This window comes from Chiloscyllium punctatum, chromosome 2 (genome assembly GCF_047496795.1).
Source record: "Chiloscyllium punctatum isolate Juve2018m chromosome 2, sChiPun1.3, whole genome shotgun sequence".
In the NCBI taxonomy this organism is placed as follows: domain Eukaryota; kingdom Metazoa; phylum Chordata; class Chondrichthyes; order Orectolobiformes; family Hemiscylliidae; genus Chiloscyllium; species Chiloscyllium punctatum.
Window position 1 is genome coordinate 37117086 of NC_092740.1, and position 144179 is coordinate 37261264.

Below are 144179 nucleotides of genomic sequence, written 5' to 3' on the forward strand. Positions count from 1 at the left end.
CAAATATATGCTCTCTTCCACCATTTTGTGTATGTGTGTGTGTGTGTGTGTGTTTGGTCGCAACTTTAATGTAGAAGGTACAGAATCCATCCATCCTTAAGCAACATATTTCCATGATCCAAGGTGTGATGTGAATAGCTCCTGTGTCAAATGCAAACAATGATTAAATCAAAGATGACTGATACTTTGGGAACATTTTTCCAGATAGATAAACATTCTTATTGCATTACTGGCGGGGTCAAGGGAGGCAATGGCCTAGTAGTATTATCTCTAGACTGTTAATCCAGAGATCCAGATAATGTTCTGAGGACCCGGGTCTAAATCCTACCACAGTAGATGATGTAATTTGAACTCAATAAACTCTGGAAGGAAGAGTCTAATGATGACCATGAATTTGTTGTCGATTGTTGTAAAAACCCATCTCGTTCACTAATGTTCCTTAGGGAAAGAAACTGCCATCCTCACCTGGTCTGGCCTACATGTGACTCCAGACCCACAACAATGTGGTTGACTCTTAACTACCCTCTGGGCAATTAGGGATGGGGCAACAAATGTTGACCTGGACAGCAACGCCCTCATCCCGTAAATGACTTTTTAAAAATAGTTTTCTTGAATGTTATGGTCAGGGTGCTTAAGACTGCACACAATAGACTACTGTCAAATCTCAAAAGGAATGGATTGCTTGCAGTAGTGTTTCAGCTGCAGTGAATGGTTTTGGTGTAATGGCATTGCCTTTTGAATGTTCTCACACTTCATAAACATGAAGCTCCCTCCTTCACAGAATGAAGCACTTACCCCACCTAATCTGGGTGTGGTAGCAGCCATTTTCATTTCCATTGCTCACTTTTAATTTACAGGATGTGGAAGGCAATAGTGGCCACTCTTCCATGGAGTCTAGTTCAGTTCCCGAATATTATCTGAACTCCATGCTTCTGACCTTATGATGAAAAGAAGACTCCAGCAGCAGAGAGTTTTCTCAATTACCATTAACACTAGTTTTTCTAGTGTTCATTGAACCAAATGTAGCTTTGATGTCAGGGGCAGTGACTCTCACCTCCCCTTTGGTGTTCAATTCTTTTGTCCATATTTGAACCAAGGTTGTAATGAGGTCAAGGGTTGAGTGGCACTGATAGAAACCAGAATAAACAGGTTACTGCTAAGCAAGTGCTGCTTGACAGATTTTTAGATGATTTCATCTAGCACCTTACTGATGAGATGACTAAGCTCCAACAATCACAACCATCTCCTTTTGTGGCTCCATATAATAAACCTGAGGTGGCTTATTACCTTATGATATCAGTAGCTTACCAGGAAGTACCAGCAAGAATGGTTGTAGTGGCAATAAACTGCCAAAAGCTTTTCAGGCCTATCATTATATTAATTTCCTGGATTACTTTGCAGTCAACATTTAGAAACTTTACATGAAAATATTTGTATTGGGAAAGCTGCATATAACCGCTTAGGGAACTGCTGCCATTGGGAAAAGGTAAATGCAAACAGTGTTGTCTAGTTTATTGGTTAAACAAGGAGAAAGTGAGGACTGCAGGTGCTGGAGATCAGAGCTTAAAAATGTGTTGCTGGAAAAGCGCAGCAGGTCAGGCAGCATCAAAGGAGAAGGAGAATCGACGTTTCGGGCATAAGCCCTTCTTCAGGAATGAGGAGGGTGTGCCAAGCAGGCTAAGAAAAAAGGTAGGGAGGAGGGACTTGGGGGAGGGGCATTGGGAATGTGATAGGTGGAAGGAGGTTAAGGTGAGGGTGATAGACCTGAGAGGGGGTGGGGGTGGAGAGGTCGGGAAGAAGATTGCAAGTCAAGAAGGCGGTGCTGAGTCTGAGGACTGGGACTGAGAAAAGGTGGGGGTAGGGGAAATGAGGAAGCTGGAGAAATCTGCATTCACCCCCCTCAGCACCTCCTTCTTGACCTGCAATCTTCTTCCCGACCTCTCCACCCCCACCCCCTCTCTGGCCTATCACCCTCACCTTAACCTCCTTCCACCTATCGCATTCCCAATGCCCCTCCCCCAAGTCACTCCTCCCTACCTTTTATCTTAGCCTGCTTGGCACACCCTCCTCATTCCTGAAGAAGGGCTTATGCCCGAAACATCGATTCTCCTTCTCCTTTGATGCTGCCTGACTTGCTGCACTTTTCCAGCAACACATTTTTAAGCTATTGGTAAAACAATCCAATTACTCCATGTCTTCTGAAAAAAACTGGTCTGTAAACAGAATGATTTTTCTTCATTTTACATTGAGTTTTTTTACAATTTACTTATCTATTTATCTACTGTGTTTTGCTAATTGTTACAAAGAGTAAGTATTGTAATAATGACTGACAGATACGTGATACAGAGAGGGAGAGAAACGAGTATTTAGTTGTGAGGAAGGGTCACTCAACTGGAAATGTTAACTCTGATGTTGACTCCACAGATGCTGCCAGACCTGCTGAGCTTTTCCAGCAATTTTGTGTTTCTTTCTGATTTATGGTAGCTGCAGTTCTTTCAGTTTTGTTTTGGGACCAGCTGGATCGAAGGTTCTGTTTCCATGTTGAATGACTTGATGACAAACAGATGGAGAGAAACAGTCAGACACCAGAATCCATTTTCCTAACATCAGAATCGTATCTTCCTTGGCTTGTCCTCGAATGGCTGAAGGTTGTGCAGATTTTCTTTAGGAAATTGGATCCTGCGACTTCACTGCTGTTTCAGTTACCAAGTTGCAGCTTGTGATGCTGGCAGTCAAACAGGAGTACAAACCAGTACGGGATGGAGCTGTCATCAGTTTGTAGGGTGTGGACTGTGTTTCAGCAGGAGCTATGGGATTTCAGACAGGTTTTTTTTAGGTCCTGTGTTATTGGAAGCATTTGTTGGTTGTCAGCTGCCAATGTACTTTGAGGTGGATGCTTTCTCTGCTGACACCAAAAGGTTCGACATGTGCTAGCACACCACTCAAGTTGTGTGATTGGTCTAAATGATCTAGAAATAATCCTACACTTCTAGAGATGGCTCTCAACCACCATGCTCATATGTCAGTTGAGCCAGGTTGAGTAGCCATACTCTGCTGTTGTGTAGACGAAGTTGACTAAGGTTGCGTTTAGTGCATTTGTTCTGTTTTCACAAGTGGTACCTTTACATACCCAGAGACAGCAGAACTCTTCATGTGGTACTCTTGTTAAGGAAAGTTTTCTAGTCCTGTCACTTGAAAACTGACGAACTACTGCTAACGAGAGGGGAACCAAACCCTGACCATCTAGTTTAACAATATAAGCCAGCTGGGCTAAGTAATTGAAGCAACTGATTGAGATTACTCAAAAAGGTAAATTAGATGTCAAAATAGAAAATTGAATGTAAGAAAGTAATTGTATTTAAACAGAGGCTTAATACTTCCTCAGGATGTCTCACAGTCAATTGTTTACTTTCGAAGGGCAGTCATTATCGTTACGTAAGTAATTTACATAGAAAAAGTACCACAAGCAATGATTAATTGAATTAGCAAATAGTTTTGTTTTCAAGTAGTGTGGGTTGAGAGAAGAATGTTGACCAGTGCACTAAGAATAGATTACAATTGTGTGATCAGAGTTTAGTACATCTATCCAAGCTAGTACAGGCCATTCAAGCGATCTTTGACCAACAAGACAGACTACTGTGTTGCTTTTCCTGATACACCTTGTAAGCTGTATATATAGAATTAAAAATATAGAATTTGCATTAATTTGCTAACATGAAATGCAGACTTTAAAGTGCTGTTCATTTGAAAAATATTGTGCAGTGATTCTGAGAAACAGTTTCTGAAGTTGAATCCCAGAAAGTTACTTCCCAAGACTTCTGTGCTTCTCCTTTCAGTCTAGTTCACCATTAGAACTTTCGACAACAGCAGCAAGGATATGGAAATAGCTGAGGGACAGGAAACACAAAGCAGTGACAAAGATTGTTTTACTTAATACTTGAGAAAGATGTATAGTAGAGCTCCCCAGTGTTAAAACTGGAACCATTCATTCTCTTGCTTTGTACTGATGACCCAGATTTAGGTGTAAAGGCCATAGTTTTAAAAGTTATAAATGACACAAAACATGGAAGTATTGTCAACTGAGAAGAGGGTAGTAATAACATTAAAAAAAATGGCCAGATTGATGGATTGAGCAGACATTTGATAGATGAAATGTAACACAGAGAAGTGTGAATTGATACATTAACTAGGAAGGATAAGATGAAACAACATTAAAGCAAATGACACAGTCCTTTGTGTATAGGAGCAATGGAAGCTGAAGTATATATGCACAAATTATTAAAGGTGACAGGGCAAATGAAGAAACTGGTTAATAAGGCATATTACCTAGAAGTTGCTAAATTCAACTGGCAATTTAGATCAAGCAGTAGTTCAATAAAGATGCAATGGTAAGGCACTATTTATGGATACACAGAATAAATACATTCCAACAAGAAAGGAAATTTCTGAGGGGAGGACCAACTATCCATAGTTAACTAAAAAGGTGAAAGAGTATTTACATTTTTTTTAAAGCATATATTGCACAAATAGTGCTGTGGTAGTGTCCCTGCCCCTAGACCAGGAGCCTCAGGTTCAAATCCCATCTGCTCCAGAGGTATGTAATAATGTCTCTGAACAGGTTCATTAGAAAAATAGATTAAATAAGAAAATATATAATTGCACAAAGGTTGGTGGCAGTACAGAAGATTGGACAAAATATAGAAAACAGCAATGAATGACTAAGAGGTTATCAACAAGATAAAGTTAGAGTTGGCTTGAAAGTGAGTTAGATATATAAAAGACAGATAGTAAGAGATTTTTAGAATCCCTATAGTGTGGAAACAGGCCATTTGGCCCAACAAGTCACACTGACCCTCCAAAGAGTAATCCATTCAGACCCATTCTCTAATACACTACTTTTTTTACCCCTAACTAATGCACCTAGCCTACACATCCCTGAACACTTGGGGCAATTTAGCATGGCCAATTCACCAAACCTGCACATTTTGGATTGTAGGAGGAAACTGAAGCACCTGAAGTAAGCCCACGCAGTCACGGGAGACCGTGCAAACTCCACACAGACAGTCGGCAGAGGCTGGAAGCAAACCCAGTTATGAGGCAGCAGTGCTAACCACTGAGCCACCGTGTCACACAATTAATCTGGATTCTATGGATATTTTTAAAAAGTTACCAAAATGTGTGTTGGTCCTATACAAAGTGAGTCAGAGGCATTAATATGGAAAAATAAGGTAATAAAACGTGAATTAAATAGGTATTTCAAATTGATCTTCCCTTTAGTGTAATATCTCAAAAATATCCATAAATCAAGAAATAGAAGGCACAAAGGAACTCAAGAAAATTATTTTCACCAGGAAATAGGATTGAGAAAATTGTTGAAGCTATATGGGTGGAACAGAACAATAAGAAAGGGGTGATCACTTTGATGGGATTGTACTATACGGGCCACAATAGTCAGCGGGAAATTGATGAGCAAATATGTGGGGAGATCACACACCGCTTTAAGAATAGTAGGGTTGTAATAGTAGGAGATTTTAACTTTCCAAACATAGATTGCCATATTGTTAACAGCTTGGACAAGGAGGAACTTAAGTGTTCAGGAAAACTTTCTTAATCAATAGAGAGATGGCCCTACTTGAAAAGGGACAAAGTCTACCTCCTCTTGGGAAATAAGGCAGGGCAAGAGACTCAAGTGCTACTGGGGGAGCACTTTGGGACCAGTGAGCATAATTCTATTCGTTTTAAAATAGCTACGGAAAAGGATAGGTCTGGTCCTCAACTTAGTTCTATTTGGGGGCAAGGTCAATTTTAATCAATAACTTACAAAAATTGAATGGGGGAGGTTGTTCACTGGTACAGGAACATCTGGCGACTGGGAGGTTCTAAAAAGTGAGATAATAAGAGTTCAGGCCAGCATGTTTCTGTTAGTATGAAGGTCAAGGGTGGGAGGATTAGGGCTATTGAGGCTATGATCAAGGAAAAGGAGGAGGAATATGTCAGGTTTCTGTTTATTTATTCACAGGATGTGGGCTTGCTGACTATGCAGCATTTATTGCCCATCCCTAATTGCCTAGAGGGCAGTTAAGAGTCAACCACATTGCTCTGGTCTGGAGACCAGGTAAGGATGGCAGTTTCCTTCCCTAAAGGACATTAGTGAACCAGATGGGTTTTTCCAACAATCAATAATGGATTCATGGTCATCATTAGACTCTTAATTCGAGAATTTTTAAATTGAATTCAAACATCATCACCTGCCATGGCAGGATTCAAAACTTAGACCCCAGAACAATATCTTGGCCTCTGGATTAATACCATCAGGCCATTGCTCCTCCTCAAATAAGTATAGGCAGCTGGGATCAAGTGAATCTCTTGAGGAGTATAGTGAGTGTAGGAGTACACAAATCAGATGGGCAAAAAGGGACATATGTTGGCTTTGGCAGATAAGGTAAAGGAGAATCCAAAGTATATTTCTGCAGTATATTAAGAGCAAAAAAGCAAGTAGAGAGAGAATGACAAAGTTCTTTTTCTCAATGGAGGGGAGTCCAAAACTAGAGGGCATAGATTTAAGGTGAGAGTGGAAAGATTTAAAAGTGGTCTGAGTGACATTTTTTTTTCACACAGAGGGTGTATGTGGAATGAACTGCTAGTGGGTTTGGTAGAGGTAGATATGTCTACAATGTTTAAAAGACATTTGGACAGGTGTGGAAAGTTTAGAGGGAAACAGGCCAAATACAGGCAAGTGGGACTAGTTCAGTTTAGGAACTAGTCACAGTTGGGCTGAAGGGCCTGTTTCCTTCTTGTATAACACTTTGACTCTGGGTTATGCACTGGTGGCAAGTATCTGGGTTCTGATGTGCTTCATTTTGGGTCTTAAAAGAAGTGGCTAGTCAGACAGTTGGTGTACTAGTTCTAATTTCCATTCCTGATGAAGCGCTTTTGCACGAAACATCAACTCTCCTGCTTCTCAGATACTGCCTGACCAACTGTGCTTTTTCCAGCGCCACACTTTTCGACTCTGACTCTCCAGCATCTGCGGTCTTTACTTTCTCCTAAAGGAATATATGATGATATAGTAGGACCCTGGGAAGCATTAAGGATCAGCGAGATTTTGGTGTGCATGTCTACTGGCAGGACAGATAGATAAAATGGTTAAGAAGGCATATGGGATACTTGCTTTTATTAGCTGAGGCATAGACTTTAAGAGCAGGAAGTTTAGATCAGAGTGGTGCTAGAAAAGCTCAGCAGGTCAGGCAGCATTCGAGGAACAGGAAAATCGATGTTTCAGGCAAAAACCTTTCATCAGGAATAGAGGCAGGAAGCCTCCAGGGTGGAGAGATAAATGGGAGGGGGGGGGAGAGCTGGGGAGAAGGTAGCAAAGAGTACAATAGGTGAATGGGGGTGGGTATGGAGGTATTAGGTCAGAGGGGAGTTTGGAGCACATAGGTGGGAAGGGAGATTGGCAGGTAGGACAGGTCATGAGGACAGTGCTGAGCTGGAAGGTTGGAACTGGGATAAGGTGGGGGGGAGGAGAAATGAGGAAACTGGTGAAGTCCAAATGATGCCCTGGGGTTGAAGTGTTCCGAGGCGGAAGATGAGGCGTTCTTCCTCCAGGCGTCAGGTGTTGAGGGAGCGGCAGTGGAGGAGGCCCAGGACCTGCATGTCCTCGGCAGAGTGGCAGGGGGAGTTTAAATGTTGGGCCATGGGGCAGTAGGGTTGATTGGTCCTGGAGGTATTCCCTGAAGCGCTCTGCGAGGAGGCATCCAGTCTCCCCAATGTAGAGGAGACCGCATCAGGAGCAACGGATACAATAAGTGACATTAGTGGATGTGCAGGTGAAACTTGATGGATGTGGAACTTATACACTTAATGGTAAGGTCCTAGGGAGTGTTGCTGAACTAAGAGACCGTGGAGTGCAGGTTCATAGCTCCTTGAAAGTGGAGTCGCAGTTAGAGGATAGTGTAGAAGGCGTTTGGTATGCTTTCCTTTATTGATCAGAGTATTGAGTACAGGAGTTGGGAGGTCATGTTGCGGCTGTACAGGACATGGGTTAGGCCACTGTTGTACTATGGCATGCAATTCTGGTCTCTTCCCTATCGGAAAGATGTTGTGAAACTTGAAAGGGTTCAGAAAAGATTTACAAGGATGTTGCCAGGGTTGGAGGATTTGAGCTATAGGGAGAGGCGGTACAGCTGGGGCTGTTTTCCCTGGAGCGTTGGAGACTGAGGGTTGAGACTGAGAGGTTTACAAAATTGAGGGGCATGGATAGAATAAATAGACAGTCTTTTCCCTGGGGTCAGGGAGTCCAGAACTAGAGGGCATTGGTTTAGGGTGAGAGAGGAAAGATACAAAAGTGACCTAAGGGGCAACTTTTTCACACAAAGGGTGGTAGGTGTATGGAATGAGCTGCCAGAGGATGTGGTGGAGGCTGATACAATTGCAACATTTAAGAGGCATTTGGATGGGTATATGAATAGGAAGGGTTTGGAGGGATATGGGCCGGGTGCTGGCAGGTGGGACTAAATTGGGTTGGGATATCTGGTCGGCGTGGACAGGTTGGACCGAAGGGTCTGTTTCTATACTGTACATCTCTATGACTCTATGGAAGGCTCCTTTGGGGCCTTGGACGATGGTGAGGGAGGAGGTGTGGGCGCAGGTTTTGCAATCCCTGCCATGGCAAGGGAGGGTGCCAGGACAGGAGGGTGGTTTGTTGGGGGCGTGGTAGTCATGGAGGGAATGGTCTTTGCGGAAAGGGGTGGGTGGAAGAGAAGGAAGGTTATGCTGGAGCCATATACAAAGTTGGTTGGCCCACAGCTGGAGTATTGTGTGCAATTCTGGAATCCACATTATTGGAGAGATGTGACTGTGCTGGAGAGGGTGTAGAGGAATTTTACCGGAATGTTGCCTATGGGCTGGAAAGTTTTAGCGATGAAGAGAGATTGGTAGATTAGGGTTATTTTCCTAGGAATAGAAGAGACTGAGTGGGGACTTGATTGAGATACAGTATATAAAATTATGAGGGGTATAGATTGGATAGATTAGATAGAACCATTCCACTTGGTGAAGGAATCAATGACCAGGGGCATAGATTTAAGGTAAGCTGGACATTTAGAGGGGATGTGAGGATTTTTTTTCTCCCAGAGGGTGATAGGAATCTCTATGTAAGGATGATAGAGGCAAAAACCCTCTCAATATTCACAAAATATTTCGATGCATATTTGAGATGCCAAGGCATACAAGGCTATGGACCAAGTGCTGGAAAATAAAGCAAAGAACTGCAGATGCTGGAGACCTGAAACAAAAACAAACATTGCCGGCAAAACTGAGCAGATCTGGCAGCATCCGTGGATAGAAAAAGTTAGTTTCGAGTCTGACAATTGTTCATCGGAATTACTGAAAAATGGGATTAGAATAGTTAGGTGTTTTTTCTTTGACGGGCACAGACTGGATAGGCTGAAGGGCCTTTTTCTGTGCTGTAAACCTCTGAAATTATCTCTGATGGGGCAGCACAATGGCTCAGTAGCTGGCACTGCTGCCTCACAGCGGCAGGGACCCAGGTTTGATTCCAGCCAGAGGCTGTTTGGAGTTTGCACATTCTCCCTGTGGGTTTCCTTCGGGTGCTCCGGTTTCCGCCCACAATCCAAAGATGTGCAGGTTAGCTGAATTGGCCATGCTAAATTGCCCCGTAGTGTTCAGGGACGTGCATTAGTCAGGGGTAAGTATGTAGGGCAAGGGAATGGGTCGAGGTGGGAGACTCTTCGGAGGGTCGGTGTAGACTTGTGGCCCCAACGGGGCCTGTTCCCACGCTGTAGGGATTGTAATCCTATCAGCACTGCCATTGAGGACTCCGCGACTGCTGTTCAGTCCTAAAAAAAAATCCACTCATTTTAAAAAAAAAGTTTCTAAACGCTCAACACAGTCTTCAGCTCTTCCCTCGGTATTCTCCCCAAACTGCCCGAGGGATCACACCTTTTTGAAGTGCTGTGGAATAGTTTGCCACCCTAAAGGCACTGTGTAAATCTAGAATGCGGTTGTCAAAAAGCAGAACCGCAGAGTCTTGGGAGCTTTCCATCAAGTGTGTCACAATTGCAAGGGGCCCCTGAAGAAATAATATGGGGGGGTGGTGGAAAAAAGAAACTAAAATTAAAGCACATATATCATTAAACTTATTAACATAAGGTACATATTTATGGTTTGCACAAAGTACACTCGTTTTCTCGATTGTAATAAATAGATCGCAAATGATATTGAGAGGAAAAAAAATGTAATGAGTTCTTACATGCCGGAACAGTGAACAACCACTTCTTGCCAACATTGCAGCTGCAAGAATTGAGCACGGGTTGTTGGGTTTCTTTTGGGGGGGGGGGGTAACTTGGGCTGGAAGGTCGGTGGAGACGGTGATTGACAGCGCAATGTGCTGCCATCGTCACGAAATTGACCAATCGGCGACGAGCGAGGCGGAAGGGAGGGCGTGTTTCTCGGAACAATACTGGCTCTTGAGTTTGAGGAGGAGCGGCTCGAGGCCATTCGTAACTGTGGAGCGGGGAGCGACTGGAGAGAGTAGCGCGCCCGCGCGAGGAAGAGGGCACGAGCTGGCACTGGGGGCTTCGAGAAAGTTTGAATCCGGTAGGCGGCGGTTATTCGAAGCGGGGCAGGAGGGAGGTGGTGACAGTTACAGGGAGCACGGCTCGAGCCGGGCCGGCCGGTCTGGAAATGGGAGGGAAAGAGGGTGCGCGGCCTGTCCGCCTGCCTGGCACTCTGCGCTGTCTGCGGGCTCTGCTCACCACCTCTGGGCAACTGACTCGAGCAGCGGCGGTGGAAGTGCGGCCTGACCGGACGTCCGTCTCCTCTGTCAGACTTCGGCTTTGGTTTAAAGCGCTTTTTTTTGGTGTGTAAACGGAGCTCGAGCTGCTGGATCTCGGCTACAAGAGGGAAGGGGGAAAATTTATAGGGAAGGTTGATCGCCCGAATTCAATGAATCGAAGGATTAAAAAGAAAATGCTGATAACTGTGCAGTGTCTCTTCCCCCCCCCCCCCCCCCTTTGGTTTGTTCTTCATAAACGGTTTAATGATGTTTTATTGTCCCTGATTGAGGAGCTAAAACTGACACCGACTAACCTTCGATTATCTATTCGGATGCATTAGTTGCGTTGGTGCATTTTTCAATGGTTTGTTTATTTTTGGAAGAAATTGTAACGGAAAAGAAACCTTGAGAGACTCTCAGAGCATATGCTGACCACGTATCGATAATAATGCAGTCCATATGGATTGTTCTGCGACGTTTCAAATTACTGTACGCTTAACTTGAAGGGTTTCTCCTTAAACTTATTTTCAGAAGAAATATTGATGCAGTCGTACATTTTAAACACCTTTTTTTTTCTTGATGAGATGCAGAAGAAACATTTTGATCTCCTCAGTTGTGGAGGTGAAGATTTGAATTTATTCCCCTTTTGAAACAATATACACAGGTCCAGTTATAATTGACTTTGGATTGAACGAATCTTCGATGCTGTATTGAGGCTTGTATACTAATTTACAAAACGCCGAACCCATTTTGTACTTGTTTACTCTTTATGAACAGGGTTTGGAAAAAAATCTTGCTCTGATCTGAAGTTTTTTTTCAGCCATTTACAACGCATTAAATTTGAGCTTCACTACAAGTAATCAAATCCACATGGTCTGGAAGACATTTGCCTTTTTTGCTAAACTTCCATTTCCAGGTTGCAGTTTCCCTTTTAGCTCTTTGAAAGTGCTAACATTTATTGTAAGATAAACCTATCATCTTACATTGTAGTGCACTCATTTATCATGCACCCACTTAAAATGAATAGCTTGAATTTAATTTCATCATTCTAATCTAACATTGCTGAAGAGCTAAATCTTGCAGCTCAATCACAGTAGTATTTTAGATTGGCATTATTCTTTCTGTTTAACTCGTGAATGATCATAATTATCAACTTTGTTTTTCATGCATGGTTGATCACCTTACTACAGCTGTAAAAGCTCTCAAGCTTTGGTGATTTCTTTTTGGAGTAAGATCTGTCTGGCAGGTCGAGATATGCTGAGCTCCCATTTAACTCCAACTACATTACTTTACTGCAGGAATGGTAGGAGCTTAAGACACAATCACTATACCTGCTCCATTACTCTCTCAAGTAATTCATGCAAAATTACTTGGGACAGCTGTTGCATTAAGGTTTGACACCATTTATCTCCGTCTAATTCAAGTTACAATATTTCAATCTTGGTAATTTCAAACAGTTATTAACTAGTTCCTGTTGCAATGTATATGCTTGCTAGTATCTCCATGTCAGTTTGTTCCTTTTTTACATAACTGGCTAACTTTGTTGATGTGTTAAAAGTTGGACCTATGATAAATGCATTTGTAAGATTGTGAATCGGAACAAATTTGACTTGTATAAGCACAAACAGAAATTGCTGGCAAAACTCAGTTGGTCTGGTAGAATCTGTGGAACAAAAGCAGATTTAACATTTTGAGTCTGATGCTTCTGGGTATAATCTTCCCACAGATGTTGCCTCAACACCAGGGTTTTGCCAGCAATTTGTTTTTGTTTCAGGTCTTCAGCATCCACAGTTCTTTGTTTTACTGACCAGTATAAATCAAAGTGTGGTTCTGGAAAAGCACAGCAGGTCAGGCAGTATCCGAGGAGCAGGAGTGTTGACATTTCAGTCATAAACTCTTCATCAGGAATAAGCCCTGAAGGGCTTATGCTGAAAACGTTGACTCCTGCTCCTCGGATGTTGCCTGACCTGCTCTGCTTGTCCAGCGCCACACTTGGACTCTGATCTCCAGCATCTGTAGTCTTCACTTTTTCTCTTGACTGGTATAAATGTAGATCTATTACTGCAGCCTGGATAAGGATTCATTGTGATCTATTGTCAAATTGGCAGCACTGTTGTAATAAATGTTGCTTTTAAATTGCTTGTAATATAATTTTTTTCTTTTTTTTTTAGGTTTGGACTACTTGAAAAGACCAATGATAGTTTGTAGTTGACTGATGGATATGCTGTGGATGAGGCACCAGAAATGTGTTAATTACTCAGCAGTGGAATTGTACTTTGATTTTAGAATGTGCTGACAAAATCAAGAAGAGCACAAGTCTTTATTGCTTATTTTGTAGAGTGATATTGCATTTTTTTTTTGAAGGAAATGGTACAAAGACTTACATTTTTTTTAAACAAGTGAGCACTGTTCACAGTTGACAGTACCTTGTGTGAAACATTCATTTGACACTTTTTTTTTAAAATTTGCCTGCTGAGCATATAAGACTGAAATTCTACTTGCATGTTTTGCATCTACAACAACAGAGAAAATGAGTGCTGATGGATATCAATATAGAGCTCTATATGAATACAAAAAGGAGCGAGAAGAGGATATTGATCTACATTGTGGTGATATACTGATTGTCACTAAAAATACTCTGTTAGCCCTGGGTTTCAGCGAGGGCGATGAGGCAAGACCAGATGAGATTGGCTGGCTCACTGGCTTAAATGAAACAACGCAGGAAAGGGGAGATTTCCCTGGAACTTATGTAGAGTTTCATGGTTTCCGGAAAATTTCGCCACCAACACCCAAGCCACGACCACCTCGACCACTACCTGTGGCTCCAAATCCATCGAGATCAGAAGATTCTGACCAGCAAGGTCAGTCCGTTCAGTTATCTTCAGAATGAGAATCTAGGAATGATGGCTAAGTCACCTAATATGAGCATTTCTTAACTCTGTGCAATACTATCTTTTTAATGGATTGATTGCAAAACTTAATTTCCTGTACTCATCAAATAAACCAAAGAAATAATTCAGGAACTATTCACTAATGTTATAAAATATGGTTCTCGTAAAACAACAACTTATGCTTGCACGATAATATATTACATTAATTTCTTAGATGAGAGATGTCTAAATTAGATGTTTAGTTCTGCTGTGCAATTGTGTGGATATCAGTAGACGCCTTGGACTTGATTCAGGTTTTATAGTCATAAGTGTTATATTTGGGTCTGTGTTAACTTTCTTGACAATCATGCATGAATGAAGACTTTCAGGCAAGTGTCTCTAAATAGAGAATTAGAACAGGTGCATTGATTATTTTTGTCTTTATCTCCTACCATTTCTGCAATTAAAATAGTCCAGTCGCTTGGCTAATAAACCACTGACCTTGTTCACTCAGTGCAGAATGGAGCAATGTATTTCCACAATAGACATTCTAGGTGAAATAGATTGCACCAGAAAAGGCAGTTTGTCACTTTGAAAAAATTGCTATCATATCCAGAGTTGCATCCCTTTAACTTCTCTGGAATTTTTACATTTAATATGTCACATGATTGAAAACCTCTTGGTTTTTTAGCCTTTTCTTGCTTGCATAACCGGATTCTACACAACTGAGCTAGTTAATTACAGTTGGACTATTACCTGGTGTTGGATTTTTAAAAAAATAATTCCGCAGAAACAGATTGTTCCTTCTGATTGGTTTTCTTTCTCAATCTCCCATCAGAACGAACTCTCCACTGCTTTCCCACCCCCCTAAAAAAAACACTCTAGTTTCTCCTTAATATATTCATGTTGTAGCAATTTTCACTTTGTTGTGCTCTCTTTGGATGAGGATGTTCTTCTGAATTCCTATTAGTTTTCGTCTCATTACTTGAATGATGTGGTGGCACTGGAGGCAGTTGAGGTTCATCAGATTGATTACGTAGATGAAATGACTGTTGTGCAAGGTACAGTTGAATACCTTGGGCTTGTACTCACTAGAGTTCAGAAGAGGGGAGGTCAGATTTGAGGTATATGAAATGCTAAGGGGTTTTGCTGTGGTGAACGTTGAACAGATTTACCTTTTTATGGGACAGTCTTGAGCAAAAGGTCATAGGAGGAAGGCTCATAACAGACGAGGTGAAACGACTTCACTTGCAGGATTGTGAATCTGTGGAACTCGCTACTCCAGAGTGCAGTAGTGACAGAATCAATCAGCAGATACAAGAAAGAAATAGATACTTTCCTGATGGAAAAAAAGGGTTAAAGGGCTATGGGGAGCAGGCAGAACAATGGAGTTGAGACTGGAATAGATCATGGTAAATAGTGGAGTGGGCTCAAAGGGTTGTATTACCTACTTATTCTTCTAATTTCTGTATTCCTACATTCCTTACATTGATCAATGTAGGAAGTATAATGATTGATCAATCATTATACTTCCTCACAGGAGAAATCGTTTTCAGAATCCACACTATCAAAAACCTTCTGTAATCCTTTAAAGATCTATTATGTAACTCTTTTCATGGAAGTAGTGACCCAGCCTGTTGATCCTGTTCCATGTAATACTCTTGAATGGAATTTAACTAGGATTCAGTGGACATTTAGCATAAATTTCCTATTTTTTAAAATTGAGAAATTAGCTCTGAAACTATCAATGCTCTAAGAAGATCCAGATTGTGAGCCACCAGTGACTTATTTTGTTGCTCTTCTTGACCGATCAGTGAATCATAATGAGACAATTTTTGACGCAGTTATATGCTGCATTTTAATCACTTTAATATCTGTTTCGTAGCTAACCTGAAGAAGTAACCTTCAGAACCATTTTTAAGGTGTTCATTGCAATCATCTTCACCCATGTTGATTTCAGACCGTATTAGGAAGGTAGAAATTCAAGGAAAAGGTGTTACTAAATAATTAAACTTTTAGAGCATCAGTTCAAGATTATTCTGGATTAGTGGTGCTGGAAGAGCACAGCAGTTCAGGCAGCATCCAAATAGCTTCGAAATCGACTTTTCGGGCAAAAGCCCTTCCTGGTGGGCTTTATTCCTGATGAAGGGCTTTTGCCCGAAACGTCGATTTCGAAGCTATTTGGATGCTGCCTGAACTGCTGTGCTCTTCCAGCACCACTAATCCAGAATCTGGTTTCCAGCATCTGCAGTCATTGTTTTTACCTAGTCCAAGATTATGTACAACTTAAATAATGTTAGTGCTTTTAATGTAACGAGACATCCCAAAGCACTTCACAGGAGCATTAGTTTAAAAAGGAGACTTTGACTCTCACCTGGCGATGTTGTCCGATTACCAAATATTTGGTCAAAGCAATAGATTTTAAAGTGTCATAAATAGCAACGTGAGTTAGAGATACTGGGGCCTAAGCAACTGAAGGCACAGTCACTAATAAAGAAGTAATTCAAATCGGGGATGCACAGCAAGCCAGAATTGAGGTAAGGAGAGGGCTCAGATTTCTAGGGATAAGATCAATGAATTAAAGCCCAGGTGAGAATTTTAAAATTGATGTTTGTAGATCCCTGAACATGGGAGCAGTTCTTCACGTTAAAGCTTGGATAGCAGAGTTTTGGATAATTTGTGTTTTATGGAGGGCAGAAAACAGCTAGGAGTGAATTGGAACAAGTTGAATCTAAAAGTAATGAAGACATGGTTGAGGGTTTCAGTGACTGCAGATGTTTATTCCTGATGAAGGGCTTTTGCCCGAAACGTCGATTTCGCTGCTCGTTGGATGCTGCCTGAACTGCTGTGCTCTTCCAGCACCACTAATCCAGTATGAGGGTTTCAGTAACAGGTGAGCTGAACCAGCTAAATTCAATGATCATACAGAATTGAAGATGGGCAATGTTATTGATGCCCAAAGTGCTAGGTCAGAAACTCCTCTCCAGATAAAGTGTGAAATCAAGATTTACGCAAAGATAAGCATAATCTCAAATTGTTGCCAAAGAGTGTGTTGGCATCAACTAAGAAATAAAGCTTGGAGCTGGGACTTTAACCAGTGTCTTCAGTGTTCCAAGTTTTAAATGTGGCCCCAAATATTTCCAATAAGTCATTGAGGCTCTGTATGTTTGCTTGATTTGAATATTTGTCGAGAGTGGTGCTGGAAAAGCACAGCCGGTCAAGCAGCATCTGAGGAGCAGGAGATTTGATGTTTCGGGCATAAGACCTTCATCTTGATTTGAATACTTGCCAATGGTATGAAATACTAGGCAATGTTGTTTAATTTTGTTGAATCGGCTTTACTAATCACTGGCTAACCCCCTATTGCTGGTTATAGATTACTGATACTGTTGCTATGTGGCCTGGTCTAGAATTGGTACTTTTTTTGAGTGCTCCTTTTTGGGGCATCATAAACTAATCTAATCAGTGGTATCATCTGTGCTCTAGATTACTTGAGTTAGAAGGCAAGTAAATAGCTGGCTTCTAATTATCACTCACTAATTTAATTGGAGAAATGAGGGCTTGTCTTGAGTTTGAGTCTGTGAATTGCTCGTTGTGTTTACTGTACAGTGTTTTAAGTCCATCCAGTGCTAGGTCATCCAGAATAGTTGACTGTTGTTAAGTTACAAGGCCAAAGAAATTACAAGTGTTTTCCATCTTGAAGTCTGTCATAAGACTCTCTTTAATGGGATTTGTAAATGAAGGAACTTGCTCAAATTGTGCTACTGGTCTTGACTCTTTTTTTTGTATTAACGCAGTCACTTGCATTTGCCAAGAGTACTATTGTAACTGCAGCATTCAGTCTTCTAAAATGCTTTCCTTCCAAACCTGTTTGTCCCCTTTCCCTTGAAGAGCATAAAGAAGGAAACTGGATAAATAATGCTGCACTGAGGGAGGAAGATGAATTGTAAGCAAATGGGATCAGGAGAGGGAAGTGGTTAACTGGAGGGAAGTAGGAAGGAGAAGGGTAGCAAACAGGAAGTGAAGAGTTGAAAAGAAGCAAAGTATTAATTGTAATATTTAGTGTGTGTAGAAAGGATTTTTGAGCTACTTAGGTTGAAAGTGGCAGTAGGTTTTAAGTGCAAGTTTTAAACATAACACCTTTAGGAACATACCCATCCTTATTAAAACTTTCCTGTGTCTTAGTGATTTTTTTAATTTCATATTTTTTTTAAAGCAACACATCAGGAGTGCTGAGTGAAAGATCACTGCTCAGGAATCAGTTCATATTACTGTAGCTTGCATTCATAGACACTTGCAGCCACAAGAGGAGATTTTATGGAAAATGTCAGACTTTGCTTAAAGAAATAAGTTTAAGACCATGGCTGATAGGAGGAAAGAAAGGTCTAGACACTTCGGCTAAGAATTCTAGATTTTGGGACTTTTGAAAATGAAGGCATGGTCACCTGTGGTAGAGCTGTTAAAATCCAGGACCTTGAGGATACAAATATTGGCATGCGTTCTCTGGGGAATGAGGGTGAGGCCATGGAGGACTTCTAAAACTGGGATGAAAAGTTTTAAAATTTGACTCATGACTATTCATAATGCAAATCAGCAGGTGTGCAGATGACTGGGATGGTGCAAGTTGGAATACTTGCTACAGAGATAACCTCTCTCGCCATTCATGAAATTGAGCCAGAACCTTTTTTCTTGTATCTATCACAAAGGGAAAGTCGGGTCTCAGTTTGAGGTTGTTTTCTTCTGAAAGATGGAACCTCCACACTACAGTATCACTTGATACTGCTGGGAACCGTCTTAGATTATAAGGTTCAGATCCTTGAGTAGGACATATATTAATTTGATCACCTTTTAGTCTCCAGGTGAGAGCACTACTAAGGGTGCAGAAAGCAAGATGGTCTACTGTACTATTATTTTTATCTTGCTTCATGTCAAATTTGGATTTTTTTATTTTGTAAAATTAATTAATATTGTGACTACACTGGCACCACCTGCAAGTTCCCTTGTAACTCTGTCACCATCCTAACTTCATGCTGTGTCAAAATAGGCAAAAGTGTGGACTGCAGATGCTGGAAACCGGAATTTAGATCCGAATGGTACTGGAAAAGCACAGTAGGTCAGGCAGCAGCCGAGAAGCGGGAAAATCTACGTTTCAGGCAAAAGCCCTTCATTAGGGCTTTTGCCTGAAATGTCGATTTTTTTTTTTTTCCTGCTCCTCAAATGCTGTGTCAAGTGCTGTGTCAAAATAGTTGAACTTCCTTCCTAACAAAGGTATCAGTACACCTGAGACTGCAAGCTAACTCCACCAACTTCAGGTAATTAGGAATGGGCGGTAAATGCTGGCTAAGCCAGCAACACCTGCATCCCATTAAGTACTTTAAAAAAAAACTCAGTGCAAATATATTTGCACTATTTGGGTGTTTTAATAACACTTACTCAACTGTTGGATGGTTTTGTGGGTTTTTTTGCTACTACTATTTTGCTACATCTTGTCATCCTCCATTCACTCCCTGGCACATTTTTTCCTTTTGTTTTGGTCCCATTATCAAATGCTGCCGTGTAAAGTAAATACACCATGGGTTGGATGCTTCCTATAGTTGAGCAGTGTTTCTAATCTCTATTTTAAGAGTAGATGTTGCTGCTGTGCCAATTTACTATTTTTGTTGAAATCCACCTTTTCTCTTTGCCACTTCCCAACTTTTCTTTCAGGCTTTTGTAGGGCATTTTCAATTTATGGATTCAATTACAACTTATGACAATGTGCAAGATGGCAGGTGTACAGCTAGCTAGATACCCCTTTCAACTAACTATTTAGTGTTGGGATCCAGCTCTCAAAAATCTAAAGATTTCCATTTTGGCCTCCAATTGGCAAATGATTTCTCTGGATTAGAGTGGTGCTGGAAAAGTACAGCCGTTCAGGCAGGCTTCTCGGATGCTGTCTGAACTGCTGTGCTTTTCCAGCACCACTCTAATCCAGAATCTGGTTATCAGCATCTGCAGTCATTGTTTTTACCTAAAATGATTCCTCCTTCCCCTCCCCTCCCCCTTTTTCCCCCCCCCCCCCCCATTAATCACATCATGCTCCATTATGTAAACATCCTACTGCATAATTTTGAGACACAACTGCTTTTGGCAGAAGAAAACTACATTTCTCCAGTTTAAGAAAAGAGTTCATGCATTTGTAAGGTGTATATACTGCTTAATATTCTTCATCCAAAACTTTGAAAGGGCAATTCTTCAATGACCAGCTTCAGGTCTAGACAAGTCTCTACAGATGCGAAGTAATACTGCTATCATTTAAGTCTGTATATGTAGCTTAGAGATGTTGATATGCTTTACAAAGTACATGCGTATATTTTATAACACTTTCTAATAGGAATGGTGATATATCTGAGATCATTTATTTTAGATTGAAGCATTAACAGATCTAGAGAGATTTCATTTGAAGACTAAGACTTTTCATAGTGATTCAGTTCAAATGTTTGCAAAATATTGTTTCATACCTATTATTTCATACTGCATAAGTACTTTGTTATTCATTTGCAGATTTGCAAAGTTTGCTTTTTATATATGATTTTGACATTTGCTCATTCGAAAATATCCAACACAAGAAATTGTATTAAACATGATACAAGGAATCTTGTCAGTAGATGTGAGCAGGATATTTCCTCTTAGGCAAATCTAAAAGCAGGGGTTCCTATTTTAAAAGTTGCCCATTTTAAAATAGGTGTGGTGAATTTTTATTTTGGAGTTGTCTTTGGGGCGCACTCAAAGGTGGTGAAAGCAAGAATTCTTGACTGTTTTAAGGCAGAGGATAGTTTTTTTTATTGTATTGAGCAAAGATTTGATAGGTCCTCAGGGATAGGCAGGAATGTGACTCTGACTCAGGTTACAGTTGGATCATTTCTGATCTTGTGAAATGGCAGAGCTTATAGCTATCTATCTCTGTTTGAAGTGTTTATTGGAATATAGATATTTGCAAAGGCCATTTGTGCTTGTATGGTATTGGTTTTTGAAAGAGCTAATCCATTTAGGTTCAGTGCATTTTTCCCCCATAGCTCAACACGTTTGTCCTCTTTTGTGAAAACACAAAAGATCTATAAAGTAGAGACTTTATTCAGTATGTCATTTCTCTGCTAGCCAAAGAATTATGTAGAGTCATACAGCATGGTCCATACTGATCAGGTTTCCTAAACTAAACTAGTCCCATATGCCTGCATTTGGCCCATAACCCTCTAACTCTTTTTTTTTTCTCTATTTATATATCTTTAACCCTTGATTTTGTTAAGTTCTTTCCTCTGTATGAATTTATAGCTTTTCCTTTTCTTGTATAATCTGTTATTCTGTTATCAACTAATATGAATTAAATATAGCTTATCAAGCCAGATTTCTGTCTGGGATCTGACACATCCAGTATTACCATCAGCTAGGATCATAACAGTCCGGCCAAATATTTTAAACCTATGCCCACTCCTTGCTAAGGGGAATAAGTCTGTCCCGTCCACATTATCTGAAACCTAAGTAATTTTACAAACTCCAATTAAATTTCCCCAGCCTCAGTAGTTTGAAGCAAAATGGTCTCCATCTTTCCCCATAGCTAAAATTCTATAGTCCTTGCAATATCCTGCTTTTTCAGTGTCCTTTCTAATACAGTCACATCCTTCCTGCAATTGGTGTCTGGAACTGCATACTGTATTCTAACTATAGCCTAAATAGTCCGTTATAAAAGTCTAACCATCGTTTTCCTGCTTTTACAATCCATCTTGATTTTCCTGTTTGTTGTCATACTACTTGTCTACTTGACCTGTTATCTTTTTACAGACCTGTGAGCATGCACCTCAAGGTCCCGGTGTTCCACTATCAGCAACAAATGCATTCCCTTGCATTTTTCTGGATTGCATTCATTTTGTCACTTACCTGACTAGTGCATCAGATCTTTTTGGTTTTCTACCACTCAACCAACCATACTGACCATTTTTTTTTCAGTATCATCCACATAGTTAAATGCACTCTACTATTGTAGAGTTGATAACTCTTATAAATTTCGCAGTGATTCTCTTACCCTTCCCTTATTCTACCCTTTGCGTTCTTCCTAAAAAGTCGTACCTAAAATTGTGGACTTTGTTACCTAGGCTTGGAGATTTGTGAATGTTTAGCAAGAATTCCCTTTTTATGTACTCAATATCCTTATTTGCAAGTCAAATATCTATCACATTCTTCCTTCTAAAGAATACCGTGTTATTTTACTTCACCTACTCCAACCATGTCATAAGTTTTCTTTAGAAGTTCACTTCTGCTTGTATTATCTACCTCATTTGTTTAGTAAGGTTTTAAAATGATTCTCCTATTTATGAAATGCTTTCTTTTGTCTTATTAAAAGCACTTTAACTGTAAAATCCTCTTGGCCTTCTGTGGTCCAGTAATTTGAATCCCTCAAGTGTTTTAAAATTTCAGTCTGGTCCGCTTCCAATGTACACTGATAGCTTAAAAGTTTGGTAGAAGATTTGTAGCTCAGGTGTTCGTTGTTGTGGTTCTGTTCGCTGAGCTGGGAATTTGTGTTGCAAACGTTTCGTCCCCTGTCTAGGTGACATCCTCAGCGCTTTGGAGCCTCCTGTGAAGCGCTTCTGTGCTGTTTTCTCCGGTATTTATAGTGGCCTGTCTCTGCTGCTTCCGGTTGTCAGTTCGAGCTGTCCACCGCAGTGGCCGGTATATTCCGGTATACAGCTCGAACTGTTTGCCTATATTTACCTCTTGATTTAGAACAGAAGTGGAAGGAACACTGACCTAAACGCTTCGCACTTTGAAGAATAACATCATTCTTCTTGATTGTTCTCTGGTATATTTAGTCCTTTAATCTACCAGTTAATATACTTTTTTTAAAAAAAGTAAAATGTTACATAATGCAGCAATTGAATTTGAGCAAATCTGCTCGAGCATCATTGCTCTGGAGTCCTTGAATGTATTTTAAATACTGTGGCCTTGAGTGGGTGGTATCATGAAACCTGTTTGACAAGTGATCAGTATGTTTACACAAAAAATTCTCATTAACATTTAACTTAATGTTAAAGGAAATGTTGATGTGGTAACTGGCAGGTGTGAAGTTGAATATATTTTTCCATATTGTCACATCCATTTTAATTGTATGTAAAGTGGAAATTCCTTTCGGCAAAACTGATTTTTTAGTGTTTATGTAAATGAGCTTTGATTAAATTTAATTTTGTACAAATTGTTTGGTCTTCGGTCAATGTGGGAGAAAAATAGGGCCAAGTTCAATATCGCTTTGGTGGGATAGGACAGTTCCACTTTTAAGTTTGTCAGAATTTATCTTGCTAGAAATATGCTAACTCAACAACTAGTATTGTTTATCTAAATAACAATTTTCTCAACTGTCTTTTTAATATTAAATATGACTTTCTTCTGTACCTGCTGAAAATAGCTCCTCTTGGCATAATTTTTTTTCAATACTATACTTCATGCATATGAAGATTTGTGGCCAATCCAATAAAGTTGAATATTTCAGTGGATTAGAAAGACCTTCTTAATCAATGGATGCTTTCATTCATGTGGCCTAGTGTTTTAAAAAAATCTTAAGAATTGAACGAGCAAAATGTGAGCATCATACAAAGGGGCCATTCAGCCCAATAGATCTGCACCATCTGAACATCCCACTCGATCCTTGTAACACTGCATTTACCTTGGCCAGTCCACTTAACCTGCCCACCTTTGGACTGTGGGAAGAAACCCACACAACTGTGGAGAATGTCACCTGAGGCCAGAATTGAATCCAGGTCCCTAGCACTGAGGTAGCAATGCTAACCGCTGTGCCACCCTTTCAGGATCATCTGAGCTACATTTTTAAGCTGTTAGTTGTTACTTTGTTTCATTGCTAATACCTTGCATGTTAACATTTCTACTATAAACTTGTATTGCTGTAAAAAGCAGCATACTGAAGTTTTGTCTGGCACTTGTCAGGACAGAATTGCAGGAATACCAAATCTCAACAATCTTTATACTGTAGTTGGAGGGGTTTGGCAAGTATACTCTAGCAGAAATGTTGTAATGGAGAATGCATCAAGAATTAACTGCCAAATTTTGCTTTGCTTCAACCAAGCAAGTTGACTGGTCATAACATTGCCATGGATACAAAGAATGGTTGTCCCCAGGCTTCAGATTGGTAGAAAAAAGTGCAATCTTTCTCTATTGCAAAGGACTGTGTGCTATGTATGAATACATAGCTTCTGGCATGCATATTTAATTTAAATCTCTTCAGCCTTTTGTCTTCCTCTTGCAACATCTTTCAATTTAAATAGCTGTCTGCTTCTAGTATTCAAACATTGGAATTCCATATTTAATTTAGTCTTCCTATTGAATCTTAAATTTCCCTATTTACTATTATAGAAGTTTGAAGTCATGAGGGGCAGAGATAAGGTGAATAGCAAAGGCCTTTTTCCTGGGGTAGCGGAATTTAAAACCTAGGGAACATATTTAAGTGAGGGAAGAGATTTAAAAGGGACCTGAGGGGCAACACCAGGTGGTTCATATGTGGAATGAACTGCCGGAGGAAATGGTGGATGCATGTACAGTTACAGCATTTAAAAGACATTTGGATAGGTATGTGAATAGGAAAGTTTTGGTGATGTTGGCCTAGTTAACTTTGGGAAACTTTGGTTCAACTTATCCATACAAACCAAGAGTCTGTCTGTCTGTTTCTGTGTTGTCTGACACTCTTACTCTATCAATAGCTGTTGAATGCATTATAGATAGTCTGTGCTTGAAATTATTGTGCTGTTTTAGTGGAGAAGGCAGAGAATATTGTTTGCCATCACTGTAGCTCAACACTGAATGTCTAACATAGTGACTCCTTTCCCTGATCGGAACTTAGAATGAAAACAAAAGCTAATTACTCCAATCTTTTGTAACAGGGAATACAGATGAATTCCTTAGATTGCTGCTTTTTGAATTGAGTTGCAGTAATCCTTCATTTTTTTTTGTTTAAATTGTCTTATTATCCCACTATCTTTGCCACACTTTTCTATTTGACTCTTCAACTTAAAATGGTGTATTTCACTCTGTTCAAAGGCTCAATGTCTCTTCAATTTTGAAGAAATTAACCTTTTCAGATTCAACATTACTGCTGTCACTTTTTTTTAATTAAAGCCACTGAATTTCCTATGATGCTCATGTTACAAATGAGAGGTGAGACCATAAAAGAAATTTCACTGGTCTAGTAATCCAGACCCCCAGTCAGTTGTTCTGGGGATACTGGTTTGAATTCTACAATGACAGGTGATAAAATTTGATTTTCATTTTAAAAAGCTGAATTAATAGTTGGACTAATGGCAACTGTCACAGTTGTCATCTGTTGTAAAACCATCTGGTTCACTTCTGTCCTTTTTTGTAAGAAGAAATTCTGCCATCCTTACTTGGTCTGACTACATGTGCCTACAGATCCACAGCAATGTGATTTGACTTTTAAATTCCCTCCCTCCCCAAATGTCAGTGAAAATGTATGAGTAACTGGTGTTGTGATGAGCTTGCCAATGGTGAGTCTGATTTAAAGTAGATAACAATGACTGCCTTAAATTGTAATGACCATTTATGTAACAAAAGCAGTTCAGTTTGTCAAGAATGTTCCTTCAGTATAAATTATGTACTCCATAACTAGTCTCTATCCAAATTTTCTTCAGTCTCTTGAGTAAAGTGTGTAGTCACTAATCCAACTTTGAAAGACTTAATTTGCCTCGAGGGATATTAGGATAATTTTCTGGTACCCTAATTGTGGTAAAAATTAGCTGTTGCCTGCACTATGGTGTAGATTGACTGTTGATCATAATCCTGTGGATATTGGCAACTTGTATTTCAGAGTGGATATATTTTCACTTGAAACAGAATTTTAAAAAAAAAACAAGTTGTTTTGATTTGGAAAAGGGAATCTTTAAAAATTCACATCAGAGCCCAGTGTCATTGGGAAAGTTTCTTTTTGTTTTATCTTTCCAGTTTCATTGATCTTGAAACTGCAGTTGTAGTAGGCAAACATCAGCATTTGTTGCTGTTGCATAAAACTGGCAAGAACAGCAACTCATGCCATATATGTGTGTACTGCTGAAAATGTGTTGCTGGAAAAGCGCAGCAGGTCAGGCAGCATCCAAGGAACAAGAGAATCGACGTTTCGGGCATCAGCCGCCTTGTGTGTATGTATAGTTAAGTATGGAAACCTGGTAATTGCCATTAGTCATAGCTTGCTCCTCCTCCATAGGGTACATAACTGCAGTTTTCACAAATGTACAACACAAATAGTGAATTGATGTGAGTTCTTAAATTTATTTCTGGGATTTGGGCATCAGTGGCCAGGCCAGTATTGCAGTTGTTAATTGTCTGAGAAAGTGATGTACCACTGCACGTACACCCACTGTTCTGTTAAGGGAGTTCCAGGATTTTGACTTGTGACAGTGAAGGAGTGATGTTATAATTTCATGTCAGGTTGATCACCGTTCAAGTGGTGGTGTCCCTCTTTCCTGTTCTTGCTTTCTGGGTGGTAGAAGCTTTGAGTTTGAAATGTGCTTGTAAATCAGTGCTTTGCATACTATATCACAGGATTTCCCTGTTGTATATATTTTGGGTTATGCAAAAGTGCTTTGCTTTGTTAATTTTAATTTCCATGAAATTTGTTAACTGTATGCATTTTTTGAGCTGATACTGTATTACTGTTGTAATTGGATATATCTACAGCGTAGAAACAGACCCATCAATCCAACCAGTCCGTGCAGACCAAAACACCAAACTAAACTAATCCCACCTGCCTGCTCCTGGCCAATATTCCTCCAAACCTTTCTTATTCATGTACTTATCCAAATGTCTATTAAGCATTTGTAAGCGTACCCACATCCACCACTTCTTCAGGAAGTTCATTCCACACACGAACCACCCTCCTCTTTTATTATTTTAAAAAGCAATGGCCCCAAGTCCTTTTATTTTAATTTTTCTCCTCTCACCTTAGTGTCCCCGTGTCTTGAAATCCCCCACCCTAGGGGAAAGATACCTGCCATTAACTCTGCCCCTCTTGAGTTTATAAACCTCTGTAAGGTCACTCTTCAACTTGCTATGCTCCAGTGAGACAAGGTCCCAACAGATCCAGCCTCTCCTTATTACACAAACCCTCCATTCCTGTTAATATCCTGGTAAATCTTTTAACCCTCTCCAGTTTAATAATGTCCTTCCTATAAAGGGGCGACCAGAATTGGACAGTACTCCAGCAGATGCCTGCATATGGATTTTTGTAGCTCTCCCCTTTCTGGTTGAATAAAGAAGTCTGATTTATCGCAGTTAATTAAGTCAAACTATTTTGTTACTTAAACATTACCTCATTTTATTTGAACTGCCAAACCCTTGAGTATGCAGTGGACATAAAGTCCAGAAAAGGTTGAGGGAGAAGGCTAATACTTGATGTTCTTCCAAACTAGATCATATTTCATAACTTTATGCACAGCTGAATTTCAGTACAGATTTCAAGAAATTCTTGTTGCTGAATAGGCAGGCTATTGTTGAATCTGAAGTTAAGCCTCTTAAAGCATTGTACCTAAGTCCTGGCACCAAACTTCAGAAAGGGGCTAAAAAATGTTGGAGATTTGTTCTCCTACCTTCTCCATAATTCTGCACATTTTCTCATTAAATAACCAACCAATGACCCCTCAAATGCATCTACTGAACTTAACCTCCCATCACGCTGTCAGGAGTGCATTTAGAACCCTAACTAATCATGTGATAAAGTTTGTTCTTGTCTCCATTTGTTTCTTTTACAAATACATAAAATTGTCCCCTCCTAGTTTTTCATTTTTTAAAATATTCATTCATGGTATGTGGGTTTTCCTGGCTAGACTGGCATTTATTGCCCGTCTCTAGTTGTCTAGTATACAGTTGAGTCAACTACATTGGGTCTGGAGTCACATGTAGGCCAGACCAGGTAAGGATGGTAGTTTCCCTCCCTAAGGGGCATTAGTGAACCAACGGGTTCATGGTCATCATTGACTCTTTATTCCAAACTCTTTATTGAACTCCAATTCCACCATCTACCCTGGTGGGATTCAAACCCAGGACCCCAGAACATTACCCGGTTTTCTGGATTAACCGTCCAGTGATAAAACCACTAGGCCATTGCCTTCCTATTCAATCTAAGTAGGAACTATTTCCTACAATTCCCAGAGCTGGGCTGAGAAGTGGCCGATGGAGTTCAACTGGATAAATGCGAAGTGATTCATTTTGGAATGTCTAATTTGAATGCTGAATACAGGGTTAAAGACAGAATTCTTGGCACTATAGATGAACAGTGGGATCTTTGGGTCCATGTACATCCCTTCTAGTTCATAAGGTTGTTAAGAAGCCATGTGGTGTTTTGACTTTCATTAATAGGGGAATTCAGTTTGAGTGGCGAGGTTTTGCTGCAGCTCTATAAAACCCTCATTAGACTACACTTGGGATGTTGTGCCAGTTCTGGTCACTGCATTATAGGAAGGATGTAGAGAGGGTGCAGAGAAGCTTTACCAGGATTATGCCTGGATAGAAGGTTTCTCCTATGAAGAGAGGTTGAGTGAGCTGGGGCTTTTCACTCTGGAGAGAAGAAGGAAGACATGTGACTTGATAGAGGTGTACAAGATAGCCAGAGACTTTTTTCCCAGGGCAGAAATGGCTTTCACAAGGGGTCATAATTTTAAGGTGGTTGGAGGAAGGTATAGGGGAGATGTCAGAGATTCTTTATGCAGAGAGTAGTGAGTGCATGGCATGCACTGCCAGTGGTGGTTGTAGAGTCAGACATTGAGACATTAAGCCTTAGCTGGACAAGCACATGGACAGCAACAAATTGAGATGGAGGTTAGGTTGATATTCGATTGTGTCAAGCATTTATCTTAATGTTGTGGGCAGAAGAGCCTGTACTGTTCGATGTTCTTATTCAGTCTGTCTATGCCCCTCATTTTGAAAACTTTTATTGAGTCTCCTTTTTCTCAAGGTAAGCAGTCATAATATCTCCTTGCTTTTGATTCATGACTGAAGTAGTGTTTTCCTAGAACTATTCTCACTAACTTCTATGCACTCACATCCTTTGTGGTGCTTAGAACTTTACACAATAATCCAGCTGAAGTTTAATATGCATTTTACATATATTCTTTATAACCTCCTGGTCTTTTATTTAATGTGAGGCTTAAATGATGTAACTTTTAATTAGTCGGTCTCCCTGTCCAGCCATTTTTAATGACCTATACATATACACTCAGGTTTCTGTGCTCCTGCACATAATTTACAATAGTATCCTTTTATACTGTGTTTTGTATCACCTCTCGCTCTTCCATATCTGCCACCGATGTTCTCCACTTATCCTTTCGAACCTTACTCCACCCCCAAAAATGTTCATTAATCATTTATTCTCTTTCCTATCCCTCAGCTAACTTTGTATCCATATTGCTGTTGCCCTTTTTATTTTGTGACCTGTAACTTTTCTCAAGTGTGGCACTGTATTGGATGTCGTTTGAAAGTCTTCTCAGCATTTTCCTCATCAGCTTTCTCTGTTACCTTTCGTTAAAGAAACTCCAAGCTATTTTAAGCATGACTTTCTCTTAATCCATTCTGACTCTTGAGAGTCAGTCTACGTTTTCCCATGTGTCTATTAATTTACTCTTGAATAACTGTTTCTGGAAGCCTGCGACAGACAAAGTTGAACTGATTTGTAATGCTGAACTGGTCTTCACTGCCGTTTTGAACAAGGGTTTGCAATTCTCTAATCTTCTGTCACCACCCCTGAACCCAGGGAAAATTGAAAGGTAATTGCCAGTGGCCTGCAACTTCCACTTTTGTTTCCTTCAATATCCTCAAATGCATCTCATTTGGTCCAGGTGCCTTATGAACTTTAAGCAACAGTTTATCCAGTAACACCACCTTATTGTTATACCCTTCTAGTGACTGAGTTTCCTCCTTTCTCACTGTGGTCTGGCAGTGCTGTTTGCCTCTTTTTGTCAATCATCTTTTTGTTACCGAATTGTGTCGTCTCTTTTTTACTACCTTTTTAGTACTGATGGGCTCATAAAAGACTTTGAGATTTCCCTTTGTGTTAGGTAGCAGTCTTTTCATAATCTGTTTTGCTTTTCACTTCTCTAAACCTCAATACTCCACTTGTTTCTCACCTGCCCTGTAATAAGCACATTTTTTTCATTTTCTTTTTCTTTGCTATCCAAGGACCTCTGGATTTTTGTCCTTTTTTTCCCCCCCTTAGTTTGGGCACAAAGCATATGAGCCAAATAATCTCCTGTTTTGAAGGTAGTCTATTGTTCAGCTGCTATATATACCATCAATCTTTTTTGGTTTCATTCTATTTGGTCCAGCTGTCTTGCCCTATTGAAGTCTGCTGTCAACCAGTGAACATTCTTGTTGTGAATTAACCAATGTCACTTTCTGCCATCATCAATGATTGCTGCCCTCTAAATGTTTCCCCCACTTGCTCTTGATATATTTGGCCCTACTAATTTCTAAAATCCATTCTAGCAGTGCCTCCTTTTACAAATGCTGTTCAAATTCATGGCTTCCAGGTGCTGTGAGGCAGCAGTGTTTGCCACCGTGTAACTAGTCAACCCCACTCTATCTTTCTCATTAACTAGTGATCTCTATTATACAAAGCATGTAATTTACACTGTTCTTCTTTATCTGTAACTAAGTTGACCCTGAGTCCCCTGAAACCTCTCTTTTTTTCTCTAGTATTAAAACACTTAACCAAAATGGTCACTTTTCCTTTCTGTTCCTGTCTTTTCTGAATACTTTGTAACTGAGAATGTTTAATACTTGGATCTGTCTTTTCCTAAAGTTATTCCCCACAACATAATAAACTCTGAAAGCAATGTGTGCCTATAAGTGCCCAATCTTATTACTATAATCCAATTTAACCTTCTCTTTTTTTTTTGCTTACTCCAACTCTGCCTGTTGATTTTACTATTGTGTTTTACTGATTTGTCCTTCTCCACACTTGTGCATCCAGCCTTTACTTTGTGTTCTCCTAGTTCTTGCTACTGCTGAATTACCTTAAACCCTCCAGTGCTAGTAGAGTGCTACACAAGAAACTGACTCTGACTCTGATCAGAGGCAATATGTCCAGTTTGTCAAGATGCCATCCCTCCCATTGTCTGTCTCAGTAATCCTAAAGCCCACCTTCCTGCACCATTACTGTGATGGTGTAGTGCACCTTCCAACCCAGAAACCCCTGCCACCTAGAAGAACAAAGACAGTAGACACCATGGGAGTGAAACATTGAAGAAGACCTATAGGTTACTTGTATTCTTTTTTTAAATCTATTTAATTAGGTTTAAAAAACACAGTTATGAAGAAAGGCAAGTGATTGATACTAGTCCAAAAGGTTCAGAACCAGTGCTGAATGGTTTCCTATACCATAATTCTGTGATAAGGAAAACATTACCGATAGTTATGTATGCTACTCAGGTCAGTGGCTTCAGAAGAATAGGTGACCTGAATGGCATCATGTAACTGACTGCATGGAGCTATGAATATCATGCAGCCTTGTAGTATTTTAATCAGCAGTAGTTATGAGGAAAAATAGGATGTGCAAGACTAACTGAATTGCTCTTCAAAAGGTATAGACTTGGTGGGACATACTGCAACTTATGCTGTAGAACTTCCTAACTTTTTTTATATATATATATTTACAAGACTGAACTGTTGAAGCCCCTTTTTTTTTGCCCACTGTTACTTAGGAATTTCTGAAGGCTGATATCAGTTTTGACAATTCTTGTTATAATTGATCATGATTGTATTTGCTGACAAAATTTTAAGATTTAAGTTTTTTTGGCAAAGTTTCTTCCAGCTTGAAAGGGACTTGGATAATTATTTGAAGAGGAAAAATATAAAAGAATTTAGTAACATACCCAATGTCACATCATCACAGTGAAGACATCTAGTACTGATAAGGTCAGCAAAATGGGTCCCTCTTGTGTTGTAAATGTTCTGCTTCTGATTGGTAACTTAAGTGCAAATTTACAATTATTATGAAGTCCATTATCGTTAGTCTTAAGTCCCTACTACTGGTCAGAACATTCCTGTCCTGGAAGTGAAACTTGTCACGTCCAAACAGGTTGATTTTAAAAAATATTTTTTACAGAAGGTTGTTGGTGTACTGTACTTTTTAATATTTTGCAAATAATTTGGATAAACTATTGAAGTCATGGATGATAATTGCAATTTTGGTATGTTATGTATTTCAATTTTGTTCTTTAATTTACTTTATAGTCTTATTTACTTTGCTTTCAGACAGAGGAAGTAGTTGGCTAGAATAGAGGAATACTTGGTGCCAAACAAATGGCTCTGGAAATAAAATAAAGCAAAATGGCATGCAGCCATTAAATAAGATTCTGTTGCTTGTTTCCTTAACAAGAAATTTGAAATATACATTGGAATAAGAAATGAGAAGTTTTATCTTTGCTGTAAGAACTTTGCACTGGTAATTTATTTTGGATTTTTAATATTTTGGTTAGCCTTCAAAATATCACTGTATATACTATCAGGGTATATACTAATGAAAATCCTGCTAACTCAGGATTTGATCTCTATTTACAGTATGCATGTTACCAAGAAGCTGGCGAAAACCCACTTGCTTTTGACATGTGGTCATTTGACCGTTTTGTACAATAAATTCTTGTAAAAAGCAGATGAAATGCAGTGAGACAATGCTTTTGTTCCAATTTTAACGTAACAATACTTTTCTAAACAGTTAGATTTGTGGTTTCTTATCCTTAGTAAGGAAGATTTAACTTGAGTCTGATGTCAATTTGATTTGGAAGCAAAATGAACTGTTTTTCTTCTCCTGTAGTGAAGTAAATACACACTAATCTAAAAAGCCAATTTTAGCCAGGAACGTGTCAAAAATTATTTTATAACCTCAGTCATTGCAGTCATTGGATTAGAGAATAAATGACCATAATGAGAATGTTTTGCAACTTCTGCTGTAAGAGTAATTCGAGATATACAGCACAGAAACAGACTCCTCAGTCCAACACATCCATGCCAACCAGATATCTTAAATATAGCTGCATCTGGTCCATATTCCTCTTAAACCCTTCCCATTCATGTACCTGTCTAGATGCCTTTTAAATGTTGTTTGATTGTACCAGACTCCCCTGCTTCCTCTAGCAGCTCCTTCCAAACATGCACCACCCTCTGAGAAGTTTTAAGTCTTAGCCCTCTCACCTTTAAACCTATGCTATCTCTGTTTGGGCTCGCCCCACCTGTGGAAAAGGTGTTGGCAGTTTACCCAATCCATCCAACATCCAAAGGACGAAAGCACTCAAATTTCAAACTTGCTCTGCTGTTCCATCCTACAGTTTTGCCAACCAGCAGACTAAAGGGTTAAAGTTCAGGTACATCCACTGATGAAGTGTTATTGCTGAGCATATTAGTCTTTTTTGGGGGTCACGTGAAGCTAGTAATGTATTAGACGGTGTTGCATCCAACTCTGTTTTCCATTTAAGCATTCAGTTGTGCTGATGTTAGTTCTGGACAACCTCTGGAGAGAGAGGATAACTCACTGTTCTATGCCCCAGATTATATGAACTTTTTTTTATTAAACCTAATAGACAACAGGTGCAGGAGTAGGCCATTTGGCCCTTTTTTGAGCTAGCACCACCATTCATTATGATCATGGCTGATCATCCACATTCAGTATCCTGTTCCTGCCTTATCCCCATAACCCTTGATTCCACTATCTTTAAGAGCTGTATCCATCTCTCTCTTGAGAGTCCAGAGACTTGACCTCTGCTGCCTTCTGGGGCAGAGCATTCCATATATCCACCACTCTCTGGGTGAAGAGGTTTCTCCTCAGCTCTGTTCTAAATGGCCTACCCCTGATTGTGTCCTCTAGTTCTGGACTCTTCCCATCAGTGGAAACATGCTTCCTGCCTCCAGAGTGTCCAATCCATTAATAATTTTATACATCTCCATCAGATCCCCTCTCATCCTTCTAAACCCATGTATACAAGCCCAGTCACTCTGGTCTTTCAACATGTGATAGTCCCACCATTCCAGGAATTGACCTAGTAAACCTACGCTGCACTCCTCCAGTAGCCAGAATATCCTTCCTCAAATTTGGAGACCAAAACTACACAGTACTCCTCTGGGTGCAGTCTCACTAGGGCCCTGTACAGCTGCAGAAGGGCCTCTTTGTCCCTGTACTCAATTCCACTTGTTATGAAGGCCAGCATGCCATTAGCTTTCTTCACTGACTGCTATACCTGCATGCTTGCTTTTATTGACTAATGTACAAGAACACCTAGGTATCATTGTACTTTCACTTTACCTAATTTGACTCCATTTAGATAGTAATCTGCCTTCCTGGTCTTACCACCAAAGTGGGTAACCACACATTTATCAACATTAAACTGCATTTGCCATGCATCCATCCACTCACCTAGCCTGTCCAAGTCACCCTGTATTCTCATAACAATATCCTCACATTTCACCCTGCAACCCAGCTTTGTGTCATCAGCAAATTTGCTATATTACTTTTAATACCTTTATCTATATTAATGTACATTGTAAACAGCTGCAGTCCCAGCACTGGACCTTGTTGTACTCCTCTGGTCACTATCTGCCATTCCGAAAGGGACCAGTTTACCACTTTTTTTTCCCCCAGAAGAAATGCTTCCCAGATTCACAGAAGAAATGTTTCACTTGTATAAAATACAACCAACCAAACCCTGAAATTGCAGCGGGAAAATAATCTACATAAAGTATTTGAATGTAATAAGATTCTCAAGTTTGCTGTTATATGAAATGAGTTCCCTGTCATAGTGAAACATTGTCACCAAGTTTTAGCCCGGTTTACATTGGATTACCATTATTTTCACTTCAATGCTGCTAACTAATTATTTGTCGTACTTATGCCAATAGTTTTAGTCACTGGTTATTTGAATGCAATGATGCCATTTGTGCTTTTAACACCATTCTTGTAGTAAAAGCACAATATTGCAGGAGCTTGAGATCTGAAATAAAAAAGCCAAAAAAGCTCTAGCTTTGGCAGCATCTGGGGGGAGAGGAGCAAAGTTAATATTTTTGGGTCAGATTTGAAATATTAACTTTGTTTCATTCCATAGATGCTGCCTAATAGCACTGTTTTTATTGAACAAACAAGGGCTTTACTCATCATAACTGTTCCTCTAAGCTTTTAACTGCTTTAGCTAAAGAGCTGGTAGTTTAAAGTAAAGATTTTTTTCCCTTTAACTGTATCCTTAGATTTTCTAGTTAATTTGGAAACTTTGTCGACTACGTTCCTTCAGTTTTTGTATGCATGTGCATACATGTGTGTTCCATTACTTGATTGCTGGAGCTTTTTGTTTAAGTTGGCAAGGTTAGTTTGTGGAAGCATAGCTTGCCTTCTGGCACGATCAACTGCATGCCAGTGAAAATGCACCATGTGCGGCAGAAAGTTCTGGTTATTTTCCCTTGGAAAACTTTAGATTTCATAATCTTATCATTGGACACTTTGAATATGTCAGTCCACATGTGACTAAATTATTTTTGATATGAAGTTATAACTTTTGAGCACTCCCTTTTATATACGTCTTCCTTATGTTGAAATACTTCTAAATTAAAATGCTAGCATTTTCAAACATTTAATTATTTTTAGCTGCAGAGTGTTTGTAGTACTGTCATCCAGAGCCTTGAAGTGTGAACTTCGCTGTTAGAGTTGTTAAGAACTGTCTGCTGAATGTTTATTTATCACCTGATATGCATAGTTTCTTACTGTTGGGTATGCCAGAATTTCTCAGTGACTTCGTGACTGCTTTGTCTTGATTTATTCTGTTATGTCATTTACATCATCTGGATGCCATCCTTTTTTAAAAAAAATCGTTTTTAGCATTGATTTTACAGCTATTTGTCAAACTAGATGTGGCTGAAACAAGAGCTGACATTCTGTTTTTCCTTTTTCGTGTTTATTTGTTACAGAATTTGTCACTTTTTGCTTTAACTGTCCTTTCCAATCGACAGTATTGTGTATTCTGGCACACCTGCCAGAGTCTTGCTCAGTTTATTGCAAAAAATGCCCTTTCACCCTATCCAGCAGTTCTTGCTGATCCCCTCCAGGATCGAGCAAAAGGAGGCAGGTGATGAGCACTAAAATTTTTTTTTCCATTTTTTGTTAGATTAGATTAGATTAGATTCCCTACAGCGTAGAAACAGGCCCTTTGGCCCAACAAGTCTACACCGGTCCTCAGAATAACCCACCCAGACTCATTTCCCTACATTTACCCCTGACTAATGCACTTAACATTATGGGCAATTTAGCATGGCCAATTCACCTGACCTGCACATCTTTGGATTGTGAGAGGAAACCCACACAGACACAGGGAGAATGTGCAAACTTCACATCGTCACCCAAGGCCAGAATTGAACCTGGGTCCCTAGCGCTGTGAGGCAGCAGTGCTAGCCACAGTGCCACCCCTGCACATCAAATATTTATTTGGGAAAATATATGCAATTTTAAGTAGCAAGAAAGCAAGTTACACGACTATTTAAGGAATGGTCATTATCACAAGACTTCTACTCTACTCTACTCTATGCTGAATAATTCAATAAAAAGATACCAATTGTACTTGTTAAAGCTATGCTAGTCATAAAAAGGTCAAACATCTGCAGGCCTTCTTTCATGATTTTTTTCTTACTGTGTGGTTCTTCTAGATTTCCATGCAAATACATTGGCAAAAAACCAAACTTGTACATAGTGTATGCAAATTTCCTATATCTGCTGCACTGCAGGGTTGACAGTATGCTGGTATCTTCTCGAAGTATGCAAGATATTGGGCGATTTTAGCTCTTTCAGAGAAAACACTCAAATCTCTGCAAAACAGCCTCTTGTCATCCCAGCATTTTTGCTTTTTTGATGCTCTTTAGCTATACTTCCCTTCCTAACAGGAATAAACAGAATAGATGCAGGAAGAATGTTTCCAATGATGAGGTAGTCCAGAGTCACAGGTTACGGTTTAGTGGTAATGGTCAACTGAAAGCAAAACGAAAATTCAGAGTCTCTAAGCCTGACTCCACCCACTAATGCTTCTTTTGCCTACTTTAAAGAAATAATACCAAAGTTCTTAGCTCTGCTTTTCTGTGGAGCAGATGCCTCATTACCAGGCTTGTAACACACCTCTCATAGAGAAACAGGAGAGAAAAATCCCTCCTAAAAGAACATCTTGTCATAGGATCACTTACTTCTATTTCTCCAGAATACTGGTTTCTAGAGCCCAGACTAGAAATCAACCTTGTTTCACTTTGCAGGCTATAAATTCCATTCCTGTGTCTTTATTACCTGCACTGGGCAATGAATTTTAGATGTGCCTGACCAGCTTACTATCCAGTTAGTAATTTTTATGTTCTGTATTCTATCCATATAACACAATCCTCTTTTGACTCTCTTTATGGCATGTTAGACTTTAATGTCAAACTCCTAAGAATTTTAAAGTAAGTCCTTTAATATTTAATACCATTCATTTTATGCACTGTACCTACTTCACACTGATATTAAATATTACTTGTTTTCTGGCAGCTTACATTATTTTATCCAGCTTATTTGGACTTACATTTGCCTCTTTTGATTTCATTGCCTATCCCAAGTTCTTTGTATGCCAGTTTGGGTTTGAGCCAATCGTTGTAAATTGGAAACCATGATGGTCATAATACCAACTGTCCAGTGCTTGCAGCACTTATTCCCCTAGGAAGAGGAGGGTCTCCTCTGTAATACTGATTATACGTATTTAAAAGTTACATGAATCACAAAGTTAGTTTACAGGTACAGCACATAATGAGGGAAGCAAATATAGAAGTTTTTTTATTGTAAGGAAAATTGAATGCAAGAGTAGAGAAGTTTTATACTTCAATTATTCAGGGCATTAGTGAGGCTGCATCTGGAGTACAACTAATAGTACTGGTCATTGTATTTTAAGGAAAGATGTTAATATGTTGAACACAGTTCAGAGAAGCTTTACTCGACTATATCTGGAATGAGAAGATTTTCTTGAGAATTGTATCTCCTGTAGTTCAGGAGAGTCCGATAACTAACTTAATTGAAACAACATCCTGAAGGGACACAGGTGGATGCCAAAAGGATGTTTTCTCCGATGGAAGATTACAGAACTAGGGATTATGGTTTAATTAAAAAGTTGCTCATTTAAGACAGGTAGGTGGCGGGGCGGGGGGGGGGGGGGGGGAAATGTCAGTTAAAGCTTTGGAATTCCTGGTTGGTGGAGAATCTATACACATTTTTAAAGCAGAAATTGATTCTTTATTATCGAGGGAAGCAAGAGTGTCGAGTTAAGGTTATAATCTAATCAGCCATGATCATTTTGAATGGCACCAGTTCAAAGGGCTGAATGGCCTAGTCGTCTTCTATGTTTGTGTGTTTGTTTTTCTAACTAACCTCATGGCATTTTCTTCACCGAATTTGTAAAAGCTTTCCCTTCCACCACCTTTCCATTTTAATTTTTAATGTTTGACAATCTACTTCGTATCACACTTGTTTAGACTGAACTTGCTAGTTTTTATAACATTTCTTGGCACTTCTCTTCTGACTTGTACCATTCTTCACTGATTCCTGATTAAAATTCTAATCTTCTGTTATCTAATTAATGATAGAATATTGAGTAGGATTTGCACTCTAAAACATTTGAATCACTTTAATATTATTCATTTTTATCCAAGTGTTGCGTTCTTTTCCAATTTTCTTTTACTGGAAAAAGGCTAAAACTAAACTTTTCACACCTGGCCCCTTGGTGTTTTAAGATTTATTTCAATTTAGCCAAATACTTTTTTTAAATTAAAAATCCTTCAAGCTTTGGATGTTCTTAGTCCTAGCGTTGTCCTGCTTTTTTCCCCCCTTTTTAGTCAAAGCAAAACACTCAGACACTGTATAGTTTTACCTCCTTCATCTTTATTCCAGGCCCTGGAGGAAGAGAGAATGAACACCCATGTGTACAGGGACATGAATTCACGGTCTTCTCTGGAAGAATAGTTTCTCAATGAACAATATAGTCATTTTACAGGGAGGCGCATCCAGATAAGGCAACATACATATTAATTGGGTGACCATTACAATCAATAATTATTATAGCAGACACCAAGCCCTCTACTGTTATACAGTGAATGTTCTTAACCTTGTTGACTGGCTTCACATAATGAATAATTTTCCCCTTGGTAACTGATATTACGTAGTGAATGCTACTTCATCTTGTTAAATGGCTCTACATAATGAATGCTTTTCCATCTTCTTAACCCATTACTCTTGCCTCCAGCACCCCATTGTTAACTACAAGTTCTTATCTGATCTGAGTCATGCTCAGCTGAACATCTTATTTCACAAAACTCAATACTCCCTACCTGCTTATACCTTATACACTTTCTCACTAGATGGATCTTTAAGATGAACCTAAGTAGATATCTTTCACTGCATTTTTCAAATGCTTTTTGATTACTCATAACTGAAGAAAATTCTATATAATTACTAATAATCAACCTGTTTGGACACTTTATGATGCACCTCCAAAGCAGGTGGGAATTGAACGCCAACTGTCTTGCCCATCTTCTATTTAAACTAACCATTTTTGACCATTTACCCAAAATGTTGCACATTTATTGTGATATGCTGGAGAAGTCCCAGTTTGCAGCCAAGCATAATACAGTGAAGAGGGAGGAAAACTGAAGACCTGGTCATTCTAGACTTTGCATGCTGATCAATTGGCAATTGGTTTGCAGCAGTGTATGTTTTTGCATGAGCCAGAGAGCTCCAGAATGGGAGAACAGAGATCTTGCCTGAGTTAAAGTTACAATTTAGCTTTTTTTAATTCATGGGATTTGGGCATCCCTGGTAGACTAGCATTTATTGCCCTTTCCTAATTACCCAGCAGGCAGTTGAGTCAACCACATTATTGTGGGCCTCAAGTCACATTTAAGCCAGACCAAGTAAGGATGGCGGTTTCCTCCCCAAAAGGGCATTGAGTTTTTCCAGCAATTGTCAAATGGATTCATAGCCATTATTAGACTCTTAATTTCAGATTTTTATTGAAGTCAAATTCTACCATCTGCCATGGCAGGATCCGAACGTGGTTTGCCAAAACTTTGCCTAGGTCTCTGGATTAACAGTCCAGCGCTAAACCATTAGGTCATCGCCTCCCCTGGTGTATGTAATTATTTGAAGTCTTTCTTAATTCTTGGGATGTGAGCTTTGTTTGCATCTGTTGCCATCTTAGTTCTTGTCCTTGAGGGTATTGGTGAGCTCCTTTTGAATCGTTAGTGTGTGCAATGGAGTTATTCTGTTATAGGAAGTTTCAGGAAATATGTTTTTTCTGACTCTGACAAGGTAGTTATTTTCTTTTAAACTATGGTTTTGTGTGCATTTTGTTTCCTCCTTTGCATATTTCAGTTTCCATTTGTGGAGGAGATGTTATTTGTTAGGATAAAATGAAAAGTTTCCTAAATGTTTTATGAACACAATAACAGTAAATCCAATGTTAATAAGTTTTCCTGTATGAGAAATGTCTTCCAGAACACTCAGCAGTTCTTTAATCATGGGGCAAAAAAATTAAAATTTCAAATAAAGCTTGATGTTTTCTTTAATTCACCATTGGTCCTGTGGAGATGCTTATAGAATGGATCCACCAAAGCTCATTGGCATGGGTTGCAAAGGTGCATTTCAATATTATAATTCTTTGAAATGTAATTATTACAAATTAATTTTAAAAACTGAATATTAATTTGTTCTGAAATGAATAATGAAATCTTTTATTGTTTAAACATTCCTGCAGACTGGCTAGCATTACCCATGTGTTTGGAATACTTAGCCTGGCAAAAGTGGTATTTAAAACTAGCCATTGATCATCGTTCTATAAACTTTAATCTAGTCTGTTTGACTGCTCCCTCACCAGCCTTCAAACTTTTATCAAACTTTAATTCTGTCTAAATTGTAAAGTGGGCTAAGCAATTTGGACTAAGGTAAGGCAATATTAATACTTGCTGAATTGTTTGAGAAATTTTGTTTCTTTTTGGTAGTGGTGCTTTTGTATAATTTTGATCCATAATTATTTGACACAGACTAGTTTTGGGTTAGTCCTTCCAAAACTCTGATCTTCAACTGCTCATCAATGACCTCCTTTCTATCATAAGGTCTGAAGTGTGGATGTTCAACAATGATTGGTGCTGAACTTTGCACATTCACAATTCTGAAACAGTCCATGTTCAAACGCAATGAGGTACTGACAATATCCAGGCTTAGGCTGACAAGTGGCAAGTAACATTTTCACCACAAATATCAGGCAATGACTATCTCGAATAAAAGCTAATCTGAATACCACCCCTTGAAATTTACCAGTGTTACCATCACTTAAATTCCCCCATTTGAATTTGCATTGACCAGAAACTCTTCTGGATTCACCATATAAATACAGTGACTACAAAAGCAGCTCAGAGGCCAGCAATAATGCGGCGAGTAACTCACCACCAGACTCCCCAAAGCCTGTCCGCCATCCACCAGGCACAAGTCAGGAGTATAATGGAATACTCCCCAGTTACCTGGATGAGTGCAACTCCCAACAACACTTGAAGCTGAATGTCATCCAGGACAAATCAGTCCAGTTGATTGGTGCACCATATTCACAAACGTCTACTCCTTCTCCACCAATGCTTGGTAGCAGCAGTGTATACTGTCTACAAAATGCACTGCAGAAATTGTCCAAAGATCCTTGGAAAGCATCTTCCAAACTCATGACCATTTCCATTTAGGATAAAGGCATCAACTATATGGGAACACTAGCACCTACAAGTTCCTCCCCAAGCCATTTGCCATCCTAATTTGGAAATATATCATCATTCCTTCTTGTCACTGGGTCAAAACTGTGGACTTTCCTTCCTAAGGGCATTGTGGGTGTAACCACATCAGGTGGACTATGACAGTTCAAGAAGCCAGCTCACTGTCACCATCTCTAGGGCAACTAGGGTGGGTATAGAAATACCAGGCCGGTCAGCCAGCAAAATCCATATCCCATGAGTCAATGAATAAGAAAAATTCAAAAAAATTAAAATAGCATGAAATTTATTCATTGTCATAAGAGGGTGCAAGTGGGGACTGCAGGTGCTGGAGATTAGAGTTGTGTGTGGTGCTGGAAAAGCACAGCAGGTCAGGCAGCATCTGAGGAGCAGGAAAATCAACGTTTCGGGCATAAGCCCTTTATCAGGAAGGGCTGATAAAGTTTTAACTCTTAAAACAACATTTTTTTAAAATCCAAGAATGTATTTTAAGTTTCATTTTATGTTTTGCTAATTTTGAACAGAAGATGCATTTTCTTATTAACTAATGATTCCTGCAGCTGTTGATTCTTGTCCAGTAATATTTAAAATTACTGGAAAATGTAGAGTTTCATGTCAGTCTCTTAAAGATGTTTTTAATATTTAAATGTGTAATAGTTTTATTTTCTGCTGACAGAACTGTTGTGCATTTTGAGTGTGCTTTTCAAATTAAGAATTTGAGATATTTGTAGTGCTTTTCATTTGACCGAAGGGTCTGTTTCCATGCTGTACATCTCTGACTCTATTCCAGTCGCTTTGAATTCATTGCAGTGGTTTATCAGAGCACTGTGTTGCTACACAGTGCCACCTAGCAGTAAGAACATTATATTGCGAAAATGTAGCTCAACTTCTTTCCTATAATAATTCTAAGGGAGGCTAACTGACAGATTAGCTATGTTTACTATTGTTCTTCACTAAATGACGTGGCTTTGCTGACTAAGCCAGCAGTAATTTGCTCATCCATGATTGCCTTTGAGAAGGTGGTGCGCTGCTATCTTGGACCACTGCTTTCTATTTGTGTAGATGCACCCAAAACAGTGGGAGTTCCAGGATTTTGATCCCGTTAAGAAGTGGCAATACGTTTCAAAGTCGGTAGTGTTCTATATGCTGCAGTGTCTTCCTAGATGCTGCTACTCATGGATTTGGAAAGCTTTGGTAAATTTCTGCCGATTATCTTATAGATAGTGCACACTAATGATGCTAATTTGCATCACTGGAGGTTCCAAATGTAGATATGTTTTTTACTAGATTGCATAAAGCTTCTTGTGGTTATCAAAGAAACTGCAATGGCTTGATAAATTTGAAAGGGGAAAATGATGCTCCCTTCAAATGGTATTTCAATCTTTTTTTTAATACAGGTTGTTCTATAACAACTCATTTTGCTACCGTGATTTTGCTGTAATGTGATTGAGAAATTGGGGGCACTGTTCCTAAAGTATGAACTTTTAAAACGTATTGGCTGTAACAAATACATGGCTTTTGCCCGAAACGTCGATTTTCCTGCTCCGCGGATGCTGCCTGAACTGCTGTGCTTTTGCAGCACCACTCTAATCCAGAATCTGGTTTCCAGCATCTGCAGTCATTGTTTTTTTTTTACCTCTGTATCAAGTACATTGCCAAAACTTTAAACTCTGTTTAAGGTGTGATTTTTATGTAACATGGGATTGCACAAAAACACAACCATGGTGTTATAGAAGAACTACTTGTACTGTCCTAGTATCCTTTATCTCCTAAAGAGTTGTGATTTTATAATAGTACACACCAAATGCAGTGTGGTGTTCAGATGCTTCCTTAAACACATTCAAATGGAAGTATTTGTCAAGATATTACCGCTCAAACTATTTCAATATCTGAGGACATTTGCTACCTTCTGAGTAGGAATTCTTTGTAGTCTCTGTCTTAAATGTGTCACTCCTTTATTCTGAAATTATGCTTTCTGGCCTTAGACTGTGTACCACATTGGTAAGCAACCTTTCTGCATCTACCCTGTCAAGTCCCTGAAGAATCTTCTACTTTTCAATAAGTTTACATCTCGTTCTGCTAAATTCTAATCAGCATAGGCCAATCTATTTAACTGATCAAAAAACAATCCCTCCATATCTGGTATCAACTTAGTCCACCTTCCCTGGCCAGCCTCCAACATCAGGATGCCTTTCTTTAGACAAGGGGCCCAGAATTGTTCACAGTATTCCAGCTGGGGTCTGTTTAGTGTTCTGTATATTTTGAACAAAACCACTCTACTTTTATACTCCATTCTTTTTGAAGTAAAGACCAACATTCCATTTGCCGCCTTTTATTACATTTCCTCCAACATCATGGGCTCTTGTCTAATTAAGTAGCCTAATGTGTGATACATTATCAAGCACCTTCTGACCCTCCAAATATATTATGTCTATTGCTTCTCTTTCTCTTTTTTCCCCCCCCCCCCCCCCATCTAAATTGCTTCTTACCACCTCAAAGATGTAATAAAATTGTCATGCATAATTTCCCCTTCATAATGCCATGCTGGCTTTGCTTAATTACGTATTTCTAAATACTCTTCTGTTACATTATTTATTGTTTCCTTTATTGTCTCCTTCCTCTTTTAAATAAAGATGTTTTCGTTGGCAGTTTCCCAAACCTCTTGAACTTTTTCAAAATCTAAGGATTCCTGGAAGATTATTACTAGTGCATCTACTATCTCTACCTTTTTTCCTTTTAATATACCTGGATGCATCTCATCAGGTCCAGGGATCTATTGGTCTTTAACCCCATTAACTTCCCTAGTGGTAGTTATGGTATGTACTTCTAGTCTTTTTTCCACTTTTGGATATATTAGTAATTTGGGGATACTATTAGTGTCTCCTACTGTGAAGACTGATGCAAAATATTTATTCAAACTCTGCTATTTCTTCTTTCACCCATTATTATATCCTTAACCACCACCTTTAAGGAGCCGATGTTCACTTTGGCTTTTTTCTCTTCCTTTTCATATGTATAAAGATGTTCTTGCTGATTGTCTTGGTATTACTTGCAAATTTACCCTTTTGTTTTCTCCCTCTTCATTACTACTTTCACTTTTCTAAAGGTTACCTGTTTGCATGGTGGTTCAGTGGTTTGCACTGCTGCCTCACAGTGCCAGGGACGCGGGTTCAATTTCAGCCTTGGGCGACTGTCTTTGTGGAGTTTGCACGTTCTCCCAGTGTCTGCATGGGTTTCCTCCCATAATCCAAAGATGTGCAGGTGAGGAGAATTGGCTGTGCTAAATTGCCCATAGTGATCAGGGATGTGTAGGTTACATACATTTAGTCAGAGGTAAATGTAGAGGAATGGGTTTGGATGGGATATTCTTCGGAGGGTCAGTGTTTCTAGGTTGTATGGCTTCTAATTCTTCTGGTTTACTGTTAATCTTTGCCACATTATATGTATGTTTCTTTTCTTTATCCCAAACTTTCCTGGTTAACTAGGTTTGCCTTATCCCCTTTTTTGTAGAATCTTCCTTTCTCACTAGAAAATCATTGCTGTGAATCATGAGCTAACTACTTAAATGTCTTGACATTGCTCCTCAATGGTCTTTACTCAACTCCTTTCCCAGTCCACTGAGCTTTTTTTAAAATTAGTTTGTGCTCTGTCTTCATTCCATTGTAATTACCCTTATTTAACCTTAGCACAATTGTTTATGATTCCCTGTTAAACTGAATGAATGCTAAATTCTGCCATGTTATATCACTGTTCCTAGGGGATCTTTTACCTCACTTATTAAATACCCTGGCCATAAGTGTAGATCAGAGGTTAGACATCTGCAGCAATTAACATGGCTTCTAACTTGGCACCTAACCAGAGAGCCTGTCTACCAATTACAATGCATAAGGAATGAGTGTATTGGTATCAACTCTACTTGCCTGTGCATGCAGCTCTAACAACACTAAACTTAATACATGCTGTTCCTTCACTGTCACTGGATCAAAATCCTGGAACCTCTTCTATAATAGCACAGTTGGTGTGCTTACAGTGGATGGACTTCATTTCAAGAAGGCAGCTTATCACAATCGTAAGAGCAGTTAGGAATGGGAACAAACAGTGGCTTTGCCAATAATGCCCACATTCCATAATAAAAATGCAGAAAGAATAAATTTGCATTGGTGACTTGTGTATTTGTGCCTCTCAATCCATTTGTATTTTTATTCTACTTTGAATTTCATCAAAGCTGTATGTAGTCTCTTATTCTTTCTACCAAAATGGACTAACTTGCTCTTACCTACGTGTTTTAAGATCATAATTTGTACTTGTATGTTACCCAGGAACATACGTACTATAGTACTTGTACTGCTTTAACTCCACTCAAAACTTTAAAAGTTGTAATCCATTCTGGAAGTAGTTCTAAATTCCTATTCGTGGACATTAGCATGATTCAGTTTATGCCTTTAGTTGGTTAAATGGGTTTTTAAAAAATTTGATGGCATACTTTTTTGTTGATTAGTGATGATGCCCACTGTAAAGCAGGGAATTCTGTTTCTGTGAGATACTGTTTTCCCACTCTTAATCAAATTAATATGCTTAATCTAGTCATATTCCGTTGGGAAACAAGCTTATCTGAATTGGGTTTGCATTATGTTTTTACTGCTTTTGTTCAAAACATTCTTGGCATGGTACTGGCAGTTTGACACATTAGAATTATGGAAACTAATTTTCAGAAAATTGAACCATAAAACACACAATTTATAGAGAAAAGCAATATCTAGCTATGTAAGAACTTTCAGGGGATTTATTAGATTTTAATTTTTTTTCTTTATAACAATTAAATGATTATAAATATCTGTTTTGGTTCTGCAACTTGTAAATTTGGATTTTCATTGTGAGCAGATAACGCATCCCAGAAGCATTAAAGTCTTGCTCAATAAATGAGTTTTACTCTAAACGTATATTAACCAAATATGCTTTTCTTGTGAATCGGATGACTTATTTATTTGAGCACACTTGTATTGAAATATTTTAAAGTATCTTACTGTTTCCATATGTTCAACTTGTAAACTGAGAAAGTGGGAATGTGGTGTATTCTTCAGTATTTGTAGCTGAGGGGAAGCTACATTAAATTCATGAAAGTTGTGGTAATAGGATGCACTTAAGGAGGAGAATTGTGTGGAGTGAAAAACATTAGTTTTGATGTACTGAACTGGAAGGCTTGAATGTGTGCTGTAATGTATGTGTTTTTGTAACAAGATTTAAAATTTTTAAATTAACATGCAAAATACTTCTAGTAGTCAGATTCTGTCTGTAGGCAACTGTCAATTAAGCTGTTTTTAAGCTGTGTACATGAGGGCCGTGTTGACAAAGTGCTCCCAGCTTTAAAGGTCACCCTCCTATAATATGAAAAAAGCTCAATGAATTTTCTTATGATAACTTAGTTACCAATACATTTGTACCTGCAGGTGTGTGCTTGTTAACTCAAAAATCAAGTTATTGAAACCATGCTGTCCTGAACAAACCAAAAGCAATAACTAAATTTGTTTTTTGTACTGCTAGTATGTTTTTAAAAAATGACTTTGCCTCGATTTTTACTGAATTTTAAGACATGGGCGAATGTATTGTTCAAGGAGGTATAAATTAGCTGTTGAGGAAAACCCAATTCTTTAATGCTAATGAACTTTAAGCTGCTGTAAGTGCTGTCAGGTCTCAAAATCATCTGTCATTATTTGTACCATACTTTCCTAGAATATGTTTGTAGGAATTAGATGGATAACTGATACCTTAAAATAAATTGTGCTGTTCATTAACCCTTAAATCCCAAGATTTCCATTTCACTTTTTTAAAAAAGTAAAGTCATCCCATAGCTAAACTTCAAAGTTTGTGGCTTAACTGACTTTTGGGAATCATACCCTCACTGCAAGTTTTAAATCTCAAAGTTTTCTTCTGGTTTATCTAGATTTGTCAAATAGTTAAATCTAGATGTAGAAAAAACACATTCTGTATATTTTTGTAACCATTACCTCCCCCTTCTGTAAGGTGAAACTTATTGCTTAGAATGTTTGGTTTTGTTTTGTTTATGGTCATCTGTTGGTGAAAATTAGGTTTTTTTTCCCCAGATGTTGGGTGTCACTGCTATTTATATAAAAGTCAACAATTGAAATAGGATGTCTGCACTTCAGCTGCATTTTTGCATATTTCTTTGTCAGCATTTATGGCTCTTAAGATTGCAATACCTCTGTCAAATATTTAGGAGAGTTCATATCAGATTTCACTTCTAATTCTGTTTCTGAAATCCCAGAATAAGTGGGCAGTTTCATTTTGTTGCCTGTGCATTGTTTGAGTTGGTCTTTTTTTGTTAGCAAATGTCTCAAATTCTATGTGGGAATTTACATTTAAGGACATTTAAAGTTCTATATTCACTAGAAAAAATATATAAAATTATTACAAAGTGTTTTGAGTATGATGTTGCTCTCTTGAGATTGTGCATATTTGCTAGCTGTCAAATATACAGTTTTAGTAGTCTTATCTCCTCAGCCTAATCAGATGGGTGGGCCCATAATAAAACAGCATTAACTGAAAGGGTATTGTACTCTTGTGGACATGCCATCGAATTGCACAATTTATGAAGTATACTCTGAATTTTTTTACTTGGTACTAATCATTGAGTGGTGGATTTTCTTGCTGAGAGGCAATATTTTTCACTATATCTTACCAAACTTCCTCCATTTATTGGCATTCCTGCCCTCGTAATGTGTGCTAAGTCCAATTTTTCACCCCAAGTGAAGGCTTATCAGCCTTTACTCAAGACCCACTGACGACTGTAGCAAGTGTTACAGCAGGTAGTCCAGATATCTCTGGCTTTGGGGGGCAAAGATGGTTCAAAATGTTTGAGGATGTTGAGCTGTAGGGAGAAGCTGAATAGGAAAGGGGTTTATGAAATCCTGAGGGGCATGGATAAGTGGAGTTGTCAGGTCTTTTTTCTCTCCAGGGTAGGAGAATCCAAAATTAGAGGGCATAGGTTTAAGGTGAGAAGGGAATTATTTAAAAGGGCCCCTAAAGGGCAACATTTTCGCACTGGGTGTTGAGTTTACGAAACTAGCTCCCAGAGGAAGTGGGGAGAGGTGGATACAATTTTATATTTTAAAAGTCACCTGGATGGGTACAGGAATGGAGAGAGTTTAGAGGGATATAGGCCAAATGTTGGCAAATGGGAACAGGTCAGTTTAGGATATCTTGGCACAGGAGAGTTGGACCAAAGGGTCTGTTTCTGTGCAAAATTATAGACCATTTAGGTAGGCTTGGGATGAATGAGCATTGAGAACCAGTAGCAAGCCAGAAGTGGAGCCTTGTCCAGTGCTTGACGTGGGTGTCTGTTTCTGACCTCTGTCCTTTCTGCAGCATTGCAATGATTAGATGCTGGTGCAGGAAAGAACTGTAAGTGGGTCAGAAATGTGGCATGGGGGTTCATAACACTGGCATGATACAGGTGCCAATATCTATGAATGTGATGTGCAAATGGTTGGTGTCCATGGAGCTGTTCTTTAGCTGTTGATATCCAGCAGGGCATGTGGCAAATTTATCCTGCCAAGAATCCATACTGATTTCATATCTAGTTTCCCAATGGCAATTTGTATGATATCTTGGTAAGATTGCAACCCATGGCAAGTAGAGCTAGTTGCTGCTTTCCCAAATGAGAATGTGTACACTTTCAAGGAATTTGTCAACACTGGTGAGATGATCCTGGCATCAAGATGGGATTCGGTGCTATAACTTCTAAAATGGTGTGTTCCCTAAGTAAATAAGCTTAATTAAACTTTTAGTTCCGTTCCCCCTAGTCCTGCCTCAAATAAGTGTTGCAATTCGGATAAATTATTTGGGAATAAAATTTGATCACTTCTTTTACAGGGTGAGGGAATGAATGAGTGTTTGCTGAAGCCAAGACCAGCCTTGTTTGGGAAGATTTTAATTTGTTTTCCTGAAATAATTGGTTATCAAGTTTTGAAATCTGACTAAAGCAGTTTAAACAAAATCATGTTAGGGATTTTGTATGTTCAGACCAGCTATGGGAGAAAAATGTTACAAAACTCCTGAAAATAATTCACTGAAATGTTAAGTGCTACAGAAATCCCTTGACAAGTTTTTCTATGTTTCAATCTGTTCAAATATTACTGAAATAATGGCCATTCTGTCATATAATTAAACTGTGCAATAAGGATTCTGAATGATTTCAATGAATCATATTGACATGCTTGATAGATTAATTGTATTATTCAAAGTTCAAATTTAGTGTATGGGATCGAAATACTATAGTTGAAACACACCAACTGTAATCCATATTGGACTTCACAGAGGAATCATACATGATACAATTTGCAAGATTTAAAACAGAATCCAGCTGAGAATGCCCTTTGAACCTCAATTTGAAAACTTGTTGTTTATGAAAGTATTGTCTGTTTCTGCTTGGATTTCAGTTTGTTGCCAAGGGCTGTGGCATGAATTGAAAAGTTTTCTTGAGTTACATTTGTATGATTGATCGTAGGTTGACCTAGTAAAAGATAGAATATATGGAATCTGACCATAGTATATGTCATCAGAAGTCTAGATGATTTATGATCGAGCACAGCCAATTGAATGGATTTACAAATGTGTACTGTGTTTTAATTAGACTACCTCTTCCTTTCCAAGCTGCGCACAAGTTCTTTGACAATCAGTAGTCTGTTCTGTCTCGATTCAATAAAAATAATGACTTTAAGTGAGATGTTGGCTGAAAACAGCAATAAATGCATCTACAAAGTTTTACCGATTTTTGAAGTGTGAGCTTATTCTGGAATCATTGTGCTTCATTGTTATGTTCATGAAAGCATTTTATTGTACTGCTTTATTGTAAGCAAACTATGGTGTATAGCTTACTGAATTTGACTGTGTAATTTATACCTGAGGCTTACTCTTTAAGTATTTTTGATATTTGTCAGAATGGTGAAAATATAATTTATGCAACTTGTATTTTCCCACCAGGAGTCATAAGTTACTAAAATAGATTTATGTAACCTGCAAACCATACTTAGCTTAAAATAGTTGCTTTGAATGGCTCCTTTGTAATATGTTGACCATGTGAATGTAATTATTGACTAATTACTAACTGAATTTAAATAATCTGAGCAGTTGTTAAGGCCACTTGATTTTTTTTCACTCCTTTTTGAGGAGTACTGCTGAAAAGTTTAGCAGTTCTTGTAGTACTCTCCCAATTTGCTGTGATTTTTCCATTTTCATGCTTATGAACATTGCTTGCATGCATTCTCCTTTTTTTTCTTTAGAACTCTGCACAGCATTTTTTTTTGTCTTTTCATGTTTGTCTTCTGTTTTGTGAGTAGTGTGTGGTGCTGGAAAAGCACAGCAGGTCAGCAACTGAGGAGCAAGAGTCGACCTTTCGAGTACTCTCTCCTCCTTTGCTACCTGGCCGGCTGTGCTTTTCCAGCACCCTACTTTTTGACTGAGCTCCAGCGTTTGCAGTCCTTGCTTTCTCTCAAAACTTGCAGCCTGTTGATTTTTATACTGTCAAATAGTCCATGAGCAGTGTGATGAATTAATTAGTAGTAGCTAGTTTTATTTGATATCATCATTGGTTCAATACTACTTTATTGAATAGTCCTGAATTTGAAAAAGTGGGGTTCAAGTGCCAGTAGAAATACATTTTGACTGTAGAAGGGTACATCACAGTTTAGAAAGCTAAGGAGTGGTCCAATTAAGTCTCTAAATAAATTAATTTAGTGATTCAGTAGAGTTGATGCAAAGGAATTTCTTCTGGTGGAGAATTCCACAGCAAGTGGTCATAATATAACAAATTAGGCTATTTAGGGATGAAATGTTGATCTCCTTCCAGGTAGTTGAGAAACTGGAATTTGCTTCCCTGTAAGGCTTTGAATGCCAGGATAATTTTAAATGTCAAACAATGGGATCAATGGATTTTCGTTGAATAAGGAAAATGGGTCGAGTACAGATAAGACACGATCTGCTGTTATGGAACCACTTTTTTTTTGTTAGCAAGAAGTTGGAAAACATTGAGGAAAGGGTTAATCTTACTGAAAAATTAAAAGGTCACTTGTGGAGTCTTGAAGCTTCAGTTGTTAGAACAATCCATCACTGAGGAAATTTGATTTAAGGCACAAAAATGTTGAGATGCAGTTTCCTTAGATCTAGTAGACATTAAAATTAAATTATGGGCAAAATTGTTGCCAGAATCAACAGTTTCTAGAAATTACAGAAGGCAATGTTTAATTGTATACATTCATCCTCAATGATGTGTTGTGGGAAAACAGGGCCACGTGGGTGTATTTGGGATCAACATTGAATGTGATACAAGGAACATTGCCTGTTCTTCCATGAGTACTGCCTTGAATGTTTTTTGCATCCACCTAAACAACAGGCAAATATAATATTTTATCTGAAGTATACACCATTGATCACAGCATTTTCACTTTACTAAAGTGTTCTGAGATTGCATTTGAGCCTACAAACGTCAGTCAGTAGATTTCAGCAAAAACACTGGCTATACATGTAATCTCAGTGTAGTGATAAGGAAACTTCTATCACAAAATTGCAGAAAACGGTCAAGGTGCTGAGACTTGCTCGCTTTCATGTCTGAGAATGTGACAGTGTTGTGTTGCAAGTGGCATTGGAGAAGGAAGAAGGAAAGGCTGCATCAGAGATCAAATACAGATGAGGTTCACTTCATAGACGGTTGTCTTAATTTCAATCTGCTTGAGGCTGACTGCAGTGCAGCTACTCTAACTAGGAAAGCCTATTCCAAGTTATGTTTTGGAAGCTGTCTATGATGGTAAAGTATAATACTTGTACACATTTTGCATTGTGAAAATCTTGCAATCATGTAAAACTTGAAAACATGGCCAAGAAGAAATCAAAAAAAGATCCTTGGTGTGCCAAGTGAGAGCGCACAATGGTCAATCAGTCTATGACTGGAATATTATGCAACTCATATTTTAAAAAGTTCTTTCTAAAACCTTGGTTGCTTTTTTTCAGTTAAAGATGCTTGATTTTATATAGGCAGTTGGGATTCACATACTAGGAGTATATATAAGTATTTTGTAATTACATTTAATGTTGAAAAATAATTCCAAAGAGTTTGCAATCAGTCCAGCGCTTAATATATCTTATAATAGAGTCCTAACTTTTTAGTGCCATCTCTCTTTTTTGGCATTCTATATATTTGGCGGTAGGTGTGAGAAATGACGAAGATGGAATCATGAATCTTCAAATTTTAATTGATTCAAATTGGTCATAAACACTTCTTCATTCCATAAAATTCACCTGGATGTGTTTCAAACTTGATTGTAGTTTACATTAATAGATTTTGCAGTTTGTTTGCTTCACATTATGAAGTTGCAAATTACAGAATCTGATCTGTTCAAAATATATTTTAGCTCTATATATTTGAAATGAATGAAGGACATTGAAACAACTTCAGTTGCTATATTGTATTTATTCAAGAAACTTGAATATTCAAAAGGAAGTATGCATGCTGTGCACCAGTTGACTTTTAGCTAGGATATCCTTGTATTGTTTGTTGCATTTAAGCATGTTAGAAGTAACCCCAACTATGCAGTCTTTTTCTCTGCTCAGATGGATATTGACGCATGCAACCTTTACTAACCAACTGTGATTTGATAGCATTGCATAATTGTGATTGTGTAGGTTGCCAAAAGGAAAGAAAAATCAACTGTGTATTCATGTTTTTGAAGGATAATTGTATGCACAGGATTAATATTTTCTCCAAATTATCACAAAATAAGTTTGTAGACAACATTTTTATTTTCATTGGAAGTGAGTGATGCTAGGTAGGCCGGCATATATTACCCATACCTAGTTACCTTTTGAGTTTCAGCCTTGAACCACTGCAGTCTATTTGGTGTGGATGGACTCACAATGCCATTAGGGAGGGTGCTGCAGGATCTTGACCCATTCTTTCTGAAGAAACAGCATTTTATTTCCAAATGAGAATGGTGAGTGATTTTGGAGAGGAACCTGCACATAGATACATGGAAACACTGCTGCCCTGTCCTTCCGGATGGTATTGGGCCTGATTTTGGAAGGTACACTATTTAAGGACCTTTGACTTTTTACGATGCATCTTATAGATAGGTGTACAGTACTGCTAATGAGTGACAGTGAATAGTTGTTGATGTGGTGCTTGTCCTGGATGATAAGCTTCTTGAATGTTATTGGAGCTGCACTCGGCAGGTCAGTGGGGAGTATTCCGTTATATTTCCTGATATCTTGTAAAAGTTGGATAGGCTTTAGGAGTCAAAAGGTCAGTTGTTCACAGAATTCCTAGCCCCTTGTAGTCAGTTTTTATATGGCTGGCCCACTTGAGTTTCCAGCCAGTGGTAAGTCCCCAAGATGTTGATGGTGGGGGATTCAGTGACGTTAATGACATTGAGCGTCAAGACTGATGGTTAGATTATGTATGGGCTTGGTCATTGCCTGGCATTTGTGTGGTGTGAATGTTACGTGCATCTAGGAGAAAGTGAGATCCGAGAGAGTGTGGTGCTGGGAAAGTACAACAAGTCAGGCAGCATCCAAAGAGCAGGAAAATTGACGTTTTGGACAAAAGCCGTTCATCAGGAATCAAGTTGATTTTCCTTCTCCTCTGCTGCCTGACCTGTGCTTTTCCAGCACCACTGTAATCTTGACTCTAATCTCCAGCATGTGCAGTACCCACTTCTGCCTGTACCTGTGGCAGGTCATTCCACATACAAACCACCCTCTTGTGTGGAAAACGTTACCCCTCAGGTCCCTTTTTTTTTGTTTTAAATCTATCTGCACTCACCGTAAATATGTCCCCTAGTTTTGAACACCACCACACATTCCACTCCCCCACCCCCAACTACTCCAGGGAAAAGACCTTTGCTATTCATCTTATCTGTGCCCCTCGTGATTTTGTAAACCCCTGTATGCTCTGGAAGGGAGGGAGGGGCGAATCCCAACTTATCCATCCTCGCCTTAACTCCAAACCTCCAGTTCCAGCAACATCCTGGTAAATCTTTACTGAACCCTCTCCAGTTTAATAATATGCTTCTATAACAGCAACCAAAACTGTCTGCAGTACTCTGTGGCCTCACAAACCTTCAGTACAATCTTAACATGACGTTCCAACTCCTGTATTCTGTCTAAGCAATGAAAGCAAGCATGATGAGAACCTTTTTAATCCCCCTGTCTACCTGTGATGCAACTTGCAAAGAACTACGTATTTGAACCCTAGATCTCTGTTCAACACCACTACCCAGGACCCAGATGAGTTATATAAGTACTGCCCTTGTTTGTCTTGCCAAAATGCAGTACTATTGTCATGATGTTCTTCAGCTTTGTGGGCAAGAGACATTTCATGATAGCATGGTAAAACAGGTTAAAGTCCAGTAATAAGATAAGCTATTCAGCCCAGTTTTAATGCATGCTAATGAACCTTAAAGAAATAGACAAGTTGAAGCTCAATGTTTTGAATGCCAGAGGATGTAGAGCCAGACCAGACGTGGGATGGTGTACACAGTTTTAATACTTTGTGCTGAGGTTAGTGAACATGTGGAATGGACTGTCTGGTATAGTGTGAAAAAATGTTACAAATTTATGTGAAAGTGGGCAGCATGGTGGCTGTGGTTAGCACTGCTGCCTCAGTGCCACAGACCCAGGTTTGATTTCAGCCTCTGGTGACTGTGTGCACACTCCCTGTATCTGCACGGGTTTCCTCCCAAAGTCCAGAGATGTGCAGGTTGAGTGTGTTGGCTGTGCCGAATTGCCCTTAGGGTCCAGGGATATGTAGGTTAGGTAGATTATCTATGGGGAATGTAGGTTATGGGAGGGGGTCACTCTGATTCTCCAAAGAGCATTCTACCCAGTGTGGACTGAGCTAAATGGCCTGCTTCTACACTGTAGGGATTCTATGAAATAAGCACCTTGGCATTATATTTTGGAACCTGACACGTGGACTACAGATTTCCTGCCCTGTATTTTCCAATGTGTCATAATGTTTTGTATTCTGATTCCCTGAATTTTGAACTTAACGCTGAAGTGGGAAGACTTGTATTCTGTGCTACAGTATAATTCTGAGAGCAACAGTATAGCAGCAGTGCCCTCATTTGGTAACAATCAAGTAGCACAACTTAAGTTTGGAAATTTTAGCTAACTGTTTTCATTTGAAATGCAAGAGCAAAGGAAGAATCAAATATTTACATCTTTTTGAGTGAGTTTCCTCCTCTGGGTTCTTCTCCTTAGATCATGTGTGTGCACAATTTCAAACCCAACCAAGTTTTGTGTTATAAATTTCTTTTAGTATATTCGAATATACATGAAACAAGTTGGGTCTAAAAAATCCACTGTCATACAGATATGGGTTTCCAATTAAGCCCCAAAGAACGTTTGAGAACTGCTTTCATAGAACTTTTGGACTTGCAATAAAATTTTAAGCTCAAGAAAAACCGATGCCAAGAGACTTTTTTGTTTTAAACCATCAGTTAAGTTACAAGCTGGGAGTTCTTTTAAAGTAGAAATTGGGAGGAGTAAACCAGCTAAACAAATCAGAATAGCCTTTGACAATCTTTTGTTAAATATGGTAATAAATTACTTTTAAGCACCATATCTTTTTGAAAAGTCAAACATTAAGCCAGAAAAGTTTCTCGTGATCTTTTGAGTAATCGGAATGAAGGTAGTTTGTGAGTACAGAGTTGTGGAGAGGATGTGTCTGCAATATTGACAAAGTCAATAAGAACATTTATTTAGGATTTAAAAATTAAACAGTCATGCATTTATTTTTAGATTACTAGAACATTAACTAAATTTTTTTTGACTTGTGCAGCTTCTGTCCTACCAGATTTAACGGAGCAGTTCTCACCCCCAGACGTTGCACCAACCATACTGGTGAAATTAGTAGAGGCTATTGAAAAAACAGGTAAAGTTTACGATTTGAATTAATTTGGTTTTTAAAATTCTGCCTGATTTCTGTTTTAAAGGAGAGTTTCTTGAAAGGCTTTAAGCAATCACAAACATATGGGCAACATTGTTGTTGGATTAGGTTACCTATATTGATGTAACTCCAGTCTGGAGTTGATTTGTACTAGAATAGTTATACAAATATTTGTACAAATATTAATTTGTACTAGAATAGTTTGGAATATTTGGTAAAGTAGATCCTCTTAATTGCGAACACTATGGCTATCTATTGTGAAACTGATGCAGAATACTGTCACAGAAAATTTTGGTAAATATTTCCAGTTTTTTTAAAATATTTGTGTATTTGGATTTTCATTGTAAGAGCTGCTGGCAATATGATTAACAATCACAGTTTTGCATGTTTATCCAATCCATTTGATCAAAGAAGTGTATGTTAAAGGTTTTCTAGATTTTAAAAATCACATCACAGTAATTTTGCAGTTGTAGGTTTAATTGTAAGCTTTTAGCTATAGCCACCTTTACAGTGCTGATTTGGTTGCATACAAGTTAATCTTCAGTTTGTTTTTACATTCAGAATAAAAGACGTCATGTCAGAATTTAGTGTAAAAGCCACAATATCTTAAATTGCATTTAGCTAGTATTGCTACAAATGAACTGTTCAACATGCATACTCTAGTTACTAGCGCACACTCTAGTTAGTTGCTTGTTAACTTGCCTAGACTCCTTCATGGTTCTTAAGTGTTACGGTATGAGTAAAACCTTATAACTTACCCAATGAATGCGTTTGTATTTTACAGGTTTAGAGAGTGTCAATTTATACCGAACGTCTGGTTCATGTGGTGGTGCTGAATTAAAACAGTTGTTGGATTATGGTAAATATATGGTACCTTTTTTGGATGTTTTCCAAGTTGTTTGGTACAAATATTTGTGGTTTAAGTACATTGTCACTACAATAGACTTTTACTCCCTTTTTGTGTTTCTAGCTGTCACTTCATTATAATACATGTTGCAGTCGTATTTTCTTTTTGGGCATGGTAGGATTGTAAATTCCCAGTTTTTAACATAGCTTCTGTGTGTCGTTTCTGGAAACACAAGTTGTTTAACCACATGTTTTTATCAAAACAGCGCTTCTTTATATAAATGCTGTGTTACCACTAGGGGGCTCCTTTAATGTTGTGTTGGTTGTATTGCAATAATTGAAAGTGTTAGAAGAAGCTGATTTTGGACATCTAATATATCCATTAGAAAATGCATTCAAAACTATCTCTACGTATTCTCTCGTAATTGTTAATTGCACCTAATTTTAATTTTATCCAGTGTTTTGGGAATTAATTTTTACTTATGAACTGTATGTTCAATCTTCAAATGTATACTACGTGGTACAATGAAGACAAAGGTAATCCTTCAAGCCATAATCTCTAATTACTTTTTGGATGCTGGGGGGGAAAGTACCATTTCTGTTCGTAGGAATCTCTTCAATAATACTATGCCGCTAGTTTTTGCAGTTCTTAGTTTTTCTGCCCTTTTCAGAAAGTGGTATCACTAATACTTTCTATTCTGAGCTGAACTGATCACATGCCCATTAGTATTCAGGTCATGACTTTACCTTTCTTGGGCTTACATTCTGCAAAAGTGCATTTTAAAGTGAACTGGTACTTCTAGCTCTTTCTCTCCCCATTGTTAGGCAGGATAGTATACTTAATTATCTTGTTAATACTGCTTTGCCAAGATTGGTTAGATCAGGATGGGTGAGATTGAACCAGAGTTATTATTGATTTTAGTAGGATGCAGTGTGATTCCAGGTAGCCGCCTCATTAAGAAGCCTGATTGTTTTTATTTATTGAAATATGCTTCTTGAGGTTGTGAACATTTGTATAAAACATGAATTCTTCAGAAAATATATCCCATAACAATGGCACAGCTTTTCGAAAACAAATTTCTGCATACTTGTAACCTGGTGTATATATATCTCAGACAAGTCAAGTAAATCTCTCTCAACAGCCAGTTTATTTTGTAAACATTTCTGTAGTCATATGCATTTCTCAACTTACCAGATGCAGCCTCAGTGGACATTGAGCAGTTTGATCTGCAGTCACTAACTGATGCTTTAAAGCAATATCTTCAGGAACTGCCAAATCCTGTCATTCCAGCATCCATCTACAGTGATATGGTTTTTACTGCTCAAGGTAAGGAAAAAAAAATTTGTAATTATGTAGCATCTTGTGTAACTCCAGAACATTATAAAGCTAACAAAATACTTAGGAAGTTGGGCAAGTGTATGGATAGGAAAGGATTAGAGGGATGTGGGCCAAACACAGGCAAATGAAACTAGTTCGGTTTAGGAAACCTGGTCAGCATGCATGAGTTGGGCCAAGGGGCCTGTTGCTGTGCCGAATGACTCTTAAGTATGTTCTGTTATAATGTAGGGCAACTCAGAAGCCAGTTTGTGTGGGGTAAGATCCCACAAACACTTAAGCATTAAACTGTCAAATTTGTTATTTAATTTATGGTTGAGCGATAAATGTTGCACTTTGTCATCTGAGATTGTCTGCTTAAGTCCTGGAGTTCGACCTTCTGATTTAGGGGAGGAAGTACTATCACGGAGTTAACTGTTATTTTATATTAATCAATTTTTTAAAATTTAAGCAGAAAATTTCCAAAAACAAAACTTGTATTTATCAACTGTCTTAAAATTTTTAGGCAGTTTCAGAAAAATGCTGTATTTATTTTTGTTTAAATACTTTAAGAATGCTCATTAGTATTTTTATGTAAAAAGATGCAATGCCACAGAATTTATCTTATTGATGCTATAGGCCTGATTAAATAAAGAGTTTCTGTTCTGTATTCCCTGTACTCTTTCGCAAACCCTTCCATGTACCTCGTTCATGTCTATCAGTTTGCTTCATAACTGCTTTTAATGTCAGCCCTCCAGGTAAGTTTTTTTAGTGAGCCCATGTGATATCGTTCATTGTGTTTACAGTCTGTAATTTTTGTCTTATGTATTGAACTTTGTTTACAAAAACTTCGCAAGTTTAAATCATTAACCATGCAAACTAGGATCGATGTTCTAGCTTATGGTGATAGGCTGTTTGCAGATGTTAATGAATGCAATTATGACAAGAATCAATTCTGCTCAGATATCAGTACAAACCTGTGACGTGATCTTGATGTGTCACAAAGTACTGAGACTTAACCACGAATTTTACTATGTGGTTTGTAAATTTTGGGTGTGAGTAGGTTACAAAGACCAAAAACACAAGACTTGTTGCAGAGTCTATAGAGCTATTAGTCTGCACAAAGTGAAGCCCTATCTACAAATGCTTAATGCAGCAAAGGATGTGGTTGTTGGCCTTATCTGCTGTATCTATAAATTGCCCAATCATCTGCATCACAAGAACAACAGAACCTATAGTATGTACTGTACTAAGTATTTGTGGTCCACATCACAAGCGTATAGTTTTCCATTTGTTGTTCACAGTAGCTTTTTAAAGGCTTTCTTGTACCGGACACAGATTGGTAACTGTCAGTCGTCTGAGTTTTTGCTTAGAAATAGCATGTGGAGCGGTACTGGATATTGGATAGGAATTCTGAATGCTGGTGGTTCTGTGCCCTACTGTTGAGTGATGATCTTTAATTTCCCCAAATGCAGAAGTACTCAATACAGAAGAGTGTGCACAGTTGCTAAAGAGAGCTATCCAGTCCCATAATGTGCCTCAACAGTATTGGCTTACACTTCATTATTTGATCAAGCACTTCTGTAAACTTTGCCAAAGCTCTGGAAAGAACAATCTAAGTCCAAGAACATTGGCAGAAATCTTCAATCCTTTGCTTTTCAGACAACAGGCAGCAAGGTATGTACATGACCGTTAAGACAGTTTCCTTGGGTATACGCATGTATTTTGTAAAATGTACAGTAGCAATGCTAATAATGTAAATAACATTTGAACACCAACTTTTTTGGAAAATTGTTTAAGTTAGATTTTGAATTTTTTTTATTTTGATCTAGCTCAGATACAAATCCTGAATACCATATTAAAATCATAGAAGTACTTGTAGCCAGTGAATACCAAGAAACACAGACTACACATACACCTGCACCAGGTAAGATCAGATCTAGTAATGCACCTTAAATATTAAAACTCCGTTTATGTAAAATTGGGTGGCTTACTTTTGCTGGATTTTTTCACTCTTTTTTTCTGCAAGTCTTTTTAACATATATAATGAATTCTGAAATTTGCAGTAGTTTCCCATCTTATCATTTTGCTTTTCCTTTTCTATTTTTAAAGTGTGCACTTTTATTTATTTCCATGATGACCTTTTTAGGTAAGAGTTGAGGTATATTTTGTAAAATAGAAATAAGTTCATGGAATTTATGCAGAACAGTCTAGATTTGCCAATCTATTTTTATTCTGTTTTGTTGGAGCAGTGTGCTGTCTAACATGATATTTATGTCTTTGGTGAGGAACTAAATGCAGTCTGTTATTCTGTGTATTTTTAATGCGTTCTTTGCATTAAGGTTTTAATGTGAACTTAGTCAGTAAGATCATCAAAATTGGATCTCTTTCTATCTTTCCCTTTCAATTCAGTCTTAAATATAAAGTAGCTGATCTTGCTCGACGTTTTTGTTTCTTTCATTTTTATTGGATTACGTATGATGATTAAAAGTGAAATGTATCATACAGCTTGTTTTTAAGAAAAGTAAAGTGAGAAATATAGGAAATTGCATTCTTTAAGTATATGTTATGGAAGTCTCCCTTTAGAGACTCCTGTTAGGGTATTTTAATTAACTGGTTACATAATTCTAATTTCAGTTGGATAATGTAGACTTTGTTTTGAATTCAACTAGAAAAGAAGGTGGCAACAAATTAACTTTTTGTTCTGTTAAGTGATCGGGGCCATAGATTTGTTGATATGGTGTGAAATAGCCCACATTGTGATCTACAAGAGTCCATGGTTATTGGAAACAAATACAAACAAGGGTAGACTATTCAGCCTGTTGAACTTGCTGTACTATTTAATTGGACTGAAGCTGATTACTTCAAGACTACTTTCCTGTAGTATCCCAAAATCATTAGTAATCCATTGATATCAGTCGTCTTTGTGTTAGTGACCCTGCTGGCATAGTCCTCTGGGCAGTGAATTCCAAACGTTTACAAACTTGATTGAAGAAATCCCTCCTGATCTCAGTCTTTGGCCTACCATTACTTCGGCTCACTAGATAGTGGAACTATCTCTATCTATTCTATCTCACTTTTTTAAAAGTTTCATGTTTTTAAATTGAGCCACCTCTCATTCTTCAAAACTAACAAATAAAAGCCCATTTTCCTCAATCTCCTTTATAAAAGACAATCCAGCTAACTCTGGGATTAAACACAGAATGCTGAAGAAATTCTGCAACCTGGCAGTATCTGTGGAGAAAAAGAACATTTTAAGTCCAGTATGAATCCTCTTAGAACTTATTGCAGGGACTAGTCTGGTGAATCTCCATCTCAATACCTCTTTGGGAGATATATCCCTCTTAGATTGGGAAACAAAAACTTGAGTACTCCAAGTATAATCTGAGCAAGTCTGTGTGCTATTGCAGCAAGACATTTTAGTCTTTTATTTCTGAAGGCCAAAGTACTACTTAATTGTTTGCTAGCTAGTTTTTAGTGACAAGATCACACGATTTCCTTTTGGACACCAATACTTCCTAACTCACCATTTTAAGAAATACTGTTTTTCTGGGGGGTTTTTTTCTACCAAGGTGAATAACTCATTTATTCAAATTATATTGTATCTGCTGTATTATTGCACAGTTACCCTGTCAAAGTTTCATTTTTGAAGCTTCCTTGTATTCACCTAAATATAAATGTCCATTTAGGTTTGCATCATAAAGTTTGGAAATATTACACTTGAGTCCTCATAACAAGCAGTTTATGTAGATTGTGAACAACTTTGGCCCCTGTGGTGATCCTCCCAGAATCCTAATAGGTAACAGCCTGCTAACCTGAAAATGACTCAATTATTTCTACTGTTTTCTGGTCTGTTAACCAATTCCCAATCCATGCAAGTGCAATATTCCCAATTCCATAATTGACTAATCTCCTATGAAATCTTCTCAAAAGCTTTTAAAAATCCTAATACACGACATCACTGGACCTATGCTACAGGTAACATTCTTCTAAAACTTCAACAGGTTTATCAGAGGACTTTCTTTTCATAAATCCATGTTGACTCCTCCCCAGGTGCCTAGTTATCTTCCTTCCCCTGTCATTTGTAATTCCCTGTTTTTTTTCATGTCTCTCCTGCTCTAAATGAGGTTACATTTTCTGCTTTCCAGTCTGCAGGAACTTTTCCAGAATCAATAGAAATTTGAAAGATGGACCCCAATGCATCCATTCTCTTTTTAGCCACCACCTTCAGCACTCTGCAATATGGATCATCTGGGGATTTATCAGCCTTCTCCAGTTAATTTTTTGAGTACTCCCTCCAAATTTGTTTCAGTTCCTTGTTTTCACAAGTCCCTTAGTTCCTAGTATTTCTTGGAGATTTTCTGTATCAGCTTCCACAAAGATGACCACAATCCGATCAGCCACAACCTTACTAAATAATAAAACAAATTCAAACACCTAAAGGACCTACTTATGTTTTTTTTCATCTGTTTCCTGTTCATAGTTCTTTGTATTTTAAAGATCGATGTGTGATTTGATATTGATTCCTAAATTATTTCAAGTGGTATAGGTTTATTTGGATATTACACTGGGAGCACATTGAAGAATTTCTGATTGAATGAGCTATGGTGGGCTGCATGGTATCCATCATTTGTAATAGTCTCAAATCATTATTGAAAAAATTAAATTGGAAATCGAACAATTAAGTGAAGGATTTGGATACTGTCTAGGAATTTTCTGCTGGTGGTAAGATATAGATTTAAGTCCTTTCCAGTTCCTCCATTACCTGTGCGAAGCTGTCTCACTTTTATCAAGTTGTTTAAAAAGGATGAAAACAAGTTTGACATTCCCAGGGCACTTGTGAACTTCCCAGGTTCTCTTACTTGTGGTTCCATGTTGGATTGAAGTGATTTTTGTCTGGTGCAAAGCAATACGATGTTACCTATTCAAGATGGTTACATCTCTTGCTGTACTGTACTGACCTTGTACTGTCACTTTTGCATTCATGCATACTTAAAATTGCCTTGCATTGATGTGGAAGTACTACTATAATGGTAGTGTTAAGTTTCACTTGCGTTTGCTATGTTTTGTCAATATCGTCATGATTTTATGGTATAGTTGAAGAAATGGTACACAGCAAATAAAGTAATAGATTTAATTACTGAAATGTTTTAGTGAGAAGTTTTACTTGTAGAAGCTTTCAGATGGAATAACTGTATAACAGTTATGTTACAGAATTAGTGATCCAGAATCCTGGAGTATAATCCAAAGGGTATCTAAGTAGCAGTATTACAATTTGAGGAATAAACCTGGAATTTAAACAAGTGGTTATTGGGCATGGTCACTTTGGAGTTTAGATTATCGTGGAAAACTGCTAATTTACCTGTCCCATAGCTTATATGAACCTCTAACCCATGGCATCATAGATTCTTAATTGTCCTTTTGTATATGACTTAGCCAAGCCAATTAGTTGCATCATAACCGTCTCTAGGCTGCCAGCTATGAACAGTGATGTTGGTGACTGCTATATTGAAAGAATAAATTATTATTAAAAATTAGCAAATGCATAAAATTCATCAGGTTGCTGTAGATGAACTTTTCATTGATAGTTATACAATTTTAGGGGAGTGTTGAATTAAACTTTCTCCTGTTAAAAGCTGACAATGTACAGAATATGCTATAATATACAGTTTCTATTAGTCTAGAATATAAAATGTTAGATCCAAAGTGCAGATCCAAAATTTTTTGGTTCCTCAAAGTATTTGTTTGCAATTCCTGTTTAGTAACTGTTATAGAGTCCAAAACCAAGAAAGGCTTCCTAGTCATTTTCAATTTTTAAAATGATCTTATCCATTCTTATCTCCTGAAGCCCAAGACCACAACCATCTGTTATATCCAGTTGGTTTCCGATAGATGTTTCTTCTGCTTTAGTGTCTAATACTCTTGGTTTAAGAACTTGATGGGCTTCTGGATTAGAACAATGGACACTCCTATTAACTCAGTTCCATAGGCAATCAATTGACTATTGGAGATCCTTAGCATAAAAATGTTATGACAATGTCATGTATTTGTGATGATGGCTAGTATAGAGCATTAAATAAAAATACAGCTAAATAATTAGAGCTCATTCATTTTGCCAGTTTAATTTTAGTCAAGAACAGTTCCTGTGCAAGACAAAATGCAGGGAAAGAGGTTTTCTAGAGTTGAATTAAAACCAGCATTAAATTGTTGGTCAAAATGATACTGAAGCATCTTTATTTTCTTAACTGTGAACTACTCTCTGTGGCTTTACTATTTGTACTCTATGCTACTTTCTCCCCACCCCCACCCTCCTCTAGCTTATCTCCACGCTTCAGGCTCACTGCCTTTATTCTTGATGAAGGGCTTTTGCCCGAAACGTCGATTTCGAAGCTCCTTGGATGCTGCCTGAACTGCTGTGCTCTTCCAGCACCACTAATCCAGAATCTGGTTTCCAGCATCTGCAGTCATTGTTTTTATCATTTATAATCAGCCTGTTATTAAAATAAAATTTTAATTTTTTTTATAGTTAACCTTGAATTTTGAGCCACTTTATTTTTCAACTCTTTGCCAAAGCAAGGTGGTTGAATGTTTGATCATTAATGTTCAGATTTTGTCTCTTTCTGGTTTTCATTAATTTACTGTATGAATCTGTGTTTAACTTGGTTACTGTGTTTACAGATTCATTTCAAAAATAATTCATTGGTTATAAAGTACTTGGGGTGTGTACTAGTAATATAGTGCAGTTGGCAATCACATTTTTGTTGTGGAATATGGAAAATTCTCTTATGACCCATTGCAAAATGTTTCCAATAGTATTCAACATTATGGGAAGGTTTAGTACGCCTACTCTTAATAGCTTTAAGGTGGCTTGAGGGTCTCTTGTGATGTGCTCAGTGTCCCTACGTCTGGGCCAGCAGGCTTGGGGCTCAAGTCCCACCTGCTGTACAGATATGTACTAAATCTGAACAGGTTTATTAGAAAATCAGCATTCATTTGTTTTTTGTTTGACTTCTAAAGGACATGTTACAACATTTGGGCTGCTTACAGAAAATTTTGTATTTCTAAAGCATCAATAAGACCATAAGAATTCGGAAGAGGAGTAGGTTGTTCAGCCTATTGAGCCTGCTCCGCCATTCAATAGGGCTATGGCTGAACTGACATTCCGCTTTCCTGCATTATCCTCCTCAACCCTTAAATCTCTTACTGATCAAGAATTTATCTTTGCCTTAAATATACGCAAACACTCTGCCTCCACAGTTCTCTGTGGCAAGGAGTTCCTAACAGTGACAACTCTCGGAAAATAAAATTTCGTCCCCTTATTCTATCTCATTCCCATTAGAAGAAACATCCTCTAAGCAATTAGCCTGTCAAGCCCTTTAAGCCTCTACGTGTTTCAGTATTTCCAAATAAACCTGTTGGACTAAAGCCTGGTGTTCTGACTTTTAACTTTGTCCACCCCAGTCCAACACCAGCACCATCACCTCTCATTCTTAACTCCAGTGAGCAGGGTCTTAACTGTTGAGGCTTTGCTCAAATCTTTCTTTTTTGTTAGCATAGTAACATGATGTAGAAAACCATCATAAATGGAACAAGTCATATATAGCTTCCTGATGTGTGCACAGCCTGGGCATGATAACTGCTAGAACCTATTTTAAAGCGTGTATGAATTTCAATTTTTTGAGAACCAACATGACTGCAATTATGTGTATTTCTTGCTTCCGGTTTAGTATATTTATAAAACATTCTACAAAAATCTATAGGAAGGAAGAAGAAAATAAAAATAATGGTTAACATAGTACCTTCAACTGAGTTATAGAAATGGTTGGGATATTCAGCAGGAATGTAAAACAAATGTTAAACAGTGGCCTAGAACTTTAGCTTTAAACTAACTTTTATGGACTACTAGAACAAAAGCTATAAAATGTGGGTGCTACAAACCTAAAATGAAACTGGGAATATGCTGGTCAAGTAACCTGTTTGGATGCACTTTAAGTTTGAACCTTGTTTTACTTTACATGAAATTTTATATTTATCCTGAAGAGGGCTCTGAATATTAAAGCAGACTTTAATGCGCATATGCAGTCTTGTTTTGCATTCTTAATTTTCTTCTTCACTGCTGAAGATGCTAATTTCTGTTAGCTACATTCCATTTTTTTCCATTTCCATTCCGTGAAATTTTTACAATCAAATGTAGTTGCATTTATGATAGGGAAACGATTAGGAACCCTTGTGTTGTAGCAAACTGCACAGCAGCTCCTGTATCATTCAAAGCAAAATAATTGAACAGGTTACAATGTCTTTACAGTTTCTACATGGCTCTAAGGTTGGATTGTTACCGGAGTTGTATGAACCAAGAATGTCCATGAAGTTTTAGATATGGTCTGTACTGAGTTAACTGATTTCAGTTGAGGTAGCAACTCCCTACACCACTCCAATTTAGGAGAGGAAAGGTTTGCCAGAGTGCCTGTTTCTGATTGCTACACTCTGATTTCCTGTCAGAGGTATGTCTTTGAAACATGTTGAGGAAGGGGCAGACTCCAGTTGTTATGCAAGACTGAAAAGCATTCTGGTATTTGCCATGAGAGCTGGTAATTTTGGCCACTTGTTAAAGATTCCCCACAGCGTCATATCTAATAAGGAAGTTGGTGCTCTGCAGAAGGAAGAAAATAGTTTTAATTTTGACTGTCTTGGGCATAATCTCCATTTTTGGGGTGAAGCATTTCTAAGTTATCACATTGAAACACTTAAATTTCCTTTTTAGCAAATTTCAGAAGTGTATAGCTGAAGTTTGAACTTAGCCCATTGGACGTGATCTTCTCAGTTAGGCTCATTTAATTCATTATTTTGGATTTTACTTCCGTTCCTTCAACTGCTTTCCTTGATCTTGTATTGAGACTTCATTAATTTCAGTTATACATCATTAAAGCTACTCTTTGACACAAGGGAAAGAAGTTTAGCTTTGAGTTTTTTAAATTTGTAATAAAATTTGCCACTTCCCTTTAAATGGTCAAGTCTGTCACTTCAGCATTTTTTGATTTTTCTGAGGCAAATAAGCCCAATTGAATTCATTCTTAAACTTAAATTACAGATAACTGGAATAATCAGTACACATTATTTTCCTAAATAAATGAATTAAGTTTTGTATAACCTTTTGAAGTCACGAACTTCCCACAATAAACCAGAGTTTGAGAGACTGAATTGATGTCCATTATTGTGAAAAGCTGTAATATTTTTCAAAATTAAAAAAATTTTAGCTAAGGTGTGTGTGGAATTAAAGGTCATACTTATTAATATGTTAATACTTTGAATATTCATTAATTCAGCAAAATTTAAAAAGGTGCATATTGATTGAGTTTACAATTTTTTTATGGCAATTTCTAGTAGACTAGATTAAATTTTTAAAAATACTTTTTTTTTAATTTTGCTAAAGCTGAGTTTACTGTCAGCTGGCCTGAAATTCAAATTTAATCCTCCAACCTAATGCAGATTGAGTTCTAGTTGAACTTTTTGAGCCCCTGAAGTTGAAACTCCTATTGGTTGGGAATAAAATGATCAGAATATTTGTTTCTGGTCTTTAAAATGGATTATGAAGTTTTCTATTGTAAACTGCAATTTTTTTAAAGTACGTACTTGTGTGTAACAAGTTTTTAAAATTTTTGGTTTTGTTTTAATTTCTTGATTCAACTATATTTTAGTCTGTGTGTATTTTGCCTATGTGGTCATTTTTATTATTGAAATACACGGAGGATTGAAATATGAGCAGTCTAAAGTAGTGCAGTGTCGTCTTTGTTCTGCACCTGTAGTCTGACCTGAAGCAATAGCTATAGTCGGATTCTGAGTTGGATTGCTAGTGGAGGGAAGCAACTCGAGGAAAGCTTTGATTCTATTTTTTGCTGAACCAACTTTGCTGCTTCCTACACTTGGCAGTCTGAAGTGGTTTGCTTTCCATAAAATAATAGTCAAACGCAGTGACCATTTATGAACACTTATAGGTCCTCTTAAACAAGCCCTAAGGTCTCTGGTATTAGTTCCCTGTTAACAAGAAGTTGTTTTTTTATTAATGAAAGTTACCTAAATTTCTAATCAGCTGCTTTCTCATGCTCTTCCTTCTAGTCCTCCTCATCTGTTTTGCCCTGCTAAAGAGAGAAATCCCTAACCCAGCAAATATTTGAACTTGCCTGGGTTAATGTTTAAAAAGATTTTTATCATTAGTTGAATTCAGACCATTGATGTGCTGCAAGTACAGAACTTGGGTTCACTTTTTAATTATTAACTTTGTGCTCTACAAAGATATCTGTACACTACTGCAAAGGGTTCACTTGTTAAAATTGTATTCATTTCTTGACTAGCCGATCACAAGAACCTGATGTTCAGATGCAGAGTCTGATGTTTTTACTGCTGATAGTATGATACTTCTGCAGCTTTTAAAAACTTGAAACCATTTGCAGAAGGCAAAAAGTATTGCCTTTACAGTTAAATAAAGTAGTTCAGAGCTGTATAGTTAATGCAAGGAAACTGATTTGATTTAATACAGTAAATTGTCAAAATACATAATGAAGTAGAAAACTCACATTGTATAGTACAATATGTAAGCTTGTCTATGCATATTTAGTGTTTAAGAATCTGGTTTAAAATTGCTCTTCCAGAATTAAGTATGACTTATAGCTAGGATAGGATCTTGATTCTTCTGTCACTCTCTTGTTTTCCCCCACCCCACCCCAAACCTTGTTCCCAGTGCCTAGTTTAGTACATATCTGGCATTTAGCCAGACCATGCAGTGGCAGTGGAAAATCACCTGTCTGTTACTTCTGTCTATGCTAGCTTAACATATGGTGTCGCAGCAAGCTAGACTGGTTTGAGTTGAGCATTAACCTGATTGTACAAGTGTATGCATCCAGGGTTTAGTTTTTTTTGGTAAAGCCCTCAAGGGATTAAAGCTTTACTCCCCTAGTTGCAGAACTCCAGTCTTCTTTATTTTTAAACTTTTTTTAGCAATAGAAGTGAAAAATAGACTTTTTGCACGGAGTACTTTATCACACCTTTTTCCACATTAGCTGATTACAGTACAGTTCAGTTTAGAGTTCAGCTCTTTTTAAATTCAAACTTTTAAATAAAATGTTTTCGTTCTACTGTTTGTATGAAAACTTGCAGAAGAATTCAAGTGCTTCAGTTACAAGGTTGGTGGAAAACATGTTTCAGTTTTGAATATTGTGCAAACAGCAGTGGATTGCCGTCTCTTGCTCCCGTTGGGATTTTCCTCCAAATGCTCTTATTTGCTCAGAGATGTGGGTGTTGCTGGCAAAGGCATTTCTTACTGCCCTTAAAGTAGTGCTAAGCCATTTTCTTGAACTGCTGTTGCTTGTGTGATGAGAGTGCACACTGGTATAAGTAGTGTTCTGTTTACTGATGAGAACAGATGGATGATAGTGACTGAATTTTTTTAAATTTGAAAAATGATTTAGAATTGATCATTTGTAAAGGCCTTTTGAATTATTGTTAATTGCTATACAAAACTTCTCATGGATGTGTATGGTTGGTTATGCTTGGATTTTGCATTAGAGTTCTTAATAATGGGCTGATGGTGTAGTGATTTAGGTGTAAAATAGTGATATTGCATTTAAATCTGATCCACCTTCTGACATGAGTTAAATGAAGGCATCTTATTTAATCTTCACATTCATTTTGATCACTTAAAATCTTGTAAAATTTATAATTCTAAGAACACTGTTTCAACCCACACAACACAGCTTTTAGAATAACTCTATTAAAATGCTGCATACAGGAAAGCATTTGGTACTGGGCTTTCCAGTGTTTAGGGCAAATGCGAATTCCTGCCAGTAGCTCAGCCTTAATCTTCCAGGTGGGTGTTGTTTCATTCAGATTCCTGTTTCATTTGTACCAATATGCCACAATGTCAGCTTTCAGTATTAAGGATGTATATTTTAGAACACTTTTTATTTAAATCTTAGTATAACTGGAATTTATCTATCTTCTTTTGTTTTAACAATTCATGGGTATGTTTTAACCATGCTGTATTTTGTTCTCATTGGCCACTTAAGGTTCACATATATTTTGAAAAGATGCAATTTTTTTAAAAGCTTAAAACTTCTTAGAATGGACTAGCTGTGTGTACTGCCAGATGCATTGAGGAGCCTACGTGCTGCAGTTAAGCTCTTGTCAGGTTGCCAAAGTGGGATGTACCAAGCTGGAAGCATTAGATAGAAAATAGAAAATTATTAGTGCTAACTTTGTAGGATTTTAGTCTGTTAACTAATTTTATTGTAAAATTATTTTCATTTACTGAATTTGGGAGTTGATACTTATTAATACTGAAAGTCACTAGATATAGGAAATGAGCAGGAGTGGTCTGGTGACATTATCTTGATTTGGATTGGCTGTAGTGTATGATGTAAGAGGTTACAGTGCAGCCCTTCATAGGTTTTAAAATGAATTCCAAGACATCATTGTAAAAAGACTGCATTTCTTCTTATGATTGACCCTGATCAGCAATGTTCGAATCTTAATGTACAAGACAGTTTGGAATATGGAAGAACTAGAATTAGATTATCATAGAACAGAAATTCCCTGTGCCACAGATTTGATGTTTTACATAGAGATGGATCCACCAGGTAATTCTACAGTAAAACCAAAACAGCACTGGTTTAATGTAGGTATTTGTGCACAATCTGTGACAATAGTGAAGTTGTTTGTGATTTCTGGATGTCAAATGTTTAAATTTTCAGTCTAGACAAAGCATATTTGTTGCTGCTGATGAGTATTTTCCCTCCTGTTATATTAGGTATGTTAACTTTAGTGCTGAAGGGGGTACTTACATCGTGCTTGTAATTCCATTTAACAGAAGATAGGACTGCATTTAGCATATTTGACAAGGATGAATAATGAAAGCAATCCGTGTCAAAACAGAGAGCCTAAAATTCTAGTGAAATATTTGTCATTTTTATCTTGCTATAGGGTTAGTAATTTGTGGCTGGTACTCAGGAAGGTAAATAACTATGCCACTTCAGTTTCAAGAATGCGCAATGTAAAAATTATGCATTCATCAAAAATAGATATTTTTTGTAATGGGTCAACAGTCCTATCGGCTTCATTAACTACTTTTTATTAGTTGTAGCACCATACTATTTTATTGACAAGTTCAAAATTAAATTAATTGCTAGAGCAGTATATATTTGTTTACTTGTGTTACAAAATTATAGTTATCTGTAGAAGAACAGGATTTTAAGAGGAAAGTTACTTGATCAAGATTGTTTAAGAACTATATCTGTACATTTCTGGAACTAAATTAATGAAATGATACATCACTTAAGATTTAAACATGTGGCTGTTCTTTCTGCTTTTAGTTTTATTTGTATTGAAATATAAATTATAAAATAGCTAGCTGTTAACATTCTTGCTAAATGCTAAGTACTTATCTACCATTTTAATCACAAAATTGAGACGAATAAGTAGTTGATTTATGAAAACTTGTCATTTTTCTTTGTGAAAGCGCAATAGTATTTGTTGAAATAATTTTTTAAAAGGTATTGTGGTTAGTGAGAGATGTCCTAGTCACCATATTTTAAGGTTCATCTAAAATCATATAAAGAGCTAGGCTATGCTGAGTGTTGTGACTATATTAATGACTAATCTTTTGAAGGTTTAATATCCACTGAAGCTGAAAAAAATCATGCAGTATTGTTTTTATTGGCTGCAGAATCTGTTTCTGTATGGTTCATTTAAAAACCTTTTTAAGCAAGGTTTCAGTACAGTGCCTTAACCCTTTCATTACTTTAGTTGTTGGGAAGTATTTTGAAGCAGCTTTTTGTAAACTATATCCATATATTTGAAATGTGAAGTAGTTTTTTTTTGAGGATGGAGAATGTTTGTTTGTTTGTTTGTTTGTTTGTTTGAAAAGGTTGAGGTCATGCTTAAATTTCAGATTTTAATTTATCTGTCAAATGTGAATTGATTGCAGCAGTAAACTGAATGTCTAATTAACAATTCTTATCTACATAATTTCCTGCTGATCATCTAATACCAGCTAGTGGTTACGTTAAAATGTGCTTCTGCATTTAATTTTAAAATCATGTGAGATGCTCACGATTTGATGTAGTTTGTGTATCACCTAAAATTTTATTTTAGTAATATATCAGTATTGTACTTCGTCACCTGGAAAATCACCCAGATTATTTCAGTATAAAGTCAGTAGTGCATGGATTCCAATTCTCTTGTGTAGTATTGATTTTCAGTCTTAGTGTCATATTTTTAAAATATTTTAATGTAAATGGTTTGAATGTGAACTTAAGCATAGTTAGTAAGTTTGCAAATGACCCAAAATTGGTGGTATAGATGACCGTGAAGAAGGGTATCTAAGATTACAAAGAGATCTTGATCAGTTGGATCAGTGGGCTGAGAAATGGCAGAGTTTAATTTGGATAAATGCAAGGTATTGCATTTTGGTAAAACAAACAAGGACAGGACTTGTAATGGTAAGGCCCTGGGTAGTGTTGTAGAACGAAGACCTAGGTATTCAGGAGCATAATTCTTTTTGAAATTTGCATCACTTGTAGACAGGGTGAGGAAGAAGGCAAATAGCTTGCGTGTCTTCATTTCTCAAACCTTTTTGTATTGAAGTTGGGATGTCAAGTTGAGGTTGTGCAAGTAGTTGGTGAGGCCTCTTCTGAAGTACTGTATCATTCTGGTCATCTAGCTATAGAAATAATATTACTAAATTGGAGAGTATTTAGAAAAGATTTACCAGGATGTTGCTGGAACTGAAGGGTTTGAGCTACAAGGAGAGGCTGGGTAGGCTGGGACTATTTTCACTAGCATCAGATGTTGAGGGGTGACCTTTAGAGATTTATAAAAACCATAAGGGCCATAGATAAGGTCTTTTCTCTAGGGTGCATGAGTTCAAAACAACGGGCCATATTTTTAAGGTGAGAGCGACAATATTTAAAAAGGACATGAGGGACAATGTTTTTACATACCGCATGGTTCATGTGTGGAATGGATGCATGGACAGCAGGGACTGATTGGACCGAGGGTCTGTTTCTGTGCTATTTGACTCCAATTTGTCAGAAATTGAAGGTTTTTCTTTGGTTTATTCTTATCGTTGCCCCTTTTGCTTTCCAAAATCTTGGAACACTCTTCAGAACTGAATGAAAGGAAGGAGTAAAGTTGACCTCATTATAGATGGAGTATTCTCCATATTGTGTGAAGATGCATTTCTTTGCAATTGAATCCTTACAGCAAGAATATCCTGTACTAGTGCACTTATTATTTTGGTCAACCTACTAATTTCAGAAACTAGTTTTCTGGACTGCTGCTAAGATATGTTATCTGTTGGTGTGAAATGTTTCATTAATGATATTGAGATGCAGTGGCAGTGTCTCTATCTCTGGATGAGAAAGTCCAGGGGATGGAGGTATGTCATAACACACCAAAGCAGGTTGATTTACAAATGTAATATGCTTCAGTAAAGTGAAGTTGAACAGAATCTGATTTTAAACAGAACAACCACAACTTTAATTAGTACATTTTGCTCTGCAATTTGATTATTTTAAAGCAATATGTGATGTTGCAAACACAAATACTGGAGAAACTTGGGTCTGGCAGCATCTGTGCAGAAAGAAACAAAGTTCACATTTTGAAGTCCAGTATGACTTCATGACCTAATGGGCTTTAAACGTGAGTAATATTGGACTTGAAACATTTAACTCTGTCCCTCTCAGTAAGTCTGGCAGTATTTGTGCTGAGTTTCTCTCGCATTTTGGTTGTTTCCAATTTCTAGCATCCACATTATTTGCTTCAAATTTAAACTGTGGAGTTTTTGGCTCATTGGAAAATGATGAAATGCTTTTGTTTCCCCTTCTATTTAATGCTTTACTCAAATATTTTGTACATGCCATATTATAGCATTGCAGAGCGGATTTGTTAAGTTGGGAATTTTATGTAATTGTTCTTTACTTTTAATTACGCAGCTTTACCCCCAAAGCCACCAAAACCCACACCTGTAACTAATAACGGGATAAACAGCAATATGTCTCTGCAGGATGCTGAATGGTACTGGGGAGACATTTCGAGGTAAGCCTATAGCTTTGATGATATTCTCTGTACTCCCAAATCGGAATAAAACTGAGCATATTAGTTCATCTCAGACAGCTGCTCAGGGAAATACCTCGTTATTTGTATTTGTATGTTCCAAACATAAGTAGCAGAGGGTTGCAAGGCAGAAGATTACTTAAAGCTGGATAGCAGCAAACCAGAAATTTTTAATTATTTGAATAGTGAGTTTTTGTGGTTGTCAACAAGGATAGAACAGAAGAACATTACTTAATTCAAAGAGGTGTTCAGAAGTCAAGATTACATTTTGATGAAAAGGTTTCTTTCATGACTGTCAATTCAGGTTAAAACCGAACTGGATTGGTTTCATGAGCATACGTATCAGGAAAGAATTTCTAGGCTGAGTCTCTTTTTCCCTTAGAAGAAAAAAGTTCCAAGGGTGACCCAACAGACATTTTTAAAATTTCAAAAGGTGTTGACGCAAGTAGATTTAGAGAGAATATTACTCATATTGGGAAAAGCATTACTCAACACCATCAATAATAGGGTCACCAGAAAATCTAATAGGGAATTCAGAAGAAATTTCCTTAAAGGATAATATGAATGTGGAACACTCTGCCACAGGATATGATTGAAAGAAGTAGTTGTGATGCATTTTAATGGGAGGGTAGACTAGCGGTTGAGGGAGATGGAAATGGTGGAGGGTTGTGATTTGATTTTAGATGAGGAAAGATTGGAGACAGTTTCATTCACACTGTGTCAATACAAGCTAGGTTGGCTGAATAATCTGTTTCTAAACTGTACACGTTATCTATAGTGTATAAAAATTTGTTTGGAATATAAATTTCCTTTTCCTAAACGAAGGATGATCTACAGTAGAAATAAAGCTAATTCTCAAAGTGACAACTTTGCATTTGCCAGTACTTTCTCTAGTAGGACTTTGTAAATACTTCTAAACTAATTGTTCCTGCTAACTAAATTCGTAGACATATCTTTCCAGATGCAATTGGCTATATAACTTAGCTGTGGATCATTTCCATTTGATGTGAAATTTGGGCCAATGTCCTGTGTCTAAACTAAATCTCAGTACTTCATTATGGATTTGCAAAATATCATCAGAATTCAAAAGAAAGTGATGATCTTGCTAGAATTCATGCAGAATTAAAAGTTTTGCAGAATGGTCTAATTGAGCAACTTTCTTTTGTCTGTCTTTCCCCCGCAACCATCACTGCTAACTCCTCCCTCCAACCCACCGTTTTGCCAAACCCCACAGAGAGGAAGTCAATGAAAAACTGCGAGACACCGCTGATGGTACCTTTTTAGTCCGTGACGCTTCAACAAAAATGCATGGTGACTATACTCTTACCCTGAGGTAAATTTTCTGAACATTCATTATCAAATATTCATTCTTTGAAACATCTTTATAGATATTAACTTGCAACATATCACCTGAACCTGTGAAATTTCACTTTTGCAGGAAAGGAGGCAACAATAAGTTAATCAAAATTTTTCATCGAGATGGCAAATATGGCTTTTCTGACCCACTGACATTCAATTCCGTGGTGGAGCTTATAAATCACTATCGTCATGAATCGTTGGCACAGTACAACCCTAAACTAGATGTTAAGTTATTGTACCCAGTCTCTAAGTTCCAGCAGGTATGATATGACCTTTTTGATCTGAATGTTGAAAGACTGTATTGTATTGAAGCAAAATATACCTGTTGGTCTTGTGTATAGTTAAGTCCAATTTCTGAACTTTATCATACTTTGAAGGATATCCTATTCTTTTAAATTGTTAAAACAAAGCCTGCTGTGCTATATTTATTGTATGTTTCCTTGTACTTTACGTATTTAATGTTGAAATCTACACATTTTAATACTACTTGAGATGGTCTTCAGGAGCAACCATATTTTAAATATTGCATAGTATTTGTAGTTTTGTATCATGTCATCTTCCATTTTCTTCAGGATCAGGTAGTGAAAGAGGACAACATTGATGCAGTAGGCAAAAAATTGCATGAGTATCACACTCAGTACCAGGAAAAAAGTAGAGAGTACGACAGACTTTATGAAGAATGTACAAGAACATCTCAAGTGAGTTTTTTTTTGCCAATGGCTAAGTTGCTTCCATTAAAAATTGATATTTTTATTGGAGTGAATTCTGTAGTGCATCAAATATTTTGCACTTCTGATAAATATTGCATTTTGTACAAACTAATTTATTTTTTCAATTTAGGAAATTCAAATGAAAAGGACAGCTATTGAAGCATTTAATGAAACAATCAAAATATTTGAGGAACAGTGTCAAACGCAGGAAAGGTACAGCAAGGAGTATATTGAAAAATTCAGACGAGAAGGAAATGAAAAAGAGATTCAGAGGTTTGCATTTTGTCTTAGTTTAATCTTCTTGGTTTAGATTTTTAAAAAAGTTCATCACGGTCTAGTTTCCAGAAATGGTAATTTTTTTTGTTTCATTTGGTATTTAATTTAGTTTTTTTTTAGGAAGTTAAATAGAGGGTTCAGAAGAAACTTTAACTAGAGAATAGTGAGAACATGGAAATCGTTGCCACCATCACTCCATGATACATTGTATTGATGAATTTAAGGGTCAGTGAATACCTACATGATGTAGGAGGATATACTGAAGGGAGTTTTGAAATCCTTGAGTAGCTTGTTCAATCAATTCAGAGGGCATTTCTGAGTTGACCACATTACTGTTGGTCTGGAGTTGTATGCAAGCCAGACCTGGTAAGGATAGCAGATTTCCTTCCCGATAAGTATTTACAACAGTCGATGAAGCTTTTGTGATGCCCATTACAAAGAGCAGGTTTTAATTCCAGTTTGATTAATGGAATTTAAATTCCATCATTTGCTGACCTTTGGTCTGGACTCGGGAATACTAGTCCAGTAGCATTTTCATTAAACCACCCCCTCCCCGTGGTGAACTTAGATGAAGTTTTGGAGAAGCCTTATGTAAAGGCCAGGATGAACTGGTTTGCAATTGGCTGGTTTCTGTGCTGTTTCCTATAACAGTGACTACACTTAAAGTATTTGTAAGGCACTTGGATGTATGAAGTGGTATTGAAAAGTTATATAAATGCAAGTTTTCTTTCGTAGGTTTGTAATATTCTGTATCAATCACATGGAATCTAAAGCATCAGAGCAAACAACTTGGATTCACCTGATCTATCTATCCAGAATTTATATTCAATTCAAGCCTCCTCCATCTCATTACTATTTTCTATTCTTCTCCATACAACTCTCTCTCATGTATGCATCAAACCTCTCCTTGAATAACTCATTAGCAGCAAGTTTTGCATTTTCACCATTCTGTGCAGAAACATTTTTTTGCTTTGTTCCCTTGAAACCTATCTTATCTGTGTATTTTATCAGTGTGTAAGGCACTTGTTAGACCACAATAGGAGCATTGTGTACAGTTCTGGGTGCTACATTTTAGGAAGGATATGAACACAGTAGTGTGCAGAAGCTGTTTGCAAGAAATGGAACTTCAGATATGAAGATAGATCAAAGAAGTTGGGACTGTTCTCCTTGGAGAGAATATGATGAAGACCTCTGATAGTGGTCTTCAAAATAGTGATCGGGCTAGGTAGAGCAAATATGGCAAGAATTCCTTTTTCAATCGAGTAGTTGGATTATGGGATGCAGTACCTGGACATGTGGTGGAGGCAGGTTTGATTTAAGGATTTCGGAGGGTAGTGGATAATTTATTTTGTCAAAAACAATTTTCAAGGGCACAGGAAGGAAAATGGCATATTGTCTCCAGGTAATGATGCTCATTTAACAAGCTGGTGCTGACATCGTGGGCTGAAAGGCCTCCTTCAGCAGTGTAACACTTGTGATTTTGTATCCCTTGTTCCAGACTTGCCCACGATTAGAAAATGTTTCTCCACAATCACCCTATTGAATCACTTCATTTTTTCCAAAGTTTCTCTTCCAGAGAAGAGACCACCCCCAACCAGTACCACATTTATTTATAGTTTTAAATTCTGTTAGCACACTTTTTAAATTCCTTTTCTGCTCTTCTGCAGTGCTTCATTATGTTTTCTGTAGCATGGAAACAAGAACTGTACATATTAGGTTCTATATAAATTTAATGTTACATACAGCTTTTGAATGTTGTTACTCTAGCATTGAATGGGTATCTGTATGCTGTATTTACTGTGCACACTGTGGGTTATCAGTTTGTATGGTGGCTACTTTTGATTCATGTGTCTGTATGCCCATATTTCATTTAGCTTCCAGACTTTCCAAGGATTAAGTGAATTCCTTATTCTGTCAATGAAAAGAAATTACTTCATACTTCACTACATGGAGCGTTATTTTTGACTTAGCCAACCATTAATCAAACCATTATTATTTGGCATCCTGTATTTTGCTGCTGTCTTCGGCATTAGTAACTGACTATTTGCTTGCCCCCAACACCACCGCCACCACAAACATTTGATAGTTTAAATTTAAATCTCATCTTTTACAGTACACACAGCTAATGTACTAACATCAATCCTTGTGGGTCATATACCTTCCATTTTTCTGCCAGTCTCAAACTTTCCTTAACTTCTGCCTTTCAGCCTCAAACTTGTTCTGCTAACTTATTCATGAATATTGATTACAAGTGTCATTTATTTTATATAATCATGTGGGTGTTGCAGACTGGCTAGCATTTTCTGCCCGTGCCTACTCACCCTTGATGAGGTGCTGAGTTGCCGCCTTGAACCACTGCAGACCATGTGCTATAGGTTGGTCCACAATGCTTTTAGGGAGACAATTCCAGGATTTTGACCCAGTAACATCAAAAACTTCTGAATGTTGATGTTTTGCAGCAGGTGCAATGTACTCCTGTCATCTGTCTTTTCCTTCCTCTGACCTTTTTAGAATTAAACAAGGTTTGTTAAACACTACCCTTGCAGAAATCTTTATTGACTACTTTTTATTATCTTATGTTATCTGAATACTCTGGTGTCGTTCTGACCACTGCTAAAAAGCTAACTGGTCTATTAATTTTCTGGAATAACTCTAACTTCGTTTGAAGATAAAAGTTTATATTTTTGTGCCAGACTTCCTTTTCCAACTGGATTTTTGTACATGGATACTCCCCAGTCACCACTTTTAGATTTTTGATTAGCCACTGAAACAGTCCTCACATGTGGAATATTTTTCTAATATCTCTCTCATTCTATCTTCACCATTGTAATATTCCTTTTACTGTTGTCATCCTCCTTTATTCCAGTCATCTTTTTGTTCTTGTGTACCCCAGTTCTTTCATGTTTTAGTGCTTTCATTTCATTTCATTTTTTTTTGTTTTCTATTTGTTTTTCTATAATATTTTTATATTCTCTGGTTAGGTTCTCTTCCTGATTATAGACTTTGTGCATGCTTTTTTGTTTGTTTGGATTTAGTGTTTTTTAATTCTCATATCTCTATCGTTAGTTTGCTCATTTTTAGTGGAATGGACTTTAGAACGTATCATGAGGGATGGTCTTTTTATGGTTAAGGTTGTATATTATCTCTTTTTACAGTTTAGTATCAAAATATCGCCATTTGTTTTCAACTTCGTTATTGCTAATGTTTGACTTCTCTCCAGAATTATGGTAAATTATGAAAAACTGAAGTCCCGCATCAGCGAGATTGTTGACAGCAAGCGAAGATTAGAAGAAGAATTGAAGAAACAAGCAGCTGTTTATCGAGAAACTGACAAAAGAATGAACAGCATTAAACCTGACCTGATTCAATTAAGAAAGACAAGAGACCAATACCTTTCGTAAGCAAAGTTCTTATTTAAAGAGCATTTAACACCAGAAATGTTTTGGTCAGGCAATATTTCTGGAAGGAGAAACGTAAATATTAATTCTGCTTCTGCTTCTTTCCAATGCTAAGTATTTCAAGAAATCTTTTTGGTTTTTATTTCTGAACTAAAGCATTTGCAGTGTTTTTGTTTTTAACTCTTTTTTTTAAAGTCAATATTTATGATCAAAAACAGGATTGTGATAGCGTTTCAAATAAGTTTTTTACCTGATTCTTGTTCTTTATGCTTAGAATAAAGTCTTAGCATCAGTTTTTAACTTCATGGCTCAACTGTATCACTTAGTTTGGAAATTAAATCTACCGCTATTGCATTCTGTGCTTCACCTGTACCAGTAAACAAGATAATTCTAGGTGCTACTTGTCAATGCATAGATTTGTGTTTTTGAATGTAGTGATGGAGACATGTATAGTCATAACTACTTTGGGTAAAGAAACATGACCCTATACAGTTAGTGGTAATTCAGAACAGTCTTCCATGTCCCAGAAAGTGCACTTAAGTTCAATTACACTCCCAGTAATATCTTTTTTAAATTTTCTTTTTGAAGGTGGTTGACGCAGAAGGGTGTTCGGCAAAAGAAGATCAATGAATGGCTTGGAATTAAGAATGAGAATGCTGAAGAGTAAGTGAGCAACTAATTTCTAAACGAGTGTACACGTTTCTATATATTTTTGTTTTTATTATTGAAAACAATTTTTATTTCTTTTAGCCAATACTCTATGGTAGATGATGATGAAGATCTACCCCATCATGATGAACGAACATGGAATGTAGGAAATATCAACAGGACTCGGGCAGAGAGCTTACTGAGAGGAAAACGTGATGGAACATTCCTAGTCAGGGAGAGCAGCAAACCAGGCTGTTACGCTTGCTCAGTCGTGTATGTATATTTATCCTTTACAGATATGCTAGAAATTGTAAAGCAAAATCTTTGCATGTATAAAGCAAATTAACATTCAATGTAATCTGTAACAAAATGTCTCCTTTTTTTTGTAGAATTCTTTGTTCATAGCAAGATTACAATTTTTAAAAATCATGATTTAAATGTTAATGCTAAATTGAAGCTTCATCTATCTGAGGGACTTCACTTGTAACAACAACCTTCGCTGAGAGTCCAGAGTGTTATGTCCTGGGGTGTGGCTTGAAACCACAACTTTTTTTAAATTCATGGATGTGGGCTGAGTCAGCAGTTAATGCCCATCCATGACTCTTTGAAGATGGTGAACTGCCTCCTTCAACCACTGCAATTCTTTTTGGTGTATAGGTGCACCCACCATATTGTTAGATAATTATTTCCAGGATTGACTCTTCCACAAAGAAGGAACAGTGATTTATCTGGGCCTTTTGATTGGAACTTGCAGGTAATGGTGGTCCAGTGTATCTGCTGCTGTTGACTGTCTAGGGTGATAGAAGTCATTGGTTTAGAACGTGCTGTTGATGGGGAATAGAATGCTAACAACCGATCTAAGATGGCAATTTTTAACTAACAATTTGACTAGATTCCCCGTGACAAGTTTTGACCATCATTATTAGCCCCATACCTTGTTTTTATTCTTTTAAAAATCCAGTGCCTGACTTTTCCTCTACCAACTTTCTACCAATACCTCAATGTAATGGTTTCTTTTATGTGATCACGGATTGACTTTCAAGCCACCTATTTAATCTATGGTTAATTGTTTAGTCTGAGGTGGCACCCTTTCTTATAGCAATATCCCAATTTCCCTTGTTAGAGTATACTTTTGGTATACCACTATATATAGTGGTGCACCACTATATAAACATAAAATACTGTATAATAGCCTGCAATGCACCCTAAGCTAAGAAGTATATTGATTTTTTAAAATTGGAAATATTTATATCTTGTCTTTATAAAAGAACTCCATTTGATTGTTAATATTTCTGTGGCCATTCATTGTTAATGGTGTTGCTTGCTTTCTTTTGTAGGGTTGACGGTGATGTAAAACATTGTGTCATAAACAAAACCCCCACAGGATATGGATTTGCTGAGCCGTACAATTTGTATAACTCACTTAGAGAACTGGTGTTACATTATCAGCACACATCGCTTGTACAGCATAATGACTCTCTCAATGTCACACTAGCCTATCCAGTATACGCTAACCAGAGAAGATGAGAGCTAAACACTTTCGTTTTTGGTTGCTAGACTTGAGGTCATTGAAAAGGCTCATACTACTTTGCTCAGATTCAGTTTGACTCCTATTCCGAAGACAGTGTGCTAAGTGAACTTGAGCTTTCCACAGATTTAACTGGGAGAAGCAAACACATGGAGCTGTGAATGTAAATTCCTGAAGTGCTTTTTAAGAAAGCACAAGTTAATTGAGAGTGGCAAAACTATCTCCGTGTTGGGGATGTTGGGGCCTATTTTTATTGGTGCTTGTTTACATTCTTCAAGATTTACCAGCTGGAATGTCGGATACTGCAAAACCAGGGATAGAAAAAGACTGAAGAAAGAACATTGATATGTTAATTGTATCCATTGGAGATGTTTCTTTTGATCTGAACTGAGGAAGTGTATCAAAAAGGAATGACTGGTTTGAGAAATAAATGAGGACTAAAATACGTAGAGCAAACTGGCACTTTGGAAATCTACCAGAATTAAGATGAGGAAGGGAATGCTTTGTTTGGTCGGTGAAGGAATTGGATCATCGTAACAAAGTGCCAGATTTGTAGACTTTAGGCATTTAAGCCTGCATTATAAAACTGTAAAACCTGAAGAAAAAGACTTCAATAAAAAGTGGCACACAGTACGTAAAATCATAGTATGTAATATGTACAGATTCTGACACTCTGGAAGAGTCGGATCAAGTAAAATGGTATCAGCCCAACATACCAGATTTTGCATTGTTTTCCTATTTTGAAGCTGATGTGTTTTTCCAGATATTGCTATGCAGGGCTGCATATTGCATATCACATTGTATATTTTCAAAGAAAAACATACCCACAATATAAGCTTTGTTTTGTTGCCTATAAGTGTTGTCAGTTGTTATAAATCTTCTGTTAAGTGTTTTTAAAACACAAAGCTGTTTGTGAATGCAACTTCTAAAGTTGGGAGAGGAGGGAGCAGAAACTAATGCATTTTGAATCTTTATTAATGCGACTGGAGTAGCATATTTGGCTGTAATGAGCCAAGAATTTTTTTAAAAATTCAAAATTGTTTCAGAGATTCTTCATTAAATGGCAATGATTTTTCAACTATTTCAAAGTAATTTTAAGCCATGTTTCTTTTTAGTCAGTGCAACCTTTTTTATAACAATGTACGCAGGAAACACTAAGGAAAATCTTTTAAAAAGATGTTAAACTTCTATTGCCAGGCCAGGAGTTAGCATTACATACATTAAAAATGTTACCTTGCAGCAGATTGAAAACTGGAGCTATTAATCTTCCTCAGATTTAATCCTCCCTACAGTTTTCAGGCTTTTGAAACCCAAACTGATCACCTAATGCTGTTTTCTAATCTTCTTTATTTTCAACTTTGCTGTTGTCCTGTACTGATGGGCCTTAGCCCTTTATTTAGTACCTCAATTATGGAAGCAAGAAAATCATGGTTTGTAAAGGATGTAATCGTAACCCTGCAACAGAACTTCTGGTGTCCATGCTGGTGGAAAATGACAGTTGATGTTAAAATTCTTTATCTTGGAGCTTGTTTCATTAATATAATTGTTTCACACAACGCAAAAGCTTACGTATTTTGTAAGTAGGTGCACATTTTGAGACTTCAGAAAAAGAGTCAAAATACCCCCCACAGACTGCTAAATATTCAGCTGCATAATGTGGCTCAATAGCACAGATTAGGTGAAGTGCAACCCGTCCGAATTAAACAATCATAAATTGTCAATGCTGTAACTCAGCTACTACTTGTAAGTTTTGCTATTCAAGTCTGAGGAGCTAGAGTGTACCTCATCTTCCTTCACCTTTGCATTGAAAATTTCAAATACCAATAAGTTATTTGCCACTTACAAGCACACTTGGACCATATAGCTGCAGTTATGAAATTAGGTCACAGTAACCTTGCTGCCGCTCCACTGAATGAGATCGAGAGAATTGGTACATTAAACAGGAACATTGAGTGGGGTGGGAGTAGAATCAGTTAATGATCACAAGAAAATGGTAATTGGTTTCATAAACAAACACTTTGTAGCTAATCCTTCATGAGGCTAAAATGAAGTACTTTACCATAAAGTATAACTAAGGAACTCTGCACATCACAACTTTAACGTGGGCCTCCATAACTATGCAACTTGAGTTGTCTTAGAATGTGAATCTAATCCTGCTAAAAGACAATCAAGTAAAATTTAATGTTTAATTGTTCTGTGGATCAAACATTTGTGCTAATGCTGGTCTAAGATGACTTAGTAAATGAAAGAGGATTTGCTTACATGTATGCATATTTTTGATTCTGTTTGCAAGTGTAACGCATAAACTTTCTGCAAAAACACCATTTCACCCTTTGTCAGCATGCTAGGAGAAATAGTGTTGTTTACCTAAGTATGTGATTATTGCAAAGCTATTAAGTGTAAATGATTAGACTTCCAATGGAAAATGAGCTAGTGTTTCAGATAATTCATGTTACTGTTATGTGCACCACGAACTCTACTGCACTTTCAGCATACTCTTCTCACTTCAGAATGCTTTGCATTTGGTGGTGTGAAACAACCTCTATGCAAGCAGTTGCAGCAGGATAATTATGATTCCACTAGCATGCTTTTTATTTAGCTCTTCCAAAGGTACCATGAGCTTTATAAATTTAATTCAACTGTTAAGTGTTTGGATGTTGAACTGGTTATGTGCACAGTTTTTCTTCTGTATGAAAATTCATTTGTTTCTGTGTCTGCCGTGTATGTTCTCTGTATTTTGCTGTAGCTGTGTTTTTGAAGAAGCTTTGCTCCTTTTGTGTGTACTGCTTCTTTGATTTAATGGTACTACTGCTGTTGTGCTTTTTTTAAAAAAAAATGCATTGTGTGCCATTTTTCAGTGTTGCATTTCTGTGGAAGTTCCTTGTAAACTATTGATATGGGTTTTCACATGGAGATGCATATCTTAACAAGACCGATCTGAAAGGATATTAATCTTGTAATTATTCTTGAGCCATTTCTTTTCTTGAATTAATAAATGTAGTTGCAGAATTTGTGTTGATGTTGGGTGTTTTAAGAGTCCATCACCCTATACCAAATATTTCTCCTACAGGTTGCTAAGCATGACATTCACTCGTTACTGTATTTTGAGTGCTGGTTGGGCAAAGTTCACGTAAGGGAAAAGGTTTATCAGTTAAAATTGTTGGTTCTCATTATTAGACAGTATTCTAATTCAGTCTTCTGTTTGATTAGTTACTTTCCAAAATATACCAGATCCAACTTAAACAACTTAGCCCTCCTCTGCGAATTCATGGATAAAGTTATTCAAATTGTATGATTCATCACCATGAGACAGCAGCTGCTGTCCAATTGCTGCTATTTTTCAATCCTTAGAAATTCAAAACTTCATTAGTTGAATAATGTTTGTAAAGTAGTTAAGATTGCTTTGTTTAAAAAGCCTATTGCTTATTTTTTAAAATGTTGAAAGGCTAGAAGGACATGATGTAGCTTGTCTGGGAAGGCAGCACCATTATTGTCATGTACAACATCTTAAAACTATGCTTGAGCTCTAGGTTTGATATAATTGTCTCTTTTCAAGTTGCTATAATCAATGTATTTGACTATCATAAGGAATAAAATTGTTTTTTTGGAAACAAAAATGTGTGTGTGGAACTGAGGGGGAAAAATTAGATAAGAAATTTGGATTTCTAACACAACTAGCAGCAGATCCTAGCAGCTTTCATGTAACTGGTGCATAATTCTTGCTGTTATTTTAATCAGCTATGAATGAGCAAGTATATAGTTGCTATAGATACTGACACCTAGATTCTGCTGGATGCAAAAGGCCTTGGTAATTGTGCATATACAAACACTCTGTGATAATGTTGGGGATAATAGTCCTTTTTTTCTTTTTTAAAAAAAAGCCTACTGTTTGAATCTAAGTTAGATTTTTATCTTGTTTCCTTTTTTAAATTTGTTCATGGGATGTAGGTTTTGCAGATAAAGCCAGCACTAATTGGTTATCCTTCATTATAATTTGAGGTGACATTGAACCACCATCTTATACACATTTACACCTCTTGCAGTAAAGGTATTCTGTACTGTAAGGGAATTGCAAAATTTTGGCTAGGGAAAGATTTCTAGTCCGAATCGTGTGTAACTTGGAGGGGATCTTGCAGGTGTGCAAATTCTGGTGTGTATCATCCAAGGCTTTCAAGTCCCTATAGGTTGTAAGTTTGAAAGCTGAAGCCTTGTTAAGCTACTATATTGCATCGTTTGCATAGTATACACTGCAGTCATAATTTTCTGCTAATGGAAGGTGGATGTGATGGTGAAAGAGGTGTATTAATCTGTGTAAGAGGAGAATATTCCATAGGGCCCATTATTGCTTTTCATATTATATGCACAGTCTTTGGAGATTTATCATCTGAGTAATCGGATGTGCTGTTGCAGTTGTAGTATCTACTTGGCTGGTCCAGTTAAATTTCAAGTCAGGAGTGGCCCTGCTTTTATGGGGGCAATTCCGTACTGGTAATAGCATTGCTTGTCAAGGGGATGAGGCTAGACTTGCTGGAGAGCATTTGAATTGATCACAAACATTCTCACTTGACATTTCTTTGACTTTTGGTGGAGAAGATCATAGAAGCAACAGAAGATGGTACGGCCTGATGAACTCTTCCAAAAGTCTTTGAAGAGATGATTGGTCATCTTCAGTCACAGCCATCTTCCATTGTGTGAAGTATAACTGGTAGCAGGCAAATTTTCTCATGATTTTCCCTTTCCTTCATTTACACAGGACACTTTTTTAGGTTTTAGTTGATGTGAAATTAGCTCATTTGGTGGTGTTTTCCAAGCAGTAGCCAAATGGTCCTGGCAGAATTAAAACTGGGCACTCTGCAGCCATTGATGAGCAAATGCCACTTGGTAGCATTGTAGGTGATACATGCAACTACTTTGATTGAAAGTGGGCTGACAGAAATAATTGACTAAACTGCACTTTTCCACTTTCTGCCTAAATGTCAACATTACATCTGTACTGGAATAGTGAACAGCACTGCTAATTCAGGAGCATAGGTTTTTATTACTATAGTCCAGATATCATCATAGTCCTTTTATTGGCTTTAGTACAATCAGTTGTCACTTGACCCATGGAGTCACTAATTCCTGCCATCTCACAAACCATTGTTTTATGCCAAAACGGATTATCCACTTAGGTCATTTTGCCACCATTTGAGAATGGCAATATTATTGGAGAGACCTCCTGTTATTGTTAATTGGCTATTGATTCTTAGGGCTGAGTATGATAGGACTTCAGAGCTTTGATCTGATCTGTTGGCTGTGGGATCACATATCTAACATTCTGCTTCTGCCACTTACCATACCTGGAGTCTTTTAGGTTTATTGAGGAACCACATTTTCAGATTTACTTGCTGCTGGTCCTATATCCCTAAACTGGTTGAACCAGGGATAGACAATAGACAATAGGTGCAGTAGTAGGCCATTCTGCCCTTCAAGCCTGCACCACCATTCAATATGATCATGGCTGATCATCCTTAATCAGTATGCTGTTCCTGCCTTATCTCTATACCCTTGATTCCACTATCCTTGAGAGCTCTATCCAACTCTTTCTTAAATGAATCCAGAGACTGGGCCTCCACTGCCCTCTGGGGCAGAGCATTCTATGTAGCCACTACTCTCTGGGTGAAGAAGTTTCTCTATCTCTGTCCTAAATGGTCTACCCTGTAATTTTAAGCTGTGTCCTTTGGTTTTGAGACACAAGATTATTAATCATCTCCCCTCTCAGTCTTCTAAACTCTGGAATACAAGCCCAGTCGCTCCAGTCTTTCAGTGTAAGGTAATCCTGCCATTCCAGGAATTGACCTCATGAACCTACGCTGCACTCCCTCAATAGCCAGAATGTCTTTCCTCAAATTTGGAGACCAGAACTGCATACAGTACTCCAGGTGTGGTCTCACCAGGGCCCTGTACAGCTGCAGAAGAACCTCTTTGCTTCTATACTCAATCCCTCTTATGAAGGCCAGCATGCTATTAGCCGCATTCACTACCTGCTGTACCTACATACTTGCCTTCATTGACTGGTGTACAAGAACACCCAGATCTCTCTGTACCGCCCCTTTACCTAAATTGATTCCATTTAGGTAGTAATCTGCCTTCCTGTTCTTGCCACCAAAGTGGATAACCATACATTTATCCACATTAAACTGCATCTGACTACTCGCCTTACCTGTCCATGTCACTTTGTAATCTCCTAACATCCTCCTCACATTTCACCCTGCCACCCAGCTTAGTATCATCAGCAAATTTGCTAATGTTTTACTAATACAATCTTCTATATCATTAACATATATTGTAAAAAGCTGCGATCCCAGTACTGATCCCTGCGGTACCCCACTGGTCATTGCCTGCCATTCCGAAATGGAGTAGTTTATCACTACTTTGTTTCCTATCAGCCAACCAACTTTCAATCCAAGTTAGTACTTTGCCCCCCAATACCATGTGCCCTAATTTTGCTCACTAACCTCCTATATGGGACTTTATCAAAAGTTTTCTGAAAGTCCAGGTACACTACAGCTACTGGATCTCCCTCGTCCATCTTCAGAGTTACATCCTCAAAAAATTCCAGAAGATTAGTCAAGCATGATTTCCCCTTCATAAATCCATGCTGACTCTGACCTATCCTGTTACTACTATCCAGATGTGTTGTAATTTCATCCTTTATAATAGACTCCAGCATCTTTGCCACCACTGAGGTCGGACTAACTGGTCTATAATTTCCTGCTTTCTCTCTCCCACCTTTCTTAAAAAGTGGTATAACATTAGCCACCCTCCAATCTGCAGAAACTGATCCTGAATCTATCGAACTCTGGAACATAATCACCAACGCATCCACGATTTCTCAAGCCACTTCCTTCAGTACCCTGGGATGTAGACCATCAGGCCCTGGGGACCTATCAACCTTCAGACCTAAGAGTCTCTCCAACACCAATTCCTGGCAAATATAAATGCCCTTCAGTTCAGGTCCTTCAGCCACTGTTACCTCTGAGATTGCTTGTGTCTTCCCCAGTTAACATAGATCTGAAGTACCAATTTAATTCTTCTGCCATTTCTTGGACCCCATCTTACTGGTAACGAAATCAGGATGCCAAAGAAGAGCTACAAACTGACAGGTGGGATGAAGGAAAACGAATGCTTTTATAAATATGTTTAGATTAAGAGGATTGAGGTAAAGAGTGGGACTTATTAGAGATCAAAGGGGTAACCTCTGCGTGGAGCTAATGGGCATTAGTTAAGTCTTAAATGAAGACTTGCCTGTATTCACAAAGGGGAAAGACATTGTAGCTGAGATATCAGTTGGGATGGTGAAATTCTAGAACATTATGCCTCCTACAACCTTCTAATACAGATGCGTAAGTCCCCAGGGTCTGATAGCAACCTAGGATGCATCCTATGGGAGGCAGGGGAGGAGATTTGGTGGGGTTCTGGCGAAGATAATACTTTAGTCACAGATGAAGTGCCAGATGGCTGGAGGATCGCAAATGTGGTTCCTTTGTTCAAGAAGGGTAACAGGGATAGGCCCAGTAATTACAGTTACTTTGCCAATGGTTCAGAAATTATTGGAAAAACTTCGGAGGGACAAGATTAATCACATTTGGAAGGGCAGGGACTAATGAAGGACAATCAACATAGATTTGTTAGAGGGTTATCATGTCTGGCTGAGTCTTTTGGAAAGGTGATTAATTTATTGAAGGTAGTGCAGTTGATGTGGTTACATGGATTTCAGTGAGGCCTTTGAGAAGGTCCCACTTGATCCAAAAGTTAAAACCCCATGGGATCCAAGGCCAGTTGTCCATCCAAAATTACCCTTCAAATCCGAGGCAAGGTAACGGTTGAGGGTTGTTTTTGCAATTAGTAGCCTGTGATCAGCACTTTACCACAGTAGTCAGTGCTGGGACTTTGCTCTTTGTCATTTACATTAATGACTTGGATGTTAGTGTAGAACTTTTGTTTGCAGATGACACAAATTGGTGTTGATAGTCATGATTTGGACAATCACCTGATGAAGGAGCGTCGCTCTGAAAGCTAGTGTGCTTCCAATTAAACCTGTTGGACTATAACCTGGTGGTGTGTGATTTTTAACTTGGTGTTGATAGTGAGGAGGATAGTCTTGGGCTACAGTATGATATTGATCAACTGGTAAATTGGATATAGCAATGGTAGATGGGATTTAATCTTTGAGTGAGATGATGCATTTTGGGAGGTCTAACAAGAGGATATATACAATAAGTAGGTCAGTGTTCCTCTACTGAAAAACAAAGGGGTCATAGCGTGTTATCCATAGATCCCTGAAGGTGTCAGCACAGGTAAGCAGGCTAATGAAGATATGTGGGGTGCTTTCCTTCTTTAACTAGGGTGTAGAATATAGGAACAAGAAAGTCTTATTACATCTTTATAAAACATTGGTAAGATCCCAGTTGGAATACTGCATGCAGTTCTGGGTGCTACACTATCAGGAGGATGTGATTGTATTGGAGAGGGTACAGAGAAGATTCACCAGGATGTTGCCTGGTATGAAAAGACTGAGGAGAGACTGAATAAGCTGGGGTTATTTTAGTTGGAGCAGAGGAGGCTGAGGTGGGTATACAAAAAGGTATGCAAAATTGAGGCTTAGACAGTAGATTGTGAGAATCTGTTCCCCAAGGGCGGCTCAGTGGTTAGCACTGCTGCCTCAACACCAGAGTCCCAGGTTTGATTCCAGCCTCTAGCGACTGTGTCTGTGCAGTTTGCACATTCTTCCAGTGTCTGCGTGGTTTCATCTGGGTGCTCCGGTTTCCTCCCACAGTCCAAAGATGTGCAGGTCAGGTGAATTGGCCATGCTAAATTGCTCAGTGTTCAGTGCATTAGTAAGAGGGAAATGGGTCTGGGTGGTTACTCTTTGGAGGGTTGGTGTGGACTGGTTGGGCCGAAGGGCCTGTTTCTACACTGTAGGGAATCTAATCTAATCAAGACAGACATGTATAAGACTAGAGGGCATCAGTTTAAGGTAAGGAGCAAGTACTTTAGAGAATCTAAGGAAAATGTTTTTCACCCAGAGGCTGTTAGAAATATGGAACATGTTGCCTGTGAGAGTGGTGGAGGCAAGTATTCTTGCAGCACTTATGGAGCACTTAAAACGTCAGGCATAGGCTACAGATCTGGTGCAGGTAAGTAGAATTAGTGTAGAGTTTTATGGTTGACATAGAAAGACAAAGTAGGCAGAAGGGTCTCTATGCTATATGACTCGATACCTGGAATTAGTAGGAGAGCAGTTCGAGATGGGAATAAAGGACTCAATAATGAGAAAATAATATTCTTGATTGATTTGTGGGACAGCTCCTGATTTCATTAAGTCTCCAATTTTATCGATTAGGACTTTGCAGGCATGATTTAAGTCGAGTGTTTTATTGCAATGGGTAGTTCATCCAATTTTGCCCTTGTAATGTTCTGATACAATATAATCTTACTAGACATTTTCAGAGGATAGTTAACTGCACTCCTGCAGAGTCTAAAGTCCAGTACAGTACAGGAAAGTAAGTACACTTCCCTGAATGACATGAGTGGTAAAACACTTAGTTCAATATACAAAATGAATGGAAATACACCCTTTGGCACAATGAGCCTGATCTGTAATTTAGTAAGTCATGTTTGATCTGTTGCTGTTTTGAATTCCACATTCCCACCTAACCTTAGATTCATGCTCAGCATTGGCATTATCCACTTAAAATATGCAATGCTCCCATCTCTACTGCATTCTGAGGCAGAGGCAGAGTGAACCAAAGTCATGCAGCTTTGGGAAAATACTTTCCTCCTCATTTGACTGATAGAGCAACACCAAATTTTAAAGCAATGACCCATAAGAGGAGCAATCTTTTCACATCCACCATGGCAGGATCTAATAGACTTCTAACCAGACACACTTTCAAACTCTGTAGAGCAATACAGTACAGAAGAGGCCTTTTGGCCCATCAGGACTATTCTGATATAAAACTAATCCCACTTTCCAGTATCTGGCCTATAACCTTGAATGGTCTGATATTTCAAGTGATCATCCATCTGCCTTTTTAAAGGTCATAGAGTCAGATAGCATAGAAACAGATCCTTTGGTCCAACTAGTCCACACTGACCATGTTCCCAAAGTCCCACTTGCCTGTATTTGGACCATATCCCCCTCAACCTTTCCTATTTGTGTACTTATCCAAGTGTTTTTTAAATGTTGTAACTGTACCTGTATCTAACACTCCCTCTGGCAGTTTATTCCACATGTGAACCTCTAAGTTTAGAAAAATAAAGTTGCCCCTCAGGTCCCTTTTTAAATGTTTCTCCTCTCGCTTTAAAACTATACCCCCTACTTTTGAACTCTTCCCATCTAAGGAAAAGGTATATACTATTCACCTTACCTTCCCCTCAAGATTTTAAAAGAGACCTGGGAGGCAATGTTTTCGCACCCACACTGGTTTGTGAGGAATGAACTGCCAGAGGTATGATATATGCAGGTATTGTTGCAACACTTTAAGACATTTGGATACATAGAAAAATAGGGAACATTTAGAGAGATATAGGCCAAATGCATGCAAGTGGGGCTAGTTTAGTTTGGGAAACTTGGTTGGCATGGAAGATTTGGACCAAAGGGTTGATCTGTGCTGTATGATTAGTATTAATAGGATGTTTGAAGTATCTTTCACCATAACGATTTATGCTAAACATCTATTTAACTCCTCTGCCATTTCCTTGTTCCCCATAAATGTCTCCCTAGCTTCATTTTCTAACGGGCCTATGTTCACTTTGAACTCTCTCGCCCTCTTTATATACTGTATTTCAAGAGTTGGATTGAGGAAGGCAGAACAGTGGATGTAATCTATACAGACTTCATAAGAGGTTAGATCACATGGAATGCAGAGAGAACTAGCCATTTGGATACAGAACTAGTTCAATGGTAGAAGATAGAGGGTAGTGGTTATTTTTCAGACTGGAGGCCTGTGATCAATGGTGTGGCCCAAGGATCAGCGCTGGGTCCACTGCTTTTCATCATTTATGTAAATGATTTGGATGTGAACATAGAAGGCATGGTTAGTAAGTTTACAGACAAAATTGAAGGTGTAGTGGACAACAGCAGAATGGGATCTTGATTAGGTGGGACAAGGAAGATAGACTCTGAGTTTAATTTAGGTAAATGTGAGGTGTTGCATTTGGAAAGGCAAATCCAGGCAGAACCTAATACACCTAATGGTAAGGTGTTGTGGAGTGTTCTGAACAAAGAGACCTTGGGTTGCAGGTTCATTGTTCCTTAAAAGTGGAATCGCTGGTTAGACAGGATAGTGAAAACGCTTGGTATGCTTTTCTTTATTGATCAGTGCATTGAGTATAGAAGTTGGGAGGTCATGTTGCAGCTGTACAGGACATTGATTAGGCCACTTTTGGAATACTGCATGCAATTCTGGTCTCCTTTCTATAGGAAGGATGGTATGTAACTTGAAAGGGTTCAGAAAATATTTACAAGGATGTTGCCAGGGTTGGAGGGTTTGAGAGGGGGAGAGGTTGAATAGGCTGGGGCTATTTTCCCTAGAGCATCAGAGGCTGATAGTTGACCTTAGAAGTTTATAAAGTCATGAGGAGCATGGATAGCATAAATAGACAAAGTCCAAAACTAGACGGCATGGATTTAAAGTGAGAGGGGAAACATTTTAAAAACTACCTAAAGAGCAACTCTCTCATGCAGAGGGTGGTATGTGTGTGGCATGAGCTGCCAGAGCAAATGGTGGAGGCTGGTACAAATACAGAAGGCATCTAGATGGGTACATGAATAGGAAGGGTTTAGAGGGATATGAACCAAATACTGGCAAATGGGATTAGATTAATTTAGGATATCTGGTTGGTGTGGGAGACTTGAACCAAAAGGGTCTGTTTCCATGCTGTACAACTCTATGACTCTAAGCTCTTATTGTCAGTTCTTATATTCCTCGCTAGAGTGCCCTCATAGTTTATTTTCTCTATTATCTTGTCAGTCCACCTTTGCTGGATTCAGAATTTACCTTGGTCTTCGGGTCTGTCACTGACTTTGGCCTCCTTTATATGCTTTTTAGAGTCACGCTGACCAGATATCCCAACTCAATCTAGTCCCACCTGCCAGCACCAGCCCATATCTCTCCAAACCCCTCCTATTCATATACCCATCCAGATGAATTTTAAATGTTGCAATTGTACCAGCCTTCACCACTTCCTCTGGCAGCTCATTCCATACACGTACCACCCTCTGCATGAAAACGTTACCTCTCAGGTCTCTTTTATATCTTTTGCCCTCTCACCCTAAACCTATGTCATCTAGTTCTGAACTCCACCACCACCCCAGGGAAAAGACTTTGCCTATTTATCCTATCCATGCCCCTCATGCTTTTATAAACCTCTATAAGGTCACCCTTCAGCCTCCGATGCTCCAGTAACACACTCCTTAATGTACCTGATTTAACCGAGGTTGGTTTATCCCTCTCTTAGAATCTTTCCTCCTTACGGAGATGTATTTTCGCTGAGAGTCATGAATTACTTTCTTAAGTGCCTACCTTTGCTTGCTTACTGTCAATCCTGCTCATCTATCTGCCAAGTTCACTTTTGCTGACTCTATCTTTATTTCTTTGTAATTCCTTTTTTTTTTTAAGTTAAACATTCAAGCAAGTTTCTCACTGCTCAAACTATCCATTCCCCTGACTATACTATCCCCAATTACAATTGTACTTCTCTTTTCTACTGCCTCACCCCCACCAGAATGGCTCCCTATACCATGATGCTATGGTCAGTTCATCCTCCCTACGGCACCACTCATCCACACAGCTAGTGAAAATCTCAAACGTGTTCGACAAGCTCAAGGGTTGAGGCCCCTTCAGCACTACCTCCTGGATCCCTCTACCTACCCCACTGACAGTCACACCCTCCTGTCCCTGACCACTGACCAAATTTGAGGTAGTTAATCAAAGGGGTGTGACTGCCTCCTGAAACACAGCATCCAAATAACTCTTTTACCCCTCCCTGATATGTCGCAGTGTTCAAAGCTCCATCTCCTACTCGCCAACTCTGAGCTGGAGTTCCACAAGCAACCAACACTTGCTATGTCGCATCTTCCTCATAACTTTCCTACATTTCTTGATATCATCTGAAAATTTTAGTGACCAAGCATTCACTCCCATCATCTAAGTCATTGATGGAAATTGTAAAACGCTGAGGTCGCAGCACATACCTTTGCAGGATTCCACGCGCCCTTTCTGCCAATCAGGCTAAGGCCTATTAATGTTTACTGTTTTTTTTGGCAGCCAATCCTTTGATTCTAGTTTTTAATTTCAGATCCAAATTTAATTAATTAACTGAATTTATGTTCTCCAGCCGTTGCATTTGAATTTGAACTCTACTCTGGATCAGTAGTTCTAACCATCTGTATTGATTGCTTTCATTATTATAACTATACCCATATCGTTCTGCATAGTAGATATTTTAACCAAGTTGTTCAGACATGTTCTGAAACACCTCTAAGGCAGGTAGTGCCTCTGTCCAGAGGTTGAGGCACTACCACCGTACCACAAGATCCCATCATACTACATAATATATTTATTGAATACAGAATAATTTGGAGTAATTGAAGTCACTTTAATTAACATTGGATGGAATATTTCAAACAGTTACATATGATCATCGGCAGGTTATATATTGAAGAAGGATTTGAGATTATAAATGAAAAGAAATTTTGTTCTGCAGCAAATGAGTCAACCCCGTAGCAATGACCTATCTGCACAAAAACCTAAACTGTATGTAACCAGAAGAGTCCAAAAATAAATATTAGCTGTTGCCACCTACTCATATTCTTGGAAACAATTACTACTTAATTAGTTTCAACAGCTATTATTACATACATTCCTCCAATCATATTCCATATTTGACATTGCTAGGAGTAATAGGTTTTCACTTTTCATGTCTAGATCTACTGAATTTTTAATACTGTGGATGCATGAGGTCACCCAGATCCTTCTGCAAGTCAGCGCTGTAGCTTCTCACCATTTAGATAATAGGCTTTTTATTTATTCTCCCTGCCAAAGTAGATAATTTCACATTTTTGTACATTATGCTACGTTTACCATATATTTGCCCATTCATATTACCTATCAATATGTTAGATAACCGCCTTATGCCCTCTTCAACTTAATTTCCTACCTACCTTTATGTCAGTAATAAATTTGCTAACAATACATTCTGTCCCTTTATCTAAATCACTTACATAAATTCTAAGCAGTTGAGATCCCAGCACTCTTCCTATATCTGAAAAAATCCATTTATGTCTGTTTCCTGTAAGATAGCCAATATTCAATCAATGTAAACATGCTACTCATGAGGATTTATTTTCTGCAACAACATTGATGCGACACCATATATATATAGCACATCCATTAGTTCTACTTTATCGACTATATGTGTTACCTTCTCAAATAATTCCAAGAGACTGGACAAACATGATTTCTTTTGCACAAAATTCAGCAAGACCTGAACAATATTCAGGCTTAGGTAGATAAATGATATTTGTGCCATTCAAGTGTCAGGCAACGAACCACTCCAATAAGTGGTATTCTAACATTTATTATATTACCATCACTGGACAATACCAACAACGTCCTGGAGGTTACCATTGACCAGAAACTGAACTGTACCAGCCATATAAGCACCATGTCAAGAGTGTTGTGCTCGAAAAGCACAGCAGGTCAGGCAGCATCTGAGGCACAGGAGAATTGATGAAGGGCTTATGCCCAAAGCATCGATTTTCCTGCACCTCAGATGCTGCCTGACCTGCTGTGATTTTACAGCACAACACTCTTGACTCTGATCTCCAGCATCTGCGGTCCTCCCTTTCTCCCATATAAATACTATGGCTATAAGAGCCGCTCAAAGATAGGAATTCTGCAATGAGGAACTCAACTCCTGTCCCACCCGTGTTTGTCCACAATCTACAAGACACAAGTCAAAACGGAATAACTCCACATACCTGGGTGAGTACAACTCCAACAACATGCTTGTCATCAGCTAAGACAAAGCAAATGTTTGATTGGCACCTCATTCACCCATTCTACATACAGTCACGTCCACCAACAATGCAAGATGGTGTGTATCAATCACAACATTCACTGCAGTAATTTACAAGGGGTCCTCTGACAGCACTACTTAGAATGACAAGGCAACAGATGAATGGGAACACCAACACCTGAAAGCTCCTCTGCAAGCCACACACCATCCTGACTTAACACTATATTGCCATTCATTCATTGTTGCCTCAGAACCCAAGAACTCCCTTCCTAACAACACTATCAATATCCTTATACCCCAAGAACTGCCATGGTTCAAGAAGTCGTCAACTCACCAACAACTTCTCAAGGCAATTAGAGATGAGCAGTAAATGTCCACATCCCATGAACAAATGGAAATAAAGAGGTGCTTTGTAACTCCAGCTCTTAATTTTAACATAACTCATCAAAAATATGTCATCAAAGGCACAGTGACCGAGTTGTTAGACAGGTATAATCAACAAAGCGAATATGCATTTTCATGCAGTTAGGAGACAATGACTCAAGTAAAGTGTTTCTGCCTTGATTGAGTTGTGATTTGAGGCCATAGCATTCAACTCAAATGATCGTTTGGGATGAGGAAGAAACAGTTGGGAATTCAAGTTTGCCAATAACATTAAGTTTAAAATCACACAACACCAGGTTATAGTCCAACAGGTTTAATGGGAAACACCAGCTTTTGGAGCACTGCTCCTTCACAACCACCTGATGAAGGAACAGTGCTCCAAAAGCTAGTGCTTCTAATTAAACCCGTTGGACTATAACCTGATGTTGTGTCATTTTTAACTTTGTACACTTCAGTCCAAAACCGACATCTCCAAATCATAACATTAAGTTTGATTCAGTTTGTTGTGTAGATAAGTGAAGAAGGACAAAATGGCATAGACTAAGTCAATGGGCAAAACTGTGGCAGATGAAATTCAATGTGGGGTAAATATTAGGTGAAACACATTAGATCAAAGAAAGACACTTTGGATTATTTTCTTGATGAGAAACTAGGAGGAATAGGATTTGAGTGTCTACAGAAACCAATACTAAAAGTTAGTTCACATATAAAACACACTGAAAAAAGCCCTTTGGAATTTTATCTCAATGAGTTGATATTCAATCTGAATGAGCTAATACTTCAGTTCTGCAAAACCTTGGTTGCACTCTGTCTTCAGTAGTATTCAGTTTTGGGCACCAAACCAGAGGAAGGGGAACAGCATTGATTTACCAGCTTGATAATAGAATTTAAAGAATTAATTTGAGGGCATTTTGCACAAACTTGACTTCAATTTCCCTTGGGTTTAGATGGTGAAGGCTGAGCTAATCCATGTATTTAAAGCGAACTTGATATGGTAGATAAGATAAATTATATTTGGTGAAAGAAAATCCAGAACAAGAGAGAATAAATTCATAATCAGATTTGGACAACTTTAGGAATACAATTTAGCCACATTTTTTCCAATCCTCCTAAGTGGAATTTGTTCCCCCAAGATGCTATGGTTACTTGTCAATTGAGATTTTCAAGACTGACATGAATAGATTTTTATCGAGTAAGATCACCAATGGCTATGAAACAAAGCTGAGTGGCTGGAGTTGCGGTATATAGCCAGGATCTAATTGAACTTTGGAATAGATGAAAGGGACTTGTACTTATATTTTTATAAATAGTACCACAGTACTTTTGCTCTTATGTTCCACTTGGAGTAATTCATATTTCAAGAACATTATCAGTTTTTAAGGTATATGTGCAAAGCCTAACCTAACTACAATATAACAACGTTCAAAAAATCTGAACAAAATGAATTGAGAAATGGCAGATGGATTTTAATGCAGTTATAGATGCAAGTTGTTTTGCTTTTTTGGTTCCTATATTTATCTACACAAAGGGAATATCAACAATGGAAAAGGAAAATGATTCACTTCAACAAAGCTGTTTGATTGTGCAGAAAATGCTAATGTGTACCTTGAGGTGATTTTTTTTTAAATCAAGTTATTTTAATCTCTTATACTTATTTAGTCAGGCCACATTTAATGGTCATTTATGGAAAACCTGCCTAATCCATGTTTTATAAAAATTTAATATCACATTGTCATTTCTACACTTACATATACAATCTGGGAAACCAATGGCCTACTCATGGGCTATTCTACTTGCGTTCCCACCAGAAAGCTTTTTATCTATTTGTGCCTTTAGATGTCTTCCTCTGTTGTTGAATGCTTGGTTTCATTGTGTCACAAAACCTTCTTATTTCTCTGTATTACACTTTCACAAACAACATAATCATCCTCTTCCTTGAACAAAACTTTGACCTCTCAATCTTGAAAATAATCATCACAAGCTCCCTTTCCTGGCCTCCACCAATACTGTTGTCTTCAATGTTCTGTCTAAGCAGTGTAGTCATAAAACAGTCCAAACCTTACTGTGCAAGAATGACACAGGCTGGCTACAAAAAGCAGTCATTTTAAGATGTGCACATGCTGAGCCACGTGCATCAAAGTGTTCTAAAAAGGGTCACTGGACTCGAAAAGTTAACTTTCTTTTCTCTCCACAGGTGCTGCCAGACCAGCAATTTCTATTTTTGCTTCACGTTCAAGGAAAACAGAAGCATCTATTCCCAATTTAAAAATGGCCACTATGATCTATCCATGCGTGCTCAGTTGCACTATGATGCCATGCACGTGCACAATCACATAGTGAACCGACAGGACTGGAGATACACAATGTTGGAATTTACCTGAATTCATATTCACTACAACACTAAGATGTGTCTTGCAGAAGTGAAGACAAAAATCTTTAATTCCTTTTCAAATTCACTAGTGATCTTATGGCACTGTGTGACTAGTGACAGAACTCTGTATTAGGCTCTACTGCAAATTATTGGCCATCATTCATCCTCAAAGATATTTTTAAGTGTTAGTTTTGAAATTTGGCTTTCAACACTTCTCTCCTGATAGTGGGAGATGCTACTGAGTTAACTTATACCTGATAACGGGGACTGCATGTTAACTGAATTGCTGCTCAGGAACTGCAACACTCCACCTAGCAGTGGTGTTTTCCTGTAAGAGCAGGTAAAGGGAAATTAGAGAGGTAGCCAATCTTTCCTGTAAGTCCATGCTTGAAGCTTTCCAAGTGGGTTCTGGTCCTACCAAAAAAATTAGCCCTAATTAAAGTAACAAACGGTATCCTCTGCTACTGAGAATATGGTCTCTCCCTTTCTCAGCCTGACCATACCAAGTCACAAAAGCATAGGGTCACACTTTGCATATTGAATGAAGTGTTCAGCAAAGCAATTATTCAATCTACATTTGTGCCCTCCATACCTCCAATATGGAAGGGCATATTGTGAGCATTAAACATGATGCTATCAAATATGGTGCACCTATTTGAAAGAGTAGCTATTATACTTGGAAGCAGGTTTTGACAGTAGTAGAAGGAAGGTTGAACAATAATGTTTGCATGCAAAGTACTGCGGAAAGGGAATCCAGTCATGGGGGATTGAAGAATGAGCTATAATGTCCCAGACAGAACAATCCCTTCAGAATGAAAGAGAAGGGAAACATACACTTGATGGGAGATAATGTAGTTGAACATGAATATTGGTGGGTTGGAATCGAAGGAAAAGGTAAGCCATATTGTAGTTCTGGGAGAAAGGAAAAGGGTGGAAAATGGACAAGCAGTTTTGGGATTTCTATCAACTATGGTGCAGGGTAATTCTCAGTTAAGGAGAAGTTAGGACTTATCAGAAGCACTGATATTTGAGGTAACACCACTGGACCAGATGAGGCAGACCCATGGAAACTGGAGTCCTGACAGGAAGCAGAATGACAGTAATTGTCATCAAGGTAGCTGAGGAAGTCATTGAGTTATCATAGATACTTATCCAATGCTCTTCTGACCAGTCTTCATATTCTTCCATGCATAAACTCCAGAACTCAGCTGCTCATACCTTGGTTTACACCCAGGACTGAACTTTCTCACCATCACTGAAAAAAACAGCACGTTGTTCTCATCAGGACAATTTGTAAAAAGTACAATGTATATAAACACCATTTATACTGTATAAGAATTTAGGAACAGGAACCATTCAGCTTATTGAGACTACTCCATCATTCAATATACTCATGCCTGATCATCCATTTCAAAGCCTTTTGCCCCCATTATCCACATATAGAAATCATAGAATTCTACAGTACAGAAGGAGGACATTCAATCAATTGTGTTGTATCAGCTCCTGAAAGATCTACTCAGCTAGTCCCATTTTCCAACCCTATCTCTGTAGCCCACTAACATTATCACTTTGAAATATATATCCAGCTCTCTTTTGGAGCCTCTTGTGAATCCACCTGCACCATTCTCTCAGGCAGCGCATTCCAAATCCCAGCAATTCTCTGAGTAAGGAAGTATCTCCTCATCTCACTTCTTGCTGACAATCTTGAAATTGTCACCCTTCGATAACTGAGATACCAATCAGTGGAAACAGAATATCCTGCTTTATTCTGTCAAAATTGTTCATAAACTTGAACACTTCAATAAGGTCACCTTGTTGCTCCAAGGAGATGTGGAGCTGCCGGTGTGGAGAAAGTTAAAAATCACACAACACCAGCTTATAGTCCAACAGGTTTATTTGGAAGCACTAGCTTTCAAAGCGCTGCTCCTTCGTCAGGTAACTAGTGGGGCAGGATCATAAGACACAGAATTTATAGCAAAAGATCAGTGTCATGCAATTAAAACGATATATTGAACAAACCTAGATTACTCCAATGAGAATAAGCCCAAATTTCTCTTATCTTTCTTTGAATCTAAATTCTTCATTCATGATATCATTCTCATAAATTTCCTTGCACTCCCTCTAGGGCTGTAACATCCTTCTTTAAACAAGATGCCCAGAACTGAACACAATATTCCAAACATGATCTGACCAATGATTTGTTGAGGTAGAGCATTACTTCTTTGTTTTTATATTCTGTACCTCTATTTGTGAATCCAAGGATCCAGCAGCCTACTTAGTAACTAGTGCAACTTGCCTGACCACCTTCAGAGAATTGTGCACATGACCCCAATGTCCCTGTGCTTCTATACTCCCCTAAAGGTTTATCCATTAAGTGGAATATCCCGTTACATCATTGATATTTTGAAATTTGTCCATTTTTACATTAAACATATAACCGAGCTACAACAGCCTTCTAGGGTAGAGAATTCCAAAGATTCACAGCCCTTTAAGGAAAAGATATTCTTATGATCTCGATCCTAAGTGGCTTCTCCCTTATTTTGAAATTGCAATCCCTCATTCTCGACTCCCCAACAAGAGGAAACATTTGTGGGGTGTTGGCTATTGTGAGGAAACACCCCATAACCCTGAAGAATATCAGAGCAGAAATGTCTTCCCTACCTCTACACTTCTACTCTTTAAGTATGTTGTAGGTTTCATTGAGATCACCTCTCATTCTTTGAAGAGGACACAGGTCCAATTTTCCCAATGTCTCTTCATTGGCCAATCCTGCCATTGTTGGAACAAGTCTGATAAACCGTTATGCACTCCCTCTATGGCATAATTCTATTTTTGGACTGTAGACTGAAAATGGGGGGAAAGCATTTAAAAGGGGCAAATATGCAAAGCACTGTTTGCAATTTGAAAGATCAAGTGAAGCTAACTGATATATGTGAGACAAGTTTACTTTTGGGAACATTGAGTCCAAAGAGAAAAAGAAACTAAACCTTCCTAGACTGAATTCAGTTCTCTATTGATAATTCTATATTTTTGGATCTGCCAAAAAAAACCCTTAAAATAGCAGCTGAAAGCCATAGAGTCATAGAGATGTACAGTACAGAAACAGACACTTCGGTCCAACCCATCCATGCCGACCAGATATCACAACATAGTCTAGTCCCACCTGCCATTTACCCTATCCATGCCCCTCATAATTTTATAAACCTCTATAATAAGGTCACCCCACAGCCTCCAATGCTCCAGGGAAAACAGCACTTAGCCTATTCAACCTCTCCCTGTAGCTCAAATCCTCCAACACTGGCAATATCCTTGCAAATCTTTTCTGAACCCTTTCAGGTTTCACAACATCTTTCCGATAGGAAGGAGACCAGAATTGCACGCAATGTTCCAACAGTGGCCTAACCAATGTCCTGTACAGCCGCAACATGACCTCCCAACCCTTGTACTCTACACTCGGACCAATAAAGGAAAGCATACCAAACGCCTTCTTCACTATCCTATCTACCTGCGACTCCACTTTCAAGGAACTATGAACCTGCACTCAAAGGTCTCTTTGTTCAGCAATACTCTCTAGGACCTTACCATTAAGTGTGGAAGTCCTGCTAAGATTTGCTTTCCAAAAATGCAGCACGTCACATTTATCTAAATTAAACTCTGGCTGGCACTTCTCAGCCCATTAGCCCATCTGATCAAGATCTCGTAATCGGAGGTAACCTTCTTCGCTGTCCACTACACCTCCAATTTTTTGTCATCTGCAAACTTACCAACTGTACCTCTTGTGCTCACATCCAAATCATTTAAATAAATGATGAAAAGTAGTGAACCCAGCACCAATCTGTGGCAGTCCACTGGTCACAGGCCTTCAGTCTGAAAAACAACTCTCCACCACCACCCTCTGTCTTCTACCTTTGAGCCAATTCTCCCTGTATTCCATGAGATCTAATCTTGCTAACCAGTCTCCTATGGGGAACCTTGTTGAATGCCTTACTGAAGTCCATATAGATTATGTCCACCACTCATCAATCCTCTTTGTTACTTCTTCAAAAGACTCAATCAAGTTTGTGAGACATGATTTCCCACGCACAAAGCCATGTTGATCATCCCTAATCAGTTCTTGCCTTTCCAAATACATGTACATCCTGTCCCTCAGGATTCCCTCCAACAACTTGCCCACTACTGACGTCAGGCTCACTGGTCTATAGTTCCTTGAGTTGTCATTACCACCCTTCTTAAATAGTGACACCATATTAGCCAACCTCCAGTCTTCTGGCACCTCACCTGTGACTACTGATGATACAAGTATCTCAGTTAGAGGTGCAACAATCACTTCTCTAGCTTCTCACAGAGTTCTAGAGTACATCTGATCAGGTCCTGGGGATTTATCTATTTTACGCATTTCAAGACATCCAGCACTTCCTCCTCTTTAATATGGACATTTTGGAAGATGTCAACATCTATTTCCCTACATTCTATATCTTCCATGTCCCTTTCCACAGTAAACGCTGATACAAAATACTCATTTAGTATCTTCTCCATCTCCTGTGGCTCCACACAAAGGCCGCCTTTTTGATCTTTTAGGGGTCCTATTCTCTCCCTAGTTACTCTTTTGTCCTTAAACCCTTAGAATTAAGGAGAATCCAATTTGCCAAAGCTATCTCATCTCCCATTTTTGCCCTCCTGATTTCCCTCTTAAGTATACTCCTACTGCCTTTATACTCTAAGGAATTTATACCTGACATATGCTTCCTTCTTTTGCTTAACCAAACCCTCAATTTCTTTAGTCATCCAGCATTCCCTATACCCACCAGCCTTTCCTTTCACCCTAATAGGAATATACTGTCTCTTGATTCTCATTATCTCATTTCTGAAGGCTTCCCATTTTCCAGCCATTCCTTCATCTGCGAACTTCTGCCCCCAATCAGCTTTTGAAAGTTCTTGCCTAATACTGTCAAAATTTGCCTTTCTCCAATTTTGAACTTCAACTTTTAGATCTGGTCTATCCTTTTCCATCATTATTTTAAAACTAATAGAATTATCGTCGCTGGCCCCAAAATGCTCCTCCACTGACACCTCAGTCACCTGCCCTGCCTTATTTCCCAAGTTTTGCACCTTCTCTAGTAGGTACATCTACATACTGAATCAATAAATTTTCTTGTATACACTTAACAAATTCCTCTCCATCTAAACCCTTAACACTATGGCAATGCCAGTCTATGTTTGAAAAGTTAAAATCCCCTACCATAACCACCTTATTATTCTTACGGATAACTGAGATCTCCTTACAAATTTGTTTCTCAATTTCTCTCTGACTGTTAGGGGGTCTATAATACAATCCCAATAAGGCAATCAACCCTTTCTTATTTCTCAGTTTCACCCAAATAACTTCCCTGCATGTATTTCAGGGAATATCCTCCCTCAGTGCAGCTGTAATGCTATCCCTTATCAAAACTGCCACTCCCTCCTATCTTACCTCCCTTTCTGTCCTTCCTGTAGCATTTGCATCCTGGAACATTAAGCTGCCAGTCCTGCCCATCCCTGAGCCATGTTTCTGTAGTTGCTATGATATTCCAGTCCCATGTTCCTAACCATGCCCTGGAGTTCATCTGCCTCCCCTATTAGGTCCCTTGCATTGAAATAAATGCCGTTTAATTTATCAGTCCAACCTTATTCTCTGCTTTGTCCCTGACTGTTTGACTTGCTTCTGTTCTCAACTGTACCAGTCTCAGATTGATCTCTTTCCTCACCATCTCCCTTGATCCTACAGCACTAACCCCTCCCCCCCCCCCACCTTACTAGTATAAATCCTCCCGAACAGCTCTAGCAAATCTCACTGCTAGTATATTAGTTCCCTTCCAATTTAGGGCAATCCGTCCTTCTTATCCGGGTCACTTCTACTCCAGAAGTGCTTTCAATGATCCAAAAATGTGAATCCTTCTCCCATGGACCAGCTCCTCGGCCATGCATTCATCTGCTCTATCCTCTTATTCCTGCCCTCACTTGCTCGTAGCACTGGGAGTAATCTAAATATTACTACTCTCAAGGGCCTCTCTTTTTTAAATTCCTGCCTAACTCTCTGTAACCTCCATTCAGAATCTCAGCCTTTCCCTTCCGATGTCATTGGTTCCAATGTGTACAATGACATCCTGCTGACCCCTCTCCCCCGTGAGAACATTCTGCACCCCCCCCGAGACATCCTTGATCCTGTCACCAGGGAGGCAACATACCATTCTGATTTTTCACTGCTGGCCACAGAAACATCTCTCTGTACCTCGGACTAGAGAGTCCCCTATCACAATCGATCTCTTGGAACCTGATGTACTCCTCATTGCATTAGAGCCAGTCGCAATACCAGAAACTTGGCTGTTCGTGCTACATTCCTCTGAGAATCCATCACCCCCTTCATTTTCTAGAAGAGCATAGCTTCATTGCATTTTCTTTGTTTGCTGAGTTTAAGCTTTCAGACTTGATTATTACAGGTGACATTTCATCTCCAATGAAACCATTGCATAATGGTACAAATCAAAACAGGAGATGAGGAGCTATTCATAATTTCACCAGGGCTGGTTTACTCTTTCACTGTCTTTAAGGCAAATGTTAATTTCAGCTCATACTGTCTTTAATATCCATGTCAGTTTCATAAACCGTGACCAAACTGTGGGTCAGGTGATTGCTGTGGTCATTTTAAGTCAACATTTTGGTCCCTATGTTTTAGTTCATGTAAGTCCTCAACATTAATTTGGCTAATAGAATTCAAACAACTATAATCTATATTGCATATCAGCATGATGGCATGAACTCATTAATTGAATTTTAAATCCATTATGACTTTAGTATGCCAGAATTCAGGCCCATGCAGGCCTATTGTTGTTCTTTTAATCAGGTTAATTATGTTTTGCTTCCATTCAATGTAAATGTCTGATCTTAAAGATTTATCAAATATAGTTTTCCCAATGGTCCATAAAAATAAGTCCTAGTTACACAACCATCCAAAATTCAATTCTAGTAAAGTCAGAGGAGCTGAACATAAACAGGTCTCATAGCAACCAGAAGTGGTAGCACCTTTTTGCATCCAAATGCATGTAATTTCTGTTTATGGTTGTGTCACTTTTCAAAAGAGTGAAGTATCTGAAAACTCAACAGAAAAATGTCCATAACCCTCTCATTCATTGTCAAGCTACCTTGACTACATCACGTTGCTCCACTCTACATTTCTCAAAATGTCCCTTTGGTTCTGCTGAGCGTACCTCAAGTTCGGCTAGATAATTGAATGTAAGCAACAAGTGTTGCCTGAAGCATTTCTACAAAAAATGTAGAGGTACTTGTCAAACAGCATTCCTTACACACCAGCTAATATGGCTAATGAATTTATGATGGCACTCATATACTTTCCTTTGAACTATCGAATATTTTACTCAGAACTTGAACACAGCAATTGTTTAGTAATTCTTGGCACCAGCTCTGTCTGAGCAGCTCAATCATCTAAGTGACAAGTGCCAGACCAATTTTATCATTCTCATCAATAGCTCCATCTGCACTCTATTGCGAGCCCAGATTAATTTTTAAAAATTCTTTGATGGGATCTTAGCGTCTCTGGCAAAGCGACAGCATTTGCTGCCAATCCTTAATTTTCCTTGAGAAGGTGATGGGCTGAGAGCAGCCTTCTTGAACCGCAGTAGTCCATATACTGTAGATTGGCCCATAGTGATGTTAGGGAGACAATTGCTGTAAGTATAATTACGGTTGAGAAAACACATCATAATAGTTATGTTATTGGGTAATCACGAAGATGGATTAGTGATCCTGGAGTTTAGCTGGAGAATTTACATTCAGATGACTACGTGAATCTGAAATAAAAACTTAGTACTTGTAATAGTGACCATGAAACTACTGAGTTCACCTATGACCTTTTTGGAAGGAAATCCGACATTCGTACCTAATCTGGACTAAATATAACTTCAGGCCTCTAGCAATATGGGGGCATCTTAATTGCCTTCTGAAATGTACTACTAAACCCCTGCAGTTGTCTTGATGATTGTTCACCACCAAGTTCTCAAAAGATACTGGTCTTGCCAGTGAGATCAACATGTTATGAATGAACAAAAAACATTCTCATGACTCAGCAAATCCCATTCCCAGTCCACATGTAATATGAAATGAGTTCTTAGTTTCAGAAAGTCGAAATTGAACATTGGCTCTTCTGCGTGTTGCGCTGGTGAATTAGAGTAAGCAAGTTTATTTGAACCATGAATTAAAAACCAAGTTGTATATTGTGCAAATCACCTCACACTGAATAGAAATATAAATGTCAAAGGATCCATAAAGCGAGGACTTAAACAATTAAAGGTGCATTCTCATTACAGAAAGCACTGATCAATTCAATCATTGAACTAATAAGGAAAAATACGCTACATCTTACCAGAAATCAGCAAAATGTCATTTTTGATGAACTGCATGAAGGCTTCTCTCCAGGAGTCCTGGCATGTTTTCTTGTACTATTATCCTAAACTCACCTCATTAACTATGCACCATGCACTATGCTTGTCTTACTCCCCTATTCCAGAAAAGTAGAAATACTCACCACTGCTGGGACATCACAGAATTCCTCACACCGGTGCCATATTCAAAAGGCAGTTGTGTATCAGCTAGTCTGGAGTTGCACTGTACATTTTGAGTAGCTTTCTCAAGACATACAGATAAAGGAAAGTGGCACCATGCTTTGCAAACTAGGACCTGCAGGTTCTCGTAGGAGTTCTAAGGAAGTGTTCTCTTCCTGGTCCAAGGTTGCCAACTGGTCAGCATGATATGTACTGTCCAGAAGAATGTGTGCCTCTATGACAACTGCCACCATCTCTGCTAGCGGACAATCACTGTATCTCTGCTACTGCACCTACCTCCCGCCAAGGCTCAATATCTACCATTCTCACTATCACATATAGCATCTTTTCTCACTCACTTTGAACCGGTGGAATTCACTACTGGCTGGGATTAGGGTACTGAGCTCAAAGATCAATCATGATCATGAAGAATGGCGGAGCAGACTAGACGTTTCAAATAGCCTACTCCAGTTTCTGTTTTGTAAGTTTCCATATGTAGCAGAGCAGACTCCCTCCACCCCAGTGAAGGACCATGGGATTGCACCATGATATACTGGGAGGGAAAGAAGGCAGTTGATATTTTGAGGCCACATTGATGGCATGTGTGAAAATTTCATCATTAGTACTTGATCATCTTTGTTAATAAATGTTCATTTCTCACCAAGTATATGAATGAATGTATATCCAGCTGCAACTTTAAGATTGTCGGTGCAGAGCCTAAACATCTTTAGTATGATGTAATGTTTATGTCCAAGGTATGAAATCTAGAAACTTAGTTAACAGGAGCAGAAATAGGCCATTTGACCCTTCAAGTGTGCTGCACCATTCAAAATTTTAATGGTTGATCATTCAACTCAGTACCCTGTTCCCATTTTCTCCTCATATCCTTTCATTCCTTTAGTCCCAAGAACTATAACTAATCCCTTCTTGAAAGCACTCAGTGTTTTGGTCTCAACCAATTTCTGTGACAGAAAATTTCACAGTCCTAAATGGCTGACCTCATATCCTTAAATTGTGAATCTTGCTTCTGGAAACCCTGGGAATTCAGAATATCCTTCCGCTATTTACTCTGCCGAGTTTTGTTAGAATTTTATGGGATTCTATGAGATTCCAAGTGAATATAGTCCTTGCTGTTGTAATCTCGCTTCATACATCAGTCCTGCAAATCCAGGGTTCAGTCTGGGAAACAGCCTAGTAAATGGAAACAGTCTGGTGAAAAGAGAAGCTCCTGCACCATTAGCAGGCTGTGGAAATTTGGAAGGTGCTTGTGTTATGAAGCGTAGAAGTCCTGTACCTTTAAGACAGTTGAAAAGCTAGCAAAGCCTGCCTGACACAGCGCAAAGTGTTCTGAACAAGGTAACAATGTAACATTTGGTCAAAACAGCTAGCAGCGGCTGGGTTACCATGAGATGAAAACAAATTCAAATTTGGCCAATCAGTTTAAATTATGCCCCAAAATACCAAACTTCAATCATGTTTGAATTTAGTATTTTGATAATATTAAAACCAATGAAATAAATCAGATGTTATGGGGAATAAAACCGAAATTTTTGAACAGTTAAGAGAGAACTGCCAAAAGACCAACACATGCAAGCTGCTAGCTCAAGAGCTCTCTGAGAGGTACCTATCTTTGGGGAGTCTGTGCCACAGAACATCAAAACCGACCTAGAGAGAATCTACAGAGGAAGATCTACAGAAGAAACTCAGCAAAGCTGACTGGTTTTGAAACATGATTTCTTTTTTATAAATCCTGATTTTTTTTTTTATATATCGGACTAGTATTGTAGAATGGGAGGTAAAAGACAGGTTTAAAAGAAAGGAGTTGTAAGTAGTTGTTAGTTTCAATAGTCTCTACTGGACTTAAGGAATAAAGTTGTTAATTTTTACTTTAAATATTTACCTCTGGCATAGTTCTTGGTCTCTCGAGTTTTAACAGAATACAGCACGGATCGAATCTTTTCTGCGTTGGTAGTTTACGTTAGCAGAGGGGTTTACCCTATGTTGCAACACTTAAAACTTTATCATGTAGGCTAAACATTTCCAGGACTCAAACCATTGTTTGTGCATCATAAACATTAGTGAGATAAATTCATAATGTTCATAATATGATTGAGAGTGCTTTGAGCCTGGATTTGTTGTCCACACTGCAGTCCTCTTGCAGTCACCCTGTCCAACCCATGTGTGGCTGAGCCAATTTTAGTTTATACAGTGTTCTGGTTATCTGTATCACATTGGTCTCTCACATTGTGAGTCTTAGGCTCAGCCTCTTACTATGGGTGAACCTTAACTATAAACATTAACTTCCCCATCATCCCTATTGGTTTTGAACTTCTTCACATTACCCTCCGTCCCCATTTATCTAACTCTTCATCTCCCCACTTTACCCACATACATAGAATCAACAGATATAATAGTCCCCAGTCCCCCCATCAAAGCCAGGGTGTTTCTTGACTATCAATGATGCCTCCCCCCACCCCTGCATTACGTTTTTCTCATGTGTTATCATCTTCCTTATTTATTGAGTTTCTCCCCTTCACTATTGTTCTCCTCTCTGCATTCCAGCATACTGTCTTAATCCTCAGTTGAGTTCCCCAGTTTCCCTCTGACAACACTGGCCCCTGACAACTTTTCCTTGACATTTAGTAGCGAGACACCAAACTGACCGTGGCTTTCCTCTTGTCCCACTTAACTGGACTGATGTCTGACCAGACCCCTGACCGATCTCTGTGCAGCTCCCCAGCTGATTTCCTACAAGGGTCCAGATTGCTTACAGTAAACACACTGTGTTCAGAATGGCCATCTCCCCATATTGTAAGGGTGTGGACTCTTTACCCTGAACACCCCAAACAGCTGATGATGATGTCTTCATGTATTGTGCTGCGACCTTCAGAATGAAAGGAGTCTTCTTGGACTTGGCTGAGGACCACTCCTCTTAGATATTCTGACATGCCACTCGGATGATTCACATGCAGTATATTTGCCATATACATGGCAATGGTGCAGAGGTGAGATTGATATTGCATGGTGCGATGCAGTAACATGATCCCTGCTAGCAACCAAGGACAAGCTGCCTGGTTTTGTGTCTGTGCTAAAAGGCAAGTCAAGACAGAAGTATTGTGAGCGTTTCAGCTCTGTCTGAGTGGCAAAGGGCAAAAGGCAAAAGGTAAGGCTGGATAAGGCAGGAATACTGTGAACAAGCAAGGATCCCGAAAATGCTACACGGTCTTGTCCATGAGCTGGGCATCTGTCCAAATGGGCAAAATATTCTAGCAGCAGCCTCTTTGTGAAAGGTGCTGGTGCATTTCAATTTGCAGCATTAAAATGCAGAACCATACTGTCAGTGGATCGGAGCTATGCCATATTGATATGGTGAGTTTGGTATGAGCCGAATGCCAAGGTCTGAGGACGTGCTGTTGGTGAAATCACTGCTCATTGAGTGTGCCTAGGATGTTTGTGTTTGTTCAACATAGGCAGCTAGAGGAGCAAACACTGAACTGCGACTGCCAGGTACCTGCTCTGATTTTTGTGTGAGGAATTGTCACTAATTCTAACCAGTGGGTGGGTTAATGATCATGCAATGATATCATTCCATTCTGCCTAATTGTACTTTGCAAACTTTCAACTTTTTTTTGCTGTCGTGGGATTTTCAGAATTGGTTCGATAGGTATATTACATTATATAATGCACAAGTTTGATTTTTAGGAAATTGGGAGGGTACTTTTGAATATGATAGTCTAGCACAGCAAAAAGAATCGGCCTGCATTTTTCCACACAAAAAATGCTGTTCTGTCTAGGCCAGCAGGAAAATGAGTTCTGCAGACATCATGTCGTCTCCCTAATTATCACCACTAATAGCCTCCAGATAATACAAAAGATTGACCATTGCAGTGACTCAACTGTATGATTGAGTGAGTGACAGAAATAGCTGTGTAATATGACCTCTGTGCCTCAGCTTTTATCTTAAGGCTCTTAAAGTGTATCTTCTGTGATAATGGATGATTTAGATGGATTTCTGCAGTACTTGGGTTATTGGTATATGGCATTAATAGTTCTTAAGATTGCAGAATTTTGATTGATTGATATAATCTATAGAAACTATTTTAAGGCATAGATTTATTATTATTAAACCTATAAAATTTTGCCAAAGACAATGAAAGCTGGTGGTATGTAGTGTGATGTACTTATTTTAGAGGTTAAAATAAAAATCATTTAATGAACTGAAAACAACAGATGATGCAGGATTCTCTTCTTCAGTTGTTACTTCACAGATACCTGGGGCCTTTATTATTCCAAAATATAATTCTGAAATATTTAAACTGCTGTGGCATTGAGTTTACCTTGTTATTTGAGATTTTCCAGGTATTAAGACAGGAATGTGCTCCAAAATGTAGAATGGACTGACATGCACAATGTTTATATTGATAAACATCTACTTCAACATCATCTTTGAGGTAAGTAATGACCTGGTAACCTGCACAGACCGATAATGGAACCGTGATCTAAACTGCTTCTTCAGTATAAAGGGAATGCCATGCATCTGAAGATCATAGTTTTCAACGAGATGTGAAACAAAATGTAGAATCTGGACTAAACAGAGGTATGTAAGGGCACAAAAGACAAAATGATTCTGCCTTAAGAAATCTTGATACTGAAATGCCAAGTGAATGATCCATCTCACTTTCCTCTGAGATCCACAACTTCATGGATGCTGGTCTTAAGACAAGATGGTTTCCTCCATGTGATATCAAGAAATAGCTGATAACTCTGGATACAGCAAAGGCTATGGCACCTGATGAACATTCCAAGAGTAGCACTGAAGACCTGTGCTCCAGTACTAGATACACCCAACAAGTTATTCCAGTGGGGCTGCACCACTCGGATCCACCCAACAATGCAGAAACTGACCCAGTTACATCTTATTCACAGAAAGCAGGTCAAATCCAATCTTTCTAATTACTGTCCCATCAATCTGCGCTAAATCATAAGCAAAATGATGGAAAGTCAATCAAGCAGCACTTACATAACAATAACCTGCTCACTGATGCTCAGTTTGCCTTCTGTCAAGGCCACATGACTCCTGAATTCATTAGTCTCTGACTGAACATGAACAAGAGAGCTAAACTTCCGAGGTGAAGTGAGATGGCTGCCCTTTACATTATGACAATAATTGCCCAAGTGTGGCATCAAGTAGCCCTTGCAAAGCTGGGGTCAATGGGGTGTGGAGATAGCTCTCTGCTGTTGGTGTCATATTCAGCACAAGAGCAGATGTTTCTGGTTGTTGGACTGTAGGAGTTCATCAGCGTAATCTCCAAGGTCCAACTATCTTCAGCTACTCCATCAATTATCTCCCTCCCATCATAAGGTCCCAGATGAGGATCTTTGGGCAACGTTCAGCACCACTGATGACTCCTCCGATACTGAAGCAGTCTACGTGCTTATACGACAAGACCTAGACAACAGTCATACTTGTGCTGATAAGTGACAAGTAATGTTCATGCCACACATATTCAAGGCAAATAGCCATCTCCAACAAAAGAGAATTTAACCATCTCTCTTGACATTCAGCATTAAATAACTATAATGAATAGTGAGGTGACAAGAGAAAATCAGAAACTGGAGATTCTGCATGAATTTTCAAACAACAAAATTGTTTCAAGCACAGTTTGAAAACCACTTCAAGATATAGAAAGTTAGCAAAACTAATAAAGTCATATCTAGAACACTGGGGGCAGCAAAGTTAGAATGAGTTAACATATGCTCACTCCTCCTTTAACCCAATACATTGTTGCTGTGTCAGGAGTCTTCCTGTTGCCTGCCTTCCACTCAATTTATTAATTCACTTGTGCCCCACCTGCCAGCATGGACATAATGACTGAATTCCCTCCTTATGTGCTGTATATTTTCTATGATTACAAATGAATTTGTGTTCCAGGTGCTTCTCTACTTCAAGAACTCACTGAAGGCCACCTGCTCTATTCATTTTAATGCTTTATTGTTGTACTTGATGTAACATTAATGTATTAATTTTCTGGAGCCCACCATTCTGCTAAATTATTGATTTCTTGATTTCACTGCTTCATTAACATATTGATCTGTTCTATTGATTTATTGTTGTTCGCACTCTTCCATTAATTCACTGGTGCCTGCTGCATCATTAGTTTATTGATTTCGTGGAATGCCCATTGCAGTGTTAATCCATCGATTTGTTGGTTGCCCACGGTTGTATGAATTTATCATTTCAATACTGTTCACTTCTCCATTTAATTCACTGTGACCCACTGTTATATTCATTTATCAACCATTGATGCTTTCTGCTCTATTATTTATTTTTAATTTTCTTATATACTTGCTGCAATATCAATTTATCTACTTACTGATGCCAACTGCTATATAAATATATTGATTATTGATGCTCATTTGTCCCAATAATTTATTTAGCTGTTTTACAACATCCATCAGTATCCATTCCTTTACCAGTGTGTCATTATCTGTAGGGTTTATGTCAGTTTATTTGTGCTTCATTGTAGTGTTGCTCTAAAACTATGATGTCACATTTTATTCTAATTTAGTTCCACCAATTTATTTTACAGTGTTAATCTTTATGATATTGTCATCTCAGCTTCTGTGCTACATTGTCCAAGAGACCACTATTTTTCAATTTTGAAACAAAACTGAAAAGAAAGTTAGACTGCAATAACTAAAACCAAAGGTATGCTCTACAACTTCATTGCTAAGCTGCACAATACACTTGCTTTATGAAAACCAAAAAAGTGGAAAGGAATTTCTACCTGGCAACAGCCTTTTGATTGGTTGAGATGCAGTGCGTTACTCAGCTGCAAATGCAAAGAGCTGCAGAGACTGAAAAACACCCAGAGCCTGCAGACAGATACCATTCCTTTCTCTTATACTGTCTTGCTCTCACTAGGGTAAAAGGCGGGTAACCCAAAAAATAATGAAACACTTCACACAAGACAAGATCTAAGTTCACCTGATCAACCATCAAAGCAAAGGATGACCATTACTTTACAATCACTGCAAAAACCAAAAGGACTGAAAATAAAATAACTTTCCACCGTGTGATGTGAACTTAAGCTGGTCATTTTGGTACTTTCATTGGGGTTCCATACATTTCTACATTCTGTAATACCTTTTGGGGCATGATTACTGGTACACTCTTCCCAGTTAAGTCATAGTCATAGAATCACAGAAATGTACACCACAAAGAAACAGACCCTTCCATCCAGTGTATAGTGAATGAAGAGCTTAGGGTCAGTCAAGTTCCCACTCCAGGCAGCACTTCCAAGAAATGAGCAGCTCCAAGGGTTGGATGCCACGGGTTTCTTTTTTTGGGGGCTGTGGGGATTGCTGCAGTGTAAAGGATTTAAATAGTGGGCGGCATGGTGGCACAGTGGTTAGCACCGCTGCCTCACAGTGCCAGAGACCCAGGTTCAATTCCCGCCTCAGGCAATTGTGTGTGTGGAGTTTGCACATTCTCCTGATGACTGCGTGGGTTTCCTCTGGGTGCTCCGGTTTCCTCCCACAGTCCCAAAATGTGCAGGTTAGGTGAATTGGCCATGCTAAATTGTCTGAATGGAATGCGTATGGGTGGGTTGCTCTTCGGAGGGTCAGTGTGGACTGTTGGGCCGAAGGGCCTGTTTCCATACTGTAAGTAATTTAATCTATGTACTTCCTCTGGCATTTCATTCCTTATACACACACCACCCTCTCTGTGAAAAGGTTGCCCCTTAGGTCCCTTTTAAATCTTGCCCCTCTCACCTTAAACCTATGCCCTATAGTTTTGAATTCTCCTCCCCTGGGGAGAAGATCTTGGCTATTCACCCAATCTATGTCCCTCATGACTTTATAATATTCTACAAGGTCACTAGTTGCTAGGCAAGATTATTTACATTGCCCTGCTACATTTTTTAGGCAACTCAAAAATCTTGATCTGTTGCCCGACAACTTGGTGAGCATACATGTAATGGTACACAATATGCATTTTGCTAGAGTGTTGAGCATGGGGTTATAGTGAGGTTATTCATCACTCTCCATTTGGCATGACTTACCAATTAATAATAGTCCATTGTCAAACATCATCCACTCCAGTATGCCAAATGAACCAAAAATGGTAAACATTGTTTCCGTGATCTTACAGTGAAAAATGAAAAATTAATGCAGGCTCTAGTAAAGAGATTAAGGGATAGAGAGTAAAAATCTAAGTGATGACCAACAGATATAACTTGAATTTGTAAAGAAATGAAAAGGATAAAACTAAAGGCTCTGCATCTGAATGCATGTAGCTTTTGAAGCAAGTTAAAAATCACACAACATGGGATACGCAACAACGCAGAGTGGCCTAACAGAGGCTGATCCCCATCGGTACCAAACTTGGCTATGACCACAACCGGGACCTTGGGTTCATGTCACACTACAGGTGACCCCACTACACTATACACACACACACACACTCTCTCTCAGATGCTCACACATACACCCTTCACACTCCCATGCACACACCCTCTCGCAGGCTTATACTCTGTCACATTCACACGTACACTCTACCAAGCATGCACACGTGCAAATGCACACATGCAAACACACACTCACACTCTCTCTCCCACCCCGCCATGTACGCACACACACATAAGTTTATCGGGTGAATTTGCATTTGCAGATAAATTCTATTTTTTCAAAAAGCATACAATCTGTAGGCAGTCAATGCAAGCAGTCCATCCATGTAGCATTTTATAAATTCCTACTTTAGAAATAGAGCCAGTCTGGCTCACGATTGGGATACAGACAGACTCTAAACTCACACCTTTAATGCATTGTCTAAGCTGAGATGTCACTATTTTTTAATAAAACCTTAAGTTATCTCGAGAATGTGACTGGAAAGACGTTCTGGAATTTATGTATTAATGAATCAAAACCTGCAACCTATTCTAAAAGATGAATGGCTTAGCAGCAATCTAGATTTGTTTAATATATCATTTCACTGAGATCTTTTGCTATAAATTCTGTGTCTTCTGATCCTGCTCCACAGCTACCTCATGAAGGAGCACTGCCTGAAAGCTAATCCTTCCAAATAAACCTGTTGGACTTTAGTCTGGTGTTGTGTGATTTTTAACTTGCCCACTCCAGTCCAATACTGGCACCTCCACATCATATTTGAAGCAAAACAGATGAACTGAAGGTGCAAAGAGAAATGGAAAAATACAATCTTTCAGCTATTACAGAGACATGGCTCTCAGATTACATCGTTTGGGACCTGATTTTAAAAGGGTAAATTTAGGAATTACAGGAAACTAAGAAAAGGTGGAGGGGTGGGACTGTTAGTTAGTACTGGTATTGCCATGATACTGAACAATTGCCTATTTTTTGGAAACTAAATTGTGGAAGCAACACTATGAACTTGGGAATCTCAAGTTAAGAATCTATGCACAATCAACATTAAAGAAGGTCATTGCACTGCCATATGGGGTCAAACGTGTCAATGGGTATCTCTGACTGACCACTCCTCTTCAGGATGTTTCCTGTTTACCCTAAATTGGGCCAGGGGCAGAAAAGGCACTCTCTAAAGATAGGCTGCTGCCATTTCTCTTGTCAAGGGAAACCACAACCTATGTGGTTACTATCTTTGTGGTCCAATCCTGCACAATAGATCCTATTACACATGAGACATTCTACCTTATGTGCCCATAGATCTCTGTGTCAAGAATAGGTCTGTTTGGTCACATGAAGATCCACCACTGAAACTCACAACTTCCCTGAGTAGACATCATCCTTGAATTGAGGGAAGCTAATAACTGTCCAGCTGTATGAGTGTTTCTCATCTGCAAATAGGTAGTTATGTAATGGATCTGCTGACACCCTTTGATTATTGTAACAAGGGATCACATAATCCTGTTTATCATTGAACAGCTGTTAGGTCATTCTCCAATACGTCTGAACTCCCAAGAAGTACTGATTATACACAGACATTAGTAATGAAGGGTTTGATTTGATACATGACTATCCAAAGATGACTAAATCTTGAGATCATTATAGTTCAGACAGTAAAGAGAAGGATCATGTGAAAAAGATTTTGACATTGATGTAAATAGACACTACAGGTAATGTGCAATATCTTTAAAAATACTTCTCGTGCTGCATACAAAATACACACCATAAGACCATAACTTACAGGAGCAGAATTAGGCCATTCAGCCCATCAAGTCTGTTTCGCCGTTCAAATCATGGCTGATACGTTTCTCAAGTTCAAGAGTGTGGTGCTGGAAAAGCACAGGTCAGGCAGCATCCGAGGAGCAGAACAATCAACATTTCGGGCATAAGCCATTCATCAGGAATGCTGATCAAGGATTCCTGTTGAAGAGCTTATGCCCCAAACGTCGATTCCCCTGCTCCTCAGATGCTGCCTGACCTGCTATGCTTTTCCAGCACCACACTCTCGACTCTGACCCCCAGCATCTGGAGTCCTCACTTTCTCCCCGATAGGTTCCTCAAACCCATCCTCCTTCCTGTAACCCTTGTCCCGTTAACAATCAAAAACCTATCTCTGTCACACAGATTTTGACCCACTTGAATGATATTAATTAAATCCTTTGTTACAACCAGCTCTTCCATTGGTGAAAGTGAGTTTAGAGGAGGAGTAGGAATTTAAACATGGAGGGGATCATGGCCGAAATACTGAATGCTTACTTTGTATCTATCTTTGTCAAGGAAGAAATGCAACCGATGTCAGAGGGCAACAGATGGTAGTTGAGACACTGAATGGGCTAAAAATTAATAAAGATGAACTATTCGATAGACTGGCTCCACTTAAAGTTGATAAGTCACCAGGTGAGATGCATTTAACGATACCGAGGGAAGGAAGGTTGGAAAGAACAGAGATACCAGTTATATTCTTCTAACCTCCTGTAAGTACAGGGGTGGTGCCAGCGGAGTGAAGAGTTAGAAATATTACAATCGGAATCAAAAAAGGGGTAAAAAATAAGCCCATCAACTACAGCCAGTCAGTACAAATTTGGTAGTGGGGAAGCTTTAGAAATCAATTGGAGGCAGAATCAACAATTTCTTGGACAAATGCAAATTAATTAAAGAAAGCCAGTACAGATTTGTGAAGGGCAAACCATGTTAACCTGAACTGTTTGTTCTTTTAATGAGGTAACAAGGAAGGATGGTGAGGAAGAATGTGGTGTAGATAAATTTTCAAAAGTAAGTTGACAAAGTTCCTCATCAGAACTTGTCAGCACAGCTAGAGATCATGGATTAATAGGGACTTTAGCAGCATGAATACTCTGTCTGTCTTTTAACATTGATCTAATTCTCTCTCTCTCTGCGCTATCTGTGGCCCTGTCTCAATCTCTCTGTTCCCTCTCTTTCTCTCACCTATCAAACATTTACTCAAGAACACAGGAAATACCTTACTCTGAAAGGAATCCACCCTTTTTGTCAGAAAGCCCAAGTTTAGGAGGCATAGTGAACGACCAGCCAGAAATGGGGTTCAGAGAAAAAGCTCTTAAAAATACCATGAACAGGTGCAGAAAATAGTCAAAAAGGCTAATGAAATGCTGGCCTTCGTATCAAAAGGGCTGGAATACTGGGATGAAGAGGTTATTCTGGATAGTAACAGAGTAGATAAAGATAAACTACTTCCACTGGTTAAGACCATAATTCCATTAGTTTTAAAATAGTGATGGAAAGAGATAAAAGGATAAAAGTTAAAGTTCTAAATTGGAGGAATGCCAATATTGACACATTAGGCAGGAACTTTCAAAAACTGATTGAGGACAGATGTTCACAGGTAAAGACACAGCTAGAAAATGAGAAGCCTTCAAAAATGAGATAATGAGCAGAGACAGTATGTTCCTGTTAGAGTGAAGGGCAAAGATGGTAGGTGTACTGAATGCTGGATGACGAGAGAAATTGAGGTTTTGGTCAAGATAAGAAGGAAGTAGACATCAGGTATAGACAGCAGAGATAAAATTATTCCCTAGAAGGGTATAAAGGCAGTAGGAGTATACTTAAGAGAGAAATCAAGAGAGCAGAAAAGGGACATGGGGTTTAGCAAATGGGGCTAAGGAGTATCCAAAAGGATTCTACAAATACTTTAAAGATGAAAGGGTAACTAGGGAGAGAATAGGGCCCCGTAAAGATCAGCAAGGCAGCCTATATGTGGAACTGCAGGTGATGAGGGAGGTGCTAAATGAGCATCAGTGTTTACTGTGGAGAAGGAAATAGAAGATAAAGAATGTGGGGAAATAAATAGTGACATCTTGAAAAATGTCCATATTACAACAGAGAAGGTGCTGAATGTCTTGAAGTGTACAAAAGTGAATAAATCCCCAGCATCTGATCAGATGTAGCCTAGAATTCTGTGAGAAGCTAGGGAAAAGATTGCTGGGTGCCTTACTGAGATATTTGTATCATCAATAGTCACAGGTGAGGTGCCAGAAGACCGAAGGTTGGCTAACATAGCTTTGTGCATGGGAAATCATGTCTCACTAACTAGGTTGAGGTTTTTGAAGTAGTAATGAAAAGGATTGATGAGGGCAGAACAGTGGATATGATTCATATGGATTTCAGTAAGGTGTTCAACAAGGTTCCTCATGGTAGATTGGTTAGCAAGGTTAGATCACACAAAAGAGAGAGAGAGAACTAGTTATTTGGACACAGAACTGGCTCGAAAGTAGAAGTCAGAGGGTGGTGCTGGAGGGTTGCTTTTCAGATTAGAGGCCTATGACCAGTGGTGTGCCACAAGGATCAGTGCTGGATCCACTGTTTTTTGTCATTTATATAAATGATTTGGATGTGAACATAGGAGGTACAGTTAGTAAGTTTGCAGATGACACCAAAATTGGTGGTGAAGTGGACAGCGAAGAAGGCTACCTCAGAGTACAACAGGATCTTGATCAGATGGGCCAATGGGCTAAGGTGTGGCAGATGGAGTTTAATTTAGATAAATGTGAGGTGCTGCATTTTGGAACGGCAAATCAGGACAGGACTTACACATTTAATGGTAAGTTCCTGAGGAGTGTTACTGAACAAAGAGACCTTGGAATGCTTCATTGAAAGTGGATTTGCAGGTAGATAGGATAGTGAAGATGGCTTTTAGTATGTCTGTCTTTATGGGATATCTGGTGGGCATGGACGAGTTGGACCGAAGGCAGTATTTCTGTGCTGTTAATATCTCGATGACTCTATACTTCTGTCCCACAAACTCTCCTCTTCACATCTACCCTCATTTATTCACACTCTTAAGATCCCCACAGGAGGACAATGACAGACCAAAAGCATGGAATATGCTGATAAAAAAACAAAAGGACTTGATTTCATGTTAATAATATTTATGCTAATAATCAAATCAAAATTACAGAAACTCAACATGAATTAACAGATAAATCACTGTTAATAAATGTTATAAGTGGTGCATTTAATTACAAAGCCAACAAAGATAGATCTCATGCATTTAAAAAGCAGTTCACTCAACATATATGGCACCAACTTTCATTCACAAAATTTCTTTAAGATTCTGATATTCCTCAGATAAAATTTCAGCTCCTTTTCATCAAAATGCATCCACCTATCCTCTTTGAAAGCACAGTTCCCAGTTAACCAGGGTATGTCATTGGTCCACAGATACAATCTTCACAAAATGGCTCATTTGAATGCTCAAGAAACTCACCCACTTTGTTCACACTTGACAATTCCATCAGTATTCCTGTTATCCAAATCCTCAGAACTAGCTCTGTGCTGTATGGCCACGTCTAATCAGTCAACTACTTGAACAGAAAGGGTTACAGTAGCCCTAACTGTGACTATCTTCTGCATCCAGGGTTCAATTTCTTCAGCCTGCTGGGATATGAACTTGGATGACTCCCTGACCTTGTCTGTTTTTCAGTGGTTTCAGTTTCTGCAATCCCCCGCCCCACCCTCCCACGCACCCTATCCCCCAGTCCCCCAACCCAACCCAACCCCCTTCAATTAAGTTCTGACCCAAAAGATACAGGCTTTGAAATCAGGGTCAATGCACTCAAGAGAACATTCAACAAATCCTCTGTTCAGATAACAGCTCACATACAGTCCCACAGTGCTCCTATAAATCATGGTCCCAGTGTTTTGCACTCTATTTATTCCTGTCCTTCCATCACAAATTACAAATAAACAGCATTTTTAAAACAGTTTTCTTATCAAAACACATTCTTAAAACTGCAAGCCATACCATGGTTTGGTGACCTTAAGAGAACCAAACTTTAAGTTTTTGATACTGCAAGAGTTCTCTCATGACTTATGGTGACAGTGGAATAGCTTTTCACTGGATTCTACTGTTTTTCTCACTGCAAAATACACATGAGAATAGAAATCTTTTGTTCATTCATTTCTTGGTTTTGGGTTTAGTCACCAGTTACTTGGACAAGTTCAAAATGGGAGATGGTAGAACCCTAACATGCTTATCATTTTTTCAACTGCTTTTCCTCTGGACACCTTGCATCTTCCCCCAAAACCCATGATAGATAGAAACATAAGCCTTCAAGAGAAAAGGTTTCTCACTGCTACCCATTGGTCATTGAGAGATATCCATAAGAGATATCCAGTTTATATCTGTTAGAATTTTATACATTTCTATGAGATCCCCACTCATTCTTCTAAACTCCAGTGAATATTGTCCTAGCTGATGTGGGCTGTGGTTAGCACTGCTGCCTCACAGTGCCAGAGACCCAGGTTCAATTCCTGCCTCAGGTGACTGACTGTGTGGAGTTTGCACATTCTCCCTGTGTCTGCGTGGATTTCCTTCAGGTGCTCCGGTTTCCTCCCACAGTCCAAAGATGTGCAGGTCAGGTGAATTGGCTATTCTAAATTGCCCGTAGTGTTAGGTAAGGGGTAAATGTAGGTCGGTGTGGACGTGTTGGGCCGAAGGGCCTGTTTCCACGCTGTAACTTATCTAATCTGATCTGCTCTCTTCATATACTAGTCCTGCCATCGCAGGAATCAGTCTGGCAAACCTTCAGTGCATTACTTCCATAGCTAGGACATCCATCCTTCCTCAGATAAGGAAACAAAAACTGCACACATTCCAGATGTAGTCTCATCAAGACCCTGTAAAACTGCAGCACGACATCCCTGCTTGACTCAAAACGTGTAGCGCTGGAAAAGCACAGCCTATCAAGCAGCATCGAAGAGCAGAAGAGTTGATGTTTCGAGCATAAGCCCTTCATTAGGAACATGGGAGGGATGTCACAAGGGGGCTGAGAGATAAGTGGGAGGGGTGTAGGATTGTGGAAGATAGCTGGGAGTACAATACAAGGTAGGGGGTGATGGTGATAGGTTGGAGTGGAGCGGATATGTGGGAAGGAAGATGGACAGGTAGGACAGTTCAAGAAGGCGGTGCTGATTTGGAGGGTTGGATCTGGGATAAGGTGGGGGGAACGGGGGATGAGGAAACTGGTTAAAAGCTTCTGTACTCAAACCCTCTCGCTATAAAGGCCAATGTACCATTTGTCCTCTTCACTACCTCTTGTACCTGCTTTCTTAATATCAACCACTAGGGTACTAGGACACCCAGGTCTCATTGCACATCTCCCTTTCCCAAACTATTACCTTTCAGGGGACACCTCTTTAACAAATCTGGGATATAAATATCAGGCCCCAGGGATTTATTGCTCTTTCATCTCAATCTTGCCAACATCATTCATTTTAATACTGATTTTCTTCACTTCCTCCCTCTCACTAGACCATGAATTCCCCAACATTTTTTGGACATTATTTGTGTACTCTTTTGTGAAGACAGAACCAAATATGTATTTAATTAGTCTGCCAACTCTTTGTTCACATCATAACTTCCCCTGTTTCTGATTGTAAGAGTAACAAACAATTGTGTTTGAAAGTTTATGAATGTTACTTAAAATAGGGATTCTGATTGTTTCAAAAATGCAACTGCAGTTATTGCTTTCAAGTCCTGATTTTATAAAGGACAAGTAGCCTTGTTCGTCCATTGTTGTACAGCTCTTTAGCTAGCTGGAGTTAACTAAGTGCATAGAATATAGAACAGTACTACACAGGAACAGGCCCTTCAGTCCACCATGTCTGTGCTAACCCTGATGCCATTCTAAACTAATCCCATCTGCCTGAACATTCTCTGTATCCTTATTCCCGCTTGCATTTGACATCCTATTTCACACTTGTCCAGAGTAAACTTTGCCTCTTCTCTGTTGAACTTTCAAACTGTAACCTTTGATAACTTTCCTCACTATCCACAATCCTTTGATTTTTACTTCCAAAACTTGCTAATCAGGCCACCCTATGCTGTCAGCAAAATTATTTGTATAAATTACAAACAACAGTCGTAACTGGACTGATCCTTGCTAAACACTACTGGTTGAACACTTCCAGCCAGAAAAACATCCCTCCACAACTACTCTCTGCCTTCTATGATCGAGGCAATTTTGTATCTAACTTACCAACTCACCATGGATCCTGAATGGCTTAAACCTTTGGTCCAGCCTACCATGAGGGACATTGTTAAATGCTTTAGTGAAGTTCATGTAAACAACATTCATTACATCACCCTCATTAATCATCTTCGTCACTCCTTTGAAAAACTCAATCAAATTTGTGTGACAAGACAACCCCTCCCCTCCTCACAAAGCCATGCTGAGTATCCCTAGTAGGTTCAATATTTTCCAAATGTGAGAAAATTCATAAGAATCTTCTCTAATAATTTCCCTACCACGGATGTAAATCTCACCAGCCTTTAATTTCCTGGATTATCCCTGTTGCCCTTCTTAAACAAAGGAACAACATTAGGCCTGCTCCAGTTTTCTGGGACCTCACCTATGGCTAAAGAGATTACAAAGATCTCTGTCAAGGCCCCAGCAATCTCTTCTCTTGTCTCCCTCAGTATCCTAAGATAGATCCTATCAAGGCCTGGAGATTTACCTCCTTAATGTTTCTCAAGAAACCTCCTCCTTCTACTTAATATCAACATTCCCTAGAGGACATGTAACTGTTTTGCTCTCTGATAATTGGATCTATGTTACATTATCACTGAATTTTGGAGTTTCAAAATATTGACTGTTTTAAATAGCATCATATTTTTCACAAACTTCCCAATCCTTTAGCCATTTTTTCAGTTATCTTTGCCAGCAAAATACCTCAGCATAGTATTAAATGGCCAAGCAAAGCAACTGAATGCTTGTGATTGGAGAATACTTGATGCTTTATAGTGAAGGACTGGGTGGTGAACTTCACAGGCAGAATTATTGACTTGGTCTCCTCAACCCAGAAGATAACAAATAGTTTGTCATTGCAATTCCATTCAAAGCTACCAGCAGTGATCTAGTTGGTGTGTTTTTTACTTGGGAGAATAAACCATTGTGCAGAAGATGCCATTAGGAAAAATATTGTTTTTGATGGAAACAATTAGAACTTTGATAAAGTATAGACACTATATGGAACCTAACCCAATTTTATGTGGTTGACAATATAAGAAAGCGAATATCTATGTATCACTGCCCTGTGTTTACTCATGTGAGGAGGTCAAATACAATTCAGTAGTTCATTGCAGATACACTGTAATGCATGAAACTCAGAGTAAAGTTAAGACAATGTATACTGCAATATAGTCTCTAGAATTCTCTGAAACTTGCAGAAAGTTAGGAAACAAAGTGAGTCACAAAGTGAGAGATTTGTTCTGAAAACAGTTTGATAAATCTGACTACCAGATTCAAAATTGGGACTGAAAGGTTTCCCTAATTTTTGTGAGCTCAAGGTGTGAGGGATACTTGGAATTCACGTTGGCTATTCTTCATATATATGATTAGATTAGATTGCTTACAGTGTGGAAACAGGCTCTTCGGCCCAACAAGTCCACATTGACCCTCTGAAAAGCAACCTACCCAGAACCATTCCCTTACATTTACCCCTTCACCTAACACTACGGGCAATTTAGCATGGCAAATTCACCTAACCTGCACATTGTTGGGTTGTGGGAGGAAACCGGAGCACCGGGAGGAAACCCACACAGACACTGGGAGAATATGCAAACTCCACACAGACAGTTGCCCGAGGCGGGAATTGAACCCAATCTCTGGCACTGTGAGGCAACAGTGCTAACCACTGTCCCACCATATCTCAAAAGTCTTTTTCTGTGATATATATTTGAAAGTTACTTTGTGCATGATCTAGATTTAATTAAATTTCTTAGCAATAAACTTCGGAGTTTGGGTTACCCTTCAACTGGTATTGTGTTTAGCATTTTTACCTTATCACAAAAATGTGACTTACAACTGTCCTTCTCAAGGAATACCCTTAGGCCCTAGGTTGGGTGCAAACTTAATTACTTTCCACCAATTTGTCTGAGATTAGCATGGTTTCCACATTAGTACCATTGATGAGGTTTCAGTGGTACTCCATGATAGAAGCATTTCAGAGTGATTACCCATCTTTGAGCCAACAACTACACATACCAAGATGCTGTGAACCAGGCTGACATGCATAGCCACTTGGCAAAATGGTCTTCACCAAGACTAGGTCAGCAGAAAGATAAGTGCAGAGCTGTGGCAATGGTTATCTCCTATTAACATACAGGATTGGCCTAGAATACCAACTGTAGCATCAAGCTGCCGACAGATATGTTACCATATTAACCCATTGAGATAATAGAGTGGTATAAGAGATTGTCCACTTGGGAACTGAGTTAAGCTGCACCAATAGTCATCAGGAATTTAAAAATCTTTCTTGATTGGTGGTAGACTCTTAGATTTTGTTCACTTTCACTTGTCTCATCTATACTATCTTCCCTGAATCTAGCAAGGGTTTGCAATGAGCTGAAGTGCCAGTTCAGGATTGCCATTAGTTCGAAGAATTTCCTCCTATTCACTAATTTTGCTTTCATTCATTACACTCAATTGCATTCATTTCAATTGCATGCAATGTTCCACTGTCAACACAAATTAATTAAGTTGTATTAAAAAACAAGTCAGTAGGATCATGTGTTTTACCGTAAGACGACAAGATGTAGGAATTCAACCCATTGAATGGCGAGCAGATTCAATAAATTAGTAAATGCAAATCTGGTAGTAGGTTATTTTGAAATAATGTGTTTAAGTTGCCTGAGGCAAGATGCAAGGGGACAGCACTGTAGTTGACCGGTTTAGCTTACTTTTCAGTTAGGTTTCGTTGGTGTGTATTTACACTTAGTGAAATAGTCAGGGTAACATTATGATAGCTATCCATCTAGATTTAAGTAAGCAGTGAGTTTTGTTTATGAATATTAGAAAGGAGTTAATCCCCCAAACTCCTCCCAAGTTAACACCATCTTAAATTTGGATCATGAATTAAGAGCTATTAAAGAAATTCATCAAAGGCTCCCAAAGCTTTTCTAATGTGCCTTGGCACAATCCAAGGCAATGTTATCTCCTCTAGTACTAGAGTATCCCATAGTAACCAGATCATAAATAAGATATTTGGCATGGAGCCCATATAGGCATAAGTGAGGATTGCAGATGCTGGAAACCAGAGTCTAGATTAGAGTGGTGCACAGCAGGTCAGGCAGCATCGAGCCCATATAGTCAAAATCATTTAGTAGCCATTTAAGTTAACCAATTCCTTGCATACTGAAGCTGTACTACATCAGAAGAGAAACCCAACAAGTTGTATTTTGATTGTTTCACAGGTGCTTGTCTTGATGCTCCATTATCGAATTCTTGGGTGATTATAGATATATAGCTATACATAGAGGAGATACCTTACACAGTGTTGGAATAGACCATTTGGCTCAACAAGTGCGCACCAACCCTCCAAAGAGTAACCCAACCTGACCCATTTCTCTCTGACTAATGCATCTAATATTATGGGCAATTTAGCATGGCTAATCCACTTAGCCTGCACATCTTCGGATTGTGAGAGGAAATCAGAGCACCCAGAGGCTGTGAGGCTGCAGTGCTAACCACTGAGCCACCAAAACGCTCTAATTTTTTTTTTGTTTTGGCTGCTGTAATAAGCAACAACTCTCAATCATTATAGCTTCATGAAATATGGTTTATTAGATGGATCTACTAACAAGGAATTCCAACTGGAAGTATTAAATATGCACTAGATATGATTCTATAATAGGTTAACTATCATATTTGTCAACACTAATGTGGAGTATAAAAACATTTAATTGTGACTTTTAACATGCAAAGTTGAATCTAATATGAAAATTAAAATCTGAGGTTTTGACTTGCTGTGAGTAAACATTGCTGAGTTCTTCATTTTGATACCTACACAGTACACAGTTTTCTTCTGTATGCAATTATAGAACATTGTAAAACTTACTGAGGATTACTCCATAAGTGAAAATGCACCTTGAAGCTGTATAGAGAAGTTCATTTGTAGACTGTCGCTTGTACACTGTGACTTACCATGGTCAGTGACCTCTGAATTTCAGTTTGGTGGCATGAAGGCAGAAGCCATTAAAGCCAGTACATGGAAAGGACCATTCAGAGATGGCTTCACAGGATCACCTCGTCCTGCCACCACAGCTTGTTCTAGTCATAGAGTCATACAGCACTGAAACGGCCCTTTGGCCCTTTGAGTATGCTCCCAACAGTTGCTACCACTATGGGTGTGCTAATCCCAATGTCTTCACAAAACATTATTTAATTGGGTAAATTCTTATCATGTCAATCTTTTAAATAAAACAGAAACCACATTCCCAACTGGCCAACAATTTAAGATTTCAGTCTACTCAATGACCAAGACCCTGTCCTTATACGTTGGGTGAGTTGTTCGAGGTGGAGTTTGAAGTTGCTTATTCACCATTCCTAAGCAGTAACAATTCTGAGAAGGTTAGGAGAAGAAGCCATGTATTCTATTGCAACCTTGGCCTGAATTTTATGGGGTTTTTAGGAATGAGGTGGGGATACCATTGGGAGAGGCTTAAAAAGGGTAAAAAAAAAAGGAGGGAAGGGGTGCACTTACCTAGAATCCCAATGTTGTGATGCTGGTTCTGTATTTTACTAACAGTGATGAGACTGCGACATTGTTAATGCAATGTAATGTGAAACATTTAAAATCACTGACACGGTAGTTAACAACTATTTATGAGGAGTTTAGGATTTTACAATAAGCATTGGGAGGTCATAAGCTTTCAGATCCCCAACCAGAGGGAGTTGAATCACATGAAGATAACAGCTTAGCAACACCTCAGGAAGTCAGCCACGCTGAGGTGGTTGCTTGATTCTTGGTTGATTTGAAGTAGAAGTGAGGGAAGTCGAGGTCATTGCTGGCCTGTGGCAGAAGGTCTCAAAAGGTGGGAGGGGATTGTGATGGTGGGTCCAGAGCAACAGTGGGACTGGAATGTGGCAGAGGGCACCAGAAGGGAAGGATGCAAATATGTAATAGATTGGGTTCAGAGGGGAGTAACATTGGGCAAGTTCCAAGGCAGATTGACTCCAAATGCATGACAGCACAAAATACCAAAGGCCATAGGACTCATATGGCCAGGATTTCTGGACCATTATCCCGAAGAAGAATGGCACAGGGAGAGGGACGATCTGTCGTCGGAGGCAGCAAGAGTGCCAGCATGGCTGGTATGTCACAGATTGGATGTATACAGAGATGACTGACCATAGATGGCTGTGCCAAGAAGGAACCATATGCAGCTGAGAGTGTCTCAGATGTCTGAGTGGTCATGTCAGCTGTCCCTAATATCAGCAGCCCTGAAGTTCAAATGACCTTTAACTTTTCCACATCCAGCTCTTTCCAGAGATCCAGTGGGAATATGAACAAAATCTCCTGGACAGGAAACCACCACTGAACCAAGGAGGTGACCAGTACCTGGTAACTATGTGCAGTACCAGACTGATTCAGTCAGATGGAAAAGAAGGCTACAGGCTTTGGGGACAGCTGTGTTCCTTCAGGTGCAGTGACATTGAAAGATGCACAACAGAGGCTAAAGGTCATCTCACAGAGAGCTGCTTCCTGCAACTGTGATACCCGTTAATGTCTGTGTAATAAAAATTCACCCTCATGTTGCCCAGATATCACCTCCTTCTTATTGCATTGCATTGATTAGTGCCCAGATGTCACCGTGCATACTGATATAGTTGAGAATCTGACTAAATTGTCTTGTCCTTAATCTGGGAGCAAAGAATCCATGTCAGACCATCTCAGACACCTGCTTCCTGGACCTCTCCTTCTCCATTTCCGGAAACTGACTCAACGTGGACATCTGTTTCAAAACTACCAACTCCCACAGCTACCTGGACTACACCTCCTCCCAGGCTCCCTCCTGTAAAAACTCAAACCCTTACTCCCAATTCCTCCGCTTCCACCGCATCTGTTCCCAGGAGGAGCAATTCCACTCCAGGATATCCCAGATAGCCTCCTATTTCAAGGACCATAATTGCCCCTCTCACGTGGTCAACAATGCCTTCTAGCGCATCTCCTCCACTTCCCAAACCACCGGCCTTGAACTCCACCCCTCCAACCACAACAAGGATGGGAACCACACACCCCCCTCCCCCCCCACCCCCCCAGTCCTCAGCTGCCACCCCATTAACCTCCAGATACAGTGCAACATCCTCTGCCACCTTCAATCAGACCACACCAGAGATATATTTCCCTCCCCACCCCTATCGGTGTTTCACAGAGACCATTCCCTCCGTGACTCCCTCATTAGGTCTATGCCTCCTTCAACCACCCTGTACTCCCGACACATTCCCCTGTCACCCCAAGAGGTGTAAAACCTGCGCCCACACCTCTCCACTCACCTCCATCCAAGGTCCCAAAGGATCTTTTCACATCCAACAGAGATTTTCCTGCACATCCAAACACCTCATCTACTGTCAAGATAAGAGTGATGTTGGAAAAGCACAGCAGGTCAGACAGCATCTGAGGAGCAGGAAAAATCCTGATGAAGGGCTTTTGCCTGAAACATCAAGTTTTCCTGCTCCTTGGGTGCTGCCTGACCTGCTGTGCTTTTCTAGCATCACACTTTTCAACTCTGATCTCCAGCATCTACAGTCCTCACTTTCTCCTGGCAAGAAATCCACAAACAAACAATCAACATCACTGAACCCAAATCCCTGGCACTGTGAGGCAGCAGTGCCAACCACTGTGGGGTGGCACAGTGGTTAGCACTGCTGCCTCACAGTGCCAGGGACCCGGGTTCAATTCCCACCTCGGGTAACTGTCTGTGTGGAGTTTGCACATTCTCCCAGTGTCTGAGTGGATTGCCTCCAGGTGCTCCGGTTTCCTCCCACAGTCCAAAGATGTGCAGGTTAGGTGAATTGGCCATGCTAAATTGCCCGTAGTGTTAGGTGAAGGGGTAAATGTAGGGGAATGGGTCCGGGTGGGTTGCTCTTCAGAGGGTCGGTGTGAACTTGTTGGGCTGAAGGGCTGTTTCCACACAAAGTAATCTAATCTGATCAGCAATGGTGACATAGATTTATTACAACAACCAACTCAGGTGTTAATAAGTGTACTGTTTAAACAGTAGAGAACTCCCATGTAGTGCCCTACTTAGTTCATCTGTGTGCTCGTACAAGGTGCAACCCCTGTGCTGGTTTTGTAAATGAAGACAGGCAGCTGATTGTGTTGCCCCATGGCCTGGAATGACTTTGGCAGCCTTCGTCCAGCCACTTGGAAGCTGAAGGGTTCTGGAGGCTCTTGTACATAAGTGCAGAACATTCCTCTTTAGTATGGTTACTGGAGCTGAGGAGAATCCCTGACAGAGGAGTCACAGTCTACACTTGAAGCACCTTGCAAGGAGCTGCTGGATCCAGAAGGCAATCATTTCTTCTTCCCTAGGGAGTCAAACTGTATCTCCCTGCTGATCAGAGAAGGACAAGGAGACACCAGTTATCCCATCGGCCTTTCCGCTTACCACTGCTCCCATGAGCTCATAGACAAGGAGATGACACCCAGGTCTGCCTGCTTCTCCAGATCTGCGGGATGTGGCTCTAGTCTTGCCAATCTCTCAATGGAGGAAGCCATGAGTGCTTCGCCTGAAATATGACAGCATTCATGGCCTGGATATATTCCTTCATGCATGGCTGTGTGTAATCTCAAAGTAATTTAAATGTTCCCTTAAGTAGCTCTGCAACTCCAGGTTCAGTGGGGCCAACACCAGAGACCAGAATTATACATAGTCCTCCTGATGTACCAGCTGGTTTTGTACCAATGCACCAACAACATACTTACCTACCTTAGTGTCATTGGTATATTCAGCTACTACACATTTAGTCCCCTTATCCAAATGATTGTTTCAGGTTGTAAATAGTTGATGAGCTAGTACTAATTTCTGCAACATTCCACTAATGATAGGTTGCTAACCTAAGAAAGAACAATCATACTCTGCTTTCAATCCTTTATTCATGCTTATAAGTTATCTCTTACATCATGCATCTTACCTTGTGCAGCAACATTGGATGTTGCATCTAATCAAATGCCTTTTAGAAAGTCAAGTACACCACATATACCAATTCACCTCTCTTCATTGTGACTGTTACTTCATCATAAACATTAATAGGCTGGTTAAACATATTTGCCCTTTCACAAAGTGATGTTGGTCCTGCCTGATATTCTACCTATCTCTATAATCTTTTCAATGATAGACTCTAGTGGATCCTTGTGCATGACTGGATAGGATGGCAATGGGTGTTGTCCATGTGATAAGTGTGTAGAAGGAGGTGACAGACGCTGAGTGGAGCAAAGATTTGACCCTATTTAGCTGAGCTTATATTATTAAAGAATTGAGGATGGTTAGGTACTTTCCTGTTTCAAACAATTTCCTTTAAGAAACTCAAATGTAACCCAACTGTTTCAGTTGGCTAAATTCTCCATCTCAGCCATGACTCACAATGGTCTCTTTTCTCTCACTTAGAAGGTTGTGGATTCAAACACATAAGCACAAAATCTAAGGCAACACCTCCAAGTTGCATGATCAGGTACGAACAGATGCAGGATTTCAGGAGCCACAGAAAAGGAAATTGTACTGAGATCATCAACAATAGAAATGCTCCCGTATATTGGAGTTCTCTAGGCTACTGTGGGGTCAGAGGCAGGAGATATGGGAGTCCACATCCAGCAGATGTGGGTCACAATAGTTCAGGGATATGAGTGTCACAGCTCCTCCCTTGAGTCAGCCTCCTGGAGTCTCATATGCAGCAGCTCACAGAACCAGTACTGAAATTGTGCGCTGACTTCTGCAGAACACAAGGCACACCATGGCCAGTATTTCTAACCCGTGTCAAAAATCGAGTGAAGTATTTAAGTCTACCATTTTCTAAAGTTGAGGATGTTTTGCAAAAACTGAAATCCCAGATATCTTTTTTTGCTTGGGCTCACCAGCTGGATAACGGTCTAGATAATGGTTTTGAGGGAGGGTCACCAGACCTGAAACGTTAACTCTGATTTCTCTTCAGAGGTGGTGCCAGATTTGCTGAGTTTTTTCTAGCAACTTCTGTTTTTTTTAAAATTCTGATTTGCAGCATCCGCAGTTATTTTGGTTTCTATTTAGATAATGGGCATGTGGGGGCACACTTCCAACTTTAGCAAATATTGGCTCATGGACAGAAATGGCAGAAAAGCTGGCCCCTCCTGTCCCTCCCACCTGCTCCTACCTGATCAAGACAAAAGAAAAATCTCACGATTTCTGAGCTTAAAACTCACCCTGCCGATGTGTAATGAAAGATTGTTATGCACAACATCTCACAATGCCCCAGATTTATTTTGGAAATGCATCGTAGGAAATGTGGCAACTGATTTGTACACAAGGTCTCACAAACAGCAATATGATAATGACTAGATAACCTGCTTTTTTAATGAAAGAGGTAAATATTTACTGAGACACTAGGGAAAAGTCCCCTTTTTTAAAAAAAATCAGATAATGTTCTAGGATCTGTTAGGGCTAAATTAAACATTGAACAGGGACCTTGGTTTAACATTTTTAAAAATTCATTCATTCATAGGATGTGGGCATAACCGGCTACACCAGCATTTACTGCCCATCCCAGAAGACTCAAATTGCTGAGAGTCTGGGTTCACATGTGGGCCAGACCAGGTAAGGATAGCAGATTTTCTTCCTTAAAGGGCATTAGTGAAACAGGTGGGTCTTCATCCAATAATTGAGTCATGATCATCACTAAACTCTTAATTCCAGATTATTTATTGAATACCAATTTTACCATTTGCTGTGGTGGGATTTGAGCCAACACCCAGAGATTTACCTGGATCAATAGGTCTCCTGATGAAGGGCTTTTGCCCAAAACGTCGATTTCAAAGCTACTTGGATGCTGCCTGAACTGCTGTGCTCTTCCAGCACCACTAATCCAGAATCTAGTGATATTACCACGAGGCCATTGCCTCCACATAGCAACAGGGGATGTCTCATCAAAAATACAATACCTCTGACCTCAATGTAACATTGGAGGCTTAGTGTAAATTTAGTGTTCAAGTCCTTCAACTATATCTTGAATCTATAACCTGCCACTGCTAAATCATGGCCAAGTTGGGGAAGTTCAGCTTTAATAAACTCAAGGAGTGTAGTTAATTATGAGGTTATTTCACAAAGATTTGATAACTAATCCAGAAAGTACCTTATTCACCCAATTCATGATTGATTTTCCATTTGCTTTGTTGTTTGGGTATACTTTATTGGAGGAATTTTAAGGTTACATTTGTAATGTTTGATAAGTGAGTATAATTTTTCTATTTTGCCCATAGTGCCTCAGATTCAATCCTATTTGGAAACTGGGAGCAATTCTAAAGCTGTAGTTGAATAGGGCAAAGATGTAAAGCCAGAATTAAAATGGAAGCTGATGCTCCCAAGCACAAATTAACACTGCAGCCCACAGTCACGAGCTGGATCTCTAAGTAAATCAGGATACTCCTGCAGCTTTGTCCTAGCTGCCAAAAAATTACACTTAACCAAAGCATAAACAAATTATGATTGAGCAGATGAAGAGCTCTGAAAATCCCTACCATCTCGGTTATAAACCTGTTATAACTCCCGTGAAAAGATGCTGACAGCCGGAAATGCCAAGTTCCTCGCTTATTGGATCTTTCAGTTTATCCAATGGGGCTGAATCTCTCATCTATTCAAATTGCAGTCATCATCATAAAAGAGAGCAGGAGCAGCAGTTAGAACCTCCTTTGTAAGGAATACCCATTTTGGGCTGCTCCTGAAACCTAGGCAAATGTATGAACTGAATCCTAAAAAAGTTTCAACGACCTCCATGACTAATTGCTGGGGAAAACCCCCAACAAGACCTGCACATGCCTTAGCAGCCATTGGTATTTGCTAACATGCTGGCAATGAAAGAATGTTTGACTGAGCCCAAAATGTTCTGCAGGATCAGCATCCAGAGTTTGTCACTTGGGTACATTAGCATTTCTGACCTAGGCATTGGTCCAAGGCATGTAGATAGGAGTATTATCACTGCACTGTTCTCGTGGAAGCCAAATCTTGTGAAAACATTGAAGACACAGGGAACTGGCGTCACAGAGAAACAGATTAATCCTGAAAAAGTCAATCAGTCTATGTCTGAGTGTATCACAGAGTGGAGGCAAAGCAGCTGGATTTAAAGAGTTCTTGTGGGTTTTCTCTAAAGTTAAAAGCAGTAGCAAGTTTAGTTTGCTTCAGCTGCCTCAGTAAGAAACACCAGATGAAGGAAAAGAAATGACTATACAGCAAGTTGCCAGAAGGAAGCTGGTTACAGCTTCAGTCTGAGCATAGCACCTTGATGTGGTGAGAATGGTGAATTTTCATTAAGCTTTCAGGGTGTTCGTGTGGACCTGGTTGTGGTAAATGGGATAATATGAATTTAAATCATTTTCTGATATCTCTAATGAGATCTTGCCAAACAACTTTTGATTTGTCTTATGTAATACAATTCATTTGTTTCTTCTCGATTAATAAACACTTTATTCTTACTGGTAGCCACTTGTGAATTTAATCAGTAACTGACCTCTACAGTTAATAAAAGACAGTTAGGATCTAATAAACCAGATTTCTGAGTCGTCTAGTACGAACATCAACTGGGCTCATAACATCTGGCAAATCCTTAAATCCTTCATCAATTCCATCACCCAAACATGATTCAATGAGGAGTGGAAAAGTATTGCCAGCAGCAGCATCACCGGAATCACAAATGAGGTGCCAACCTGGTGGATCAGACACAATAAACACCAGGAGCAGTGTGGTGTAGTCAGAGCTAAGCAAATCTAAAACCACAGGAACAGGTCATAGACCATAGGCCGCTGCATGAAATTATTTCATAAACATCCTCATCCTTGAAGCTCAGTCCAGACTCACCTTATAAGATCCCTGTGCCCCCAGAGTTGGGGCAGAAGGAGGAGGGTGCCATAAAACGGGTGCCCTGCCAGCAGTCCATCAGCTCCCACTCGTCCCTTGACCACCCTGGAGATATTTTACTGACAGTGGAGGAGGTGTCAAGCAGCCCAACCACTCAGGAAACAATTGAAGCAGCTAATTAATGGTCACTTGAGGGTCTCGTCTTGCCAGTGTAAGGACCACCCATTGTGGGATTGGGGCAGGACAGCCTGGGCAATATCGGAGCTGCTCAGTGAATGTCAGCACCCTCATGACTGGGCCAGGGCTGAGTCCCCTGATTGGACACCCTGTACCCATTAGAGATTGCCCCCAACAAAGGTCCTGTTCTTATCCTTCATCTTCTTTTTTGTCCCAGACCCTCACTCTTTGTTGCTAGGCCTTGCAAGCCTGCCCCTGCTAAGATTTGCCAGGATTTGGTGTTGGAGAGACTGTTAGGTCTGAAGGTTGATAAGTCTCCGGGACCTGATGGCCTGCATCCCAGGGTACTGAAGGAGGTGGCTCGGGAAATCGTGGATGCGCGGTGATTATTTTCCAGAGTTCAATAGAATCGGGGTCGGTTCCTGAGGATTGGAGGGCGGCTAATGTTGTGCCACTTTTTAAGAAGGGTGGGCGGGAGAAAGCAGGAAATTATAGACCAGTTAGTCTGACCTCAGTGGTGGGAAAGATGCTGGAGTCTATTATAAAGGATGAAATTACGGCACATCTGGATAATAGTAACAGGATAGGACAGAGTCAGCATGGATTTATGAAGGGGAAATCATGCTTGACTAATCTTCTTGAATTTTTTGAGGATGTAACTCGGAAGATGGATGAGGGAGATCCAGTGGATGTAGTGTACCTGGACTTTCAGAAAGCTTTTGATAAAGTCCCACACAAGAGGTTAGTGAGTAAAATTAGGGCGCACGGGATTGGGGGCAAAGTACTAGATTGGATAGAGAATTGGTTGGCTAATAGGAAACAAAAGGTAGTGATTAACGGCTCCATTTCGGAATGGCAGGCAGTGACCAGTGGGGTACCGCAGGGATCCGTGCTGGGACTGCAGCTTTTTACAATATATGTAAATGATATAGAAGATGGTATCAGCAATAACATTAGCAAATTTGCTGATGATACAAAGCTGGGTGGTAGGGTGAAATGTGATGAGGATGTTAGGAGATTACAGGGTGACCTGGACAAGTTAGGTGAGTGGGCAGATGCATGGCAGATGCAGTTTAATGTGGATAAATGTATGGTTATCCACTTTGGTGGCAAGAACAGGAAGGCAGATTACTACCTCAATGGTATCAAATTAGGTAAAGGGGCTGTTCAGAGAGATCTGGGTGTTCTTGTCCACCAGTCAATGAAGGCAAGCATGCAGGTACAGCAGGTCGTGAAGAAGGCTAATAGCATGCTGGCCTTCATAACAAGAGGAATTGAGTATAGAAGCAAAGAGGTGCTTCTGCAGCTGTATAGGGCCCTGGTGAGACCACACCTGGAGTACTGTGTACAGTTCTGGTCTCCAAATTTGAGGAAAGACATTCTGGCTATTGAGGGAGTGCAGCGTAGGTTCACGAGGTCAATTCCTGGAATGGCAGGATTGCCTTACACGGAAAGACTGAAGCGACTGGGCTTGTATACCCTTGAGTTTAGAAGACCGAGAGGGGATCTGATTGAAACGTATAGGATTATGAAAGGATTGGACACTCTGGCAGGAGGAAACATATTTCCGCTGATGGGGGAGTGCCGAACTAGAGGACACAACTTAAAAATACGGGGTAGACCATTTAGGACAGAGATGAGGAGAAACTACTTCACCCAGAGAGTGGTGGCTGTGTGGAATGCTCTGCCCCAGAGGAGGCCCAGTCTCTGGATTCATTTAAGAAAGAATTGGATAGAGCTCTTAAAGATAGTGGAGTCAAGGGTTATGGAGATAAGGCTGGAACAGGATACTGATTGGGAATGATCAGCCATGATCATATTGAATGGCGGTGCAGGCTCGAAGGGCTGAATGGCCTACTCCTGCATCTATTGTCTATTGTCTATTGTCTAAGATGCTGGTCTTTACATTCCTGCAGTCTTTTTTTTTAAAATGTATTCATGGGATGTGGGCATTGGTGACTCGGCCAGCATTTATTGGCCATCCCTAATTGAAATGGTGAGATTATTCCAATCAGGGTGGTGTGCATCTTAGAAAAGAAGTTGTAGCTTGTGGTATTCCCATACACCTGTAGCCCTTGTCTTTTAGGTGGTAAAGGTCATGGCTTGGAAAGGGCTCACAGAGGAGCCTTAGTGTGCTATTCCAGTGCAACTTGTAGATAGTGCACATCGTTGCCACTTTGTGTCAGTGCTTGTTACAGCCAGAGCATGTAAAACAGCAGGAAATCATAGATTCCTAGAAATTCACAGCAAGCAAGGTGGTTAGTCAGGCCATCATTTCATGCACTTGCCAATAAGAAGAAATCTAGCCTACTCTTATTTTCTGGCTCATAGTCTATTGTCTTAAAGATTATGGCACTTCAAGTTTTTTTTTAATATTACGAGGGTTTCTGCCTTTATTTTGTATGAATAATATCTCATAGAAACATAAAAAGTTGAAGGAGGAATAGGCCATTCCACCCTCGCCACATCTACTTGTGCCAACCTGTTCCTGTTCCTGGGCAGTCCTGTTCCTGCCACAGTTATGGCAGAAAGTAGGGTGAACAATGCAGTGAGCTGAATGAAAGCTCCACTTGTTTTCTACTTCCACTTCAAAAACAGGGATTGCTGGAACATCTCTGCAGGTCTAGCAGCATCTGTGGAGAGAAATCAGAGTTGACGTTTTGAGTCCAGAGACCCTTAGTCAGAACCCCTGTTGGGTGAATGAAGAAGAAAAACTGGTCAATCCCTCCTCACCCAGGAACTTAACGATTTGGGGTATCCTGTGGAATTGTAACACTGGGGAACCTTGTCTGGGGTCTGGTGCAAACAACTATAAACATTATTGGTATCACTATGCCGATGATGGAAAAGAGCAGTCAGAGTTTCTGTTTCTGAATACTAATCTGCAACATCCACAGGGAAATCAGGTAAAGAAATTACAGTGTCTCTCCAAAATGTAATCACTTACTGACATTCACTGTCAGGATCAAAAAATGAACATAGGTAAGATACTACAGAGACATTGAAGAAAAAACTTGCACGTATATAATGGCTTTAAATCTAACAAAGCCAATGTAATCACTGTTACAATGTAGGAAATTAAAATACAGCCACCTCCCACAGATAGCAAGGTGATAACATACAGTTAACATTTTTTTTCATGATATTGTTTGAGGTATAAATATTGGCCAGGATACTGGGGATAACTTACTAACCTTCTACAAATTGTCACCATGGATCTTTTACACCCTCATGAGATGTCAGACAGGGCTTCAGTTTAATGTCACATTCAAGAAATGGCATCTCCAAACAGTGAAGCACTTGGTACTCCACGAGAGTGTCAGTCTTGAGTTTTGTGTTTTAGTCTCTGAAATGGGTTTTGAATGCACAATCTTTTGACCTTGAGGGGTAAATGACATCAACTAAGCCAATGCTGACATGGTATCTCTGCAACCATACCTCAACATAATCAGAAACCTCCAAGAGGAGGCTGATAATTCCTTTGCAAACATTCTACGGTTTTTCTTAACTCAGTGTAATACTTCTCCGAAGAAAACACTGATTATGATTCAGGCACATCATAAAGATAACACGGTTGAAACCATAAGGCATGGGATGTCTTTCTAAACAATCACTATGCCTGTTGTGAAGTCTTGAGAAATTTAGCACACATTGTTCCACGGTATAATAATACCAGCTCAAAAGGAATTGGGAAATGCCAGGTGCAGAATGCAAGTACACAGTACAAATGGATATTTATGACTAGCTATTTCACAATAACAGGTTAATGGATAATGTTTGGCAGGCATTTCAGAAGACAGCCGAGACTGATTATTGCTCTTGAAGACTCTCTCCTTGTTACTGTTCCAAAGCCAAATCAAATCTTTGTTTTCTTTTCTAACTAAACTGTGGCTATTACATGAAAAGAGAACATTTCAGTAACTGAGCTAAGGTCATTCTGGATGAGAATTCACAATTGCCATTTGTTCCTAGAAGTTATAGGGCAGGCTATGTTTCTGAAGCAGCAATGCTCTAAAAAGGTATATTCAGGGGTAAGTATTGAAGCGTTGCCCCTCACCCTTGCATTAGCAAAAATGGGATAATTGCCTGTTGAAAATTAATTAAAATAATCATCCACTCAACATGACTATCAGGCCATCTTTGAAATGAATAGAGCAGCAGCTGCAAAACGTATGTGCCCTTCCAAATTGAGATCTAACATTGCATTTTCAAAGTCCAAGGCAATTTTTAATTTTGGTGTGTCAAATTTATGCCCTAACCAGCAGTCTTTGAGAGGACAGAACTACCAGCTGAAAAACAGACGTAAACTTATCTGTTGAGGAATCATTAATACATGTCCCAGGTCACACAATTCCCAATAATCTCCTTGCTTTTTGCACGGTGCATCTCTTTGGAAACAAAACAGTTGTTCCCTCTCTGGCTCATGTTTTCAGCAACCTTACTGCTACAGCCGAGTGAACTTGCATGAAAGCTATTTTCCAATGGTTTTCTGAAATCAGATCCCAGGAGGTGATGGTCTGGAATGGTTTCCTCTTTAACTTCCCTCTTTCTCTGTGGAGAGCATCTATTCTTAGCTTAACCGTTCTTAACAGTGACATGGTTAGAAACAGACACTTGACATGTGTGATTTGTTATCAACGACATTTCTCCCTTCCCATGTTACAGGGCATTGTGATTCTGCCATGTGAAGTCACCAAATCACTTTATTCCTTGAATTTAATTTTCAAATTTAAACATTTGTGAGGCTTAAGTGTGATTTTGGATTTGATGAAGCTGTTGCCGCACACTATTTACAAAATGTACCAGTAATGCACATTGTTGGCGATCAGTCAACATGAATCCATTCGGAAGGAATTAAACAGAGACATGCGTGAAGCCATTTAGCTCTGGTGACTGATTGTCTAAAAATATTACAAGCCAGATTGCACTGGTATCCTGGCTAGAGAAGTGAAGTGAAATGGATTCTGATCCTGTAGAAATATTTACATAATACAAACACATGTCAATAAGCACGTTTGTTAAGAAGAAAATGAGCTGCATCTTGCAATATTTTGGTGAAGTTTGATTCATGTCGAGTTTGGAAGAGTGATGTTCTCGATAAGACCAAGTGAGCTGACCTTACCAAACTTTTTCCTCTAATTTGCATCTCAGCCGTCATAGTGAGAATCCTATTTCCAGCCCAGCTTCCCATGTGCCATTCCTGGAGCAAACCGCCACACATTGGAGGGCCCACAATTGACTGGCATCTCTGGCACTAGCACGGTATTTAAAGAATAAGTATGGTCAGTCCAGAGTTGCCCTGCACAGTTCCTGAAATTTGCCCCAGACACAGCACATGAGGAATCCTCAACCTACCTTGCAGGCAAGCTCCTGCAGATCCCTGTTGGTGTGTAGGCAGGACTTCCTCATCACATCGCTCCCCCAGGAGAAGCAGTGGAGGCCATGGACCTAGACCATGCCAGCCTGGTCTGACATTGCCAAGCAGACTGTAACAGTCTCAGCTGCCAGAGGAAATGCCCAGCAGTGGAAGAAGGTGGTCAATAGATCTTCTCTGCTCTGACTAGTGCCATCATCTTCTCTCTGATACCTCACACTCACTCTTTACTACTGCACTGCCTTCCTCCAAAACACATGCTCTGCCACTTTCACTAATGCATGCAACATCTTTCCCTTTCACCCTCACCCACCACAGGTTGCAACACCACTAACCCAGCATGCCCTCTGCACTGCCTACTCACTCACTCAGGAAACCTCCCCATCTGCACCAAGTTTGATCTCCTGTAATCCCAGGAGGAAAATAGCATGGAAAAGAGCAGAAAGGGTAAGGATGAGTGCTGTGCTACCTGTCATTTAATCCCTCACTCATCATGAGCAGAGGATCCTGGCCCTGACTACCCGAGCATGGCCTGGACCTGTAACACAGTTTCCTTTTGACTTCCTATGCTGGGAGCCCCTGAGTGAAGGCTTATCTCCCTTGGCTGGATTGAGGCCTGTTTACAATCATGATAAGCTTCCTGTTTTTGCATTTGTGCTAAGTGAAACAGCAAGGCAGTAGTAATATGAGCCAGACCTTTCTGGCTGTGTGGGAGAAGAGCAAAACATCAAGGCAAGGAAAGGTAAGGAGGCTGTGATGCTCTTTAGGCTCAGTGAGTGAGCACTATGACAACAAGCAAAGAGCCCAGTGCTGCAAACTGGTCCAGTCTATGAACTGGCTGCATGTCCCTGACTGCCCTGTATCTTACAGCATCATGATGACAGCGAGGTGAACCAGCCAAGACCTGCTTCAGTGTGTTCCCAGTGGCTAATCTGTATGTGAATCTCGGTAAGGTTGTGAGTTGACTGGTAGCAAGCCATTTTAGCAACCAAAAAAAAAAAGACCATCAATTGGGCACTCATTGGTCCCTGGCGAGAATCATGCCACATCCCTCGAATCTCATCTGATTCCACCACTCATCTAACCATAGCCCATAACATTCAGAGTCTGACAACAATAATAGAACAGCACATCTTTTGTTCAGTGCAAATAGATTCAGTTTGTATTGATAGGAAATGTGTAATGAAACCTCAGTGCAAAGTTAACCCAACACAATCAATGCAAAATGAAGATTATAAAGTTCACAGCATGTTGGCTCAAATACCTCAAACTCTTTTCTT

At 39.0% G+C, this 144179-nt stretch overlaps 1 protein-coding gene across 2 annotated transcripts; it reads left to right on the forward strand.

Moving 5' to 3' along the window:
* The first annotated feature begins 10487 nt into the window (after nucleotides 1-10487).
* pik3r1 (phosphoinositide-3-kinase, regulatory subunit 1 (alpha)) lies at nucleotides 10488-86250 on the forward strand. 2 transcript variants are annotated; one of them, XM_072595869.1, is made up of 16 exons: nucleotides 10488-10620; nucleotides 12970-13659; nucleotides 56342-56434; nucleotides 57234-57308; nucleotides 58491-58622; nucleotides 60086-60287; nucleotides 60443-60537; nucleotides 74594-74696; nucleotides 75949-76047; nucleotides 76153-76333; nucleotides 76646-76771; nucleotides 76914-77056; nucleotides 80280-80456; nucleotides 81046-81120; nucleotides 81208-81378; nucleotides 82443-86250. In XM_072595869.1, exons 2-16 carry the CDS (start codon nucleotides 13329-13331, stop codon nucleotides 82630-82632), a joined length of 2193 nt encoding a protein of 730 aa, XP_072451970.1. In that variant the 5' UTR covers nucleotides 10488-10620; nucleotides 12970-13328; the 3' UTR covers nucleotides 82633-86250. The 2 variants fall into 2 exon arrangements, with proteins under 2 accessions (XP_072451970.1, XP_072451980.1); XM_072595879.1 differs by lacking the exons at nucleotides 10488-10620; nucleotides 12970-13659; nucleotides 56342-56434; ... (2 more) ...; nucleotides 60086-60287; nucleotides 60443-60537 and adding an exon at nucleotides 70866-71239.
* Nucleotides 86251-144179: the final 57929 nt, after the last annotated feature.

Bases quoted from the DNA above. Each gene is read 5' to 3' on its own strand.
- pik3r1 (XM_072595869.1), top strand. From the start codon at position 13,329: ATGAGTGCTGATGGATATCAATATAGAGCTCTATATGAATACAAAAAG. The intron at 74,697-75,948 runs GTAAGCCTATAG...CAAACCCCACAG, and splicing joins TACTGGGGAGACATTTCGAG to AGAGGAAGTCAATGAAAAAC. The intron at 81,379-82,442 runs GTATGTATATTT...TTTCTTTTGTAG, and splicing joins TGTTACGCTTGCTCAGTCGT to GGTTGACGGTGATGTAAAAC.